General features: G+C 38.2%; 5 protein-coding genes across 10 annotated transcripts in view; 2 read left to right on the top strand and 3 right to left on the bottom strand.

Annotated features, from left to right (window-relative positions):
* Nucleotides 1-40,798, bottom strand: part of usp54b (ubiquitin specific peptidase 54b) — a 154,801-nt gene extending 114,003 nt beyond the window's left edge. The window contains exon 1 of the mRNA XM_079846343.1: nucleotides 40,746-40,798. The gene's annotated coding sequence lies outside the window, so the exon portion shown is untranslated. The remainder of the gene's footprint in view (nucleotides 1-40,745) is intronic.
* A 396-nt stretch (nucleotides 40,799-41,194) lies between these two features.
* On the bottom strand, nucleotides 41,195-47,342 carry myoz1b (myozenin 1b). Its single transcript, XM_079801127.1, has 6 exons — nucleotides 47,111-47,342; nucleotides 45,887-45,983; nucleotides 43,133-43,302; nucleotides 42,738-42,822; nucleotides 42,465-42,639; nucleotides 41,195-42,365 (listed from the first exon to the last, which is right to left on the bottom strand). The coding sequence occupies exons 2-6, from the start codon at nucleotides 45,972-45,974 to the stop codon at nucleotides 42,131-42,133; spliced, it is 753 nt and encodes a 250-aa protein (XP_079657253.1). The 5' UTR covers nucleotides 45,975-45,983; nucleotides 47,111-47,342; the 3' UTR covers nucleotides 41,195-42,130.
* Nucleotides 47,343-49,590: 2,248 nt separating this feature from the next.
* synpo2lb (synaptopodin 2-like b) lies at nucleotides 49,591-65,235 on the bottom strand. Its single transcript, XM_079801126.1, has 4 exons — nucleotides 64,808-65,235; nucleotides 60,508-60,659; nucleotides 59,697-60,421; nucleotides 49,591-53,960 (listed from the first exon to the last, which is right to left on the bottom strand). The coding sequence occupies exons 1-4, from the start codon at nucleotides 64,907-64,909 to the stop codon at nucleotides 51,289-51,291; spliced, it is 3,651 nt and encodes a 1,216-aa protein (XP_079657252.1). The 5' UTR covers nucleotides 64,910-65,235; the 3' UTR covers nucleotides 49,591-51,288.
* Nucleotides 65,236-71,732: 6,497 nt separating this feature from the next.
* On the top strand, nucleotides 71,733-94,329 carry itgb3b (integrin beta 3b). Its single transcript, XM_079801124.1, has 15 exons — nucleotides 71,733-72,038; nucleotides 72,483-72,568; nucleotides 73,578-73,782; nucleotides 73,865-74,117; nucleotides 74,461-74,623; nucleotides 74,742-74,903; nucleotides 75,072-75,167; nucleotides 75,256-75,345; nucleotides 75,890-76,024; nucleotides 79,703-80,129; nucleotides 82,514-82,736; nucleotides 87,344-87,444; nucleotides 87,570-87,689; nucleotides 89,590-89,756; nucleotides 93,395-94,329. The coding sequence occupies exons 1-15, from the start codon at nucleotides 71,939-71,941 to the stop codon at nucleotides 93,461-93,463; spliced, it is 2,397 nt and encodes a 798-aa protein (XP_079657250.1). The 5' UTR covers nucleotides 71,733-71,938; the 3' UTR covers nucleotides 93,464-94,329.
* A 1,088-nt stretch (nucleotides 94,330-95,417) lies between these two features.
* On the top strand, nucleotides 95,418-112,762 carry ndel1a (nudE neurodevelopment protein 1-like 1a). 6 transcript variants are annotated; one of them, XM_079801429.1, is made up of 11 exons: nucleotides 95,579-95,655; nucleotides 96,496-96,547; nucleotides 98,298-98,394; nucleotides 104,856-105,009; nucleotides 105,106-105,254; nucleotides 106,980-107,116; nucleotides 107,321-107,494; nucleotides 107,576-107,667; nucleotides 107,799-107,947; nucleotides 108,258-108,292; nucleotides 111,692-112,762. In XM_079801429.1, the coding sequence occupies exons 3-11, from the start codon at nucleotides 98,309-98,311 to the stop codon at nucleotides 111,700-111,702; spliced, it is 987 nt and encodes a 328-aa protein (XP_079657555.1). In that variant the 5' UTR covers nucleotides 95,579-95,655; nucleotides 96,496-96,547; nucleotides 98,298-98,308; the 3' UTR covers nucleotides 111,703-112,762. The 6 variants fall into 6 exon arrangements, with proteins under 6 accessions (XP_079657554.1, XP_079657552.1, XP_079657550.1 ...); XM_079801427.1 differs by having other exon boundaries at nucleotides 95,590-95,655; nucleotides 108,255-108,292; XM_079801428.1 differs by lacking the exon at nucleotides 96,496-96,547 and having other exon boundaries at nucleotides 95,418-95,655.
* The last annotated feature ends 1,250 nt before the right edge of the window (nucleotides 112,763-114,012 follow it).

Raw genomic sequence — 114,012 nt, 5'->3', positions numbered from 1 at the left:
TTTTTAGAGTTATCAGAAGGGCTGACATCTTGGTCAAAATGTCTATATCTTTGCAAATATATCTTTGTATTATGTTGATAATATAAGTCAAACAAATAATATCGTAGACTGCTCTTACTTTATTTGTTCCTGATTACCGACTGTCAATTTAAATAAATACTTGGGAAGACTTTTTCAGTACCATAATATTGTTCGAATATAATATGATTTTTTCCCTTAGAAATACATCTGAAAAAAATGGGGTGTCATATTTGGGAACTTTTACATGTCAATAATGCACCTGTGTTTTTTGACTAGGGGTGGGACAAAATATTCATAGGGCAATATATCGTTGTCCTTCTCCGTACGATACAAGAATCTATACGTGGCACCAAATATCAATATTTTAATTAATAAAATAAGGCGCTCTAACTAAATTCTCCTGCTCTCAGCGTCGCTACTTCATAGCTCCTCGAGGTGGCGCTCGACACATGAATGAGGGAAATGTGAACATAAGTTACGTAGCCTAAGAAAAATAGATTTTTAGATGCCCTAGCCACGTTTAAGTCCAAAGTCTGGAAAACCAGCACTAAACCCTTTCACAGGCATTTTGTTTTCATAGTTAGACAGATATCTTAATGTATCATTATAGGATAGCAATGTCTAGCAATATATTGTATTGATTATCGTAGAATTGCTGTATCGTAATATTATTGGTATCGTGAACCGTGTAATGTATCGTATCAAGAGGTACCCTATTTTTGACATGCCAGCATCTGTCACTGTCCATAAAAAAGGTGAGAAATCAGTCATAGTGAAATTTACTAAATGAGAACTTCTGATTATTTTTATGGTTGCTGCCGTTAATGTTGCCATGTAGTGTTTACTTCTGAATGTGATTGTTGTTGGAACATTTTACCAGTATTTACCATACTTTAAATACAAAAATGAAACATTTAAATATAAAAAATATGCAATACGAAAAAAGTATTTTCTTTAAAAGACCAGATCTGGTCTTCACAATGCCACAAGGTACATCTTGAAAAGGGGGGGAAACCCTCTACGCACACTTTGGCAACATAATCGCCATTGGCTAGTACATTTTTTAGTGTACTTGCCAGACTGATATACTATATTATTAGTGCTGTCAAATCGATTATTCGCGATTAACCGCACCCAAAATAAAAGTTTGTGTTTACATATTATATGTGTGTGTGTGTACGGTGTATAATTATTATGTGTATATAAATGCGCACACATGCATGTCTATATTTAAGAAAGTGTATGTTTTTGTGAAATATCAGGACACAAATGTGTATAATGACATGCATTATTTTTTATGATAGAACTTATGGGCTGGTAGTGATGCTTGACACATTATTCAGTGTTTCTTTAGAAATGAACAATAAAACGAATAAAACCATTTCAGAGCATTGTACGATTTATATGTAGCACCTGAGTTGTACGTGTAAGGCTCTCTTGCTTTATCTCTCTTCGCATGTGTGTGACAGAAACACAGAGCGCTCTCAGCCTAGCCACGGCGAGTCAGAAATCTACACACTACACTCTAAAAAATGCTGGGTTAAAAGTAACCCAAGTTGGGTTGAAAATGGACTAACCCAGCAATTGGGTTGTTTAAACCCAGGGATTGGGTTGTTTTAACCCAGCAATTGGGTTGTTTTAAGCAAACATTTAACCCAACTGCTGGGTTAAAACAACCCAAATGCTGGGTTAGTCCATTTTCAACCCAACTTGGGTTATTGTTAACCCAGCATTTTTTAGAGTGTAGAGTTCATGGTAGCTCAAATACGCTGTGCATCCATTGACATCAATAGGAATAGTGCAGTCACTGCACTGTAAAGACACAGAGAGTGAAACTCTCAACACAAAGTGTAGGCGAGTGAAAATATAGGCCTATCTGTGCTAAACTTATTCTTAGCCTCTATCTCAATTCCTGGTGAAATCTAACAATTTATTATCCAGTGGTTAACCATAGACATTATTTAGTCACCTAGATCGAAATGTAAGCCAGTGATTTAATCAGGTTGCAATGCAGGAGCTTTTGAGCTCCTTGAGAAATTTACAGATTAAATTTGTGCGTCCTGTTGATGTGCATTAAAATGCAAGGCACCTCAAGCAAAAGGGATCTTCGGAGAGCATTTTCAGCAGATCAAAATCTTAGGGGGCCATCTATCCCTCCAAACGCTCCTTTCATCCATCACCAAGCACTGCACTGCAGAGTGCCCTTCTGGGAGCACTCTCCTGATTTCTATCTCACTGTCTCTGACAAACACCCATCCCTCCCAACCTGCTGCCTCCATTCGGCTGGTTGCTGGCCTCCTTCCAGCAGTCGGGGTCTTAATGTGCGATACGCATGCACAAATAATTTAATGGCTACATTAGCGGAGACAAACTGAGTCCAAAACATTTTGGTTGGTTGATCCATCAATGTCCCTCTTTTGCCGTGCCCCCACGAGAACAATTAGCCGTTAAATATGTACAAGCTTTGAGAGAGAGACAAAAAGAAATGCACTCTGGGAATTCCCAGGGTCATGACAGCAGATAATGTGTGTCAATGCATGATCTGTGATTAAAATGGAATGAGGTGAAAAGACAAAACTGTCTTTTTAAGGAAGACATCTAAATGACAAATGGAAAATGATATGCACATTTATATTCATATTTGATATTTAAAGTACCCCTGTAGTAAATAATTTTATCCCTCAAAACTCATCTTTGATCACCAAAATGATATATTTAAAAACATTTCCAGTGGAAAAATATGTATTCACACCATAAAAAATAGCTTGAATGTAACTCTACACCCTTGCTTCATTTAGTATATACACAGATTCATGAATATGCAAATGGTCCCCACCTCCACTCACTCACACCAGCTCAGAATTGCTGATCCACTCCGTCAACTGTGGTAAAATCTGCACAATGGCAAGTGGAAATACTGGTTTAATTCAGCCGTATATGTTTGGACCAGAAATGTATTCAGAAGAAGTAGAGGAAGAGCGAATTATACAGGCTCATCTACAAGTCGTGTATCAGAAAATTAATGCTTTTAATTTATCGCTCTCTAACGGTAACAGCTTTAATAATTATAAATGCTAATTTTCGCTGTGCACATTTAGATTACCTTTGCTGTCAATTAATCTTTAAAAACCACTGATGATTTATTATTGCTGTTCAAAAATCTTTATTTAAAAAAATAATTTAATAATAAAATTACATTTATAATAAAAATGTTAAACATGTTAAAGCTACACTGTGTGATATTTTCCCCCATCTAGCGGTGAAAAGGTATTTGACCATCCAGAGAATTTTTGTTTCTGTTCCTCTCAATTCCGATTTTGTTTTAACTCCTACGGTGGCCGATTTAGTCCAAGATTAACATGGCTTCCAGTTCGACCTCGTCCACATTCGACACGGTGCCATCGAGTGTTAAAACACGAAAGGCGAAGCGTGAATTTACGGGTATGTCCCTCTTTGGCTAATGTACTTTCAAGATGGAGGGGCAACATGGCGACCCGCATTCGAACCCCTCACCCGTATGTATTTTCAATGGCATATTATAAATTTATGAGAATACTTTATTACTTGAAAGAAGTAAATATACATTAATGAGCACATATATTTTTGAAAGAACTAAGTGTTTTTAGCTAAGAATAAACTAAAAAAGTTACACAGTGTAGCTTTAAAATGTAATTATTTTAAAGCTACACTGTGTAACTTTTTTAGTCTATTCTTAGCTAAAAACACTTAGTTCTTTCAAAAATATATGTGCTCATTAATGTATATTTACTTCTTTCAAGTAATAAAGTATTCTCGTAAGTTTATAATATGCCATTGAAAATACATAAGGTAATGGGATCTAACGGTGGTCACCATGTTGCCCCTCCATCTTGAAAGTACATTAGCCAAAGAGGGACATACCCGTAAATTCAAGCTTCGCCTTTCGCGTTCAAAATTCCCTCCCTCGCGCATGTGCGCGTCAACTTGTTCAGACTTGTCTGGTGCATGTGCAGAGAGTTTTCATCTCAGCAGCGTCCAGTAACAGAGTTATACGGAGTTTTCCTGGCTTGTTTATTCCTCAAAAGTCTGTTTTTCCTTTGTGTGGTATTTCTGTGCGTTAATAACTCCGTGAGTAATAATATTTATTGTCATTGTAGATGTGTTTCAGAGTGTGTCATCGCGTAATTCAGTTGATGTCACCTCAGAAGTATTTTTGTGTCAACATACAATAGTGTAATGCTCACCTATTTGAATAATCATTCAGTTATTTTGTTATCAACAATGTTTATTCGTTTATAGAAAATATTTGCTTGTAATGTATGTTGATGGAAATATGTATCAGGTCTGATCGGCATATTAACAATTGTTATACAGAGCGCACTGCAGTGCTAACGTTAAAGCGGCGCACACACTTTTGTAACCGGCTCCTTTTAATGCAGCTGCATTTAGCGCCTATACGGTTATATTATACAAATGTAACTTATAAGTATAGTTATACAGTTCTTAACTGTGGATCTTCTGTCATGTCATTATCATGTATATTTACCATCCTTATTTGTTATCTCACAGAAACCACATTTATGTACATATCCACGCAAACCTGTTTATGCCTGAATAAACATTACTATCATCAAAGTTCACTCTGGATTAGCTGCAGTTCTTTCTAGCCGAATAATTAGGCCAGTTGAGTTCCAACCATCCCACTGCGCACAGAATATCCCACAGGCACCGTGTCGAATGTGGACGAGGTCGAACTGGAGGAAGCCATGTTAATCTTGGACTAAATCGGCCACCGTAGGAGTTGAAACGAAATCGGAATTGAGAGGAACAGAAACTTAAAGTCACTGGATGGTCATATACCTTTTCACCACTAGATGGGGGAAAATATCACACAGTGTAGCTTTAATTAAATTTAATGTATTAATGATATTAACGAAAATGCATTAATTATTAATTTAATTTGTTAATTTATTACATTAATTTAATACATGTATTACATTAATTTAATACATTTAATTAATTATTTATTTATTTATAATTTAATACATTTATCAGCCTTTTCCAGGCATAAGATAAAAAATAATAATTATTGGCTTATTGTACAGACCAGAATTATTTGCATCCCTATTGAATTAAATTTAGTTTTTAAATCATACATTTTAAAAACATTTTAAAGATCTTTTGTCAGGCCATGGCAACTATGAACGGTTGTTGCATGGAAAAGATCGATGATAATTTTGCATGTACTATCCCATCAAATGTACAGTTGCCATTATGAAATGCTGGCCACACATGATGTTCAACATGGAGAAAACACATTTAGACAATTCAACTATGGCAGCGATTAGGTGAGCAGATCCCAAGAGCTGGCACTGAATGGAACCCATGATGCCAGGGTCAGGAGCCTCAACTTAGTTTATTAAACTGACATTTTAATAAGGTACACAAAACCGCTGTGTTCAGTTCATCAAAGAAATGGAAGCTGAATGAGCATGCAGACACCTGTTTTATCAGCACGACATGCCTGACACAGTCAAACTCAAACAGCTGGCATTTCATGTCCCACTTTTGCCTTTTTTTGCCTCAATTACACACAGCCGTGTGCCCAAAATGTCAGACAGGATTAGAGAGGGAAAGGTCAGAGTAGGGACGGGGGTGTGAGAATGAACACGGGTAATTCTTTGATGGAGAACGTCTCTCTGACTGTGCTCTTCCCCCACAACGTGTCTGTAATAACTCTACCCAGTCCAACCCTCACAGCCCCACAACGCTCCACTCTGTCCCATCATACATGGCCAAGCATGTCATCGCTGACGCATTTGGACGCAGAGGCGACGCCCTTGACGTGATTTTCACAGACAGCAGAGCAGCTCATAGGAGCACACAGTAGCTGTCTGTCACCCGTCAGCCGCCATTCAGCTCTGTGCCTGTGATAGGACAAGAAAAAGAGTACTGAGATATAGAACTGCATGAGCTGTAATGCATAATGGTGAAACAAAGCTCAAATGAATAATGCAAAAATATTAGGTTACAGTGAAATAAACTATGAGGTCAGAAGGTGCATTTCAGTCACGTGTCAAGACATTTTTAGGACTGCCCCCACTCTCTAAATCCAGTCGACTGAAACATCCGTTCCCAGACAGCATCAGCTGTTCAATATATTCACATAATGGAAATGCCATCCACTTATTAAAGGTACAGTATCCGACGTTAACTGTTCCGGAGTAGGGATGGAACGAGTACCGGTTTCACGAAAAACCACGATAAATATACTGACGGTTAGTAATATTGTTTAAAATGTACTTACCATTAAAACTGTGTTTGATTATTACAATTTTGAAAACTTGCGGTAAATCCTGTCCAGCCAGCATCATTCTGGTGCAGGCGCAGTGTGCAACGTGGTTTTTTTAAATGATTTTTTAAGTGGACTTTGACAAACTATGTCGGGGAAATAAGCTTCCACGAAAAAAAAAGTTTGCAGCAGTGGCTTTGAGCAAAAGACGAACAAACAAGCCCGGACAAGACTAGGGTGACATTTAAGGGATAACAATGTATATTCATTGTACACTTATTACACATATTTTCTTTATCACATAAATAATTACGGGGACATCTTGAGTTGAGAAACAATCGTCCAGACAAGATGATCACAAGAAGTTATAGTAATAATTATAATATTATTAATAGTAAAGTCCTCTGATTTCATTTTCAGTACAATCAAAAACAGAGACGCAAGACGCAATTTGCATTTGAATGAAACGAGAGAGCACGTCCGTTGTGATAGGTGGATGTGCGCTGTGTTTTAATGCGTTGCTATTGACGACGGTCATTATAAGGAAGGAAATCCCATAGATTAGAATCTTGCTTTAAAAAAAGTGCATAGAGCTGCTTGTTTTATTTGTTTGTTGATTTTCAAATATAAAACTTGTTGAAATGTTTTCAGGGTGTGCATCTAATCTCATTTGAACAAAACCGTGATATATTGATAATCATGATAATTTGGGTCACTATTCATGGTTTTTTACGTGTCGTTACACGCTTCTAGGAAACCACCTGGAGGGCAAAACAAGGCTCTCCTCCATTGCCCGCTAGTAATTTTTACCAGGTTTTGTAGTCAGTATTAATGCGGTAAGACAGTGATATTAAAATACCAAATTCAATATACACTAGGGATGCCACAATTCTCAATATAATATTGAACCGTTCGGTACGGCATTCACGGTACAATTCGCGCTTGTGAACTTCGAACTTCAAGTGTGAACTTCAAGAACTTGTGAACTTCAACTTCGCGTTTTTTTCGGTTTCGCATTTAATTAATAATTTTTCTACAAATTCTATAATTTGCCTCCATCCCAATATACTGAACAACGCGACATACATTCACATCACACGTTAGTGGTAGAGTTATACTCACGGAACACTATAGTTATTCACAATCACGAAAGTTCATTATTTGCATGCGTTTTAAAGCCTTGCCGTGCGCGGTTTTAACATGCGCTTTACAGAGCGTGCGCACTAAAAGCCTGTCAAACACATGATTACTGGACGAAGTATTCATCTTACTGCGCTAATACTGTCAAATACTCACAAGGTTAACATAAACACAGTCGGTTATGTCTAAAGTGAAAGTAAAATCGCAATCGTGTCTGTATATTAGATGCACGCAGGTCTTAAATTGACAACAGGGCAGTGAACACGCGATCCTTAAAGGGACAGTTCACCTATAAAATGATGTCATTATTTACTCACTCTAATATTGTTCCAAACCTGTATTCATTTCTCGATGACAGAATTTTCATTTTTGAGTGAAATATCCCTTTAATGTTAATACAACAACAAAAGACAAAGAGAAAATCACTCACTGCTCTTGAATGAAAAACTAATACAGTTGCTAAGAATCAATGTATATTTTATAGTGAAGTCTATGTAGTGTTTTATTTTTACATTCATTCATTCAATTTCATACTTTCATGCTGCTGTACAGCTCTGAGCTGCCAGTGTAAATCTTTATATATATTTATTATATATTATCCAATACACTAGGAATGTGTACAAGGGTTTTTTTAAGTAAAGTTTTAAGTTTAAGTAAGGTTTTTCAATTCTTTTAAGTAAAATAAAGAAAGAGTATTGCAATAAAAAAATAGTATTTTTTCTCCTTAACCTCTTGCTGTTCCTGTCGCCTAATAATAGAATAACAAAAAATGTATGTAACAAGCCATAAGAACCGAACCGAACCGAAAACCATGGTTAAAAACTGAGGTATGTATTGAACCGTGGACTAACTCTATTGTTGCATCCCTAATATACACCTTATTGATGTTGCATACTTTGTACAGGAAAGCAGACGAACACAGAATATTAGTGCAACACGAGGTTTCTCGTTATGTGTTTTCCCCATCGAAACCCATTATAAAGAAAACACGTTGCGTTCATTTTCTTGCCTCATCTACTCGCCTGTATATAGTATGCATCTTAAAAAAGGTGTAAACTAAATTTGATCATTTAATATCACTGTTTTAGTACATTACAGCACTTTAAGGGTGGGTTGCACTAAGGACTCTTTAGACTGTCTTCAGTTCACCTCCGTCTGCTGCTTGATCAGCTCTATAACGGTTTTACTGCGTAATTAATCTGTTTAAAATGAAGTAGTGCAACGACTCGATTTAAAATAATAACCCATATCAACAAATCCTTTAAACTTTGCTTAATTTAATCCTTATTGGTGCAACTCACCCTATAGTGTTTTTCACGTTAAGCATTTAAAAAATGTCCCGCTGTTTTCAGTGATTGAAATACTGCAGCAGGTGCTGTATATGGATCATAAGTGCCCAAAACGGGCATCTTGTTCACATATTTTTGTTTTAAGATGAAATTTGACAGGCTTGTGCTGTCGTTCTATGGCGGTTTTGCCCTCCAAGGCTCCGCGACAGTCACGTGACTGAAAACTATGGATAATCGTGATATGAAATTTTCATACCGTTCCATCCCTATTCTGGAGCTTCCACAACACTTAGCTATGCACCTTATTTCCAAACTCCCACCCAACAAAGAGACTGTTATTGATAGCTTTTTGTATGACAAACTAACCACTGAGTGATTGCACAAAATGACGGACCTCAAAAGTCTGCTTGTCTATAAAAATCTGTTTTTATTTTACAATGCCTAAATGGTCACATAATAAAAGTGTATTTTTTTAGGACTCCTAACTCCTAGTGAAACCTGTCATATATTAGGGGTATTTTCGAATTTCTTTTAAGTAAAAAAAATCTTTTCAGTTTTTCAATCTTAAAGTAACCTTATTCCAAAAAAGTTTTTTTTTCACCTCCCCAAAAATTGTCATCTTTTACTTTACCCTCATGTCATTATGGGCAGTCGTGGCCTAATGGTTAGAGAGTCGAACTTGTAAAATGAGATGGGGGGAGTGAATAACCCGCGTGTGGGAGTGAATATCTCCTCCACCCTCAATACCACGACTGAGGTGAGACCCTTGAGCAAGGCACCGAACCCCCAACTGCTCCCCGGGCGCCGCAGCAATATGGCTGCCCACTGCTCTGGGTGTGTATTCACTGTGTGTGTGTGTTCACTACTGTGTGTGTGCACTTGGATGGGTTAAATGCAGAGCACAAATTCCAAGTATGGGTCCCCATTCTTGGCCACACTTCACTTCCAAACTTGTATGACTTTCTTTCTTCTGTGGAACGTATTCAAGAATGTTGGTAACCAAACGGTTTTGGGTTCGCAATGATTTACATTGTATCTTTTTAGCCTTATTAGAAGACAGTGTACCATCAGAATAATGAACTGTATATATAAACTTACATACAGTTGCTTTAAAGGCACAGTATGTGAGTTTCACCACAAGAAGTCGCTTATTCAAAACAATAACAAAGATGTAGCTTGATGACGTCGTGACGGAGCAAGTAATCATGTGAGTTTTTGTGTTCACCTCCACAGCTGTTTTTGCTTTATGGGGTGATATTTGGCAACAGAACCCGCTACCAGAGATTGTCGGCTTTGACTCTACAACTACTATTTCCGCATTTTGTCAAGTGTTACCATGGTTTCTACCAACATTTGAGGGTAGGGGGGATATGATGGCATTGACAGGTGACACAATGACACGGCCTGTGTCACTGGTTAAAATTGTGGCTTTCTCTGGATTTAAACATTGTTGGACATTTGGGATAATGCAAGTAGACAAGTCAACTAAATATATAACATTGTTCTTTGTTCTAGTTGTTTGTAAGTAAAAACACTTAATGTCAAATGTGCATAAAAAGGAAACAATCCTTTGTGCTTTGCTTGTTATTGTCAAATGTACACATTTTCCTTAATACAAAAAAAATTGCCTGACAAGCACATATTCCATAATGGCACTCTACTTTTTAATAAAAACAACAAAGATGCAAGACGACGTGATATACAGCGACGCTGTTAATAAATAAATGCTATATTTTAATGCGGGACCTTGTAATCATGTCACAGGTAATAGAGTCATCAGTGTCCCGATCAAGACCCTTGCTACAGCCCAAAATCGTGTTCATGAATCATGATATACTGACTCACATCATAAGGAAACTAAGGATTGGAACGAGACTGTCAGAGTAAAGCAAAAAAGCAGAGAGGGAAGAATATAGAGACAGAGACAGCATAAATATTACGCTGACAGCACCAAGGATGAGAATATCATGTCCAGTCTAATTTAGCTAGCCATGCTCCAAGGATGTTTTTACTGTAAACACCACAGTGAAAAGTGCATAATCTCAAAAATCTCTAAAGACGACTTTTAAATCCCAGACAGACATGTAAATGTAAATTCAACACACTATTATTACACGCATAATATAAATAAATCACAAACAGTGTTCCTTCACATTGTGTGCTTTTTATTTTCCTGAGGGGACACATAGGTCTTGGTATCGCTCTAGTCCAAGGTTGGGTCAAGATGAAACAACCAGCTTTTAATTCCTTCTCCCTTATGTAACAATAACACTAATTCAGCCATGAGTTCATATCTAGGCCACGCAAGTCTTCCTGGCATTACAGAGTGGGGAGCATCAGAGTGTGGCGGTGGCCTGTGGTACTGCTGAAGCACGTTTAGCAGACGACCTGGATCAGAGAACCATGAGATGAAGACCTGTCTAATGCCTTAACAGCTTCCAGACATTCATTCACACAGCTTCATTCACACAAAGAATATCAATAAATACATTAAAAATAATAAATATTACGTTATATTTTATTACATTATATACTAGACTACCTTTCAAAAAGCGGCCTCGAGTTGACAGTTTAACAGTTGAGCCCAAGTGTCTGTTACTAATTCTAAAATGTCATTTTAGAACTAGCAATGTAGAGTAGAGTATTATGAGAGAGAGATCGACTAAGCGAGTGCATTACCTGCATCTAGCTGATATTCTTCAGGTAAATCTTATATTCATAATCACAAAATCAGTTTGAATATCTGCTGAGGAAAGTGATATCTTTGTCTTTGTCCTTTTAAAGTGCCCCTATTTTGGTTTTTCGAATATTCCCTTTAATGCAATGTGTAATATAGCTGTTTGTGAATGTAAACGTTGTAAAGTCGAAAGTGTATGATAAGTAAAGTTATTGTCTCCCAAAAGAAAGAATCGAACCTCCAATATGAGTCGTTTTTGTTTCGATTCACACTGCGTGACAGTTCTACGTCACTAGAAAAGACATGTGCATAATGCCCGCCACACGCATGGTTGTAGACATTGTTGATGGACATACATTTGTAATGCTGATGGTGAGAAATTACAGTTGCAACATCTCATAATGTATTGAGTAGAGTATCACTGAGAAACATCCTGCTGAAGTCGCCCTTGTGATGGAGGTTCGGGTTGAATAACTAGTTCTTCCAATGTTTCATCATCAGACTCGTGCTTGGATTGATGATAAAATTGACGTCATTGTTACTGCCTTTAGAGTATGCACAATCGCTGAGGAATCAGGAAGCCTCCGGACACAGCTGAAGAACAGTTATGGAAATGGGCGTTAACATCCGACACACTCTGTAACGGTAGACAAATCGTAACAGACTGGCCGATCTAGCCAATCAGAACAGATCAGGCTCACGGAAAGGAGGGATTTAGAGTCCGATTCATCCGTCAAGTTGTTTGAGAATCATTAAACAATGTGGTTATGTGCAATGTATAGTATGAGAAAATGAAAGTGTTTTTTGACCTTTGATGCATGTAAACCTGTTGTAGGAGACCTCTAAAATAAAATTAGGACACTTCAAAATAGCATAATGGGGCACTTTAACAGGGGATTTTCCATGATAGCGCTAGTCAATGCATTTGTAAGTTGCGTCTTATAAGGTGTTGTTTTAAGTAAAAACAACGTTCTTGTTTACAACCTTGTTTCAGTCCCTTTCAATATAAAAATCTATGACTCACTTATAAAGACATTTTTTTCTGCCATCTAATGGTGCAATAATGTAACTTTTACTGAAGTTGAAATCACAATCACTAACGGACCCTTTCTCAATACCAAAATACAGCATGTTATTTATATAAAATATTATTTATTGAAAAATTATATGTAAATAAACAATATTAGCCATTATAAAAGTATAAGACGTTTGTAAAACAGGAAATAAAAACAAGCAAACCGTTCAATCAAATCTACAAAAGCAGCACTAGTTATAGTACAGGATTTCAGCAAAAAATAAAAATATGAAATTATGAAACTTAACTTTGCCCTTAGCCAAACCGATTTGCTCTGGAACAAGTAATAGATTAATAAAGACCAAAGATTGCCCGTTTGATATACCCAAAACAAATTATATCATGTTTAACCACCATCTACGTAAGAGCCTAGCGGCAAATTCCTGAAGGACTGGACGAGATAAAGCTGTTCTCGCTGGGTACATGAGTGCTGAATGGCCGCTGACGGTCTAGAGCTCAATCTCCGAAAACATCTAAACAAATTGTCAAAATAGCCGCTATGTTTATGTAAGTCGCATATCTGAGTTCTAAATAACTAAATTCTTTCCTTAAAACTACATTCCATGACACAACAAGAAGTATTTGTAAAATGATGGTGGGTTTGCTCGTCCGCCATGACACTCGCTGCAAGCGGAGTGAGACAAATGGTGAAACAGTTCCCGTGGTGATACTGGTAGAATATCGCATAGCTGGAAAAGGCACTAAGCCAATCAGATTCGAGAAAGAACAGAAAGAACAGTTGTGTTCCACAATATACATATAAATACAGATCCCAGATCGAGTGTTATATCCATTTTACTTCACATGATCCATCATTTTTCACTGTCCTGCCCAACTAGCAGAACTCATCCCTCTGCACATCTACACTTCCCTCCAGTAACTCCTCTGGCCTGCCAAGTTCATCTCCTCTTCCTGCCCGGCACGCTGCCATCGCCTCATGCACGCCTTCCACAGCTCTGTGCCAGCCAGCACTTTCTGACTTCTTGCCGTCTTTTTCTATTGCTTGCTTTGCAGAAAAACCAGCTCATGCAACACAACAGATCACGGTTATTTATTGTCTGTTCCATGCCTCCATTTCACACTGGTCCCACAGACGGTGGTACACACCTTTTAAATGTGTGATGCATACCACAAGCCAGCGTTTTCTGTACTGATATTCATAAGCGCATTTTTTTTAGGATATTTAATTAAAAAAAAACACTAAAATATATTACAAAAAAGTGTTTAGTATGTTTAGCTCAGTAAAAAAATGCACATAATGCTGTAAGAAATTGTAAAGCAAAAGGTGACATAAGCAAACCAATCACCAGTAAAGGTTTATCAGTCATTTCCCCTTCGACAGCTGTGCTGCAAATCACCAAAAATCTGTGTCTGTCACTTTGATATGCTTTTTAAATTGAAAGGTGCCTAGTGCACATTCAATATTGCTCAGTACAGCCATTCACATGGAAACATTTTGTCTCTCTCCTGGGCATCACATGTGTTGGCAGGGGTGAAGAGAGGTGACGTGTGCATTGAGATTGTTGGTCATCCTGACAGATCCTATCCGAGTATATGTGTTTGTTCAGCTGTTGTCGTGAGCCTCCAGTTGTGCTAATCTCTTCTACCAATATTCATACCATCACAGTTGCTATGATTCTGATTACGAGCGCAATATATTTGTGTCCAAAGGCAACAGCATCCGAGTTCATTAGAATCAGTGACTTGAACAGCAAGATTTTGCTTTTTAGGAAACAATGAAGTTCTCAAGGGCACACCCTTATCACGCCGTTTCAGGACAGAATTCAACTGAACCAAAAATAAAACAACACAAATAGTTGACATTATCCAGGCAATTTTACTATCTTTGAGCTTGCTTTTATCTAAAGTGAACATAAACTGCTGTTTGCAACATTTTGTGTTCCTGCATTGTGACATGGTTTTTGAGAAAAAAGATGTAGGCGGGATCTCTAATTTAGCAAATTAACTTTCATGTACAGTGCAGCCGGAAAGTATCCACAGCGCTTCACTTTTTTATGTTACAGCCTCATTCCAAAATGGATTACATTCATTATTTTCCTCAAAATTCTACAAACAATACCTCAGAATGACAATGTAAAAAGAAGTTTGTTTGAAATCTTTGCAAATTCTTAAAAATAAAAATAAAATCACAAGTACATAAGTATTCACAGCCTTTGCCATGACACTCAAAATTGAGCTCAGGTGCATCCTGTTTCCACTGATCATCTTTGAGATGTTTCTACAACTTAATTGGAGTCCACCTGTGGTAAATTCAGTTGATTGGATATGATTTGTAAAGGCACACGCCTGTCTATATAAGGTCCCATAATTAACAGTGCATGTCAGAGCACAAACCAAGCCATGAAGTCCAAGGAATTGTCTGTAGACCGCCGAGACAGGATTGTATTGAGGCACAGATCTGGGGAAGTGTACAGAAAAATGTATGCAGCATTGAAGGTCACAATGAGCACAGTGGTCTCTCCATCATCCATAAATGGAAGAAGTTTGGAACTACCAAGACTCTTCCTAGAGCTGGCCGCCTGGCCAAACCGAGCAATCGGGGGAGAAGGGCCTTAGTCAGGGAGGTGACCAAGAACCCAATGGTCAGAGCTCCAGCATTTCTCTGAGAAGAGAGGAGAACCTTCAAGAAGAACAATCATCTCTGCAGCACTCCACCAATCAGGCCTGTATGGTAGAGTGGCCAGACGGCACATGATAGCCCGTCTGGAGGTTGCCAAAAGGCACCTGAAGGACTCTCAGACCATGAAAAACAAAATTCTCTGGTCTGATGAAAGAAAAGATTGAACACTTTGGCCTGAATGGCAAGCATCATGTCTCAAGGAAACCAGGCACCGCTCATCACCTGGCCAATAGCATCCCTACAGTGAAGCATGGTGGTGGCAGCATCATGCTGTGGGGATGTTTTTCAGTGGCAGGAACTGGGAGACTAGTCAGGATCGAGGGAAAGATTAATGCAGCAATGTACAGAGACATCTTTGATGAAAACCTGTTTCAGAGCACTCTGGACCTCAGACTGGGGCGAAGGTTCATCTTCCAACAGGACAGCGACCCTAAGCACACAGCCAAGATAACAAAGGAGTGGCTATGGGACAATGCTGTGAATGTCATTGAGTGGCCCAGCCAGAGCCCAGAGTGGAACCCGAATTAACATCTCTGAGAGATCTGAAAATGGCCGTGCACCGACGCTCCCCATCCAACCTGATACTCAAAAATACTTGAGGTAATTGGTGCCAAAGGTGCTTCAACAAAGTATTGAGCAAAGACTGTGAACTCTTATGTACATGTGTTTGTTTTTTTTATAAATTTGCAAAGATTTCAAACAAACTTCTTTCACATTGTCATTATGGGGTATTGTTTGTAGAAATTTGAGGAAAATAATGAATTTAATACATTATGGAATAAGGCTGTAACATAACAAAATGTGGAAAAAGTGAAGCGCTGTGAATACTTTCTGGATGCACTGTATCTCAAGCTATTTAGCATGGTGCTTTCATACAGATAAGATTACTATTTTCAAACTATGGCATTAAAACTCTATCCTATATTGTCTATTAATTAAAAAATATTGACATTAAAAACTAAAATCAATTATTTTATATGCCACAAATTAATTTTGGCATCACAGCAACATCGTAATTTACATTATGTAAAATGGATATTCATTTTTAAATCTGCTAAAGATTAACAGTTATTATTAAATGATTAGTGTTTTTAAAGATTAACTTTAAGTAACTTAACATAGTAAGGGTAATCTACATGTAGAAATAGGGGGGGCGGACATGTGCAATGAAATATCTAATATCAATCAATACTGATAAATCAACAAAAAAATCTTACAGGAAGAGCAAGAAAATACGTTTTTCATAAAAGATTTTAAAAATAACTATTAATATTTTTATCACAATAGACCAGGATTTTTAAAAAAAAATTATGTCAACATGAAATCAAAATTGAGCCTATGTATTTTTTCTAAATGCATGTTGCATGCAAATATATATATATATATATATATATATATATATATATATATATATATATATATATATATAATAAAACCATGTCTAAGCATCCAACTGTGTAGCTGATAACATATAAAATGGGAAATCATATTGGCTTCATTTTGAGTTCATTCCGTGGCCTGTCTGGCACATTGCTCATTTTCTTGTCATATTACACAAATTGATTTTGTCTAAAGTGATCCAGTCAATATGTTTGCTGTTTCTGTGAGTTCATACATCCCACCTGCACTGAATCAATACTCTACCCATGCACAGAATGAGAAGAAATTCATTAAAGTGCAAATGTTTTCTCTGTGTAATTTTTCTCTCTTCCTGCATTTTGCCCATTAGTGAGATGCTGCCGACCGAAGCGGCGCGCACACAGTTACATGACCATTGACCCTCACGGACTTCACAGGGGAGCCCACCATAAGTGGAAGAAAGAAATGCTCTAATAAAACGCTCACTGTAGCAGAAAGGAGACCGGCGAATAGCTGACTGCACTCTGATTCTGCTTAATAACTGCATAAGAAGAGAAATTAAGACAATTAACTTCACACATAATGCCATCAGTGACACGCACAGAAGGGAAAACGTGATCCTTCAGTCTCCAATGACTTCATCATCTTCAGACCTCCCTTTTCTTTAGGAATGCCTAATTAAACTGACAAGTCATGTGCTGAGTTAGCTCATTCTGACAGACCGAGTTGGGTAATAAGGCTTTATCATGAGGGAATAACAGTTTGTCTCAGGCAAAAGGACACATCAGTTCATTCTGTACAATGTAAAAGCTCTTTTCAATATTCTTTAAAGGGATAGTTCACCCAACAGGGAAAAATACCACATGATTTACTCACCCTCAAGCCATCCTAGGTGTATTTGACATTCAAACATACAATCTGAGTTATATTTAAAAAAAGACCTGGCTAATCCAAGCATTATAATGGTAGTGAATGGGAGCCCAAATTTTGAAGCCCAAAAAAGTGCATCCATCCATTACAAAAGTAATTCATTCGGCTCCAGGAGGTTCATAAAGGCCTTCTGAAGCGAAGTGATGCATTTGTGTAAGAAAAATATCCATATTTAACACGTTATAAAGTAAAATATCTAGCTTCCGGCAGACCCCCTTCCGAATTCAACTTAAGGAAAAAGCATAACTGGCGCGACGTATGATGTCGGACGTAGTGTAAACGTTTTGAACTGCGAGAGGCGTTACACTTTCTTCGTAAGTTGAATACAGAAGGCGGTCTGCCAGAAGCTAGATATTTTACTTTATAAAGTTTCAACCCGCTGGTCCTCTTCAGTCAAAAATGACAGAAAAAGTTTACGTTTTGCAATTAAATTCTTTTTTTGCTTCATCGGAATGGGATGACACTTGGTGACTTTTGTCGCATTAGCTATGTGAACATACAAAAAAATCATGGAGATGATTTGGATATCTTAAAGGGTCGGGGGGAAAAAATAAAAAAACACAAATCAGCCATGATGCAAAAAAAAAGTGCACGGCAATGAAGGGGTGACACTAAAATATCAAGAGTGGAAAATAAGACACAAAAATTTCCTTAAGGCAGAAAGTCAAAAGGACTATACTTTCATCCCTACAGCTTCATTTTCATTCACGTCAAATTAAAAACGGTGTCTACTCTAACTAAAGTCTATTCCTGCAATCAGGCCCATCGCAAGGGGGGTGTAAGGCCCTTTTACGTAGTTAATGTGCGAGGCCCTCAGCAAATGTCTTGGGGGGGCTGTGTGCTCTTATTTGTTGTTAATGTTGTGGACATTTTAGCAAAAGGTTTGCTTTGCTTCATATATTCAGTCTAACAGCATTAGGTTGAAGAGAGTAAACTACCATTTGTCCATTGCACATCCATTTTTGGCACTTAATTATGTTCTTTCGCCGTCTGTGAAATAAAAGCAGGTCCTTGAATAAGAACGGATTTGTTGAACTTCTCAGGTAATATCTATAGTTAGACCCATTTCAAAGACAGACAAAATAAGAATTTAAAATGGAACTCTCTACAAACTTGATAATATGCAATGCCGTGCTGCTCACTGACATGCATGCTTATGAATAATGGTCACACGCACAGCAAAAAGTTCTACTGCATAATACATTTTTAACAAGCAGAATAATACAGCATCATGATACACATAGTCTCACTATCAGCTATGACTTTTAGCTATTATAGTCTTTTGAAGGACAAAACTTTAAAACTATTGGCTTTACATCATCAAGTCAGATGTCACATTATTTTACTGCAAGTGGAGGCACGGGTCCCTGTGGTCGCACACTCGGCACAGCCCTTGCGATGGTTCCGCCTGCAATTATCAGACAGGAGACTTGCTCTGAACTTCTGTGCAACATCATATATTGCTGATGACGGCATCCATTTTGGCCATACTTCACCTGCAGTGAACATGACTGTCTTGAAGCCAGCAGCATCTGCTCATGGGAAAAAGAATATGGATTGAATGGGGAGGTCGCACCCCCTGAAGTAACAGGTTACCATGTCAACGCAGTGATAGCGATAGAGTCATTAGAAAGGCAGTCTCAGCGGGTGGCATCTACACCTCCAGCAGAATGACACATTCAACATCACCTCTCATTGAGCTCAATGCATCTCTGCTCAGCTCCACAGAAAATCACACCAGGTACAGTAAGAAGCCACAAATGAAGACTCTCTGCAGTTGATACTAGGGATGGCCATTTTGGTCATTTTGTCTGCAGTGCACTTTTGGGTAATGGGCACTTTTGGCTTATTTCTAAATGTCTAAATGTATGTAAAAACAGGTGAAATAAGCTTGCAGAATTACAAATCCAATACCGGCCGAGACTGATATATATAAAAAAGAAATACATTTGATAACACTTTACATAGTGTCCATGTTGTAATGTAGTTACATATAGTTACTATAGTAATCACTATAAATTATGCATAATTACAAGCAACTAACCCTAAACCAAACCCTAATCCTAATAAAATGGTAAAACCTGTAATGGTACACAAAACTGATGGTTCGGTACTTACCTCAGATTTAAAGTCACAGTTCAGTACGGTTTCAGTACAGCAGGTTTGCTGAACAAATTGTGTCTCTGTCTTTAAATTAATTCAACTTTAATAAAAAGTTTCTTAGGATAAAAACTATTAGCCTAAATTCAGTTGCTATTTATTTTTAGATATAATAATCAACACTCAAATAAAAAATTGTATGCAAACATGTAAACAGTTTTTGCATTAACTTCTAAATCTAATTATAAAATTATGTTTTTACTCCAATTCATTGTTGAAATACAATAATTTACACAGAGGCTGTAATTTTCATGACAGATTTATTTAAAGGGGGGGTGAAATGCTGTTTCATGCATACTGATCTTTTTGCACTGTTAAAGACTTGGATTCCCATGCTAAACATGGACACAGTTTCAAAAGCTAAGGTGGACGTTTGATGGGAGTATTTCTTTGCCAAAATTAGTACTTCCTGTTAGTCATAAGTTTCGGAAAGTTTTTTTCAATCATGGGTCCGCTTGACGTCAACAGGGCGGAATTTCCTTGTATGGGCCGTACGGCGCGCAGCGCGCGCGCTGCGCGCGCGAGAGGAGAGAGAGAGAGAGAGAGAGAGAGAGAGAGAGAGAGAGAGAGAGAGAGAGAGAGAGAGAGAGAGAGAGAGAGAGAGAGAGAGAGAGAGAGAGAGAGAGAGAGAGAGAGAGAGAGAGAGAGAGAGAGAGAGAGAGAGAGAGAGAGAGAGAGAGAGAGAGAGAGAGAGAGAGCGTGAAAGCAATAGGCTACGCCCATCAAAGCGCTGGCTCGTAGCCAAATAACCCCACGTTAAGGCAAAAGTGGATGGAATTTGCTTTTCCGGATTTTCAAATTGCCTAATACTGAAGGATGGAGCGGTCCCAACGATAAAGGTCCCAACGTTGGAACCGCAGGCAGTGAGTAAGACTGCTTCAAATGTCTGTTTTTGCCTATGCTTATCAAGTAGCCCAAACATGACCATGTATTGATCAATGGAGCATGCGATGTATAGTGTGTACATTTGTTTAGCTGGCCACTATATGTGTATGTTTGTGTATTGTAAAAGCACTCCAAACAACAATACACAAAGAATGGGGAAATATGTTGAACTAAATAAGCGCGCTTCTTCATTCAAATGCGCTACTATTCCATGTCTTTCTATGTAAACACTAGCCTGACGCGCAAAACCAGTCCGCTTACTACAAATCATGTCTACACAAACCACGCGTAAACACACACACACATACACACACACACACACACACACACACACGATATAATTAAAGTATAAATGTGTAAATAACACAAGCGGCTAAGCATATTATATAGTTAGTGTAACTTATACCACATAGAGATGTCCTGCTCTAGTCGTTTTTGCTGCTGCTCCTGTTCAACTTCAGCCTCTGGGTCTGATTCCGGATCATAGATGTATGGCTGTATCTGATTAAAAGCTATTTTTTTTATGTTGAATAAAGTTTTTTCCCGCTTTTAGGGATGACGCAGCTTTCAGACGCACTCAACACAGTAACAGCGGCGCGCGCTCGACATTCTTTAGCTCCGCCCACACGATAAGCCCCCAGCCGCACATCTTCCTTTTATAATTATAATAAAAATAAAGACTTTTCGGAGATATGCAGGATGCAATGCTACTCTATAGGTACTCAAGATTGACATGAGACTGACTGAAACTGAGTGCCCCCCCCCCCCCCCCCCTTAAACATAAATTAAATAATCAAGGCATCACTAACAAGATAAGACAAATATAATGAATAAATATAATGAATATATATCAGGGCTCGACATTAAGCCTTTTCATGTGCTTGTCCTTCGGACAAGTAAATCGGTCATTCACTTGTCTGAGTAAAACATTTGCTTGTCCAGAAATTGTTTTATGGTGATTCCCTAGTTACATTTGTTATTGATGTTTTAATCAGGATACTTGTCCAGTCAGGAAAGTAAAATTCTCTTTCACTTGCCCATTCAAAAAATCCACTTGTCCCGGACAAGCGGACAAGTGTTAATGTCGAGCCCTGTATATGCTAATCTTAAGAATTAAGATGATTTATTTCAGTGATAGTATTGTTTGTTGTTGGTTATGTTAAATACGTTATTACCTATTGTTAACAATGAAACTTTATTGTGAAGTGTTAGCACAAAATCTCTAATATCAGCCGATATCCAAAACAGTACTGATATATTGTTCTTCCAAACCAATAATATGTACACAAACTTTCTGAAAAAAAAAAAAAAAAAAGTAACATATACTCCAATTTTTTGAAAAAATAAAATAAAATAAACATATTGTATTGACGAAAGCTGTCTGTAAAATTTGGAACTGACAAAGTGTGGAGATAAATACTGATCGGCTAAGTAGACACTAGATATTCATGTATATCCCCTAACCTAGTAGATACAAATGGGTAAAGCTCCAGGGGCTTACGGTTAGCATCCAAACCACATACAGTCAAGTCACACCATCTCTGGTGTCCTGTAGTGAACCACAAACCAAAGCACAAGCCAGAATGCTGTGGTAAAAACATGATCCACCCCAGGCTCAACAGGAGAGATGATGAGCGCTACGAGGACACATCTTACACAACACAGCCCTCTGTGAGAGTACTCATCTTGTCCCTTTCTCTCCCTCTCTCCTTCTCTGACTTTCTCTCACATTCTCCCTCACTCTCTCCTTCAAAACTTAATACAGCAGGCAGAATGTGGTTTCCCAGTAAGTGGGTTATGTGTAGCTTCAAATAGACATAGCCGACAATGGGGAAGACCCAAGTTCATTCTCCCTGCTGTCTTCAACACTCTCAAACTTCTCTGCAATGCAAGCATGTCAAGACAAACTATGAGAACACCATTATTACTTCATGAATATAACCAAAGTAATTTAGCTCTCGCCGACACTGGTTCAATTACATGTCTTGTGAAGAGGTGTCTCCCATTGTTTCTGAAATGGCCCCTCCTGACAATGCATTAAAACTCTCCCCTGAACTGCTTCATGATCACATTTGGCCATAAATGATTCTAGTCTGTTTGACAAATTTGCACACAGAGCACATGATAGTGATACCACTATGAGGACATACCCTATGTAGTTCTAGTTATATAAAGCCATCACTGGCTGAAAATGTATTTAAATTAATGAATTTTTGAATTTCAGCTTCAACATACTTTTAATGCAATAAGAAAGTAATGATTATACGTAATGGAAAATGTCATGTAATATTCAGAGTGATTGATGGCCCCATTTTTAACATGGTTTTTCCAGCACTGAAAATGTGATGTACAATGAACATCCAAATGAACTTTTCCCCCTAATAATACTGTCTTTATCATGCGTATATGATAAATAGGGGTGAAACTGTAAGACTGAAGAAACTGTAAGAACTGTAAGAGATGACCATGTCTCTCAGAGGAAATTAACATTTGAACTCTCTCTTGCAAAAGCATCCCCATCCGAGTCAAAATCACAGTGAGTTGATCACCCAAGTATTGCCGTAATTTACATTTCTTTCCATTGACTGCCTCTTCCCCATCTCTCCTATATTCACATATTGAGATGACCTGAAATTCACCCTAAATCTACATGGTTTAATGTGAACAATTATAATACTAGTGATGCACCGATCATGATTTTACATGGCCGATTCCGATACCGATTTTTTTCAAGAAAACTGTCCGATTCCGATTTCCGATTTTTTTTTACACAATAAAAGAATGAAAGTATACATGAACAAGATGTTTATGTGGTATTTAACAGGCTAAATTGGCTTTTGGCTAATGAAAACAAGTCCTCAATCTGAAAATAACAGGAAATTGAATTGGAAATTAAAAGGCTGAAAGGTGAAATTAAAGGCAACCACTGCATATTCTGCAATCCAAACAAAGATGTTACTTAAATCAGCATTTGTTTCTAAATTCAGTGTAAAGAAAAAAAGTCTTTACCAGTGAAATTAAATAAAACCAAAGTATATAATTGTTCCAAAATGTTAAATCAAATAATGTTTAGTGCAACGAAAAAAACTAAGATGCTGCAGCAGGTGCTTTTTAAATCAAATTAAGTCAATGTAATTTTAAGGTAAAATAAAAGGTAACACTTTAGAATAATGGTCATTAGTTAACATTAGTTAATGTATTAACTAACATGAACTAACCATGAGCAGTACATTTGTTACTGTATTTGTTCATCTTTGTTAACGTTAGTTAATATAAACATCACAGTGCATTAACTAATGTTAACAAGATTTGAATAATGCATTAGTAAATGTTGAAATTAACATTAACAAAGATTAATAAACGCTTTATAAGTGCAGTTCATTATTAGTTAATGTTAACTAATGTAGTTAACTAATGTGAACTAATGACCATTATTCTAAAGTGTTACCAAATAAAAATGATCATCCTAGGCTACAGAACTGATAGTATTTCATTTCAAAAGTGCATGCATGTTCTTCTTAAGGCTACAAAAAGAAGTATTTCGGCTTTTTCACAAGTTAGTCTGTTTCGTTCTCATTCGATCACGTGAGAAGCTGAGCTGAACAAATGCTCACTATCTACGCTTGTGCAGGCGGAGAGGTAAGCTTGCGCAGGAAAGCGGCTCTTCATTCCCGTCAGCGTATCTCGTCTCTTCCCTCAGTTCTCCAGTTTCCGTTTGTAACACACAAGTGACATGTTCGCGAATGATTGCAATATAGGTGTATGTGCACGCGGGCGCACTTCCGGAAAAATCTTAAAAAAAATACAAAGAAAACCGGCCGGTTCCGGTTTTTGGCCAGTCAACCGGTGCATCCCTATATAATACAGCACTATACATGTTTGGAATCATTTGAAATGTCTCATTGCGAGTGGTACAAAGGTATCATTCCCAAAGAAGTAAACCAAAAGGTAATAAAGGTTAATAGTTTAGAGATTATTTGCTTCCTGTGTAGGGTGGGTCCTCTGCCATTTGGTCTTTCATGCATATTACCTCCTGTCCTCAATAAGGTATAAACTACAGGTCTGGAGATTTGATTAAAGGTCCTGTTCTTCGTGAACCCATTTTTCAAACTTTAGTTAGTGTGTAATGTTGCTGTTAGAGCATAAATAATACCTGTAAAATTATAAAGCTCAAAGTTCAATGCCAAGCAAGATATTTTATTTAACAGAAGTTCCCTTTCAAAGCCTACAGCGAACTGCCGGTTTGGACTACATCTCTGTACATCCTGCTTTAATTACGTCAGTAGAACAGTTTGTTGACTAACCTCCGCCCACAAGAATACGCGAAAAAAGGGGGCGTGGTCTTGTTGCTCCCGCGTGGAGAAGAGGAAGTGTTGCGTTTGTATAGTGTTTGTCGCCATGTCGTCGAGACGCTGTTATTTTCATCCCGGAGTCAAATCATCTTTGTTTGGCTTTCCCAGGGACGCTGTGAGCATGCATCCCCGTTATGGTGAGAGGCGTGACCTTTCCGGTAGCGTGCGCTCTGCGTGCGCTAAGCTGCTGTCGAATCACAACACGGGAACCGCTGGCACAATCAGAACTCGTTACGTGTTTCTGAAGGAGGGACTTCATAGAACGAGGAAATCTATCAAGCCGTTTTGAGGACAGTGAAAACAGTGGTATACAGATAAGTAAATTGTGTGAAAAATACTGTGTTTTTTTACATGTGAAACATGAACACATGTTATATTGCACACTGTAAACACAATCAAAGCTTCAAAAAAACGTGAAAAACGGGACCTTTAAAGGGTTAGTTCACCCAAAAATGAAAATTCTGTCATTAATTACTCACCCTCATGTCGTTCGACACCCGTAAGACCTCCGTTCATCTTCGGAACACAAATGAAGATATTTTTGTTGAAAGCTGATGGCTGAGAAAGGCTTCAGATAGGCCTCCATTGGCATTCAGTACATTTACACTCACAAGACCCATAAAAGGCACTTTAAAACGTCGTTACAAAGTCCATCTCACCACAGTGACTCTACAATAATTTTGCGAAGCGACGACAATAGTTTTTGTGCGCAAAAAAAAATCAAAATAACGCCTTTATCCAACTTGTTCTTGTCTTCCGTGTAGACCTCCACGTGTCTTCCGTGTAGACCTCCATGCAAGAGAAAATTACGCAGATCCGGCGTTCGGACACATGACCCAGAAGCGATTTGTTTACAAGCAGAGGAAGACGCGCGTATCTAAGCTGTTGAATTCTACATTGATCGTGCTTTAGGTCTCGGCGTAGTGCTCAAAATCAGGCTAAAGTGCGCATTTCATGGATTCCAGAACGCCGGCGCTACGTCATATTCTCGCGCATGCGTCGTGGAGGCACACACGGAAGACAAGAAGAGGTTAAATAAAGTCACAAAAACTATTGTCGTCGCTTCGTAAAATTATTGTAGAGCCACTGTGGTGAGATGGACTTTGTAACGCCATTTTAAGTGCCTTTTATGGGTCTTGTGAGTGTAAATGTACTGAATGCCAATGGAGGCCTATCTGAAGCCTTTCTCAGCTTTCAACAAAAATATCTTCATTTGTGTTCCGAAGATGAACGGAGGTCTTACGGGTGTCGAACGACATGAGGGTGAGTAATTGATGACAGAATTTTCATTTTTGGGTGAACTCAGGGTTTTTCCTACATTGAAAATTTTTTGGCGGCCGCCAAAACAAATTTTTGTCCCGCCAAAGCTTTATTTGATGAGTTATTGTGATTCATGAATGATGTAGAATAGATGCTGCGCTTGTAACCGAGTCTCAGAGAGAACGATCAGAGAGCTCCTCCCCCGCTCGCACGATCTCTGTCTTCAAAATAAGCATTCTTAGCTTTCTAATATTTCACATATTACGTTAATCAAAATCAAAAGGTCGGAAGACCGAATCCATGTTGCACGTGGCGCTATCAGACAATATGTTTTCCTTTAATTACCGCTGGGTGTGAAATATGCTCAAAAAACATTGACTGATTCTCTGACCAGCTGACATAAAGCATACTTTCAATAAACGGGAAACAAATCCTATCCGGTTATGAAGTGTTTTCTGTGTGTTTACAAATCTTTCGCGATGTTCTAACAGACGGGATTCGCACACAACACGTCTGCAAATGTCCGATTCGCCACATAATGACTCCTTTGAACCGAATCATTTCAACGACTGGTTAGAACAACTGATCTGTCCAACACTGAACTCACGAATCAGTTTAATCATTTACTCAGAACATCTGAAATGAGAACACAAGTGTGCTTACACAATTTAGCAAGAGTGGGTGTAAGAGTTAGTTTTAATTATCCACAGTCTTTCAGCTTATTTATGTTCACAATGTGTAGTAAAATAAATAGCCTATAAATCACTTAGTTTAGACTGGAGTGAGGTGAACCCAGAACAAAGTTATTAGCTAACTGATAATTTTATAAAATTGTATATGGCAGAAAATAAGGCTATTTGTTCATTTTTTTTATCTTTTTAATATTGATATGATTATACCAAAACAATTATCAGTAAATAGTGTAAAAATGAGGAACAAAAACAAACATCAAGGTATCCCACATGGAAAAGTACTACAGTATATTATAGTATATTATAGTAAAATTACCATAGTGTTTTTGAACCATACAATAGTGAAGATACTACAGTAAATTGTAGTATATTGTAGTATATTATAGTATTTACTACACTTTGTTAATTTACTGTAATATATTTACTATAGTACGGTTCAAAAACACTATAGTATTTACTAGAGTAATTTTACTATAATATACTCTAGTATTTTTTCATGTGGGATCAAAATAAGATAAGCAAAAGTTACAAACTTTCTTTGAATTTATTTAAAATGTATTGTCAGTATTGTGCTTCCAGATCACGTGGGTAGGGTACTTTTTAACTGTGTGTGCGTGCGTGTGTGTGTGTGTGTGTGTGTGTGTATGGATGACCATGTCTGTCAGCCACCACCGAAGACCATTTTTGACCCAGAAAAAACCCTGGAACTAACACTTTAATGCAAATTCCCATTGTGAACTCATGTTTACATTTGAAAGAGGTTTCTGTCCTGGTCTGGTATTTAAGGAGATGTTGCAGGAAGTTCTGGGCGCGATCCTGTACTCAGGTTCAGCCCGTAACGCTCAGTGTTATGTCATTTTCAGATGTCAGGAATGCATCTTTTACTCTTTACTTCAGGCATTTGATGTTATGTATTGATTATCTTTGAATTAATTATGTAATTGGCATGATACATTTACTTGACTAATAATAAATTATATTTGATTTTATTCTGACTTACTCTGAAATTATTAACTCTAGTAGATTACGATGTATCCTTTGCGCTGCTCGACTTTAACTAAGTTGTTATGCAGTCGCATTCACTGTAGGGGGCAGATAAAATACTATTAAGGTAATAGGGAATTCTTTTATAGTACTGACCATAACCTCTGGTTACTGTTTCAGCTTCAACTAAGTTGTTATTTAGGCGACTGTAGGGGGGCTACATGTGTACTTTTTATAAATAGCAATCAACAATAGCAAGCATGGGCAACATTGTTAAATCGCTTTAGCCATAACCTCTGGTTAATGATCGGACTGGTTTGTGATTGTAATGATCAGTTTGTGATCGTGTGCCCGCATAATGAACGGCCGGTGCGATGACCCTGTATGACTCTGAGAGCCGAATGAACAATTTCAATAAGAGTAAAGATTTAAATAGAACAATCAGATGTCTAGATAAATGATAATAATAAATTGAAATTCCAATCTAAACACGAGGTTGAGATAAAACGGAGAGATAAAAGTTTAACTGGAATTCAACTACTTTGCCACACTGAAAAGACAGAACATGCAGAAACCTTCACCCGCTTATCAGAAGCCGTCGTTGGGACGATTGGGCGGGCCTTACATAACAATAGTCAATTGATCGATGTATGGATCAATAGTGATGTAATGATACGTTTTTATGCAATGTGTAAAAAGAAAATCGATACTTATATATTTTTTTAAGAGATACCTTTATTTTGACACTCTCCACATCTTCACGCAATGTCCGTCTATGTATTACCATGTATTCGCGTTTAAACCATAGACTGTTAAAAAATATGAATGTAGTGTCTGTGACGTCACCCATAGGATTCTGAAGAGTAGTTTTGAAGCGGAAAAGAAGGGACGAGCTGGCCATTGCCATCTTGGCAGCGTGTCATCGTGCGTCACTCCCGGATAATAGAAAATGGGCAAAGAGGCGGGACGTGGGTGGAGCTGAGGTGACACAATGATTAACAGACAGCAGATAAATGGCTATCCACCCGTCACTCAAAGTGGCCACGCCCTTAATTATGCTGAATTTGAAGGCTTTATATAATGTAAACGAATGAGTTATGAAAAAATTCACCCCTCTCACAGTTGTCATGAAGGGCAAAATTTGCCATATAGACCAAAACCACAATTTGTACCAGGCTGTAAACATTTTCAGGGCATTTTAACATGGGGCTCAATGAGATTCTGCTCTCTTCTGGAGCCTGTCCTAGCGGCCAGTCGATGAATTGCAGTTTAAGTCACTTCTGTATTGGCTTCAAGAGAAACTGCGGGAGGTTGCCGCTTGGTTTAAACTCACCTGGGCTCGACAATAAGAACTGCCCGATGGCCCACAGAGAGCGTGACAGGTGGAACTGCTGAATCGTCATTTTATGCAAATTTAAGCATTCAAGTGCAAACAGACCTAAAAGAGAAATTATTTTGGTTCTCGAGCATATTCACTCATTCAAAGTGACAGCGGCCTAACATCCCTGCTTCTGTTTGTGTCATTAATCAAACAACAAAAGACAAAGAGAAAATCTCTCACTGCTCTTGACTAAATAACTTTTATAACTTGAATATTTAAATCTATATTTAGTGATGACTATGCAATGTTATTTTACATTTGATTACACGTTTTTGCATTCCACTGTGCTGTTTTTCCATTGACTTTTTATGTATATGCGTACTAGATGGACATGTTTGACGGCGCTGAGGCTAGCCGCAAAAGTCAGTGTTGACGGTGTTACTGGGTTCAGCCGCAACACCGGGCGGTTCATTTCATTTATCACGAGTGTTAGGAGATGACTGACAAGATGATGTCGGAAAATTTCAAAAGCGAAATGAAAAAGTGCCTATTAAGCGAGTTGTTCATTTAGAATAATAGACTAATGAACCCACCATTCAAGTAACCACCCCCTCCCCCGATTTGAAAGCGAAAGTAAAATGCGCACGGCCATACATGACGGTGCGTGTCCACTGGTGCAGAGCAAGCAGAGCAGAGTGAGCATTTTCAGGTCATTCCTATGAAAGCTCAACTACAATTAATTGAACACGCTCACTCTGCTCCGCACCGTTACGAATGCCTGTGTGGCCATGCACATTTTTTTTTCCTTTTCAATTTAGCGATTTAAATGTTTTTATTACCGGTATTGTCACACGTCGATTAACCGGTGAGTTAATCTGTGCCTTTGGTCATATCGGACATCTGAATGCTAAGTAGGGTTTGGTTAAGAAATAGTGTGCACCCTTAATTTATTGAGAAGGAAAAGATCCGAAGATGGAAAATCTCCATATAAGTGCCTTTTGTGCATTTGCAATGGGGTTTTTTTTACTTGTTACTTTGCACTTTTTGCAAAAAAAAAGTTTTTTTTAATTTTATTTAGGATATTTCATTTTTGACACTTCAATTTCAGTATCTAAATATTCGTAAAAATGTTAAGTTTGTTAAATTATTATGCTGTTATATCATGATTATATATTCAGTGGAATAAAATGTCTTAAAATGACAATAATATTGTTAATCACAATTATTTCTGAGACAATCTATTGCCCAATAAAAAGTAGTTATCATGACAGGCCTATGCCCGGCACTACTTTGCAATTAAGTGCATTGACATCCTTTTCAAGCAACAATGTGTCATTAGTAGACAAGGGTAGAGAGAATGCAAGGTGTCAAGGACAAGCGGAAGAAAAATAAAACGTAAAGATAGAGCACTCAAGACGCCGTGTCACCGCCTCACTTTCACTATCTCTCTGGCTCTGTCTAGATTTAGTGCTGTTTTTCTCACTTTGACACTGAGTATATGCCATATGAAAGAAGGGTATGAGAATGGCATGCATATAAATTGTGTTTTGTTACAACTGCCTGGAGAAATGCGCAAGATGACGCATTCAAGTTGAGCATCTCCTGAAATTAATTACATCCACAACAACCTCATTTACCAACTATTATGTCAGGGGTTGACAACATTCTTGTCATGAATTTCCTGTGTCACATCTACAAACAAAAAGAGCAATAAAAAAAGCAGACTACATCATCCAACTGTTTCCTGCATCCGACTGTTTCCGAATTATAAGTATTTATAGGGATGCACCAAAATGAAAATTCTTGGCCGAAACCGAATAATAATAAAACACTTTACAGAGCGCGGGTTTTCAATTTTTTTCGCCAATTTTTTCACTATTGCATAAATTTGTAAAAATGTCCTTTTGACTATTTTGTCTTGCTTTTTTTAAAGAAAAATAAATTACAAAACTACAATTTAAAAATATTTATTTAACACTGAATTTTTTTAGCATTCCAGCAGACTATACAAACAAAGCACAATATAACATAAAATACTTTTTTTAATTTTTTATTATTATTATAAAAATATATATATATTTGGCCATCTTATCTTATATTTGGCCTATTATGCCTACAGGTATCATAATCAAATCTCTGAGGGTGCTCTATTAAAGTGTAGATGAAGGCTATGCAACGTCTCCACCACAGCAGTGATAGTACAGTGAGACATTTAAAGGACAACTCCAGTGAAAAATGAACCTAGGGGTAATTAACATACAGTACATTACGCGTATACAGACAGGAGCCATCTTGGAAAACAGTCTCGACGAATCGAGCCACGAACGCTGTGCTAAGTGAGCTGGTCGATAGGAATTATCGCAGCTGAGCACAGCGTTCGTGGCTCGACTCGTCGAAACTGTTTTCCAAGATGGCTCCTGTCTGTATACGCGTAATGTACTGTCTTTATTATAAAGTATCTTCTTATTAAACTGTTTGTACACTTACAAAGTTCTCAATGCTTCGGTTTGCATGTAGGGACCCTCATTATGCTACCGTGTTAGTGTGAGGCTATTTTGAGCCTTGTTAGTGGTATTAACTAGCGATTTAATTTGACTTATTCTATGCCCCATAGACTAGCATTATAAGCTAATCTGTTTTTAGAGATAAAACTCTTTACATTCGATTTTCATGCAAACGCATCCCAGAGAACGATCTACTCGGTAATTACCCCTAGGTTCATTTTTCACCGGAGTTGTCCTTTAAGATTATTTAGAATTTCAAAAATATTTTTAAATTAATATTTTTCGATTAAGTCTATTAGTCTGCCTTTACATTGCTTCAATGCGTTACTATTTCACTTCCGAAACTTTGCAGCGTGCAATTGGCCATTAATCCTGTTTGCATTGCAACATGAAAAACAATAGTTTTATTCAATTAATTATATAGACGGTAGACTCGACAGCAAGCCAAGACTGCTCCATTTACGATCACTAAACGCTGTCGCTATGTCAGTTCATCACAATCTCACAAAGTACAAAGTTCAATGAAGCTGCTAACAATGCACAATAATTATCTTACTTACGTCGATTCATTTCTACACTTTTTTTTTGTTTGTTCATGAGAGGTTTTGCGAGCCTGTCTCTGCTGCAGAAACACGTAAATGGATACATTTGACGTTCTACAGACACAAATATGCACTGGAGCATTTGCCAATATACAGTATCAACTGAGGGTGCTCTTGCTTGCATTTGAGGGTGCTTAGATGGTGTCTGCAAGCAGCCATTTTTGCATCTATCTCGGACACTTCCACACTTCCAACATGTTTTCTGCATTTAGAAGTGTGCGCGCCTCTCTCTCAAACGCGCTGGTTGCTATATTTGATCAAGCGCCATTGTTCGGTTATATTTATACGGTCTTTTCACTTATTCGCTATTTTCGGCCGAATAATTTCGGTTGCCGAACATTCGGTGCATCCCTATTTATATATTATAGGCTACATTAAAAAAACATTGTTTAAATGTTTCCTCTAAAAAGTTTAGGACATTTAAACAAGACAGCATTTCTATAAAAAATCTATATATTTGGTTTTATCCAGCATTTAAAGGTTTGTTGAAGTAATATAAGATGAGATATAGGGCATCACAGTTTGATAAATGATGTGCTGTACTGTTCGACTGATCTCTTTCGAACAGAAGCAAGCAGCACACATATTACAATCGTGAGCACGATCTCAAAGCATCTCTATGACCAACCTGTACACTTCTCCCATTAACAACCAAGCCAAACACCACCCAGCCTTTCCACTCAGCCTCAGAGAAGAAACATAATCGCACAAGCTGATAAAAATCCAATCTTTTCCAAACCCCCGCCCCCCCAGCTGTAAAAGCTCGGAGTGACGTTCTCAGAGAGGGGGTTTAAAACAGCTTTACAATCACGTTGTGTAAGAACTACAACCTGAGCTGCATGATGAAATCAGAAAGGTTACACCGCCACAGAGAGTCCCTCATTTCATTTTCACAGGCTTTTAACCAACACGCCGCACACGCACTTCTCTCTGTGGAGTGCGGAGCGCCTGTTGACTGATGACCCCCATGAGGGCCACTCATGAAGCGCATAAAAGCACAGGGGCCCCCTAATGGGCCTGAGAAGCTCTTCTCAGGGATGGCCGTCATTGACAAAATTACACACGTTTAAAGTGGGTGCCTTGAAAACAAATAGAAAGGAAAGGTGCTGGAAATGAATTATCATTCTGCATTAATGGAGTTTATTAATCTCAAAATAGTAGCAGTAATTACGGTCCACTCATATTAAAACAGCTTTAAATCTGAAATAAGACATAACTGCTGATCTCACAGCTAATATGACACATGCAACATGTGCCTAACTGAAACATTACAAAACCTACCAATGTGTATCACACCAATATACACAAAAAGACTAGAGATGCACCAATTGCAATTTTCTTGGCCGATTCCGATTTCCAATTTTTTTTTGTAAGTGTGACCTGCCGATACAGGTTTTCTTTCCAAGAACTATAATTGACAGCACATACAAACAAAAATCTACTTTTGTTCAATGCAATTTCTTTTCATAAAAAACACAAGTATAAAGTAATCGAATAAGAACAAATAAACTAATTGTAAATTACAGCATAAATAAATGCAATAGAATAAAGAGAGATATGAAATAAACATGTAACAGTAGGTTATTATTTAGGTAAGAAATTAAACTGCAGAAATTAAAGAAATCAAATGTAAAATAACACTGGATAGTTTTTATTGTAAACAATTACAACCCCAAATCAGAAAAAGGTGGGACAGTATGGAAATTGCAAATAAAAAAAAAAGAAGTGATTTCTAAATTTACTTTGACTTGTATTTCATTGCAGACAATATGAACACAAAATATTTCATGTTTTGTCTGGTCAACTTCATGTAATTTGTAAATATGCATCCTTTCCTGTCATTCAGACCTGCAACACATTTCAAAAAAAGTTGGGACAGTAAAGCATTTACCACTTTGTAATGTTTCCATTCCTTTTCACAACACTTAAAAGACGTTTAGGGACTGAAGACACCAAGTGATGAAGTGTTTCAGGTGTAATTTTGTCCCATTCTTCCTGCAAACAAGTCTTAAGGTGGACAACAGTACAGGGTCTTCATTGTCGCATTTTGCGCTTCAAAATGCGCCACACATTCTCTAATGGAGACAGGTCGGGACTGCAGGCAGGCCAGTCAAGTACCCGTACCCTCTTCCTCCGCAGCCAGGACTTTGTAATGTGTGCAGAATGTGGTTTTGCATTGTCTTGTTGAAATATGCATGGACGTCCCTGGAAAATATGTCTTCTTGAAGGCAGCATATTATGCTCCAAAATCTCTATGTACTTTTCAGCATTAATGGTACCTTCACAGAAGTGCAAGTTACCTTTGCCAAGGGCACTGACACAACCCCATACCATGACAGACCCTGGCTTTTGGACTTGTTGCTGGTAACAGTCTGGATGATCCTTTTCTTCTTTGGTCCGGAGCACACGGCGTCCATTCCTCCCAAAAAATACCTCAAATACTGATTCATCTGACCACAGTACACGTTTCCACTGTGTGATGGTCCATCCCAGATGCCTCCGAGCCCAGAAAAGTCGACGGCGCTTCTGGACACTGTTAACATAGGGCTTCCTTTTGGCACAGTACAGTTTTAACTGGCATTTGTGGATGTAACTACGTATTGTGGTACTTGACAAAGGTTTGCCAAAGTAGTCCTGAGCCCATGTGGTGATATCGCTTATAGATGAATGACGATTCTTGATGCAGTGCCACCTGAGGGATCGGAGATCACGGTTGTTCAGCTTAGGCTTGCGCCCTTGTCCTTTACGCACTGAAATTCCTCCAGATTCCTTGAATCTTTTAATTATGTTATGCACTGTTGCATGTGAAATATCCAAATCTCTTCCTATCTTTCTTTGAGGAACATTGTTTTTAAACATTTCAATAATTTTCTCACGTATTGTTGGCAAACTGGCGATCCTCGGCCCATCTTTGCTCCTAAAGGATTAGACCTTTCTTGGATGCTGCTTTTGTACCAAATCATAATTACAATCACCTGTTGACATCACCTGTTTCAAATCACATCATTATTTAACCATTTTACCTCATTACTAACCCTAAATTGCTCCTGTCCCAACTTTTTTTGAAATGTGTTGCAGGTCTGAATGACAGGAAAGGATGCATATTTACAAATGACATGAAGTTGACCAGATAAAACATGAAATATTTTGTGTTCATATTGTCTGCAATGAAATACAAGTCAAAGTAAATTTAGAAATCACTTCATTTTTTTTTTTTGCGTTTTCCATACTTTCCCAACTTTTTCTGATTTGGGGTTGTAAAAAAAAAAGATTAATGCTTACAATTAAAGGTTATAAAACTTATTCAGTCAAGAGCAGAGTGTGATTTTCTTTCTTTTGTTCTTTGATTAACATGGCAGACAGCAGCAGGAATATTAGACTGCTGTCACTTTAAGAGTTTATGCACGGAATCAATATACTGTTACACAACATGCACCATCTTTCTCAACTGCGTTCCAAAACTGACTGTGTTTAGTGGAATACTCAGCAAGGTAGTTTTTACATAATTGTGTAGTATTTGACCATTTAAGCGCAGTAATCCACTCCTTTTGGTACTTGCGACTCGCAAGCTGTTTGAGTTGCAGCTTGTGTGTTCCACTTATATCAGATCAGAAGTGAGTGCGCTTTCGGTGTGAGTGTGAAACCTGCAGAAATTAATAAAATTATGTGCAATACAAGCACTATTTAACCGGAGCAAATGAGACGAATGAGTTAGAGTGCCTCGGGTGTGTGTCACTTTGCGAGAAGAGAGCGAGAACACAGGGCTCTAGACTGCGACTAAATGGTCGCATTTTGCAATTTTTTTTTCCTGTTGGTGCGACTGAATTTGGTTGGAGGTTGCACTGGTGCGACCACAGCAGTGCCCAACCATTAAGAGCTGCCATTTATTTCTGTTACATATGAGAAACATCGGACGGCAAACGAAACAAAAGCAGAAGGGAACCGTGCTACTAGTTTGAGCTACGCAGCGCGAGCTCATACATGGGATCTAGATCACGCAACACTGTTACTAAACAGCACTGGGAGATCCAGTGAGAAAGCATTTGAATTCACCACAGTATTAATAACATCGCTACTGCGAGACCTAGTGGGAAGCGTTTGGTGCAGAATCCTCTGTTATAAACCACAGATATCAGAGCAAATAGAGTTGACGTAGAGACCAGGAGAAACATTTTGACAGTGTTGTGCCAGTTCACAGCTTTTCTGAACTAGTTCAAGTTCAGTTCATACATGCTCAAAGTGAACAGTTCACGTTCAAAGTTCACAATTTTAATTCTGAACTAGTTCAAAGTTCAGTTCATTTTACTTTTTTCGTGAGATATTCAAATAAATACCTTTTTTTCACACTACGAGCTAGAAATCACTATACGTTCCTTGAAGCTGCTCATTGTAGACATTTGCTCATGACACTGCAATTGTGGGTTTCTTACCAGGTGATGAAACTTGCAGCAGTACAGACAAGGTAGACCAGTTCTATACTTAGTGCAATGAAATCTACCAGCATTTAATTAAAAAAAGAATATATAATATGAAATATGTATATATTATTTGATATATATGATATTATATATACATATGTGTGTGTATGAAATGAGCAAAACTCTTGAATGAAGGTAATGAAGGCAAAACTCAAAGGCACAAAAAACTTGCAGCGCTTTCTCTCACTCTCGTCTTTGGTCTGTCTCTCTCTCTCTCTCTCTCTCTCTCTCGCTCCTCTAGCCCTCCGCGCTCTCGTCGTTGCCTGCTACGCGGCGTTGCTATGCCTACCCCGCTCTGCTGCAATTCATCACGGGTAACGTTGTGCGGAAGCCAGTATGCTATTCAACTATTCTCAGCCGGACACTACGTTGCCCGCAATGCATTGCGCACACAATGTCAAAACCATTTCTGTCTGGTGAGACATGATTTAAGCGGCACCATCTCGTTGCGTTTCAAAAGAGAAAACAGATGTCACTCAGTTTCCAATGGAAAACAAATTCCAACGTTCATTTACAGTGATGTCTGCCGTTCATGACACATAATGTGAACTAATTCACGTTCAAGTTCTTTATTAAAAAATGTGTTGCGTTCAGTTCAACGTTCACGAAAAAATGAGCGTGTTCAATGAACGCGTTCTTTTGAACTCGTTCACGCACAACACTGCATTTTGAAACATTCAGGGGTTTCAGGCCACAAATCATAAACATTCACCATGGATTGAATGTAGTAACACCCCATGGTATTGTGGAAGAAATAGTTGAATGTTTTTTCTTTTCTTTTTTTTTTACATTATTCATCTCAGGGTGCGTAAAACCTTTTGAGAGTGAAATTCAAGCACTTTTCAAGTGTTTCACACTTTTTCCAGCACTTCAAAGCTCTAAATATTATCCAATTTTAATATTATTTTTAATGTGATGATTTGTAAAACTAAAAGTTTAAAGGTGCTGGCCACTTTATGGCAACAAAAAAAAAAAAATCCCATGGGGTGCGGTTGACTATAACCAGTAGGAGGTGGCATAGGAGCTATATGCAACTTTTTCCCCAAAATAAACGTAACAATAGCCTTTTTATTTTACCATTTATGACTCAAACATCTCCTGATGAGCATACTGACACCTTGTCCGCTCACAGTGGGTGCACCTATAAGCCTGTATCCTATTTTTCCTATTTTCTGGCGGGTAGGTTTTTCCCGCGCTGTCTGCGGATGTGACGTCACCACCGCTGCGAGAGCGAGCAAAAAATAAGAGCAGTTCTATTTTTTGGCCACAGGTGTCAGTCGCGAGTTTAAATTTCAGAAAAACGCATATAGCCCGTTTAATATATGGAAAAAAGTCACAAAGTCACAAAAAAAAAACTTTCCTTCAAATTGTGACTGGATTACACGGAAAACAAGTAAAGAGTATTCCTTTTAGTTCAGTATGATACTATATAAGAAGTGAACAATAGTATAACAGTACTACAATAAAATACTAACAATACTAAGAACAATATTTAATAAGAGTGGAATATAAACATTTTCCTTATAAAAATTGTTTTTTTGCACATTACTGTTGTTAATAAAAGTTCATTTTTTCTCCATAACAATTCAAGCTCAGCGCTTCACTGTTAAATTTCCAATAAACAAACATGTATTATTATTAGTAACTGCACTTATTAACAAAACAATGCAAAACAATAGTAATTTTACGATTAAATTAACCATATGATACATTTTTGTGGCGCTGGTGCCACTGCTCTCAAATGTTAGTCTGGAGCTAATTGGTTAGCATGTTGATTTACGGTGTGCGCCCCTAAATTTTCTGGTTGTGCTGCCCCTAAAATTTTCAGTTTGGGGGCCACTGTGCTCCTAGTGAAAAAAAGTTTGTCTGGAGCCCTGGAACGCGCAGATGGCATTATTGAATGGCCGTCAAAAGCAAATAAAAATGTGGATGGGTCCTAGTAAATGCCACTAAATAAATACACAATTTGTAATTTGTAAATACACAAATAGCCCGCCTTGATACTAAACATCTGGTTGGGCCAGACAAAGTTACGGAAGATATCAAAGTATTTACAGTGGCAATAGTATAGGGGTAAAGCGCATGGCAGAAAGTTTTGATGCAAATCGACGCAAGGTTCGTATCTGCCTTTTGCCGAACTTGCTCTACTCCCTTTTCCCATCACATAATAGATCAAAAAGGCATTTATTTTCAATAAAATAAAAAAGTGGAAATAAAGCATCTAACGTGTCGATTAGGGGTAGGTGAACAGACATACGCTGAATTAGAGACGGTAAAAGTGAGTGGGTCAACTATCATTGGTCTTAAAAAGTGGGTGGGTCTTGTCCCACCCACATACAATGGTTCCGAAGCCCATGCATTATGTGCCGCTGCAAAAAAACATACTGGCCCGTAATCGAAAAGACGTGAGACTGACTGACTGGTCACCAGTCCGGGCCATTCATGTGGAAAATCGACAGATTCTGGTCCCTGGCCAGAGATTTTTATTGCATTTCGTCTAAATCACAGGAAATCAACCCTGCACAGAAGCTAAAAGTTCTCAAATAATGGACATGCTGGGGCAGTTGTAGCCTAATGGTAGTCGGACTTGTTACCCGAAGGTCGTGGGTTCGAGTCTCAACTGGCAGGAAATGTAGGTGGGGGGAGTGAATGAACAGCGCACACTAAGGTGCCCTGGTGCAAGGCACCTAACCCCCAATCACTCTCTGGGCACCGCAGCAAAAAATGGCTGCCCGCTGCTCCGTGTGTGTGTGTGTGTGTGTGTGTGTGTGTGTGTGTGTGTGTGTGTGTGTGTGTGTGTGTGTGTGTGTGTGTGTGTGTGTGTGTGTGTGTGTGTGTGTTCAATACTCACTGCTGTGTGTGCACTTGGATGGGTGAAATGCAAAGCACCAATTCCAAGTATGGGACATTGGGACACCCTACTTGGCTACACGACACTTACTCACTTGCTTACTATGATGAGAAGGGATTTACTACATTACACAAAATGATCATTTACAGAATAACATTCTCTGGAATTTCATAATCTCCTCAGATTTATGCAGTTAAACCAGGACCGCATTAAAAGAAAGAAACAAATGTTGCAATGGAAACCCCGGTGCACTTGTTCTTCTGCACCATTTGTAATGGAACATGTGCTGGCCAACACCGGTGTCTCAAAAGTCACAGAAACATGCAGCATTTTTGGACATCATAGGTGTGTTCTGAGCTGAATTTGTGCTCTTGAATACTGCACATGCTTGTTATGATGCCCTTAAAACCTGTCTAATAGGTCCACTGCATTTATACAGGGATGAGATTAATTTAAAGGGTTTGTTCATACAAAAATTTGAATTCTTTCATCATTTACTTATGTTGTTTCAAACCTGTATGACTTTTTTTTCTTCCTTGGAAACAAAAGGAGATGTTAGGCAGAATTACACTCTTGTTGAATCTTTTTCTATACAGGTTGTCATTCTGCCTAACATCTCCTTTTGTCTTCCACAGAAGAAAGTCATAGGAGTTTGAAGCAAAACCAGTGTGAGTAAACGATGACAGAATTTTAATTTTTTTAGATTAACTGTTCGTTTAATCACTTAAACGCAACCACAAAACTAAATCAATATCGACCATGTGCTGTCCACTTCAGTGAGTCAATGAAAACTGCCGGATAGAATAATTTGTAATCTATCAACACATAACTAAGTAAAAGCTTAATGACAATAAAGACCTAAAAATTAACTTAAACATCATGCATAAATTACTGAACAATAAATAAAGTATTGAACTGTCAAATAAAGTATTTACATGTGCACTGCCAGTCTGAACTAATCATTCTGCAGGTTGAATATGCCGAGTATGACCACGCCAAAGGCAACGACAGAGATAAATATGTCTGTAAAAAGGTGACAATGTTTTGGATGGTCCCAGCGAGCATCCTTGACTTCAGACAGGGAGACGCATCCGCACGCGTTTTTCCCCCATCACATTACACATCTGGAATGCAAGCTTGCTGGAATTCAAGTTACACTTACAGGATGGATGTTTACATGTTCGGATTTGCACATACATCCAATTTCGCTCGAGGAGAGCACCGTTAATTAAGTTTAAAGAGTGCTTACTCACCTTACAGCTCGCACACAGATGCAGTCAGTCTCGCGTCCTGTCCGAGCTCAGTCAGCTCAAACCGGGAGAAATCTTGACCGCACATTCCCAAATTTCCACCAGCGCCATCCAGCGCCGCAGCCAATACATGAAGATCTCGCGATAACGACGTTCTCTGTGTATTCAGTTCTCGCGATACATGGCTTCCCTTTAGATTGAGGACCGATCTGCTACCATCTGCTGGAGCTGGTTGGTAGTGTGAATGCCATTACGTAACCGGTTTTGGTTTTGTGTGAATTCTGAATAAAGCATCTTAGCGTGTTCGCAGTCCAACATTGTATAATATAATCACACAAAAAGCAAACAACAGAGTGGCTGATGGTGAATAATTTGCACTTTCTACGAACTTAGTATAAGTAGGGCTTATTAAAAGTGCATTTTTTCAACAAAGTTATCAGTGAAAGTGCTTTAGCCGTCAGAAAATGCTTTTAGTATATATTCTGTTTTAGGACATAAAATACAATACATTTTAATTCAAACAATAATGGATACGGTTATAGGCTACATTTAGTATTAAGCTGTCAAGTTAATAAGAGCCATCATCACTTTTTTAGGGACATATATTGCTATGAGTTATTAAAAACATATAGAAGTTGCATGTAAAATGTGGGACAGGGCTGAAAAGGAACTTAAAATAAGTTTAAATAAACTGAATAAGAGTTCAACCGACTCTTAAAATATGAAGCTGATTTTAAATGCTAAATACAATAGAAACTGAGCAAGAAATACCAAAATGTGGCACAGACACACAAAAAACACCACAGAATATCTCATCCGTTTAAAATAGCCACTATGCATGCTTTGATAGGTTTTATGCATGTCTTTTTTTTTCTTTTATTAAATCTATTGCTTTATTGTTTTTGCTATTTTAGAAGTAATGTGACATCATTTGAACAGGAGATCCAGCTACTAAACAAAGATCAAATACATTATTAATACAGTACATTGACAGATTGCTTATCTATATAAAAAAATAAGACAATATTCTGTTTAGGGACAAAAGTTTATTTTAATGCTAGATCATTTTAGGTACTTTATATGTCTATCATCATTGAGGTCAAGTAGGCATAATGTGTTTGCCAACTATGAACCAGCTAATCACAACATGCAATGATGCGTTTCCATAGTAAACAGCACACAAAACAATGGGAGAACAGGCAAAGATCATTCCTTTCTCACGCAAATACGAATCAATCATAGTTTTTGAGTGTGAGTGCGTAAGGTCCCTGTTTGCTGGTCTGTGTATCTCTCTCTGTACGCATCTGTACTTGGCCTTTACTCTAGAGCATGTACAGTATGTTGTTGTGAATATACATGTCTGTGTTTACATAAGATGGGCAGGTTTCTTAGAGGTCGTCAGTCTCTCCATCAAAGGGGATGTTTTCCAGCTCCATGTGGAGTTGGCTGTGCTCCTCATTGCATATCCAGCCAATCGGAGTGCGGTTGAAAGAAGGCCGACAAGAAAGGTTAGACTGCAACACGGGCACTGGCTGCGGCTCCTCATCGGTCGCCTTGATTTCAGGGGGTTCAAAGGTGACAAGACGAGAGGCCTTGTCAAATCCTCCAAAGGGCAGAGCCATTCTTGTGGGCAAGAACAAGATGGATCAGATGAATTACAACTATCGAAAGGTATAGCTTCTGTGTAGAATTATTTTTATAAACGATAAAATATCATAGTACCTATTGAAACTCTTGTACTTGGGAAGTTCCTTGTGAGCTTGAGGCCCTGGCATTTTCCACCTCATGGTTTCTTTAAGTTCCTCATCATTTTTCATAGCATTTTCCCATGGTGATACGTATGTTTTAACATACTCACATTGTCTCTTTTCCTTCTCTACCTCAGCATTTACTTCCTCTGCCATAGAAAGAACAGAAAAACAAACATCTAAATACTAATTCCATGGACTTACAAGTTTGCTGTTATAAAAAATAATGTTACAAGGTGAGGATTACCTTGAGGTGGCTCTGGTTTGGGAGATGGTTCAGGTGGAGCAGTCAACTCACATTCCAGAGAAGGAACCAGGTTCTGGAGGTTTACCTAAGAAGGCATGAGGAACAAAGAGAAGATCATTCTGTATCATGCTGTGTACTACTGTACATTTAAAGTTTCATTAACTTAAGGAGTGTGTAGGGATATGTGAATACTACAGTGTTCAGAGTAAATGTGAATTTAATCAAATTGTCTCTTTCTTCCCACATCATTTCTTAATATTTGTTTACATGATAAGCATGATAAGCGGTCATGCATAATGCATACGTTTATTTTGTGTTCCCGATCCTATGTAATCACACTATAAACCTCTGTTTCCTATCAAAGCTATTGCTTTTCTCATGCCTCTTTTGCTGACCAGGTTCTCGTCACTGACGATGAATTTCTCCACCCTTTTCTGTCTCATCTTGAACATTTTGGAGCCCTTGTTCTTCATGAGAGACAGCTCCTCCAACATCACATCTTTAGGGGCCTTGATTTTGGTCCCCAAGTCCAGTTCAGTGGTTTCAGCATTCTCATCTTGCTCATCTGGTCAAGGTCAGTGAGGTGGGGAAGGAAAAAGGAAAACTCAGTCAGAATTAACACAGTTCCTTTCAAATCATTAAAATGACTAGAAAATGGAGATGGAAACATTATCCTTGTGTCAAAATGAAGCATGAAAACATGTATTTTTACTTCGATTAAAAAGAGGGTATTAGCCTATACAGGACAGAAGCCCTGCACGCTTTAGGATATATTATATTCTTTCTTAACTTTAATATCAGCCATTAAACTTGGAGTCAAGCCACATCCGACACCAAAGAGAAGGATGCTGTGCTGGGCACTGCTTGCATTACTTTGTAAATCAGATCCTTGGACAAGCTTCAGCAGTAGGTGTGTGCGTGTTTGTGGGTGAGTTTCGGGAATAACGAAAAATAAAGAACAAGGCAGTTGCACATTCATAGATTTTGTACCTTATTTGTAAGATATAAAGAGGAAATTAGGACTATGGTTAAGCTTTATTCAAACCAACAGCAACACTGCTTTTAAACAAATAGGTTAAAGAAGCTCTGTGTAAATTTAAGTGACATCTAGTGGCGAGGTTGCAAATTGCAACCGTCCACCGCTCACCCCAACCTTTCAAAGCACATAGAGAAGTTACGGTGTCCGACACAGGGCAAAGATGTCGTCATCTGAGACAGCAGAGAGTAGCAAGCGCTCTGTAGAGCAGTTTGTCTACTGTAGAAACATGGCGGCACAAAATGGTGACTTCACTGTAAAGGAATCTGAAGTGTATGTAGCTTATTCTAAGGTAATAAAAACATAACAGTTCATTATGTAAGGTCTTTATACACCACTGAAAACATAGTTATGTATATTATATTGCATTTCTGTTAATAGGTCCTCATAACTATTACACACTGCACCTTTAATAAACAAAAAATATATATTTTGAGTAGCTTACATCTTAGACATATTATTCATAGTCACTTTGTGTATTTAAAAACTAAAAAAACGTATATGCATCTTAAATCAACACATAATAGTGGCGTTTCATTGCTGAATGAATCAGTGTTTTTTATAACAAATTGATTGAGTGAACAATGAATCATAAAGATTCGGAAATTGCATACTCACAGAAGAGGTTCTTGTTTCGAAGAAGTAATTACTTTGAATGTGTGAATGTAATCCGGCCGAACTACACTCGCCATGTTGTCATGTGACTTACAGTTGCGTCCCTTCTCTGCCAGAATTTAACTGCAAGTAGAATGTAATCCTGTGTACTTTTTGTTTACTCTTTTTTAGAGAAGTATGCATATTCTAATGCAGCTTATGACTTTGAAGATACTGCTCTTTTCACATACTGTTTTCCATTATATAGTAGGGAACTAGGCATATTTGGATGCAGGGATGCATAATTTGTTCCTGAATAAATCAGTGTTTTGAATTAATCAAACTAATGATTCATTGACTCACTTATAAAACTTGTGTCGCCACCTACTGGCGTATCAAAGTAACTTTCAAAAAGAAGAGCAAATCCACCGACAATAAATACACAGTCTGTCTAGAATGTGCAAACATGGACTGAGCTGAGACAAAAAATAAAAATTTAATTCAAAGTTTGGAACTAAGTGTTTGTATAAACAGTTTTAACAGAACATGAATCACACATATTTGTCCCTATGTGTGTATGCGTGACAATCTGCTGAAACAGATTGAAGTGAAATAATTTGAAGTTAAGCGGCTTGAAATCTCTGCCGAACAGCTCTTCTTATTGGCAGTCATTTTGCTGTTAATTTATTTGGCTCTGAAACGCTCGCCGCAAGAATGTTGTCCTGTAAACAAACTGCCCATTATGAGCACACTGCCAAGCAGATGAAGTGGGAGAATCTAGTACACTAAACAGCCTTCCCACACAAATGCAAAGCACCTAATAACAGAGCTGCTCATTAGAGGAGAGCTGTGAAGTCACACAGTTTGACAATGTCTTTGAGATTTAATGCTCTTTAGAGGAATAATTGGCCAGCTACATAGGCCCACTGCATAGGCTAACCGCTCATTACATTGGTCTTTATAGTATGACGGAGACATTTTTTTATGTCAAAGCTGGGATGAATAATTGCATTGCAACAGCTCTTCAAACTGTGGGAATTGATAGCCCATGACTCCAGCACAAACAAAAACATTATGACATGCTCTTCTAGTTCAAATGTGACATTTCACTGAATCTAATGATGCATTAAAAAAAACTATTCAAACTGTTCTATTCTTAGAAACAGTCACAAGTCCCTCATTACAGTTGGTTGCAATACTATAGCTGTGTGCTTACACCAAGTGTTCTCTCTTTTTGAGGCTCTACAGATACAGTACCATTAAATTAAGTGTTCTCAGTGGGGATTTACACCCCGGGAAATTTATAGAGAGCCTATGGGTTGTTTGGCATTTCTGGCTCTGGCTCTTCATGTTGACACAGGACACCAGTGAGGGCTTTTCGTAATTAAGTGTGACATTTACAACACTCATCCGGTCATCACAGGATATCACAAGTGAGTGTTCAACCAGAATTAAGATTGTGGTGTGTGTGTATTTCTACTACATGTGTGTATTTGTGACACAAAGAAACACCACTGACCATGTTGTGAGATGTTTGAGAAGTCTGTGATGATTTTCGAAGGATTCTTCCTCTTGTTGGTTGGAGCAGGTGTTCCAGAGACAGGCATCACAGCAATCTGAGGAAGGAAATTACATTTGAATGAACCGGGAAGATTGGAAAAGATGCCATGTGCATTTACTGAAAAATTGTAATGTATTTAGGTATTCATTTACCATGATCATGCAATTGATATGGGCATAAACCTAGCCCAGCTATATGGAATTATGAAGACCCATAACTCAGTGAATTATCATTTTTTATTAAACTAAATAATAACAACAGCAACAACATGCCATTAAGGGCCCAAATTCTGAAGGGCTTATATAAGGAGTCTAACTTTACCTCTTCACTTCAAACTAAACTAACATGACCATAAAAATAACAATATTATTTACCCTACAAACAATGCTTTTAAATATATTATGTGGTCAAGAGAAATATTAAAGGTGTAAGAGGTACATCTCACCCCATCTTCCCCATTTTCACACCCCATTTTTTACTGTCTTTAACAATAGTAACAGTTCGTTTTGTAATTGTATATGGCTTTCTTCATAACATTCACAACATTTAACTATAATGTATATTTAAATTACAGTCAATTGGTAAAACTTTAAATTCCATAACCGACAGCAGTCTCTTGTTGCAAAGAGGGGTATTTTTGTTTTAGCACACTAAATAAATCCACCATGGGTAACTGGTCAGCAAATTCCTCAAATGTCCTGCTGAAGGGTTGCAATAGTAAGCCTGAGTGGTCCGAACGCCATATTAAACACATTTCTGAGGAGCTGTGAGAAAACATTAATGCATTTGAACTTATAAATAAATAATAATAATAATATTTCAGTAAGGACTGCACTGTTAAATCATTAACAATGGCATATATACATTTAAATAGAAGAGTGTTGGGGTGTTATTTTTGAGTGTTTGTGTGTTTATGTGTAATTAATTCATTATATTTATATATATTTATGTGAAGAATATCCAGTGCTATTTTATTAGATCTATTTGATTTATGCTATGCAGCATGAGGCAGCTCTATCCAAGAACAACATATATTTTTATCATTTGCAAACAATAATAAATCATCTCGACATACTCTAACCCTCAGTACCAGCCTGCCCAGATTAAGAGCTCATTATAACATTTTATCACCTGCAATTCCCCCTGTTGCAATCAATCAAACATCACAATGACTCCTCTTACCTGAGACCAAAGAATCAATGTTTCAGAAAACAAATCAAATCACAGTTTGAATCAAAGGTTCCCAGGAGGGCTGTTTTAAAGTTAATCCAGTTCCTTGGGGTTGGCTAGAATTCTACCAACTACTGCTCTCTTCTACATCCCAGGAAGAGTGAAATCCTAGCAGAGTGTTTGGGACAGGAGGTCTTTGGGGAGTGGGGAGGGGGTTTAGTTCAGTTTAGTTCAGCACAGGGACAGGGCTGATGGTGGGGAGATACTTTTCTTGCAGATACTTTTAGGTCTAAATATAGAGCAAGATGTTTTCAGGGAGGACCTGTAAAAAGATTATGTCCCACTTCTTTTTCAGTCGCTTACCTTGGTCACTTACCCTCTGTGTTTCTTACAGTGTATGTTTGAAACTTTCTGTGTATTACTATTATTGAGCTGAATATTGAATGTGTGGGATCAGAGCAGCATGCACTGGACAACCACTTAGTGTCTAATATTTTTAAACATATTTGTGTAATTTAATTACATCTAGCTTTGATTTTTTAAATTTAACTAAACTCAAAAGTTCTACATTCAAAGTTTGTGCATTTGCTATTTTTCAAGTTCCGATTACAATATTTCAGTAACGTTGCAGTATTTTTTTTACACTAATCAATAGGGGTGTTATGATACCCTCAAGTCATGATTCGATACATATTACGATACTGAACTCACGATACGATATTATTGCGATACAGACATATGGTAAATGTTAACAAAAAATGTACTCGATTAAAATGCTAAATTTGATATTACATTGGCCGTGGAAATTAATAGGTGGACTTGGTGCTGGTAACCCAATACACAGGACAATGGTGAAACACGAAAATAAAAATATTCTGAAGTATTCAAGAAAATATTCATGATTCTGAAGCTGAAAATACAGAATTATTTAGACGAATAAGCGCACACTATTTTTAAATTATATTTAAAATAATGTAGGCCACTTTTTACTGGTAACATAAGACATTTGGCATTAGGATCCACAAATATTCCCCCCATTGCAATATTATACATTATACTGTACATATTCAACATTATAGTAGTTTAATGTAGTACTGACACTAACACTAAATTTTTTCCTCACAGTAATTTTCATTTTGGGTGAACTATTCACAATAGGCTACATGTGTTACTATCCACCATGATACGTATTGTTGCATTTTTGTATTGTGATTTATTGTGACACGATATATTGTTACACCCCCACTACTTACTTTACCAATTTTGTAGCCTATATTCATTGTAATATTTTATTGTGTATATTGTGTCTCTATCCATTCAAGTATCATCTTAATCAGTGCGTGTAAAACAATTACAGTTTGTTTTATTTTAATGGGAAAATGGTCGAACCCTATTATTCTACATATTAATCAGGTGGTATTGTTGATATTTTTCTGAGAAGTCTTTTTCGTATAGTTCTCACTTTGAGAAGCAGTATTTGACAGACCTCCATAATGAAGACATATTGCTCCTGAAGAGGAGTCAAGATTATTTACGGTTTGCACTTCACCAGTTTAAAGTCTGGACAGTAAACTTTCATAAGGCACGCAGTGAGAGTTCCAGTCAGTCTTTCACACTGAGTCTTCTCAATGTCAAACAGAAAATCAGTCAGTGCACCTCTTTCAAAGAAGAACATGCCAACAGAACTTACTTGCTGTGCTGCTCAACATACGTGCAACACATCACAACTTCAGGATCAAGAAATGCATCTTCATGTGTTTTCCTTATTATAACCACACCATAACAGGATGTATGTAGTTGGCCTCAGGAGAAGCACCTGAAGTAGCTACTGGCCATCACCAGCAGGGGCGTCTGAAGGGTGAAAGAATGTGGCTCATGACAGAAACACAGACATGTGGCTAAAGTTAGCACCTGATATCTTGTGACATATGATCGTGGGGTATAGACCAGAGGGGTCAGAAGGCAGTTCAGCTTATGAGTGGAGGTAAGATTACCGAGCCAAAGCTTAATTAACTGTGTACGGTTGTCCACAACAGTAGAACTAGAGTGCAACTTTAGAGTTCGCTACTTCTCGAATAATGGCATATATGATTAATTTGACATAAAACATGTATAGGTTATATAACCATGTTTTAAATAAATGTCTACATGAAATGGAAATGTGCGTGCACTCCATGGAAAGTGTTTTGAATCTGTATCGCTGCCTTGTATTCAGTAGAGTGAGTGAACGGAGTTTTAATATTGCACAACAGCGCCGCTTAGGGGGTGTTATGATAACTGCATATCCTTTAATGCCTTTCAGCATAACAATCCGGTTGTAAGATTCCATCAAATTAAAAACATTTTATGTGGATTTATGCACTCTAAAACAGTTGGCATGACCATTATATGATGATAGTTATATTTAGATCTGTAGGTTAATCTACTTGAGAGCTATGGAATCAACACAACATCAGAGAAAATAGAAGAAAAAAAACAACAACATACAGCACTTACATTTCTACATTTATTTTCATTACTCTATATTAACTCAGACATTACAAAGTCGTTCTCGTATTCCCAGTCCTAGAATCCAAGAAGCCTGTCAAACTTTCCATTTTCTCACATTTTACATTGTACATAATTCCACCATAAACCTCATAAAATTACCCAAAGCACTAAGTGTAATTGAATGAATATAATTACAATGTTATGTTTTTATAATATTCAACACAAGAATAATACATTAACTAAATTAAAGCTTTACAAATTTTTGTGTAGAAGCATGTATACAGTATGACAGTATACACTTAAGAAAATGTATATTTTAGTGTATAACTTTATCTAATGGCCCAGAAAATAAAAAAAGACAGCTTCCTCTCTATTCTAGCTTTTAAATTTCTTGCTTCATACCTCCTATTTGCATACCTCCATTCTGTCGTGACCTTACTTAAATGACACAAGGGACAATAGCTTTACATCCAATCCACCTTCTTAACCTTAGCAGAGAAATGGTACCCACCATTCCATGTTGTTCCATTTCACCAAGGCCATTGGGTCTTTTCTGATAAAAAGCGAAGCAAGCAAAGTTCAACTTGGCATGTACAATTTCACAAATGCTGTTAAACAGCTCACACAAGTGATTGAAATGGATGTCATACCTGTTTGGCAAAAGCATCATTCACAACAAGAGCAAGCACCAGGGAAAGTGGTCAGATGTCACATTCGCATAATATGTCATAAAGATAAAGCAGCACTTTCAGAATTTATCATCTAGTGTATATTTTTTTCCAGCTGTCATATGAAAAAGCCCCAGCGCAATTCCCCACAGTGGAGTTCACATGCTTTTGTAAATGCTCAGTCAAAGCCGTGGCCAACGCAGCATTATGAGGATAAAATGAGCACATGCATCAAGCATTCATACTGATCCTCATCAAACAAGAAGCAAAGGCTGTGTGCAATGCTCTAGACAAACACAGGCCTGCAGTCCAACCTCAAGAGATGTTTAGACAGATAAAGGATGAGATAACATCAGAAGTAAAGGGCATGGCAGAGGCCAGATGAGATAGCAATTCAAGAGCAAGAGCAATGGGGTGATTTGTACCATCTCTCCACTTGAGGATTTTCTTTTTCATTGCAAGCCCGTCACATTCTTTGTACATTTCTTTCATCTCTGTCACTAAGACTCTGATACAACTCGAGCAAATACATGTCTTAGAACATTCTATAACACTTGTACACCAATCTTCAAGGATTTTGTCGTCCATCATCTTCTGTCACAATAGGATTTTGTCATATATAGTTTACTTACCCTTCTTCATTCCATCATTGTGGCCCCTTGTACATAACGTCAAAGCTGATCATTATTAGACATTAGTGCCATAATTCTATTTTACTCTCACAAATAGTGTCTGTGCAATTCTTTCTGTGGGTTAAACGTTAATTTGGTGTAAAATAAATGAGCAACATTGAAGAAACTGAATAATACAGTACTATGTTGCTGCATACTCTATTATAAAATAATCCTGTACTTGTGTTGAGTGACTGAAATACTACAATTGTGAACATGCAAAAAAATGCATCTCTGACTGATGTTTTTTTTGTTTTGTTTTTTTGTCATATTACTGAAGTTGAACGATTAATTTAGCAGAACAGAGCTCAAGCACTCAAATGCTCTTGCCCAGGGTGATAATTAGTGTCACAGTGAATTCTCAGTAAAGTATGGAGCCAGGCCTCCACACGTTTGGTTGCAGACCCATGCTTGATGTACTGAAGCGGGGTCTGGGTACCCGTAGGTTTTGGCTACTCCCGGACCCTGAGGATCGCACTGCAGAAGACAGGGGACCCAGCTCAGGGGCGCTCTTAAACTGCTTGGCTGCCTGGAATGGGGTGTAGGCTTGCCCAGCAGTGGGTTGTGGGATGGGCACTGAATTGGGCATGGGGGCTGTAGATATTCTGGGGAGAGCAGGCAGGGCTGCTGTCGGGGCAGGAGGAGGGGGCGAGAATGGTGGTCTTGGAGTAATGGGAGGTGGGGAAGTGACATCACTGCGCCACATTGGCTCACCGAGAGTTGTGGCAGAGCGAGGGGCGATTACAGTAGGGGTCAGGGATGTGGGTGCAGACATGGGAGTAGGCGTGGAGAAACGTTTTATTTCATACACACGGTTTGATTTAACAGGGACCTGCTTCGGTGGGTTAAGGAAATTACCTGTCATGCCAATACCATTCTGCTGCTGATAAGCGGCAGTGTTTTGAGGGACTCCACCTCCATAACTGAACAAAGAGGAGTTGAGCTGGTATGGCTGCCTGCTCATAAAGTCTAGAGCCTTTATACCCTGTTTGTGCTGGCCAGGCACTGTTTTAACCCCAACTTTAGTTGCATCATTAGCCTTTGTACCACGCTGGGCTACTGGAGGGCAAGAGGGTGACAGCAGTGGATTATAGTTAATGGGTGGTGGGGCTCGGATGTTTGGAGAGTATTTCCAATGACCTGGGAGGGAGGGTGTGGGTGAAGGATCACGAGGCTGTGCTGGAGATTTGGGATGCTTGTCCACCACATATCGGTCCATGCGACTTTGTCTGCGTGCAAACAGCTCTGCACCTTTACCTTGCATCTGGGGCATCTCAGGAGCTGAATGAGCTGGTTTAGGAGCCACTGGTGGTGGCATCTTGTATCTCTGTGCCTGCATGAAGTTGCAAGCCTCTGCACCTAGGTTGAGGAAATCCTCCTCAGGGCCAGACTCAAATCCAGCCTCTACACCAGGACGGGACCTGTCATCAAAATTCTGCACTAGAGACAGTAGTTCAGGGTTGTAAGTTGGAGCCTTCTTCTCCTCTTGAGGATTGAACATTGGTTTCTTGGTGCCACGACGACGAGCCTCCTGCAGGATGCCAGTGCGTCCGACAGGGACTGAGATCTGATGCTCTTGAGAAGTCATCCCATCAGTGGAGTTGGTGAAGAGAGGATACTGCTGGGCAACTGGTGCATTTGGTGTTTCTGGAGTAGTGGATGACACAGAGATGTATGGGTTGAAGGAGACTTTGTGGGCTGGGGAAGATTGCACATTTGGTGTTACAGGAGCATAGGCATGGGCTGGGGGAGGGGCATTGGGAATACCTGGGGCATTTGTGAACGGGGTAGAGAAAGGCTGTGCTGGCACATGAACAGGCATAGGTGGCTGATATTGAGCAGAAACCTTGTGGTACGGAGGACTGAGTGGCATTGCCTGTGTTTGGGGTGGAGAGTAAGGCGGCATTGCCTGTGTTTGGGGTGGAGAGTAAGGCGGCATTGCCTGTGTTTGGGGTGGAGAGTAAGGCTGAGCTATACCAGAAGGGGAACTCAGAGATGTTACATGAGGAGATGTTGGAGAAAAAGGGGCAGAGGTACTGGAATAAGTTGGGGAGTAGAGTGGAGCGTTTGAAGGGGGAGGAGAAAATGGACCTGACATGATTGAGGATGGAGAGAGCACAGAGGAAGGACCATTGTAGGTAGCTGGTCTGGCAGGGATATACAGTGATGTTGTAGAGATGGCTTTCTTCCCCTCTGAGCCAGCAGGGGAGAAGAGAGCTGGCATATTTGCAACAGACACAGCTTGAGCCTGTGATCCAGCCTTTTTGGCAGAGCTGGGCCTGAAGACTACTGGAGCAGTTGCTGCTCTGTGGCTCACACAGCCAGGGGCAAAGGGCCTGGCAGTTCTGTTGTGCACTGAGTTGGCAGCCGATGAGTCTGCTTGCTCTGGTAATACTCCTGCCATGGATGGCATGGGCGTCTGGACTGGAGATGACAACACAACACTTGTCCTGCTCACCACCAAAGGTTCCCCATTCAACATACTGGTACTATGAGAGGTTAGGGGTGTGACTGGAGTAACTGGGGTATATGTTAGGGTAGTGTCTCCCTGATGCTGTGGCATGCAGAAGGCAGTGGGTGTAACCAGGTTTGACATATGTTCTTCTGATCTTTTCCTCTGTTGTTCAAAAAGCTGGGCTCCTTTTCCTGAAGTGGCGTTTAGACCCGGGCTGATCTCTGCATCTCTGTCAGACACAATAAACGCTGAAGTTCTCTTGTCTAGAATGTCCAGGTAACCACTATCCCAGGTAGGGTCTGGTGCAGCAGAAAAACCATCCTCATCAAGCTCAGATTCGCTCCCAGGAAATAGGCTTTCGTCCTCGGTTTCTCCCTCTGTGTTACTGTAGCTTTCTCCGTCTACACTGCCAAAGCATGTGAGAGTATACTTCTTGGCGCGCTGCCGTCGCTTTTTGAACATAAGCACACCTTTAGAATGAGGGTTAGGAGCATCTGTCAAGAGTGAAGCAATGGTGCGGCACTTGAATCGGGCCTCCTTCACCTGCTTATCTTGTAAACTCTCACCTCTGTGTAGCTCTAAGGAGAGAAAGATAGTGTATATCAATCAGCATGAAATACCAGTCTGCATAAAGGAATGAAACGTCTTGTAACATGGCTTCACAGGTCTGTTAGCATGCCTTGTCTGGTATATATAACAGTACCTTTGGTGATGAATGGCAACATCAAACATAAAGCCACAACTTTAATAAATCAAGCTGCCATTGTAATAAATTGTATTACAGTTTAGTGAGAATAGCTCTGATAATAGACACTATAATGCAGTGGGTTAGATGCTGAAATGTCTGGCACCAAAATTATCATGGTAAATGACTGAGCTCATCCTTCTCTACAAATAGCCCATCACATTCTAACAGCTTGAGCAAGTAACCCCTGGAGATCCGGGATCTATATTAAAAGACAGGGTAAAGTAATCTGATATGTCTATGGGACAGTCTTTTTTGAGTCTTTTAAGATATTCTCTTTCTAATATGGATGGCCTCAAAACATCTTCAATATTGGATCAAATTATGCCATATTAAATTCAAAATATTCAAATTTATAAGGTCCAAATAAAGACATACATGTGCTTTCAATTATACAGTAATTATCTGAACAGACTCCTGAGTATCTAGACATTACAAATTACCATTCAGCAAAAAATCATACATGCTAGTATCAAAAAATTTGACAAAATTATGCTGAATGAGAAATGGCTGACATATCTTGGCTTATTTAAGCAATTCAGATTTCAATAAATCAATCAATACATTAATACAAGTCAAACAAACTTGACAAAAACACAAAATTCAATACTGTTCTCAGTAAATCCAAGACATTGTAAATAATACCTGTGCTTTCTATCATTAGTGATCATTTTATCCCCAATGTTGGATCGTTTAAACAGAAAACAAGCTCCATCTTTCAATAGCTCTACAGAAGCCCTCAGGTCTTTACCTGCATAGATGTGTCCTTCGTGTTCAACCTCTCCAGGCGATGTGAAGCTCCTCATGTTGTTCAATGTAAAAACTATGTTCTTAAGCCAGCCTTGCTGGCAGGACACACACAAACACACCAGTGGAGCACAGCCAGCAATACTTGGGTGCTCTGCCCACATTGGTGCAAAATCAACCAGACCGTAGCCTGAGGTCAGGCCTTTTAAAGACCTTTTGTCTAACCACAAGACCCCCTCACAGGCCCAGAGAAACCCCATTATGTCATTCAAGCTATTTTAGTCGGTGAACAGAGCTAACGGACACTTCCCACCTGTTTGGGCACACCTCTATCTCTTTCTGGATAGGCCAGCTTAAGCTGAGCGTCATGTGGGGTCATGCTGACATCTCCAACCATACCACAATGACTTAACCATACCAAATCAATGACTGTTTGAGACTTTCAAAGGGTTAGTTCACCCAAAAATGAATTAATTACTCACCCTCATGTCGTTCCAAACCTGTAAGACTTTCGTTCATCTTTAGAACACTTTTTTGATGAAATCTGAGAGCTTTCTGTACTCTCCATTGACAGCTACCAACTGAAACTTCATAAGGAATTCATAAAGAGATCATAAAACTAATCCATATGAATCGAGAGGTTTATTCCAATTTTTCTGAAGAGACTCAATCGATTTATATGATGAACAGATTGAATTTAGGCTTTTATTTACATGTAAACATTGACCAGCGAACCTAAACAGAAGCTCAACCGAATCTGCTTGACACACAAGAACAAACATCTTGCGGAAGCTCAAACGCGCTGCGTAACACACACGAGAATTAACCTCATTGGTTCTCGCACATCAAGCGAACATGCTTGAGCTTTCATTAAAAGCGATCGTGTCTCTTCAGAGCATTTTGGACTAAACCTCTCAAATATGGATTAGTTTTAGGGTCTCATTATGAACTTTTTGAAGCATCAAAGTTTCACGTGCATAGCTGCCAATGGAGACAGAAATCTCTTTCATCATTTTCATCATAAAGATCTTCATTTGTGTTCAGAAGATAAATGAAAGTCTCACGGGTTTGAAACGACAGGAGGGTGAGTAATCAATGACAGAATTTTCATTTTTGGGTGAACTAAGTCTTCAAGTGTTGAGGCAACATTTGACCAATTGTAAAATGTAAAGATAAAATGTCAACCTTTTTAATCACCATTGAACAGCATTGAACTATCATTTTCTGTAATATGTCATACTACAGTAACTACAGTGTCACTTTCAGTACACTGAAATAATTCCTCCACAAATGCTATTTAATCTTTGTTCACTATCTATTCTGAGAGATATTTCTTATCCACAATATTTTATACCATGCTCTTTCGACCTCCCACCATGCTGTCACAATAACAGGTGTGCACGCTTCATCTTCTTACCAAGGCTGTCTGAATGCCCTGGCTTATTTTGTAATTTCACCACTAACAGTGACAGAGAAGAGCAGCTGTCATGGACCCTTATCCTCACTGCACTAATGTCTCTAGCCTCCGAGACATACACACAAGAGAATTCACAAACAAGAGTTCTGGATATTCTGAGTTCAGAATTCTCAATGGACATTCAGAATTAAACACCAAAACATGTTTATTTACACAATCCTTAAAATGTCCCATCAGTCTTGGAAAACAAAGTGACCTTCAGACTGTCGGCTGGGTGCCATTAGCTGAGGAGAAATTATTCCCAAAGGCTTTAGAGTGGGGAGTTAGCACCCCATTAGGTACAGACACAAGATATATTGTTTGACTCCAATGAAGTTTCCAATATGTGTTTATCTTACTATAAGAAGAAATGTGAAAAACAGACTCATAATCCTCATCACATCATTAACTACATCACATTGGCACCTGTGTATGTATCTCATATTTTAGGTCAGATTTGTAACCTTTGAGAAAGATGAGCTTCTAAATCACTGAATAGTGACTCAAGTCATATGATACTGATGCAATTGGCTTCAGTATATAGATATGACCAAACCTAAATAAAAAAGGAAAGAAAATACAAGAAACAGCTACTGAACCAGTCCAGTAGTTGTCAACCAGGGTACAGAACCCACAATGGGGCATTGACAAGCTTCCAGAGACTCCCCAAAAGGTCATACAATTATTTAAATGTAGTCATATGAACATGATCAGAATTAAACATAATAGAAAGAATGATCTTTAAATATCGCCTTGGAATCAAAAAGGTTGAGCACCATTGATTTAGCCCTTTAACTTTTATCAATCCGTGCAAATCTATGGCCCGAATGAACCATACTAATTTATATGCTGTAAAATATTGGTTGATACCCATTCATTAACTTAAAGTCCTTAATACTTTAAGAATATTGTTAAAAAGTAAAAATAAACTAAATATGTAGGATATTTTGTTTAAAAAGTCCAGATCATTCTTGGCTCTTAAAATCACATTATTAGCACAGACGGAACCGTTTAAAAGGAGAATGAAATATCACTGACACTGGACAGCAACTGGACATGCCTTCTTGTATTATAGGCCTGAGTCAAGGGACAAATATAGACTCTTGCTTATTTGAGTCCAGCCCCCTTCCCCTGCCCTGTTAAACCCTCAGCAGTGGGACATGAGGAACTCCGACATTTGTATGAGCTCAATTACTAATTCCACATCACAAACACATGATTATTTCCCACTGAGCCATATTCTGTTATTAAAGGGATAGTTCACCCAAAAATGAAAATTCTGCCACCATTTACTCACCCTCATGTTGTTCCAAACCTGTATGAATTTCTTTCTTCTGCTGAACACAAAGGAAGATATTTTGAAGAATAATAATACAAATAAATGGTTGATGAGTTACTGTTTTGGTTACCGACCTTTTTCAAAATATCTTCTTTTGTGTTCAGCAAAAGAAAGAATTTCATACAGGTTTGGAACAACTTGAGGGTGAGTAAATAATGACAGAATGTTAATTTTTGGGTGAACTATCCCTTTAAGTTGATTATAATTTCGCAAACCTCAAGAACACAAAACACACTTAATTTTGAGACAAACATAACTGAAAGTAATGAAAACTCGGATTTGGATTGAAAAAAATGGATTTGTTTTGATAGATTCATTAAAAGAAAGGTCTCATAAGAGTCATTTGTGTCATTGTGAATCAAACTACTCAGGTCGTGCTCAGTTCAACTCAGACTGCAAACTCACATTCTCAACTCAGTCTTACAAAGTATTAGCCTAGAAATCTAGACGCACCCTAGCGGCAGAAAATTTACTTTGCCGCGAGTGTAGTCTAGCAACTCTCGGTAGACCTGAGAGCTGGAAAAACCAAACTCTGGTCAGGCCAATGACGGCAGAGTTGCGGAGGTTCTGCGTGCTACTCGTAAACAAAGAAGCTGACGAACAGCGGTCTTTTGAATCGGCTTTGGCCGCGACACTGGAAGACTTGGAGTTAAGCTTTTCTTTGAGAAAAGAACAAAGAACGGCACTTAAGTCATTCTTAGGAAAAGAAGATATGTTCAAAGTTTTGCCTACCGGATACGGCAAAAGTCTATCAACTAATGTTAGCTCGGCTTCACCTTCTTTGCTCTGGTTGGTTGAGGCACTCATGGCGCTATCCAATTACGTGCAGAGGGAATTTGAAAGACAACCGTTTATCCAGCCCCTCGGATTGAGCCCTGTCAATGGTGAGTTTCCAGACCCAACATCTTGATGTGGGTCTGGCTTGTCAGACTAACAAAGTATTGCAAATCCAGAGATTATTTCATCTTCTTCAAACATGCTCTCTCTATCAATTACTTAAAAACTTGTCCCATTCTCCCGAAAATTAATTGTCCACATTAAGGATAATCTTGCACAAAATATTTTTCAATAAACAGTATGGAACTCACATCAAAATGTAATAAAGTGAATTCTGGCTTAATTTGATCAAATACCATTGCACCAGGTCCAGATTCACACTCCTTCTTGACATGGGAGATTGACTCTCTAGTGAATTTTCCAGAGGTTAAATTTAACACAGTACAGAAATAATGTTTGAGGTAATGAAAAGAAAGAGATACTAGGTTCAGAAATGCTGAGCTCATCCTTATATACAGTGTATTTACTCATAAATAATTTTTTACTGCCTGCTCAATTTACATAATTGAAATTAGACAGAACATGAATCATTCTCTTGTTGTAGGTCAAAGAAAATATTACTTCAAGAATGCTAATGTGTATTATGATGCTGGTTAGCAGTCAACTGCAAGAGTTAGTCTGACATTGAATTATGAATTTTACTGGATTTATTCAATTCCATTATGTTTCCACTACACAAGGTGTTCGTTAAAAGAAAGTCCACAAGTAACTTAAGTTCAGTCAAAGAGTTGTTTTCTTTGAGTAAATGGCATGGTGTACTAAATTAAGATATTCAAACTGTTCAATAGTTTGAAAAAATGGGGTTCCAAAAGAAATGAACACTTTTACTCAGCAAGGATGCATTTAATTGATCAAACGTGACAGTAAAGGCATTTATAATGTTATGAAATATTCTTTTGAACTTTCTACTCATTGATATGTTGAAAAAGTAACACTCTGATAATAAGAAATGTTTCTTAAGCACCAAAATCATAATATTAAACTGATTTCTAAAGAATCATGTGACAATGAAAAATTCAGCTTTGTCATGACAGGAATACATTAAATGAAAATATATTACAAACCATAAAACAGTTATTTTAAAATGTACTGTATTTCTGATTAAATAAATGCAGCCTTGGTGAGCATAATTCAAAAACATCTTTGAACGGTAGTGTATGTGCTATTTAAAAAGGATGATTGGTACTTACTAGCTTGCTTGGCCTTGTCCATGTACGTGACAGTGAGTTCTTCATCCACTGGGTTGTCCACCGGACCGACCATGGGAACCATCTGTCTGTGAGATGCAAGCATGAGAGCCTCTCTTGCCCGCTCTGGAGAAACAAGTGGAGGTGGGACACCGGGGGGCTCCTGGAAGCCGCTGTCCACTTCAGCAGCTCCTGATGGACTTTGGTCTGAATTCTCAGAGGAATTTTCAGCCTGATGGTGCGACCATTCAGACTGCAAGGGCTGGTAGACCACCTCTCTGCGTGCCACCCCAGGCATTACGTGCAGTTGCTGAGTCCCTGATCCGTCTAGATCAGATACAGGCCAGCTCTGTGTTTGAGGGTACATGCAGATGTCCTGAGCGCTCTCATAGCCACTCATTTCCGAAGTCTCCTCCTCTTGGGGTGAGGCTTGGCCAGGGCCCTTGGCAGGAGAGCTACTGGGGCTTCGTCGTTTCTGCCTGCGCTGCCTTTCTTGTGCCGCCACATCTGCGTCGCTGTCTGCCTCGCCGTAGTAAGCCTCACTGTCTGGAGGGGACGTAAGCCACTCGAGGCCGCCGGTGGGGGACATGAGTGATGCTCGGTTGACACTGGGCGGTTTAGAGGTAAGTGGAGGGGACAGGGCTCTCAAGGCTGCCCGGTACTCCTTATCAATACGGGGAGAGGGGGCCCGACCCAGAAGCACCACTGACTGATACCCAGCTGGGGCCCTGAATGGAAAGCAAAGTGATTATTTTGAATATAAATTTAATAGCATGACCCTCAACTCCTCATGATAATGATATCCCAGACTGACCTTTTGATTCGCAGATGGAGGGTTCCTCTGCCACTATCAATCAGATTCATAGCTTCAGCATGAGATAGTGTTCCACAGGACACGTCATTGATTGACACCAGCTCATCAGTCTCTCTGAGCCCAGCCCTGCAGGCCTTACTGCGCTTCCTCACCTTTAACAGCAGGGGGAGACAGAGTCAGCACAAAGTTTCTGTTCATGAGTTTCGGAGAGATAAATAATGTAGGGGGAGAGCAGGCATGGTTGTGACACTTTTTGCTTCAGCGTCTGTAACTCACTGAATTTTTTATCTAGAGTGCTCAAACTTTTATAAAAAGTACCCACATTTGTTTATACAAAACACACAGCCATTCAAACCTCTGCACGAATATCATCGCCCCTATAAGTTAATGTCAAAAAGGCTACATGGTGTGCCTTTGTTACAATCTACGCCACTGCCGAGTAGGATGTAACACATGATGGGGTAAGTTGTTGTAAATTAGACAAAAGAAGCAAAAACAGTGGTCATACCATGCAATATGCTTTATTGAAACAATCCAAAAGTACAGTCTTTCTGTGACTGACCATAGCTCAAATCCACTGTTTGACTCAGGACTGTGTGCATGTGTGTGAGAATTTGTCTACTAGAAAAAACTTTCTTAATGGTATTTTGCTTAATGAACACTCGACTCTATTGTGCCTGTGTAAAGAACATGTAGGTCTAACAAAAACACTCAATGTGTGTGTTAGCTTGTGTGTCAGTGTGTGAATATTCTCAGAGAGAATCAGAGTCACAATGGTGACAAATGAATGTAGTTAACTCTGGAGTGCAGGCTTGGTGGGCCCCAAAACTGCATATAAGGCACGATTCACTCGCACTTCCTTTGACTTTGAGTTGTCAAATTACAGACAACACAAAAGTTTTCTTTGTCTGACGTCTCGGAATCCTCACCACTGGCTATTAACATTTTATTCACAACTGATCTGATTGACCTGCCCTTCTTTGAAACATCATCTTCCTTTTTTTTTTTTTTACAATGGCAGGCACACCTATATCTGTCTTCCGTTTCCACTGTCTAGGCATATTGTAAAATTATTAAACAGAAACTTTTCTTAGTTGTATGTACAGGGATTGTTGTAACACTTTTTAAAGATGTGTTATAACCCACCCCACCCCTGTCAGCCAGTGTTAGCTAGCCATATTAGCATAATGGTTTGAAATTTAGCAGGTTAAAAATGCCTCACATTTTGTCTGAGAAACTACAAATTAAAATATAAGTTATGATAAAATCTGCATGTGCATATTTCCAGCCTTGACCACCATATGATCTCGGAGGACATGAGTAAAAACTGAAATGATCATAGGACTCCTAGCTTATCCCTGATTGGTGGAATTGTTACAACTCGACCTATGTTTTACAATCATATCCGGTCTCCCACTATATAAAGCACATAAACTTCTAGCCATTCTTTATTTATTAAGATATTACTGTAATTGTAAATCCTGCCTATTCAATAGTGCATCGGTTTTCAAATATGACTATTAAATTGTGAATATTTTGTGTGGATAAACAATCGATTTGAAATTAATCGTTTTTATTGACTTTTTTGCTCTTAAGTAGGCTATGTATAAATAAATTATTACTTGTGCGAATTAATGGTGACATCATCCTTCATGTGCCAAGGATCCTTAAAATCGTTCTTAAGATCTTTTGTTCTGACTGAACTCTTTTTCTCGAAAAGCTTTCTGATGATCGCGAACACTAAAGATATTTTGATCATTAATGACTTTTTTAACAAGTCTTTCGAGTCCATGAATGCAAATCGTCGACTTCTTTGTTATTTACATTTACTGAACTTGACAACTTGATAAAGCTTTTGACAAAATGGAGGAAATTGAATAATATAGGCCTATCAGAACGCTATTGTTTTTTAGTTTTTTTTGCTTTTTAAGAATCGGTTGAATGAATCACTTCAAGAATAAAGTCAGACAAAATACTGAACTACTTATGTACGGGACTCACAAAATGTATCACTGAACAAATCTATTTGATAATATGTTTCTGTTCAAGTTACTTTTGGTTTTTCCTCTTTTGCATAAACTACTGCACATAAGTAGCCTATCGCTAAAGAATTCGACAACAAAAAAATACTGTAGGCTTCCAAAATGTTATCAAATTGTGTATTAAATCTTATAGAATCATTCACTTCCGAATTATCATTTTAGAATCAACTGAAAACCAACTATGAATCAAATAATTTCACTGTCAAACCAAAGATTAGTTTCATCCAATGAGTTTTGTATTGGCAGATTAGAGGGATGAAGCTACAGTAGCCTATGTTTAAAGAGAGTGGTTTATGGCTGATAGCCCATCTTCAAATACCATCTCCTTGAGTGTAGGGCCTTCCAGAGGTCATCTGTCAAATATAAGAGCGCTTTTCTAACACTCACCTCATCAACGTGTACCAAGCTAAAGGCCGTCACATTCCTGTCTCTTCTCTTGCTTCCAAAGGCACTTTACAAACCAACTGTATTGTTGAGTCGAGGGGTTATATTTTCACCAACCTAAATCAAATATGTATTTTCCCCTACAAAGGCCTATAGGAATTAACAGCTCAGACCATCTATTAGTCTTAGATAATGTCTAATTTTAAAATAGCTTTTTGTATCCGCAAGTTGTGGACAAAAATAAATGCGCAATGCTGTGAAGACCAACTACAAGCCCAATGTTAATTTTGCTTTTCCGTGAAAACTGGTATACACAAATGTGTAATTGGAAGACAATAGATGAAAGCAGGGCCTGTTCACCTTCTTTTTATTGCCGATCAAATGGTCTGAGAATGCAAGTTGGGGGAACAACATGTGCAGCTGGTGCCAGGGCAGCTGTTGCCTCTTGGCGGCCTGAACCAGGGCATGTCATGAATTCACCATGTGTTCCCCACATAGCCTAAATAAAGTGCTCAACTATTGTAAAGAGTCAGTTGTCACTCAGCCTCAGTAGATTCGGCTTAAAACTCAATGAGTGCATATTTATGAGAAGTGGACTGTCTAATTTAATAGTAAATCAAGTGAATATGTACCATAACGGATAGCAAAGGATTGGAAGAATGAATGCATTTACATTATAAGTTGTTATGAGGACACCCTGTATGTCTTCAGTCATTTTCAAAACATTGCCAGAGCATTTTGCTAGCTGTGCAAATGTCACTGAGGTCGTTCTAGATGCCAGGATTAAAAGGAGCAATCACAGATCCGGGTGGATCAGAATAGCTCAATTAAAAGTAGAGAGGGTCATGGAAAAATGGCCACACCGCAAATGGAAACAAGATGAAGAAGTGACCTTGAAATGAATGACGAGGGGAAACTCGTGGTGCTGGACGGACATTTTTTTCCAAGCAAAAATATGTTTCTCTAAATAAAAAAGTCAGGGCCATCGCTCTGTGACAGATATCTTTTCCCTCGGAACATGGAAAGAGTAGAGTAGACGTCTCTGGCATCGCTCACCAATCCAAAATAGCCCTTAGATCAGGGAAAATGCATTGCACACAGTTGTCACTTAACAAATGGGGCATACTGTGCTTATAAGTAGACACTGTGGCTGTAATTCTACTCAGTCCTGAAATAACATCCTCATTTATAGAGAACTGTGTGAGAATGCTTCTCTGAAAGATCTGGATTCCAGAGGAAGCCAAACAAAAGCTGTCAATTAGATAAGAGTGAAGAGATGCACTGTAAAGCCTAGCAGGTTTATCTATGGACCAGGAATGCTTACAGCACACAGCCAAATAGCTCATGAACAGCATTTATCAACAGATAAAATACGTTTTGAAACATAATTGTGCAATGAGTATTTCATTTGCAGGGCGTCCAAAAGTTAGTTCTTGTCAAATTCATACCAAGATGATATATGATAATCATGGTGTCAAACCCACATGAATATATTCATCAGAAAATGTCCTCAGCTTTACTCTGGTAGGCTTATTACGCGTTATAGACATTCCTCATTGACATGTGGAAAAAAACATCTGCACAGTTAAAAAAATATATGATCAGGCCTAAATGATTGATCAATTGAATTTATGTATGAATCAATTAAAATAAATAAGCATTTTAATATACAAATAAATATATTAATAAAAATAGATCTTTCAATGTGAAAATTAGATTTTACAAATTAGATTTTTGCAGTACTTTTAATTATATGCAGGACTTATTTTATATAAAGGCTCATTTAAATAAAAAAATTAACAGCTTATTAAACCACTCGTTAAAATGAGACACGATTCAACTTAACCAGGTGGCCTATCGAACTGTCCCCTTACCTTTGCCACTTGGAGGGGTTTCTGGTGCTCAGCCCCTCCTTGTAATCGGAAACCCCACGGCGCACCTCCTGAGAGGGTCACCACTACCTCCTCTGCTACCATTTTTCTGACGTTGTTTCTGTGTCTCTTTTAACGTTTCTTGGTTTCTATCAAAAGTCTCGTCCCATCCCTGGATGTTCAGTCCTCCTCCGTGGCCCAGACTGCCTGCTGAGCTTCTGTCAGTCCTGAGAGTTGAGCGCAGATACACACCCCATGGCCATGAGCATGTGAAGTGTGGGGAGAGCAAAAGGGGCGTGAGGAAGCAAGAACAGCTCTATCTCTCTTCATTGGAATGCTGGGTCGGCCGGTGGGGGTGCGTGGTCTAGATCCAGGACCTCCTTCCTTCATCCTGCTGACCACACTTGTCCTGTCAATCCACAGCCACATCCAAAGGATGCTGATAGACCCTCTAAAAATAAATACCCCAGCAGTCCCATTGAGCTTTATCTGCGAATGCTCTCAAAATGTGAAGGGATCTGTTAGAGGAGTTATTTGTGGGAGTCGGATGCCACAAGACTCTATTGCAAATTTAAATTAAGCTTAATGATACTCATTTGCCATTATAAATAAATGTTTGGCAAGCTAGATATTTCAGGGGAATTCATCAGCTAAATAATTATAGGGACTTGTTCATTTGATCTAGATATAAAGTTGCTTGACCAAAGATGTTTATATGAAAATCAGCTATGCTTCATTTATAATTTAAATATTCTCAGTATTATTAGGTCATTTAATTTTTGCCATTTATTGGATAGATTTGTTTTTTTAATATGTTGTTTTTATTTTATCTGTTTTCAATAGCTTAATTAACGGAAAATAAGATGGAATGGAACGTTGTGGAGGAATATGGATAGTAGCAACTGCTGCTTTCCTCTATTTTGGGTTTGTAAAATATGTTCATCGTTACTTTGTATTCATCAATGGAACACATGTTATCCTATGTTGTGGATTCAAGATGTACCAGAGTATTGAGTCTCAGATTGTAAAAGAAAACACAAGGAATATGTTTGATCCAAATGAGATTGATTGTCTTTGAAAATCTAACGTGTTATATTATGCCACTCATGTTTAGGTGCATTAGCCCTGAAAGTTGATTGGCAAGCAGGTTCTCCTTGTAATTCCAGACAAATGTATTAAAATGTGCAAGATCTTGCTCTTTAAAGCTCTCAAATAAAGTCTTTGGCAATAGTTCCTCTCTACTGGTGAACAAAGGGGTATCATATTCCTGATACAATTCCTTAAGATGATTTTCAGCTAAAACATCCACCTTTAAAAAGTTGCAGATGTCTTTAAAGATACGTAAGTTTTGCCTCTTTATAGCCATCTCTGTGTTGAAACCTACAATTGCAGTTATTTGCGGAATAATCGTCTTTACGTGGGTTGTGCATTGGCATGGCTCCTCAGTGCGAAGGAATCTAATGTTTTGAGGAGTATGTACGGCTTGCTGTCAGTCAAAGTGGATACTATACTTTACACACATCACATCAAACCGTGCAAATTATTAGGGGCCAAACATAGAAGGTGTGAAGGCACCTATTGAAATCGTTAGCGTTATTATTATTAGGGGTCAAGCACCGAAACCGTTAGATATTGAAACCGTTAGATTTCGTATTATTCCACCACTGAAGTCTATGGCAGCCGATAGAAACGTTTGCGGGAAAGTTATGAAATTTGGCACACAGCTAGAGGACTTGCCCAACATAAACCACAACAATTTTGGAGTCTCTAAAACAATCCCTCTAGCGCCACCACCTGTCTGAAGTTTGACTCCTGTTTATGCGAATACATTTTGAACCATAAGGGCTAGAAACAAAGTTCTTTTTTCCTTCGATTCCTTGGCTCAAGCCAGTTCGATTGCAACCGAAACCGAAAAACCTACTTTTTTGAACTCCTCCTAGGCCGTTGCTTCAATTTTCACAAAAATTTAACCGGATCATCTTCAGACCATGCTGACAAAAGTTATGGAATTCAAGTTGATTTCTCAAACCGTTTCCGAAAAACGCGCAAACAAATTTTACGAAGCTGTTGCAAAAACACACTTAAGGCTGTATCACCGCAACGCTTTATCGTATTCAGACCAACCTTGGTACATGTCATCACAAGCATGACCTGAGGCAACATGCAGCGTTTTGGCGCAGCGCCACCTACTGGTCCGGAGATACGAAAAATGGCTATTTTTGCTTATAACTTCTGAACCTTTCTTCCCGTTAGATTCAGGACGGCATGGCGAGTCGTCTGATATCCAATTTTACCATATCGGCCATTTTGGCTGTCGGCCATTTTGAATTATGTGCTAAAATGCTGTAATTTATGAACTCATGGACGGATTGTTATGAAACTCGGTATGGGTCATCAGCACGATAACCTGAAGGAGCCTGAGAAGTTTCGAAACAGCGCCACCTAGTGGATCATTTTTTTTCAAATGCTTATAACTTTGGGTGTGATTGACTTATTTTCAAGTAACTTTTTTGGTCTCCTGAATCCTTGCCGAGTCCAACGATACCAGACTTGCCAGGTTTCGGCGTATGGTTTGTGCAGCGTGGTATTTTAGCGCCTATAAAATGTTAGCTGATATCTTCAAAACCGCTAGTCCGATCGAGACGAAACCAGCGTCAGAAGTTCGGAAACAGGTCGATAGCAAAAAATTAATACCCAAATGTCAAAATATTACGGAGCCCCTAAAGGGACGTGGTGGTGGAAAAAAAATAGGATGGGAGGATATTTTTTTTCCAAATCGTTTGCGTTCCCTCGCAAAACTTTTGCGTTCCCCCGAGAAACTTTGCGTTCCCTCGCAAAGATATTTGCGTTCCCTCGCAAAAGTTTTGCGTTCCCTCGCAAAGATATTTGCGTTCCCACGCAAAACTTTGCGTTCCCTCGCAAAGATATTTGCGTTCCCTCGCAAAGATAGATGTCCCACGGGCCGTTTCAAACAGTTCAGTAGGCTACGTTAACAATATTGTATCCATTAAATGAGCGGTTAGAGTTATTTTGAACTTGGACTTAGGCTATAGCCTAGGCGAGTGCTCAATGAGTTCGGTGAGCTAAACGTTGTTAAAACACAATGTCTCTTTAACGTAGACAACAAGCTGCAACCTATTTTTCCTCAAAACGAGCCTTATAATATAAATGAATTGGGTCTATATGAGCAGGCGGCTGAGAGACAAGTCCGAAGGGACTGTCTGCAAAGTGCAAAACCCGAAAAGCGTATAGCCTACTACAAGTCATAACTTCAATGTTACACACTGTGTCTCCAAATTCAGTTTACACATCAATGGTCACTTAGTTTGATAAAAACACTTAGTTTGATAAAATTTGCTTTTGCATAATTGTTAGGATTATTTTATTAGGAAAAATGTTCAGCAAACTTCACTGAAATGCACTGTACTGTAGCCTACTGTCACCAAATTCAGTTCACACATCACGCTCTCCTGCTGGTTATACAACGCTTAGTTTGGCAATAGCACATAAAAATAATAAAAGTAATAGCACATAGCCATAGGCCTATTCTTTACACAAATGATGTTGGTACCCAGCTAAAATACAGTAGTTGCAAGTTCCATAGCTTTTGTATGATAATTGCTTACTAATTTTGATGGCATTACACTGTATAGCCTACTGTATTAGTATATTGTAGTAGGAGAGCATTGATTGTTATTGCCTATTTTTTAGTAACGCCTTTCGGGTTTTGCAATTTGCAGACGGTCCCTTTTTACTTGTCTCTCATATATTAAGGCTCGTTTTGAGGAAAATTATGTTGCAGCTCGTTGTCTACGTTAAAGGTGTCATTTGTGTTTTGAACGTTTTTAGCTCACGAGTTATTGATCCGGGAAGTTAAAATCTGTGAATACATTGCCAACTACTGAACTCCGAAGCACTGACTGTATTATTTATAGCCTACTTAAGCCCAAGTTCAAAATAACTCTAACCGCTCCATTAATGGATACAATATTGTTAACGTAGCCTACTGAGCTGTTTGAAACGGCCCGTGGGACATCTATCTTTGCGAGGGAACGCAAATATCTTTGCGAGGGAACGCAAAGTTTTGCGTGGGAACGCAAATATCTTTGCGAGGGAACGCAAAACTTTTGCGAGGGAACGCAAATATCTTTGCGAGGGAACGCAAAACTTTTGCGTGGGAACGCAAAGTTTCTCGGGGGAACGCAAAAGTTTTGCGAGGGAACGCAAACGATTTGGAAAAAAAATATCCTCCCATCCTAATTTTTTTCCACCACCACGTCCCTTTAGGGGCTCCGTAAAATATTGATAGTAAGGGGTAGTAAAATCCAATCAAAGTCAGGTGTCAGTCATTTTTTAGGTGTTTTTTCATATAAATGTCTATAACTCCAAAACGAAATGAGATATTTTCACCAAAATTGACACACACGTGTATGGGCTCACTCCGAGGACACATACAAAGAATTGTAGGATTGTACCTCTTGGTGGCGCTATAATAGAAAAAATATGACATTGGCTCTATACAACTCAATGTTTTAATGTGGGGTTTTAACATTTTTGCTAAAAATTGTCTTCAAATGTCTTCACTAATTTTTTTCAGTTGGTCTGCTGCAAGCTTCCTTGTTTGCTTCTGTTGCGCTTGGCCCCGGTATTGCTGCTTGCAGCTATATTTATTATTGTTAAACTTTGTTCTCAAATTCTTAATGTTAACAGCATATTAGCGTTACCGTTACCTGTAGATTTCAATTTCCGTACAGTATAATCTTTTGCTTTTGACTACGGGTGAATCTCCAGTTGTCACTGATGATTGTCGTTTTGACCTTTCTGGATTACAATCCGCTATCAAAATACGTTTAATTGTTCCAGCTGCTGTGAGAAAAGGCTATAAATGATCCGCCACCTGCAACATCCTCACATGCTATATTATTACTAGCCGGACTCCTCCTTTATGTATTCAGACGTGATGTAATGACGCAAAGACATGCTCGAATTTCCCGCGGAAATCCACCAGTGCCACTCAAATTATAAAACATTATTACAAGCTTACGTTGAGAATCGGGCTAAGGTAATTAGATCGTTTTGAACACTGGTTGGTTTTGTAGGCTACGTAATTTATTTTGGATCCTTTTTAACCAAAAAAAGTTACAGACTGCAGCTTTAACTAAGAATTTAAGTCAAAATTTGGTTGGTATTTTTACATGGCATTTCTACTTGGACGTGTGGTGTATGCCTTATCCTTTCGAAAAAGAAGAACAAGGAAAGCTCATGCAACTTTATATGTAATAATATTAGAGATGGGGGGGGGGCACATTGTAGCCTATGCTCTAACCAAATTATTACAACTGAGAAGTGTGTGAAATGTGTGTTTGGCAAAAGTATTGTAATATTAGAATGGGTAAGCTGGCTATGAAGTGTTAGAATGTGACTTGATTTTTTATTTTGGAAAAGATGGTGGGCTCATTCTAATGTCTTAAGTGAGGAAAATAACATATTTTGTGAAATGTGTCCTCTTTTGTGTCTCTTTTGTTTCAGCCTGTGACTGAATAGTCTGTTTAGTTTACTATCCACGTAAGTTTTCACGCATTTGTGGTGCGTTCTTTGTTGAATTTGTAGAAAAATTGAAAAGGATATAAAAGAAACTGGGGGGAAAATCCATGTGACAGCACTTGTAAATGAGGGTTTCCCTGATAATGATTATACTATGAAAACTAAATATATTCACAGTTCAGCCGCTAGAGGGAGAACAGTACCCACAACATCATCATCATCTGGGTATCTGTTGATAACCCTTGTATTAATTGCATGAAGCAACAAGAGTTGTCAGATTTAAATAGCACAGATAACGCGTTTTTATTTTCCTGTAATCTGTGGTCACTTTGAGAGAAAAAAAATACATTTGACATCTAACTTTCTCTGAAATTGAATGAAAAGATGTTCCATTTATTTCTTTATTGTATGGCATGTTTCATTGTTTGAAAAGACTTAAATCTGTTGTGTCATGTTCAAGTAGCCTAAACTACGTCAGCCTATTACAACAACAAAATTATATAGTGTTAAAAAAAATGCGATGTGTTGTAGGCTATATACTCTCTATAACCAGCTTGCTCAAGGTCTGCCAAGTTGAGCTGGTAGTTTTTAGCTGATTCATTACCTAGACAGGGGTTTTCAAACTGGGGTCCGGGAAGGTTCTAAGGGTTCCCCAGAAAATTTCAGAGAGTAAAAAGTCAAAGCAAAAAATGGATAAAGTCTACCAAACATTCTAACTGTTTAATTTCTTGATGTTTGTCCTTTCTTACTTTCCATTATATTTGCTTTATATCTTTCTAGTGAGTTTTTTTTATAGTCCCCTTTATCTTGCTCACTGGGAAGGCAGCCTAAGCCTATACGTAAGCTGATTACATACATTTATTGTGAAAGTTGCTTTTACAAATAATTTTTAATCGAAAATGTTCTTCATGTTTATACATCCAACAAGCCAATTCAAGTTAGGAAACAATAGGCTATGTTGTATTTAATGTCACATTAAAAGCTACTATTTATCTAACAGTTTAAATGTTTTTTTTTAGTAGCCTACATAAAAATATATAGATGGATTTTAGGAAGGGGTCCCTCATAAAAGGTTCATCATATTTGGGTCCTTGCCATCATAAAGTTTGAAAACCCCTGACCTACAGGCTATCACCTCCAGCCAATGACCAACATCAAAACCATATAAAAACAGAATACAATGCGTATAGGCTACTTCAAATGTGTGCTATATAGACTTAGCAACCAGTAGCCTATGATTCTGATGTTAGCTTTTAATAATATGATGGTTCGTGATCATAATCCATCAGAACTGTTGAAAACATTAGTTCTGGACTGGTGATGACGTGACACAGAAATCGTCGTATTAAAATACACTGTTTTGATCACCGTGATCTTTTAAAAGGTTTCCATACAAGACTTGGGGCAAATGTTCGTGAAGTCGGCCCCTCCTCTGCTGCCCCCTCTCTCGGAAAAAAAAACCCAGTTTTGCCACAAATTTACTCTATATTTGGTGTTGGTCTGATGTCTATGCTGGAGCGTAAGGAAGAGGAGGAGGGCACAGACCGCACAAACCGCCGGTGTACCAGGAGAGAAGAGCGATAAACGCCTATGTCAACTGATTCGTTACCCGAGATGGAGAAAACTTCATCCAAACTCTTCAGCTTGTGGATTTATTTTGTGATTGTATTCCTAATTGATGCTGGACTAGGTACGTCCTGTCTTTTCAGTTTTCTGTAAACGTAGCCTACAGCTTGTGTCCTATAATCCTATAACGACATCTCTTGTCTGCCTACTGATAAAGCCTACTTTATTTTGTTATGTATTATTATGTCTGAACTTATAATGTGATTCAAGACAGAGGATTAATGTTTAATTGTGAACACTTTCTTGTTTCAGTTATACCAGATCAGGTCTGATAAAAGTCTATAAGTGTATGTGAACTTTATGAACTTTTGTGTTTTTTGAAATCAAATGTTTTGTCTGATAGGCTACATGCTGGTAAGGCTGACCGTTTAATTCCCCTACAAATGGACTGGAGCAAATGAATCTGATCATATGTTAATGATTAGACATGTTTTTGTTTCTATAAACCTGCAGGCTGCAAGTTTAAATGCAGCTTAAATCCAGTTGAGCATTTTTCTTTCTCACCCAGGCTCCAACATCTGTACTTCTCGAGGAGCCAGCACATGTCAGCAGTGCCTGGCAGTACATCCTACCTGTGCCTGGTGCTTTCAAGAGGTGTGGTGCTCTACATGAATTTATGACTGAGCTGAAACATGTTTACTTTAGATTTTGCCAATGCTCAGATCATGACTCAAATAAATAGGCTTACTTTAAAGACTGCTTCATCTCAGGTCAAGGAATTGTTTTGTCTTGATAAAACACATTTTCTCAACTTTGCATCAATTACAACAATGAATTGTTTCTCAAGACTATAGTTTTACTATCATCATTACTATCCTCCACATGGTTTTCAGAGTAGCAAATGACAAATGCAACTGAAGTAACGATAGATCTTTTCTTCCATATTGTGATGTTACATTATCTGAAAAGCTAAAAATCTATGGTGGGGATTTGGTTCTATCAATTGGTTGTTGGTATGGAGTCAGATCTGAATGTGAGCTTATCTATCACCAAAGAGAAGTCTGCTGTTTCAAGGGAATAGTTTTGACATTCGATTAATTCGAACAAAATTTTAAACGTTAAACACGTTTGAATTGTTCACAATAAGATTAATAACAGGCTTTTAGCAAATAGATTTCGCAAAAATCATTACATGCCAACTTAAAGAGGATGTCCTATGGAAACAGTGCAAAATGTTTTCAATGACAAATGTTAATTATCAAGAGGAAAAAGGAAGAGGTAGCAAGTCTCCCTTTGGATTTCTCTGTTGTTATTGTAAGTCATTTTCAAAACGTATTTTCTCATAAAAGTGTGAGTCATGTATTATATCTTTTTGATATACAGGAAATAAAATGACACCTGTTTCCTTGACTGCAAAGGACAATCCACTAACTTGTAAATGTCTTGATACAAAAAAATTGGCCTGACTTAGGGGTTAGTTCAGCTACTCACCCACATGTTGTTCCAAACCTGTATGAGTTTCTTTCTTCTGTTGAACACAAAATAATATATTTTTGGTCCCCCATTTTTTCCCCTACTATGGAAGTCAGTGGGTCTGGTTACCAACATTGAACTATCCCTTTAAGTGCCCTGTACCAGTATAACTGTACCAAATGCTTATCAGGACTTTGGACAAGATGTGCCTGGCTCTTCCCGATGTGACCTGAAGAAGAACCTCATCGAGGCAGGATGCAGGAGAGGAGCTCTGGAGTATCCCGTCAGCAAAATGCATGTGACAGAGAACAAGGATCTCAGTGACAAGGCCTCAGGATCCACCACCGACGTCACCCAGATACAACCTCAGACTATGCATATCTCTTTGAGACCTGGTGAGTTCATCAACCCAAAAACGTGTGACCGCAAATTACATGTTCCTCCATTAGACCAAATTGTTACTCTGGCGTTTCACAGATGATTCCCAGGTCTTCACGTTGAAAGTCCGGCAGGTTGAGGACTACCCTGTGGACTTGTATTATCTGATGGACCTGTCCTACTCCATGAATGACGACTTGTCTCAGTTGCGACGGCTGGGGCGAGGCCTGGCTGAAGAGATGAGTAAAACCACCAGTAATCTGCGCATGGGCTTTGGGGCTTTCGTGGATAAACCTGTGTCCCCGTACATGTACATCTCCCCTGAAGAGGCTGTGTTAAATCCCTGTTACTCGTGAGTGATGACATATACTTACATGCTGAACATAAACATTACAGATGATGGGTGTTTATTATAAACTTGTAAATGGGCGGTGTGCTTGTTAGCTGACCAAATATGATATTACACACTGCTATTATGGTTGAAGTGTCTCCATTTGCCGAGTTACAGTACATGCAAAATGAGTATTACACTGTAAGCTGTTTTCTAAAGCTTGAATGTGCCAGCAAAGGTGGATGACCAACACTTCCCATCGGTTTGACATGGTTACAGTTACCAGTATTAGTTTCTATATTTCAACTTCCTGATGTTCTCATGTTCATTTATGGTCTTTAAATGTCTCTATTATATATGCTAGAATCCCGTACAAATGCCAGCCTCAGTTTGGCTACAGACACGTTCTGTCTCTGACGGAGGAGGTGGGGAGGTTTACAGAGGAAGTGAAGAAACAGAAGGTGTCTAGGAACAGGGACGCCCCAGAGGGAGGCTTTGACGCCATCATACAGGCAGCCGTGTGCCAGGTTGAACTAGCTAAACAAGCAAAAATGAAAATACTTTACAACAAGTGGCACCTTTATAAGTATTTATGGCCGACTGTCATTTTGACCTCTCTTTTGACCATTTTTGTCTTTCTCCCAGGAGAAAATTGGTTGGAGACCAGGTGCATCTCACTTACTGGTTTTCACTACAGATGCCAAGACACACGTGGCACTGGATGGGCGCTTGGCGGGAATTGTGCGACCCAATGATGGCCAGTGCCATGTGGGAACAGATAACATCTACAATATGTCTACAACTATGGTAGTGATATTCTGCTGATCGTTTTAAGTACTTTTCCACACAAACATGACAAAGTTCAGGTGGAACATATAGACAAAACATTCATTTTAATGGAATATTTAGTATTAGACACACTATAAGGTGTGTACAGCATATGTTCTTTATTTATGAATGGTAACATTTTTTCAGGACTATCCATCACTCGCATTAATCACAGAGAAAATGTCAGAGAACAATATAAATCTCATCTTTGCTGTGACTAGCCACGTGGAATCACTTTATAAGGTAAGAAGGTTATTAAATGTTACCGTAAATTAAAATGGTAAATGTCTGATAAGGACACTTTCGAAGATTTCTCCTCTTTCCTTTGTAGAACTACAGTGAGCTGATCCCTGGCACTGCAGTGGGAACGCTGTCTGAGGATTCTCATAACGTCATCCAGCTGATCCAGGATGCATACGCTGTAATGTACTTTTTTACATTTATCAAAATACATTTCTGGGACAGTTCACTGTTGGCAAGATTGGCTTTTAATAAAACTCGACTGTCTATGCAGTAGAAGGTTTTTTGAAATCGGTGCTGCGTGACTAGAGAAAACAGGGCTGTGCCGTTTCCTTTTGCCAAAACTTCAACATCCATAATGCACTTTTGATTTTTGGCTCCAGCCCTCTATCGATCGGACTGTACATGGGCAGGAAAACAAAAATACAAAAGTTGAATCTGTAGTTTTAACAAAAGTCTTGGAGCTGTCAAATACACAGGGATAAAAACTGGATGCAGAACACATTGTTCAGTCAATATTAATGTTGTTTACCACATAAATAATGTGATTTTTGTTTTACAAATGAGTTAAAATTATGTCCTGTGGTGATCCACATTATGCCACACATATGCTATCAATTAAGTTAAACTTGGGTTGAACCTGGAACATTCCTTCAAAAGTCTTTACTCCATTTACATCGTCTGTGGTCACTGATCTATTGTTTGCTGTTGTGTTTGTGTAACAGAAACTGCGCTCTAAGGTTGAGCTGGAGCTCTTGAATGTCCCGGAAGAACTCAGTCTGACATTTAATGCCACATGTCTCAATGGAGAGGTCATCCCTGGGCTAAGATCCTGCTCTGGCCTCAAAAGAGGAGATACCGTTAGTATCCTCTTCTCTTTTTCTCTCTTTCTGTCCATCTCTCTAATTATCTCCATTCATCTCACTCGATTCTTATGTTGTTTCTTTATTCTCCCTATAAAATTCCGGGAAGTTGCTTAAAGGGTTAGTTCACCCAAAAATGAAAATTCTGTCACTCACCCTCATGTCGTTCGACACCCATAAGACCTCCGTTCATATTCGGAACACAAATGAAGATATTTTAGTTGAAAGCTGATGGCTGAGAAAGGCTTCAGACAGGCCTCCATTGGCATTCAGTACATTAATCCTCACAAGACCCATGAAAGGCACTTAAAACGTCGTTACAAAGTCCATCTCACCACAGTGGCTCTACAATAATTTTACGATGCGACGACAATAGTTTTTGTGCGCAAAAAAAAATCAAAATAACACCTTTATCCAGCTTGTTATTGTCTTCCGTGTGTGCCTCCACGACGCATGCGCGAGAATATGACGTGGCGCCAGCGTTCGGGAATCCATGAAATGCACACTTAAGCCCCATTTTGAGAACTACGCCGAGACCTAAAGCACGATTAATGTAGAATTCAACAGCTTAGACACGCGCGTCTTCCTCTGCTTGTAAACAAATCCCTTCTGGCTCATGTGTCCGAGCGCCGGATCTGCGTCATATTCTCGCGCATGCGCCGTGGAGGCACACACGGAAGACAATAACAAGCTGGATAAAGGTGTTATTTTGATTTTTTTTTGCGCACAAAAACTATTGTCGTCGCATTGTAAAATTATTGTAGAGCCACTGTGGTGAGATGGACTTTGTAACAACGTTTTAAGTGCCTTTTATGGGTCTTGGGAGGATTAATGTACTGAATGCCAATGGAGGCCTATCTGAAGCCTTTCTCAGCCATCAGCTTTCAACAAAAATATCTTCATTTGTGTTCCGAATATGAACGGAGGTCTTACGGGTGTCGAACGACATGAGGGTGAGTAATTAATGACAGAATTTTCATTTTTGGGTGAACTAACCCTTTAACTAAACCACTTACTCCAAAACTCCCCTTTGGTCAATTCGGTTACTTCCTTAGATCCACTCTGATGGTTTGACATATTCCACAAGAGGAGGAGCACAGGAAATATCTTTTCTAATGTGCAATCATCTGCCTTCCTTGATAAATGAGTTGAATAAAATTGTGTGGTTTCACTCCCTTCCTTGTAAATTGTTAACTGTAAAAACTCACACACATACATGACAAGTGGGTGTAACTGTGCCATTACTCATTTTGCTGAATGTGTCTAGGCATCAGACTTGCCTTTTTCCAGTTTTCTGACATCGTACTGCTCTGACTCACACCAGCCAGCCTTCATTTCAGACTGTCTGTCATTCCAACACAGTCACTGTCAACAATGGAAGGATAAGACTCATATATGTCATGTACATGATGGCTAAACATCCCCACAAGAATATTAAATGATTATTATATTATATTATATTATTATATTATATTATATTATATTATATTATATTATATTATATTATATTATATTATATTATATTATATTATATTATATTATATTATATTATATTATATTTATTATATTATATTATATTATATTATATTATATTATATTATATTATATTATATTATATTTATTATATTATATTAATTATATTATATTATATTATATTATATTATATTTTCCTACAAAAAATTGTCTTCAAATGGCAGAGAAGTATTGAATTGACATTATTATACAATATATTTTAATTAATTGTAATTATAATATTTAATTAACAAGTATTTTTATACTAAATAAAGTTTGTCTTATTTAAATATCTTTGAATATACACTATCATTTAAAGAGGGGGGGGGGGGTCTAATGCTATTTCATGCATTCTGACTTATTTACACTGTTAAAGAGTTGGATTCTCATTTTAAACATGGCGAAAATTTCAAAACATTTTCGAATATGGCCCTTTATGAAGTCATAAAGGGCGGAATTCCTTGTATGTGCACTTCTCCAGGACATGCGCGTGCACACATCAACCAGAACTAGAACAAGAGCGTCAACAACGAGCTTTGTTTGGGTTACGGGAGCCGTTGGCAGTGCTGTCATTTTGTTTTTAGACCACAAAATCAACAACGGGTCTCATTCACTAAGCATGTGTACGTATAAAATTTGTGCGTGAAATGTGCGTACAACAATTTTAAGAACAAATTACAATTTACCAAAGATTTCGTAATATTTTTCTAAATTTACGAAAAAATATAGGAACAACTGAAACCACAAAAAGACCTTACTCTGTATGGCTTTATAATCGTGTTAAGGAGTTATATTTCATCCTAACATGACAACAATTACTTTGAAGTATATTGTATTATATAATCTATATATTAAATTTCATCTTTAAATACATTCGATCATATAAAGTTAAAGAGTAAGAAAATTGCATTATATCTTCAGTTGCAAGGTTTCTCTGAATAACGCAGATATATGCGAATGTACACTCTAAAAAATGCTGGGTTAAAAATAACCCAAGTTGGGTTGAAAATGGACTAACCCAGCAAATGGGTTGTTTTAACTCAGCATTTGGGTTGTTTTAACCCAGCGGTTGGGTTAAATGTTTGCTTAAAACAAACCCAATTGCTGGGTTAAAACAACCCAATCGCTGGGTTAGTCCATTTTCAACCCAACTTGGGTAATTTTAACCCAGCATTTTTTAGAGTGTACAGCTGGCTAATGAGAGCTCTGTAATCTGGGTCTTTATAAAATGTGTTTATTTTGAGAATCGGTGAGAATGGCACCCTTGGCATTGCTTGAGGATCCGGGCGAGAGCGCGTCTGTGAACAGCGGCAAGTTTGACGAGAGTGGCGAAAGGCTATAAGGAAAGCGTGTGTGGAAAGCCCTTATGGTTTGGGTGTGTTTTATGCAAATTGGATGTGCTTCGTAGTTCGTACATATACAAAAGAATCCACAGAATTATTAGGGAATGAGACCCAGTGTCACTAAAGAAGTGTGTTTCTGGTTGAGGGAAAGGTAACCTTGTTCAGCTTTCCAAATAACCCAACGTTAAGGAAACCGTGGATGCTGGTCGTTTTCCCAGAGCAGCAGCTGAATTTGTTAGTGTGTTTGTTTGTTCCCGGTCATGAGTCGAAAACGCAGGCAGTGAGTGAATCTGCATCAAATGTCTGTTTTGTCGGCAATCAGCACACGGATAATCCAAAGTTATCCAGGGAGTGTGTGTATGCTCGAGATTCTTTAGCTCTGCCCACTGCATGCCTTCACGAGTTCGGCTATTTTCGGAAAGAATTGGTTCAGCGTATCTGTCTTTTATAAATATGATAAAACTAAAGACTCTTCGGAGATATGAAGCATGCAATTCTACTCTATACTCAAGAGTAACATGAGACTGGCTGTGTTATGTGTGTATGTTATGCCCCCTTTAAAGGTTTAGGGTAATTTTTCAAAAACAGTAGTATTCTGAAATATGTCATATTTAATATTTACATTTAAAAAATATTAAATACGTTTTTTTTTTATTTAATTCATTAAATACATTAATGAAAAAATCTTACTTACCCCAAACTTTTGAACGATAGTGTGAGCTTAGCACTCTCCAACAGTCCAAATTTATAATAATATTTTATGTTTTTGAACACTGGTGCTCTGTAACAACTCCGCATTCCCGCAATATCATCTTTCCAGGTGTCCTTTAGCGTAGAAGCTCGGGCCAGGGGCTGTCCCAAGGAGAAGCGCAAGATCTTTACCATCAAACCAGTGGGCTTCAAAGACACCTTGCAGATCACAGTCAACTTTGAGTGTGAGTGTAAATGCCAAGCTAAGGCAGAGCCCGACAGTCCCGTCTGTCATCACGGCAATGGCACCTATGAGTGTGGAATATGCCTGTGTAACCCGGGACGATTGGGTCCCAGGTGTGAGTGTGCAGAAGGGGACTACAGCCCCACCGAGCAGGATGCCTGCACCGGGCCGGACAAAGTGATCTGCAGCGGCCGCGGAGACTGCGTGTGCGGCCAATGCGTGTGTCACAATAATGATTTCGGCAAAGTGTGGGGAAAGAGGTGTGAGTGTGACGATTTCAGCTGCCTGCGGTACAAAGGAGAGCTCTGCTCAGGTAAGACAAGATTTGGGGCTAGGGGAAGCTAGATATACTTTGTTGACTCTAGTAGATTTTTATTATTAGACTGTTGGTTTATAAAATTATGTGACATTATGGAGTACCACAAGGCTCAATACTAGGACCGTTGCTTTTCACCCTGTACACACTTACATGCTGTACATAGTTTTCTCTGTTATGCTGATAATACTCAGCGCTATATTTCTTCAGGCCTGATGAAACATACCCATTCACAAAAATAACGGCATAGTTGATATAAAAAATTGGATAACAGTAAAAAAAACACGGTTTTAATAATTATAAATGCAAATTATAAAAAATGCAATGGCATTTGCAAACAAATTATTCTAGGCCTTTTTTAGGATTAGACACTGAAAACTGTTCTGAATGATGTTGCATCTTTATTCCTCTGCCAACCACTCTGATTACACAATGAGTCAGTTCTTTTTAGTGAATCAAAACCATACAGTGCAACCAATGCAGTTTTATTCCCAGTTGAATAATTCTTATGAGTCAGTTCTTTTTAGTGAATAAAAAGCATACAGTACAACCAATGTGGTCCAATTTCCGAACAAATTACTCTTATGAGTTGGTTTGTTTTAGTGAATCAAAACTGTACAATGCAACAAGTGTAGTCTGATTCCCCAACAAACGATTTTTATGAACTGTTCTTTTTAGTGAATCAAACACAATTTTTTAAAACTGTTACCTGTGTGTTGTTGTTAAGGTTTGCAGTTACAATCTTTTTGTTCATATAACATTTTATTTTTAAAAATATTTTTTTGTTTCAGATGTAGTTAATTATATAGACCAATAGACATGTTTTACTAACGTTTGACATACAGAAAGTGTCTGAATAGTTGTTTTAATTTTAAACCCTTTTTACTAAGTAAAAATATTTATTTGTTAACTTTTTAAAAACTATTTTGTTTTACTATTTAACATCTTACAAAGGTCTTTTTGCGCTATCATTTGCTTGAATATTGTGCTGATGTTATCCTTGTTTTAAATAATGCCACCCGGTTTAATATTTTGTTAATTAATGTAATAATACTATTTAGGGCTACTGCATCACAGCCTTGACTAACTCACAACCAGGATATTAGAAAAAAAGGCTCTGTTTTTCACAGCCTGTTATTTTGTACAATAGTCTTTCTTTACGAGTAAGATTCCCTGTTTTCTGCCTCACATCACCTCAAAGGAATTACCTACAATAACACTAAAACGTCTCCTGCCTTAGTCGAAGAACGAGCTCGTCTTATAAATAAACATGCTCCGTGGGACTTGGCAGGCTAAACCATGTGTTGACCTTTTTGAGACGTGTGTTTTTTCTTCAGACGAGGTGCTGATGTTCCACTGGGGCGCGTTTGAGTTGGAATGGCTAAATAGTTGATGTAAAATTACAAAATGCTGTAGCGCACCTCTTCAAGTTGTGTACCTCTTGGAAGGGGGTTGGTTTCTCACTTAAGCAGAACCAGATCTCAGTATTCGTGATTCCAAAAGATTTCAGAGTGTACCATTGAGGTCTTTAACTGAAAAAAAATTCTGTCTCTCTGAATCTACAAGAAGTTTTTTAAAGCCTCAACAGCATATACCCAGAGGCCCAAAGTTATCCAGAAAAATACCTTTCTGCGTTGTCACACACTGATGATGTCATTGAACCAAGAATAGCCCAGTGAGGGAGTAAAGTAGTGTTTGTGCTGATGTGAAGGGTTTGCATTGTTTTTCTGTGGGAAGAATAATTACATGCATTACATTGTTATTTTTTGCATTTGGTTAGCCATTGTTTTATTTCCATTTTGTTTTTAATTTAGCTGCATCATTGTGTTTTCAACCAAAATCCCAGCTTACTCATAAACACTGTTTTGCTAAGGCATTGTAATCTCCTACACAAACATGTGCTCTGCCGCAGATGTGTTTATAATTATAACTGTAAATCACGCATGTAATGGGGCTCAGCATTTGAATGTCAAGAGAAATATAGTATATAATGCTTATCATATTAATTCTGTCACATTCCTGACATTCGCCAGAACCAGATGTCCATTTTTTAGAAATCTGTGTGATTAAAAAAGAAAGATGGATCTGTTTGATAACAGTTAAGCATGATTTCCAGGGGGGAATTTCATCTGTAAACAAACCATGGAAAGCCTCAGCATAATATTTGGTAATGAGTTTTTTTTTTTCAACGAATGTAAGGAATGTACAACTCCTTACATGAGGCACTTCAATAGTTCAAACTAACCTCATTACGTTATGGGATTGAACATTATTCATCCTGTAAAGCTTTCTTGCTAGGGTATAACATACAATGCAGCCATGTGGAATCTTGTCACTTATTCCCATCTATGTGTTGTTTTTCCTTTCATGGCTCATTCCAGGTCATGGAACTTGTTACTGTGGGTTTTGCCAGTGTGATCCAGACTGGAAGGGGGAGAACTGCAATTGTTCTACTCGTACAGACACCTGTATGTCCAGCTTGGGGCTGCTGTGCAGCGGCCGTGGTCAGTGTGTGTGTGGGAGTTGTGAGTGCACTCAGCCTGGAGCCTACGGTTCTACCTGCGACAAATGCCCCACCTGCCCTGACGCCTGCACCCTAAAGAAGTGAGCATAATACTGATATTAAGTATAAAATAACCTGTTCGAAATAGCATACTACTGCTGTCTCAGATGACGACATTTTTGTCCTGTGTTGGCCACCGTAGCCTCTCTATAGCTGTGTCCCAAAGTGAAGGGTGCGCACTTCGAAGGCCGTGCACTTCGAAGGCCAGACCAGGCCACGCCTTAGAAGTGCATGAAGGGCGAACCGAGTGACAGGGTTGCCAGGTCTGCACAACAAAACCCCTCCAATTGCTAATCAAAAGTAACGGAATCACGGCCAAAATGGGCCAGCATATCCCAAAACGCGGGGGGCGCCCAGTACAAATATTGCTAAAGTAAAGACAACTTACACCTGTGGACTATAGGCTACAAACAAAACAAACCACATCAACAGTAAAAGCCTCCTAATTCCAGACTTGGCAACACTGAACCGATCGTCGTTGAATGGGCTGTAGCAGGTGTGTGACAACTGACAGCGGACGTTCGTGAGGAGATTTTAAAAAGAGAAATGGAGCAGAATTTATTTATTTATTTATTTTTCTGCTTTTTATGAGTTTTTTTTTTATTTTGACATGCTTCAAAGCCTGCGATGATGGGAGACCGGACCATAAGCACGTAAATCTGTATATGGTTAAATATTTAATCGTTAAGTTGCAACTAGTGTTTATGTTAAATGTAACTGTTACAATATATTTTAAACATTTATATATTTACGTCCAAGTCTTTATTTAAGTACTTATTTTATTTTTTTATTTTTATTCAACTCACATCATCTCGGATGCAATTGTAGCTATACTTTTTATGACATGCCAGCCGTCGACCGATTCAGCCCCGCAAACCTGCGGACAGTGGAAATATGCGCTCATCCCAGATGAAGATGATGTCCCGCTGGCACAGGCCTACCAGGGTCTCTATTGTGCATTACCATCCCGGTCCAGCTCCACCAGCGTCTCCCGCTCAGCTCAATGAAAGTGTAGAAATGTGTTCTTCTGTTTCAGCTGTTCATTTAAATTTCTGTTGTTTCTGATGTTTATTGTAGGCCTATGAATAGTAAAAAAAAAACTATTAGATAAAAATAGGTAAAAAGTACTTTAAGTAGGCTAATGTAGGCTATAGACCAATTTATTTTCATTTCCACATTTTAATTTACATGAAAAGAAAATATATGCATGGACATATGAATTTCTACAAATTATAACTTGCATTACAAAAATAAACAGAATGTACAAAACAACCACTTCTCTTTTATTTAGCGAAAATTAACAATAGACAGCAATTACATGGTTTAATTTACAAATAACTTGCATAAAATAAAATAATAATAATAATAGAGAAATTGTTCTGTGCATCCCGGCCACGACTTTACATTCAGCCTTTGGAGGAGACTTTCGGTATAATGGACCGTCGTCAGTGAGCGACATTCATTTATTCATTCATTCATATAAAATACTTTATTTTGCAGTGACGTCAGCAGCATTTTGACTTATAGTTTTGAGTGACAGAGGTCGTATTTGATTTAGCCTATTTTTGTCTGTGATATTATGCCTATAAGAAAAAATAAATAAATGATTGCTTGGCCAACATAGCCTTTTACTTCTGTTATCCCCAGTCTCTCTCTCTTTCTGTAGAGGACATTTAAAAGAGAGATTCTGGAAACGAAATCTAAATTTAGCTGGATCGGTCGGGAATAAAATCATTTATAGCGCGTGAGCACGAGTGAATTTGAAGGGAGGGTGCGGTGCTTATAGATCTTATTGCGGGAGCGGGACGAAAAAACAGCCCCGCGCAGATCTAATTTGTATTTAAAGAAAGTGCAGAAATAAGAAAGATAAAAGAAAAAAAGAGCAAAAAAAGGAGAGAATGGACTGATTTCTCTTCTTGAGAGAATGGTTGAGAAATAAATAACAATTTTGCAAGTTAAAATTGGGAAATTATCTTGCCAGGTTGCTCTACCACGAATGCACTAAACGTTTTGTTTACTTCAACTTAAAGACTAATGTCTTTCACTGGGAAATTTAAACCCGCGCTGCAAGAAATCTGATCGAGTGCCGCGGGAAGGCGGACCAGTCAAATCCTGTAATCACCAGTGTGCTATGAATTCTGGGATAGGGTAGGCTGCGAAGTTGTGGTAAGGCTCCTTCTGCTGTGCACTTCCTTTGCCTGAGAAACGGAGGGCGCATTTTGAGTCGCTTTCGACTTGCGGCAGCCTTCGTCGCGCTGCTGTGACGCAATCATACTTCAAATGTGGCCTTCAGAGGTGCAGCTTTCACATTGGGACACCCTTCGTAGTGCCGCTGTGACCATGGGCGTCGGAACCATTGTATGTGGGTGGGACAAGACCCACCCACTTTTTATGATCAATGATATTGGACCCACTCACTTTTATTGTCTCTAACATTGTCTGTTTACCTACCCCTAATCGATAAACACGTATTATTAAACACATATTAGACGCTTTATTTACACTTTTCTAATATTTTCTTAATTTGTATTGAAAATAAATGCCTTTCCGATTTGATATGTGATGGGAAAACGGAGAAGATTGATATCGGCGAAAGCCGGACTCGAACCGCGGGTTGATTTGTGTCAAAACTAGATGCCGTGCGTCTTACCCCTACACTACTGTCACTCTCAATGATGTGGCGATTTACGTAATTTTGTCTTTCTGACCTATACGTTTACCAAGTAAAGCGGTATATTTGTACTTAATGTAATTGGCATCTACTCCAGTAAAACATTTCTGAGGACCCACCCACATTTTTTTTGCTTCCGACGCCCATGGCTGTGACGCAATCGCACTTCAAATGCGGCCTTCAGAGGGTGCAGCCTTCACATTGGGACAGCCTTCATAGTGCGGCTATGACGCAATCGCACTTCAAATGCGGCCTTCACTTTGGGACACAGCTTATGTGCTTCGAAAGGGAGGGGTGAGCGGTGGGCGGTTGCAATTCGTAACCTCACCGCTAGATATCACTAAAATTCACACAGTGCACCTTTAAAAGTAGTAAAATATTAAAATAACAATTTGGATTTCCAATTGGATGGCAGTGATTGAATTAAACATGCTAATATGATGAGGTCATGTGACCACAATGTAGCATACTACTATTTGAAATGTTTATTTTTACATGAAACATTCTGTTTAATATAAAAAAAATGTATAGTATGGAAGTACACAGTTTATACTACACAGTATTCAGTAAGCCAGTGGTTCTCAACCAGGGGCCCTCAAGAAGACTTATTATGACCTAAACACCTAAAAGTCAAGATAGTTATTATTTTAATTGACCCACTTTTTGAAGAAGAAGAACCAGGGTTTCCATGGTCTTGATATATGAGGTAGCCAAATTCTGATATATTTTAAAGGTGTTTTGTAGAACTAAAATTATTAAAGGGGTGATGAATTGAGAAATCAACTTTCCTTTGAGCCTCTGATATATAAAAGTTCATTGTGATATAAGAATAGGTATTTATTTAAGAATATAAGAATGATATTATTGGAGCTGAAAACTTCCTTGTTAGTCAAAGAAAAGCAGTTATTGACACCAGGCCCAGCAAACGCTCGATCTCAGAATATGTCGACCACTGACGTCATAAAATGCAGAAGTGCCGCTTCAAGCCCACCCACCGACTCGTGGAGCTAAACGGGTCGCGCTACCGACCAATAAACATGCCGGTTCCAGCTCACGTGCGGAAGACATTGTGCGTTTGTTGACTTCATTTCACTGCGGAATCGATTATAAACAAGATACAGGTCGAGACTGGATTTGCAGACATATTGAGATTAAAGGGCTCGCAAAGTCCAACGTCCCGGGGCTATGTGTTTTTCAGACGGGCTACCAAAACGTTAGCCCGGCCCGACGACGGACTATCTTAAATAACCTTCCTTTTTTGTGCGCGTGTGTGTGTACTGTTCGCGGTTATATTCACCGATTGGGCCGGCCAAGTAATAAAAAAATAACATTCCAATCAATCGTGGGTGGATGAAATAATTGTGTTTGTTTGATAAAGATATTTTGCGAGTCCTGTGAGCGTTTCCCCAGACGCTTTCAAAACAATTCCCACATGTACTGAGGGGAGCTGAGGCTCATTAAATATGCAAATTTTATCCAATCCTAGCCGTGGGCGTTTACTTCCAAGTCTTCAGTGCCCATAGAAACCGAGCGTTTCTTCAGAGAGCCTCAAAACCAAGGCAGAAAATAGCCTATTACTTACTCGTTATGATGTTTTTGAATGTTAAAACCACGCAAACGTTATAAGTTGACTTCAGACAACAGTATAAAGAAATAAAACAGCCAGTTCATGACCCCTTTAAATTATTAATTTCTATAAAGAATATACATTTTCCTAGTTATGTCAAGCTCTAAAATATTTTATTAGGTACAAATTGTGAGTAAAAAATATTTTTAAAAATCGTTATCCTTAATCCATATCCAGTAAATCAAGAGACAACTGGAAAAGTCATTGGGGCTTTGAATATTTTTGTGGACAAGGGGGTCCTTGAAGTCAAAAAGGTTGAGAGCCAGTGAAACTACAGAACAAACATAGCCAATGAGTTCATAAATTTGTTGTCTTTATTTAAGTAAAATATCTTTTTTTTTCTTCTCTAGGGACTGTGTAGAGTGTAAGCACTTTAAGAGGGGGAAACTCTTCGATGATGACACCTGCACTCGAATCTGCAGAGATGAAATCAGACTGGTGGATGATCTGGGTACCATTATCACATTCATTTTGTAATAGATAACCAAAACATTGGTAATTTAATGAACAACAATAATAATCATGACAGCCATCCAGCTTTCTTGTGTTTTTTTGTAACCCTCTGTTACTCTACAGTGTTCCATGATAAGAATGCAGTAAATTGCACCTATAAGGATGAGGATGACTGTGTGCAAAGGTTTCAGTACTATGAGGACAACAGTGGCAAATCTATCTTGTCTCTGGTCAAAGAGCCAGGTAACAGCATTTTAGTGCTCTCACTTCTGAAAGAAAATCTGCTCATTAGTGTTTTACTGTGTTTCAAATGCCGGTCTCCATCTTTTTACAAAGATGGTTTGAGAAGATGAAAGGAAAGTATATTATTCACAGTATAGTGTTTATTGTATTTTTGGATATTGTAGATTTGAGAATATAGGAGTCTATAGGTGTTCGTGTAAGCGTATGGATGTGTAGGTGTATGTGCAGTGTGTGACGGTTGTAAATTCAGGAGCCCGCAGTGAGAGTCTGCTGCTCTGCTTTAATGGACACATGGAGTGGAACATGGGCTCTATTAGCTGCACACACATCTCCAAAACCCAGGGAGCACCCCACCTTGTAAAAACACACCGCAATAAACAACATCCAAGCTACTGAAGAACCCGCTGACACAGTGTAATTCCTACTGGGACAGGAATGGTTCAGACAGGAAGCAAAGAGACAGACGCAAGACAATATAGAGAAGAGCGCTTACAGATTTTTTGGAAAATTCTTTTGAAAAAGGGCAGTAAAATTTGAAAAGAGTCATTTTAAATTGTAGTAATATTTCACAATATGAATGTATTATAGCATTACTATATTTTTACTGTTTTTAAATTCAATAAATTCAGCCTTAGTGAGCATAAAGGCCCGTTCGCACCAAAAACGATAACTATAAAGATAACTTTAACAATGAATATATTAGCATCCGCACCGGCACACGATAACATTCTGTTTATTATAATAAATAATTTATTTATTATTCTGTTTATTTTTCTTCTGCCGCTTTAAATGCTTGAGCTATATTAAATCAGGTAGATTCTGACTGTCAATTTTTTAGCGTTTATTAGCTTGATACCAACTTTCATTATGGCAAGCTGTTTTATCATTTAATCCTTAAAACGTACTTGTTAATTATAAGCGAGTGCTGCAGTTTTGTCTTTTGCCGCTTTAAATGCTTGAGCTATTTTAAGTCAGGTAGATTCTGACTGTAATTTTTTAGCAATTAACAGCTTGATACCAACCTTCATTATGGCAAGCTGTTTTAACATTTAATCCTTAAAACGTTCTAGTTAATTATAAGTGTGTGCTGCAGTTTTGTCTTTTGCCGCTTTAAATGCTTGAGCTATATTAAGTCAGGTAGATTCTGACTGTGATTTTTTTAGCGTTTATCAGCTTGATACCAACCTTCATTATGGCAAGCTATTTTAACATTTAATCATTAAAACATACTAGTTTATTATAAGCGTGTGCTGCAGTTTTGTCTTTTGCCGCTTTAAATGCTTGAGCTATTTTACGTCAGGTAGATTCTGACTGTCAATTTTTTAGCGTTTATCAGCTTGATTCCAACGTTCATTATGGCAAGCTGTTTTAACATTTAATCCTTAAAATTTATTAGTATCTATTTTCCTGCAACTAGTATTTATTTTTTTATATACTAGTATCTATTTCAATAGGTACTAGTACTTATTCATTAGCTACTAGTGCTTGTTCTTTAGTTACTAATGCTTAATCTTTTGGTACTAGTACCTTTTTAAAAGATATTAGTACTTATTTGTTAGATACTAGTAGCTATTAAATATACACTAGTACTTATTCATTAGATACTAGTACGTATTAAATAGATACTACATTTTAAGGGTCAAATGTTGTCGTGGTGTGGATTCTGCTATTATTTTGTATTTAGAATGATTTTTAGAACTGTATCTTTATTGTTATCCTTATAGTTATATATGTGAACGAGCATTTAGAGTTTTTTTTTTTTTCATTTTATTTATCTTACCAAATCCAAACTTTTGAACAGTATTGTAATTAAAAGTAAACACACTTAGCTCTGAAATTTTGCCTTTATATACAGGTTTTAAAGCATCTCTCACCCACATTTTCTTTTCCTGTGTACTAGACTGCCCCAAAGGCCCTGATATCTTGGTGGTGCTCCTGTCAGTAGCTGGTGCCATATTGTTCTTGGGTCTGGCAGCCCTGCTTATCTGGAAACTGCTTATCACCATCCATGATCGGCGTGAATTTGCGAAGTTCGAGGAGGAGCGGGCGCGTGCCAAGTGGGAAACGGTTAGTGAAGTGTAAAATACACTATGTGCATACTGCAGAACATTTCAGGCAGAAGTGTTCAAAGATCTTAAGATACATAACAAACACATTTACACACCCCTCTGTTTAATGTATAAGGCTCAAATTACTGTGTCTAAGTAGCTTGGTGAACTATAGATGTTGGCAGGATGATTTTACTGTTTCAGTGGCATGCTGTTTTTTCCCTCACAACAAAGGAAACGCCTCCGTACCCTTGGGCAAGTTTGTTTTAAATGATCCAATGCTAATTAGGCTTTCCCGTGAGGTCTCGAGCCACATGTGAACTCTCAAATCCTTTCACGACAGAGTTCCCTACTTAACCTTTTACCCTAAAATATGTGTAATCCCAGCTAACAAATATATGTTCCAAGAACGTTTCGCTAACATTCCCATTAGGATATTGAACCTTTTTATTAAAGTCCCCCTGCATCAATATTTTTATCCCTTAAAACTCATCTTTGATGATCAAGATTGTGTGTGTGTATATATATATATATATATATATATATATATATATATATATATATATATATATATATATATATATATATATATATATATATATATATATATATATATATATATATATATATATATATATATAAATGTTTTTTTCCTGTAAAAATTATTTTGTCTTGCCTTTAAATAGCTTAAATGTAACACCCTTGCTTAATTTAGTATACGTGGATTTATAAATATGTAAATTCCACTCCGGCTCGGACTACCTGATCCACTCGGTCAACTGTTGTAAATACACAGTTTAATTCAGCCATATATGTTTGAAACTGATTCAGAAGAAGATGAGGAAGACATGGTCATCTATAAGTTGATGTATCAGAATCATAATGCTTTTTATGTATCACTCTCGACAACGTCAGACTCATACTGGTAATTAAAATGATTAGTCTTTGGCTGGAATATCAAACAGCTAATAATGTTTTGCTAATGTTACACAAACCATGTTCCCGTTCGCCATCTCAGAGTCAGACAGCCTTTTAAAAATCAGCATCCTTAGAAACACTTTGAACATCATAGAACGTCATCATATACATATTTTACCCAATATATTGCTATGCATCTGATTTTTCCTGTCCCTTCTTAAAGGTGTTCTTATACTCAATGATAGGAAAAGCCCCATCCTGCACGTTGATGGGATTGGTTACATGTTTGGAAACGGGAAGTTTGATATTCAGCAATGGTGCTGACTGATACATTTTCACATGGATTGTCTTAAAGCATATTAAAAACACCATATAGACTTATAAACAACAATAAAAACTTGATTTGCACCGCACCGCACCGCAGGGGGTCTTTATACAATTTTTTTTTTTTTAAATGTAGTTATGTGAACATTAACCCTCGTGCACTGTTCGATTTCTGGTTACACTCGTAAATTGACCCTAATTGGATTCAATACAAATCCCCAAAAATCACACTATGAAAAAACACATACAATCAAGTACAAACAATTCACTTTTAATATCAATACTTTTCACACATTACAAAGAATAAATATCTGAATTTACGATTTTATTTTAACCACTATTTTTAAGATTGGCCCTTAGGACACTTGCCTTTATACATTTAATACAATAATATCTTAGTCTAAACCTAAAGTAATCTTGACCAACTACATAGCATTTTAAAGCTTTCAGACTCTAATTTTCATATTTGGTGACTGATTTTCTAAAGAGATGACAGAGCAGTAGATAAATAGCGATAGATTCGTCATTTGTTATGCGGTGCCAAACTATAGCGCGGACTATGACTCTTTCCATATGTTTTTTTAATATGCATTTTAGAGATTGAATTTAAATCAAATATTAACATTACTGCCCAAACTACTTCTGAATAGGATGTGCACTTCATAGATATTTTGAAAAGTATGAAAATATAACGTTCAGATCACTCAAACTATTATGGAAATCGAAGAATCTACATGTCATATAGTGGAAAACGTTGGTACTGCGCACAAAAACATCTTTTTTTTAGATATCAACCTAAAATTTGGTATAGAATTTGTTCAGATATTTAGCTTTGATTTTCTTGAGGTTTTAGAATTGAACATGTTTTGTAAAATGTATATTTTATATAAAATATAAAAATATATATGTTATATATTTTACATGTTCATAGACTTCTATAACTTATTTTAAACTTTACTTTTACGACTTATACAGTGATGGCCCATTTCAAAACTCTGCTTCATGAGGTTGTTAATCTCAGCAAGACACTGGCACTTCATGACTAGAGTTGAAGAGCTCTGACATACAACAAAGTGTTTTGTATTTTGTGTCTGTACAGTTGCTTTTGAATAGCTGTCCTATATGGGTCAAATTGACCCACAAACAGCAAGAGTGTATAACATTTAACATTTGTGATATATGCACATTTCACAATGTATCAGCATGTTGAAACTTTGCATGCATGTTAATGACCCTAAATGAGAAAAGGTCACACAATTTCAAGAAAAACAATGTAGGTTAGATAGTATTTCAGATAGATTGAAAAAAGAAATTATAGCTCATTTTACCATTTGTGGCATACAAAAAATATTTCTGTATTGAAAAAAATGGTGAAAAGCTATTTTTTTTTAGCTTAATTGGTTAGTAAAAAAAATAAGATAAAATATAACCAAGAAATGTTATTATTTTTGGTCTCTACAATTGCCTTAGAACATTAAAATATGCGGGTCAAATTGACCCGTGAACATCACGAACGTAATTGTACTTTTGTGTGTATGTGTCAAAACACATCAGCGTGTTGAAACATTGCATGTTCATGACCCTAAATGAGAAAAAGTCACAAAATTTAAAGAAAAACAAAACAGGTTCACTGATATTTCTGACAACTTAAAAATCAAAACGGGTCAAATTGACCCGCAAAAAGGTGCAGTGTGTAAATTTTAGCTGCATCTAGTGGTGAGGTTGTGAATTGCAATCGCCCACCGTTCACCCCTCCTTTTCGAAGCACAGAGAAGTTACGGTGGCTGAGACAGGACAAAGATGTCGGAGAGAGAGAGAGAGCAGGGAGTAGCTAGCGCTCTGTAGAGCAGTTTGTCCATTTAGGGCTACTGTAGAAACATGGCGCCGCAAAATGGCGACTTCACTGTAAGGGGACCCGCGGTGTATGTATTTAGAAATTGCTCATTCTAAGGTAATAAAAACATAACAGTACATTATGTAAGGTCTTTATACACCACTGAAAACATAGTTATGTGTATTATATTGAATTTCTGTCAATAGATCCTCATAAATACTACACACTGCACCTTTAAGGGAACATTTTATCATTTTGCAAACATTTTATGGGAAAATAGGTTTTTATTGTTTTTAAACATTCTGAAACAAGTGTTAACATTATAAAAATGTTAGACGAACGTCCAACTAAAACATCTAAAAAAAAGTCCCAGGAAGGATGTATAAATACCAACATTTTTAAAGACCAGATAATTCTGAATGAATAGCTTTCAGAGAATCTTGCCAGAAAGTTCTTCAAACATTTCCCTGTTAGCTGGGATATGACTCTTGTTTAAGGAGGGTTTAGGCTAGAAAAGCATACTGGTCAAATGTGGACTGGTATAAATGCATTAATCACTGAATTCATTTTTATTCTTGTAGGGCCACAACCCCCTCTACAAAGGTGCCACATCAACATTCACAAACATCACATATCGAGGCAAGGACTAACCGCAGAGAACAGAGGAAGAACTGGACAGCGTTCATAAATTTATACGGTTTAAAAGTGTTTCCTACAAAGTTGCCTTCGAATTTTCTTTTTTTTTCTTTTACACGAACAGGACAGGGTTGTACATATTTAGTTGTTGTACATATGTAAAGTCAAAAATGGCACCTCTGTGGAAGTCTTTCTGTTTGTCACTGGATGAATTATAAATAATCTTTACATTTGCTTCTTACATGAGTCATGACTATATTTGTCTGTATACTTCCCACTAGCGACACTAGGCAAGACATTTCCTTCCTGTCCCTGATACATCATGTGTGTAGTGGCAGATATGAATGATAAAATGCCTGGGCAAACTTTCCAACTACTGATGGCGTGTGGTAACACTGAAACCCTCATTGTGAACATGAAATATTAGAAATATAAGCTGTTCTCTATTATTATTCTGCATCTACAATATCCTAGAGGTAGCTTTATCACACTGGCCTTTAGTAAACCGTTTCTGGTAGGATTCACAAATCCAAGTGCTGTATAAAAATTAGCATTTACGTTTTTTGTCTCCAGCATTTTTACAAAATATACACCAAAAAAGACACAATGTAATTATTTTTCTGGCAGAATGACCTTAAAAGTAAAAAAGTTAATCACAGCTAACATGCATAAAAGTATAACAGTGCTCTCTATTGGGAAATATTTGGAATTTGTGTTTTTGTGCTGTCAGAAATGTCACATGACATAAGTTATGTGTTAATTAAATAGTTAGACAGAAATTAATAAATGTTTGTGTCAAATGTTTTTTTACACTTAAGTGTAATGTCATTACCAATCCTAATATCTAGTGATGCCACACACTTAAATCTTAATATCAATTAAAAAAAACATAAATTAAACATAATATATGTATCAATGTTTTTTGTTTCATGCTGAGTTTAGTCTGGTTAAAACGTATTATTCATATATTTTTTTTAATTAATATGAATTAATATCTCAATAATATTTAATAATGATTCATATATTCTATTTTCTTTGCTGTGAGAAGGCATGTAATCGTTGGATGTGACTGTTATATGTATTGAACTAGCACCACCTACTGGACTGATGTTACAACCACAACTCTAGTGATTTATAGTTGTCTTCTTTATCAAGACACTGTTAGGTAGGCTAATTATTATGTAAGATATTTAGGTTTATAGGTTTTACGTGCAGCAGATAGTTTACTATAGAAAATGTACATTTACTGTATGTCCTCAATATATTTTATAAGGACATTTTCTGAAATTTTACTCTCAAGTGTAACTTTTTTTTTCTTTTTTTTTTACAACTTTTCACAACGTTGTATTTTGGTTGCAATTAGGTAATGTTGTATTACAACGTTTTAAAAACGTTTTTAAAAATAAATAAATAATGTAGCACAAATAAAACGTTTTAAAAACGTTGCGAAAATACCAACCTATTGTGTTTGCTGGGAAAACATCCATGTTATTATATTGCTACATGTTAAATATGCTAAATGGGTCAGCTAGTAAATCCGAAACACTTTGTCACACCAAATATCATAAAGTGGGTCATGCTCATTTTATTCACCTATAATTATGTGCGTTTTGTTCCATTAGGTAATACTAAAATAATTAAGTTGATCATAAGCTTATATAATGTAGCGATTTATATTTAATTGAACGACAAAAAAAGAAAGTGTCACACTTTACCTTTATTCACCCTATTTAAAGTTTCAGATAAAATAAATAAAAAGCCATATATTTTTGTTGTTACATTATTTAACTAACGTTTCCTCTCTAAATAAATAAATAAAAAGTCATATATTCGTTGTTACGTTATTCAACTAACGTTTCAGCCCTGAATAAATAAATGTTACGTTATTTTCGTATTGTAAGAGGCGTCGCCAGGATCACTTTACACGACTTACGTCATTGGGGGGAGAGAGAGAGAGAGAGAGAGAGAGAGAGAGAGAGAGAGAGAGAGAGAGAGAGAGAGAGAGAGAGAGAGAGAGAGAGAGAGAGAGAGAGAGAGAGAGAGAGAGAGAGAGATAGAGAGAGAGAGAGAGAGAGAGAGAGAGAGAGAGAGAGAGAGAGAGAGAGAGAGAGAGAGAGAGAGAGAGAGAGGATGCTGAAATACTGAAGACTGTGTCAGGATCACAGTCAGTCCTACTATCAGCGTTAAAGATCCTGGAAATGTGCAGGTGAGTTCATTAAATCACATTTCAATATTTACACATGATGCAGATCTTTAAATATCGCAGATGATCACACAAGTAGATCATCAAAAATGACAACACCCTCTTCATCAACAGCATCTCATCCGCTAACGCTAGCAGAGAAGATAACGTTTCACGCCGCTCACTATAGCCACATAACTTATATCCGTTTCGACATCATTTTATTGTCAATGTCATATATGATCGTGTAACGTTACATTTAAAGCGCATCATCACTGCTGTTGTTGTTAGCCTAACGTCAGTTAGCTCGTGGCTAGCTAATGTATCGCTAAAATTTGAAGTGTTATCGTGGTGTCAGTGGAATTTAAAGATAAATATTTAAAATGTGATGTTTCTGGTCCACGATACATGTGTTGGCAGTAGATTTGATGAAGTAGAGAAGATATATTTAACGTTAAGTCGTTGGACCGACAGTGTAAATAAGCCTGGCACCTGAACAGAGTATCAGCTCCGTGAGAGTTTATAAGGACTGAAAATCAACATTTAAATTTTTAACAAGGCTATATTTTTTGAAGGTGTATTTTCCAACTTGGCCCTCTCTATGTAGTTATAGTTTAGTGTGCATATTTTTTATATTTGGCTGATGTTTTCTAAAATGAATAGACTTTGTTAAATATAAAATATCTATTTTCTTTAGCTAATAATTAACCATCTTTAAACATCTCTCCACCTTTCTCCATTTTGTGAACACATTTAATTTCACAGAGGATGATTTATTTATTCATGATTCTATTTTTGTCACTATTTGCTCAAATTTATACGCATGTTTTAAATTTGAATTTAATTTATTTTTCTTTTTTTAAGTAGTAAACACATTACAATTAATTTCCTGCGGATCTGCTGTTTTAGGAAAACTGTAAGTACATGGTTTAAGTGGTTCCATCAGGTGTTGACAGTTTTTGTTACAGTCAGACACACAATTTATAACCAGCACTCTTTTTTTGTGAATAAAAAAGGGAAAATGACATAAATATTGTAAGTAAAACAATATTTTAATGCATGGATACCTGCTTAAGTTCAACACACAATGAGAAATCATGATTAAAAAAGAAAAAATGAATAACATAAGGAAACAGAAAGAAAAATAGAAAGGTGGTGAAGTTTGGGTGTGCCGGGAATGCTTGGGAGTTTGTTGTCTTCGTGCTTTAAAACACAGTGAGAGTAGAGCAGAATGCGGCATTGAGTTTAGTACATGACTAAATATTAATTGTCTATGTAAGACTAATTAACCGTTCTTCTGGTTTTCGTTTTGAAATCATAGTTTCTCAGTAAAGAGTCATGCTATGTCAGGCTATGACCTATAACCAGAGGGCAATTGTGTCCTGGCATTTGCATGAACAGGGCACATGAAGTTTCTATGGGTTGGGTCAGACTGCACGCAGTTCTATTGATTTTTTTTGGGACAACAGTAGCCCGTCTAGAGGTGAACTGAGGTACACGCTGCAGCCAGTTTACATGCATGAAAGATGTGTTCAGATTGTGAAATCAGAGACTGATCTAGCTCAGTGGTTCTCGACTGGTGGGTCATGACCCTAAAATGGGTCACAGGTCTGTTCTGATAGGGTCACAGATACAAATCAATGCTAAATGCAAATAGTCATGCAGCTAAATACACTACCGTAGTACCGTTCAAAAGTTTGGGGGTCAATGATATTTTATTCTGCAGGCACACTTTAAATTGATCAAAGGTGAGAGTAAATATTGTATTTGTTAGAAAAGATTTCTGTTTTTAACTAAATGCTGTTCTTTTGAAGTTTGTTTATCAAAGAATCCTGAAAAGCTATGTATCACTGCTTCCACAAAAACATTAAGCTACGCAACTGTTTCCAACATTTACAATAATTTGCCTTGAGCACCGAAATCAGCAAATTAAAATGATTTTTGAAGGATCATGTGATGCTGAAGACTGGAGTAATGGCTGCCAAAAGAAAAAAATATATATTTCACTCTATTACTGTTTTTACTGTGCTTTTCATAAAATAAATGCAGCCTTGGGGAGCATAAGAGACTTCTTTCTACGTTGCCAACCCCAAACTTTTGACAACAGTAGTGTAGACTTTGAACTTTTAAAAGGAAGGATAAAACAATTTTCATATCTTTTGTGATTTAAAGACACCGGTGTGCATCCACAAAACTCATGTTTCCCTACTATGTAGGAGACTACTTCTGGCGAGATTCTGAAATGTGCATAAAATGGACACTTTACGATCCCATAAGGCCACGGGAGAGGACTTGTGAATGGCAGTGAAGTGATGTAACATGTATGTGGTGAAATGTAGTATTGTCGGATTACATTTATACTACACACATTCATAGTATATAGAACATCCTGTTTTAGCACTGGCACAATAAGTACTCAAAATAAGTACCTACTCAAGAGAGCATGCGATTTCGGACGCAGCCTCAGTATTTTGGCACAAATCCATCTGTCGTTTGGTAGGCACAGCGAACATTGGTACGACATGCTAAACCATAACATGTTGCGTTCATATTTTTGCATATTATTGGGCTTATGCAGTTCATGGTAATATCAAAATATTTCAGTATTTGATTTTGATCACATTTGTATGCTAAAGAATGTTGGTGCTTTTTGTGTAATCTCACAGGTTTATCTGTCATGGATGCAAATATGATACCAAAATTCACCTCCAAAGACGAGGAAATTGACTTCTGGAAGGCTCTTTCCCTGAAATACAAGAAAAAGTAAGTGACAGTACAGTACAATGAGCAGCATTGAGCTCAGGTCTCTGTTTTGTCTGACACCTGAGAGCTTTCTTTCATGTTGTCCTCAGTGTTCACTATTCATATTTTCTTTTGAGAAAAAACAATTACATTTGTTTGCCCTGAAGCAATGTGTGTGAATGCTGGGAATAAAACCAATGCAACCTGTTCACTTACATTATGATGGCCATTTCGAGGAATTTGCTGTATGTTTGAAGTCACATTAGTCTGTTTACCTTATGCAATCCTCCACAGTGGGAATTTCCTTCAATGGGTTTGGCTTTCGTGATTTGATATAGACTCCCGCTGCTAGTTTTACCATTGAAAAACTCTTATTGGGATTGTAATCTCTACAAAAGATTACATAACAAGCTTGTTGCTTGGTAAATTACATCCCAAAGCAGCATTTCTCGAATCCATTGTGGAGTGTTTCAGACTCCCTTTGTGTAATGACACTCAGATCATTGGCAAGAAAAGGGGCAGTCGATGGCATTTACACACACAAAAACTTGGTGCACCCTAGTCTGCGATTAACAGGCTACTATATGGGTTACGTCTGATTACGTAAAAAAAAAAAAAACTGGGTTTAAAGCTCAAAGAAATTCCTCTATTTAATCTGAATGAAAGATTCAATCTACATTGTTCCTTTTTTGATTGTGTGACATCTGTCTGTCAAACACTTCCACAATATATGTTTGTGCAGCTTGTCAAAGAGAGGTGTGTTATTGTTTTCATAGATCTACTTGGACCCGAGCGAACCAAGTCAGAGATTTGAGATATGGGCTTTTTTTGATTTGGGCTGGTTAGCAATCACCCAGAACACCTTAGCAACTTCTTATAAATGGGAACCTTTTGGTGGTATGTGCCATCATATCTAATCACATTTAAAGGGGCTATATGTAGAATTCAGAAACCCTTATTAGCGACACCAGTGGCTGTTGAAGGGATAGTTCACCCAAAAGTGAAAATTCTGTTATATTTTACTCACCCTCAAGTTGTTCCAAACCTGTATATATTTCTTTGTTCTGCTGTACACAAAGGAAGATATTTGGAAGAATGTTTGTAACCAAGCAGATCTTGCCCCCCATTGACTACCATAGTAGGGGGGGGGGGGGGGGGGGGGATACTATGGTAGTCAATGGGGGCGAGATCTGCTTGGTTACACACATTTGGAACAACTTGAGGGTGAGTAAATGATGACAGAATTTTCATTTTTGGTTGAACTATCCATATAAAATGACAGTGGTTAGGAAACAGCAGTTAAGAAAGCATCTGATCCTAGCGATGTGGATATGTTTGCACAAGCGCTGCAATTCACTGGCATCATGTCGACAGATGAGGTAATTAAAATTATACTGTTATTTTGATTATATTTGAGACTATAGATTATATCGGACTATGTGAGACTATAGTTTGAATAAATCCCTTTTCTTTGTATGACACATTGATATTACAGTACAGAACATTGTATAAGCATTTGTTTTGTGTGTCATAGAATGGAAGAGAGGCTCTCGGGAGGGAGCATAAACGTCACATCTTTTTGATTTTCCTAGCAAAAACGTCCTTTACATAAAAATCAGCCTACGGCTTCACACATTGGCAATAAAAAAAGAGCTATTAATACATGACAATTCTTACATATAGCCCCTTTAACTGACTATAGCGCTATTCACACCAGTGTTATACTCCACTATTTTTGAAAATAGGCTTATTTTCCAACTCCCCTAGAGTTAAACAGTTGAGTTTTACCGTTTTCGATTCCATTCAGCCGATCTCCGGGTCTGGCGGTAGCACTTTTAGCATAGCTTAGCATAGATTAATGAATCTGATTAGACCGTTAGCATCTCGCTCAAAAAATTACCTAAGAGTTTCGATATTTTTTGTATTTAAAACCTGACTCTTCTGTAGTTACATCGTGTACTAAGACCTACGGAAAATGAAAAGTTGCGATTTTCTAAGCCGATATGGCTTGGAACTATACTCTCATTCCTGCGCAATAATCAAGGAACTTTGTTGCCGTACCATAGGTGCAGCAGGCGCAATGATATTACGCCATATTTCTGTCGGTCTTAGTACACGATGTAACTACAGAAGAGTCAAGTTTTAAATAGGAAAAATATCGAAACTCTTAGGTAATTTTTTGAGCGAGATGCTAACGGTCTAATCAGATTCATTAATCTATGCTAAGCTATGCTAAAAGTGCTACCACCAGACCCGGAGATCGGCTGAATGGATTCGAAAACGGTAAAACTCAACTGCTTAACTCTAGGGGAGTTGGAAAATTAGCTTATTTTCAAAAATAGTGGAGTGTTCCTTTAAAGCTTGAGCATTTGAAGAGACAGATAACATAACTGCAAAGCATGCTTATAATAAACAGAACATTATTATGTATTGGTGTTAACGCAAATATAGTTTTCTTTATAATTATTTTTCAGTTATTGTTCTTGGTGTGAACGGGCCTTAATACAATGTTAACTGTTGACATACAAATACGTATCAACTTTGCTATCAAATAAGGGGTCGTTTGATTTGCCTTGGAGCTGTTTTAGCAAAGTACATCATGGTGTCTGCAGGGTGGCTCTTGTTCGTCATGATTTAAGACACACATTTGAAGCACAGGCTCCTCTGGGTCTCATGACATGCGATTACTCCAACTACCCAGTTGTGACCCGCTAGTAAAACACACTAATCAGCACTTCAGAGACTGTGCAAAAATGAGTCACAGATGTTGTATGTTGCTGATTCTCTCCTGTGCTGCCAGGGCATTGTGTACTTTTCTTGCTGTTCTGGTGGTCTCCTTTACCCTGGATGAACAGTTTGTCCTGCCCTGTCTCCTAGCTCACGTGGCTGGCGCATGACTGGGTATGGAAATATTGCTCCGATGCCATTTTTAGATCCTTCCTCACCGTAATGCTGGCTGGTGATTACATAGAGAGGACCAGGGTAGAGCTCTCCCCTGGTCACTGGTACACTGTAAACAAAACTGGTTATTTACAGCAGATCTGAGTCAGCTTAGATCACATTCATTAAATAATGGAATGATATAAGTGTGTTATCCAAGGATGAAAAAAAAAGTCAAATAGGTTTTTGAAAGAAGTCTCTTATGCTCACCAAGGCTGTATTTATTTGAGTAGAAGTACAGTAAAGATGGTAATATTTATAGTTTAAAAAAACTGTTTTCTATTTAAATATATATTTAAAATATAAGTTATTGCTTTAAAGGGGCTAAATGCAACTTTTTCCCCAAAATAAACGTAACAATAGCCTTTTTATTTTACCATTTATGACTCAAACATCTCCTGATGAGCATACTGACACCTTGTCCGCTCACAGTGGGTGCACCTATAAGCCTGTATCCTATTTTTCCTATTTTCTGGCGGGTCGTCTTTTCCCGCGCTGTCTGCGGATGTGACGTCACCACCGCTGCGAGAGCGAGCAGAAAATGAGAGCAGTTCTGTTTTTTGGCCACAGGTGTCAGTCGCGAGTTTAAATTTCAGAAAAACGCATATAGCCCCTTTAAATGCAAAGCTGTATTTTCAGCAGCCATTACTCTTCAATGTACCATGATCCTTCATAAATCGTTTCTGATCTGGTGCTCAAGAAACATTTCTTCTTATTATTATTTATTATTATTGGTGTTGAAAACTACAGTGCCCATAAAGGGACATGATGATGGAAACATGTAGGCCTATTTAAATTCTTTTGCATTTCCTTGTAAAAGTCTTGCATTCCCCACGAGATACTTTGCGTTTGCTCGCAAAACCTTTGTGTTTCAAAGGTGTTTCAGAGTTCAAAAGAACAGCATTTATGTGAAATTGAAATCTTTTGTAACATTTTTAATGGTTTACTGTCACTTTTGATCAAATTCATGCATCCCTGCTGAATAAAGGCCCGTTCACAATCACACCTATAACTATATTATTGTCCACACAAATGCACAATGTTGTTCCCTTTCAAGGGAACTCGCGCTGCGTCAAGCGCTGCGGGAACGCCCCTGCGTGATGCGTCATGAAGCACTCGTAAATCAGTCCAATGGTGTGGCTGGACGTCGTAGGCGGGTGACGTCATAGACCAGGAAGCTATAAAGCAGCCCTGAACCAGACAATGTCAGCTTCTGTGTCTTCACAAGTGCTCCATGTGAAATCGTTTGTCCTTGTATGAAAGAAAAGTGTGTGTGTGTCTCTCAAAAAATAAGAAAAAAATGGCGAATCTACAATTCAGACAGTGTGTTACTCCCTGCCCTCGTTTCATCACGGGTGGGGATACACACTTGCTCTGTGTAATGTGTTTGGGACCGGAGCATGCACAGTCAGCTCTCGAGGGGGCTGGCTGCGAGCATTGCGAAAAGTTATCCATGAGAACTCTCCGGTCCCGGCGTTTGCTCTTTGAGGAGGGCGCTTCGGCTCGTGTTCCCCAGGGTGCAGGTCCCACTGCTGCTGAGGCACAGCGAAGGCTTTCATCTTGGGGTTCGCAAATGGATCTGACGGCGGGGTTAGAGACGGGTGATCCCCTTTCTCTGCCTTTACCCGTCAGACCCGACGCTTCAGTTGCCGAGTTAGAAGAAACTCTGGTTTCTTCTGCTCGCGCTGAAGCGCAGGTGCAGCAACACTCCAGTTCTGAGGAAGTGGATGTTGTAAGCCTGGATTATTTAGATGAGGTTTCGCCGCCTCATTCACACGCTCAAGAGGAGCTTTTGGAGGTTGTGACTCGCGCTGTTGCCAGGTTGCAAATAGACTGGCCAGCCGAGACGCACAAAGTGCATCAGCCCAGCAAGCTAGATGAACGTTTCCTACCATCTAACTAAGCCCGTTAGAACAACGTCAGCTTTAGTGTGTAGGGCTTACTCGGCAGCAGGTCAGGCAGCCGCATTTCTCCACACGATGGCGGTGTTGCAAGCTTATCAAGCCGACCTGCTGAAAGACATTGATGATGAATGTGAAGAAGTGGGGAGAGAAACGATAGCGGAGATTAGGAGAGCTGTTGATTTGTCTCTTCGGGCCACCAAGGAGACGGCTAGATCCATCGGCCGTTCTATGGCAGCCCTGGTGGCCACGGAGAGACATCTCTGGCTAAATCTTTCAGAAATAAAAGATAGAGATAAAAAGTTCCTTCTCGACTCTCCTATCTCCCCTGCTGGCCTCTTCGGCGACTCAGTCAACACAGTCGTCGAGAGGTTTCAAGAGTCTAAAAAGCAGGCGGCTGCGTTTCAAAAATGTCTCCCCCGCAAATCTCACCGCTGCTGGGCGGGAGCAGCCCCAACCGAGTACGTCCTCCTCTCACAGAGCGCAACAGCGAGAGAGTGTTGCGACCCGCGCTCCCCCACAGAGAGACTGGGGGCGGGGTCAGCACTCTCAGCCGAGGTCTTCCCGAGGTAGAGCAGATCTGAGGACTGTTATTATCTCTAGGAAGGCCTTGGCGAAGAGGTCCTGACGCCAGAGGCGTCAGACTTCGGATGGCAGTCCCCTCCGGGGGGAAGGGGTGTGTCGAGGCACCCGTCTCCTCTCGGTGCCATCAGGGGGCCGTTCTGCCAACCCTGCCACCTCGGGTGCTTCAGGGCGCAGCGGTCCTCAGCGAGCGCAAATCTCCACGTCCGCCCGGAAACGTAGCGGCGCGGGGATGCTTGCTCCCTCCAAGGAGGGTCAAAAGTGGGTCAGTGCGGTTGCTTCCTGCCGGCGCGCCGTTTCAGAAAGGGAACGTCTCAGGTTACGTATGTAACCATGGTTCCCTGAGAGGGAACGAGACGCTGCGTCGCTTAGCCATACTCCCGGCACGCCTGTGACCGACTTGTTCGACTTTTTCAGAAGCTGACATTGTCTGGTTCAGGGCTGCTTTATAGCTTCCTGGTCTATGACGTCACCGGCCTACGACGTCCAGCCACACCATTGGACTGATTTTACGAGTGCTTCATGGCGCATCATGCAGGGGCGTTCCCGCAGCGCTTGACGCAGCGTCTCGTTCCCTCTCAGGGAACCATGGTTACATACGTAACCTGAGACGTTCTGTTTATACGGAGCGTGCGCTGCAGTTATGTCATCTGTCGCTTTAAATACTTGAGCTCTTTGGCAGCCAATCAGAATCTTGCTTTAATGTTTTTATCGTTTATCAACTAGAAAAAATCGTTTTGAAAGTGATGCCAGCACTATCGTTTCTCTATGCCATTATGGTTATAGTTGTAGTGTGGGCTTTGATATATTTAGAGTGATGTTTAGAACTATATATTTATCCTTATCGTTATATTTATCGTCCTTGGTGTGAACAGGCCTTAAAAGTATTAATTTCTTACAAAACAGAAAAAAATCTTACCTTGTTTTAAATCTTGTTTTGGTGTTCAGTAGGCTATAGTTTAAGGCAAGCTCTCTTTAAGAAATGGCTTAATTAGTTTGTGTGTTTTATGCATGTCATTAGTTAAAGGGGCTAAACAGTATCCTGATGTGTGTGTTCAGTTATAAGGAGGCACAGGAGGAGTTGCTGGAGTTCCAAGAGGGGAGCAGAGAGCTGGAGACAGAGCTGGAGACACAACTGGGCCAAGCAGAGCATCGCATCAGAGACCTGCATGCGGACAATGAGAGACTGCAGCATGAGCTCGACTCGCTCAGGGTGAGAGTGTGTGAGTTAAACACAGGCTGGGTGTGTAAAGAAAATCAAAGCGAAGGCAGGACAACAGTGTATGTCTTTGCTTTCTCATTCCTGTAGGAGAAGCTAGAGTATCAGTATTCTCAGAGCTATAAACAGATCTCTGTACTGGAGGACGACCTCAGCCAGACTCGAGGCATCAAGGAGCAGCTGCATAAATACGTCAGAGAGCTAGAGCAGGCCAATGACGACCTGGAGAGAGCTAAGAGGTCAGAGGGCATCATCTTAACCTTCATCACACATTTCACTAGACCCAGAATGTAAACTATATCACGGCCAAAATACTTCCTTAAAGATAACATAAAATGGCATTAATGTTGCATTAAATTCCGTAATGTCAAAGGGAAGTTTAACTATCAATCAAACAATGTCAGTGTCTCTTATGCTCACCAAGGCTACATTTACTTGATCAAAGATACAGTAAAACAGTTCTATTTTAAAATATTACTACTTGAAACAACTGTTTGTATTTAAATATATTAAAAAAGTATCCTTCAGAAATCATTCTAATATGCTGATTTGGTGCTCAATAGGGATGTCACAAGTACCGGTACTTCGGTACCAAGTCGGTACTGAAATTATAAAAATGTGGTGATACCAGCATTTCTGTAGTACCGGTAGTACAGACTCCTGAGTATATTTGTACCCGCAGCTGCGTTCAGTCGCTTCCGTGTTTATCTAAGCGCAGCGCTCCAGACTGTAGCCCAATATATACCAGTGTCTGAGGATATTAAACTGCAAAATACTATTTAAATATTACTCCTCCATGTTCTGCGTCTCTGTGTGAATGATGGGGCGCAGGCGGGCGCATGACACTCGCTCGCTGTCTTTGTAGTCTCTGCCGTGTGTCACTATATGAGGACACGGACGCATAAACCGTCCCTTCATGAGAAAACCGTCATATCATGAACACAGACTCTCAAAGGTCACGGCAACCCGTCAAAATAAAAGTTTGGTTTAAAAAATTGAAATTGACAGAATATATCAGGCTAGCCTACTGTTGTAGCCTACAGTAGATTTAGCTATATGTAATAATAATACGTCTCTACTAATAATAATTATTATTATTATGCCTAGATGGTTGATTATTTTTCACTTGATTTATAAACAATGTTTACTTTTAAACAGCATACAGCCTTTAAATGTTTGTATTATTTACTTATAATGATTATTATCATAAATAATAAACTTAATACATTTAATTTTTTTTTTTTTTAAATAGTTAAATTAAATAAAAAAACATTTAGCTGTGGTTCCGAAATTGGTACAGAGTACCGTACAATTTTTATGGTATTAGTACCGACTACTGGAATTTTGGTACCGTGACATCCCTAGTGCTCAAGATACATTTCTTATTATCATTATAATAGCATTATTATTATATTATTATTTCTTAATATGTTGAAAATAGTTGTGCCACTTAATATTTTTTAGACAATCGTGAATCGTTATTTTTAGGATTCTGTGATGAATAGAAAGTTAAGAACAGCATTTATTTGAAATATAAATATTTTTTAACATTATAAATGTCACTTTTGATCAATTGAATGCATCCTTGCTGAAAAAATAAAAAAATAAAACACATATATATATATATTTTATTATATATTATATATATATATTTTATTATATATTATATATAATATATATATTTAAATTTAATCTTACTGACCCCCAACTTTTGAATGGTAGTGTATGTATTTGAGTGCATGTAGGGTGTACAGTATATATTTGGGAGTTTTTGTCAGATTTTATTGTTGTTTTTGTAGGATTTTATTGGATAATTTGATTGATAGTATTGGCTAGTAACATTTCCCCCACCCACACAGCCATTGTTACATCAGCAGAAATAAAAAGTTTCAGGAAAAGTGACACTTAATCAATTCTGATGAAAGTTTATAAAAACAATTTATAGTTTTATTCTGTTACCACAGAGCCACGATTACATCTCTGGAGGACTTTGAGCAGAGGCTGAACCAGGCCATCGAGAGGAACGCCTTTCTGGAGAGTGAACTGGATGAGAAAGAGTCTCTCCTGGTGTCTGTGCAGAGACTAAAAGATGAAGCCAGAGGTATTTACTGACTCTCCTCTCAGAAATGTTGTCATGCGTAATTATAGCTAGTTCCTCATTCCAGGCTTCTCGAGTGTTTACACATTCTGTTCTGTCAGTAAAAGGCTTTTTTCTGCTTGCTTGTGGAATGATGTCATGTTACATTCTCATCAGTATTATTGTCTGCAAGTGAAAGTTAACCCGCGGTTATGTGTCCATTTTTAGATTTGCGGCAAGAGCTTGCGGTGCGAGAGACTCGTCCGGAGGTGACGAGAATGTCGGCCCCCAGCTCTCCGACTCCAGACAATGACAAAACAGACTCTGCGGTCCAGGCATCCCTCTCTCTGCCGGCTACACCTCTCAGCAAAAACCTGGACAATGCTTTCACCAGCCAGACAGGTAGACGGATAGATTTCTCTCTTGAGATGTATGTAATGCCACATAACTTTGCACGACTCACATGGTTCTTGTCTTTTGCAGCTCTGTCCAACAGCTCCACTAATGCAGCCCTCACTCCATCAGCTAGAATATCAGCGCTCAATATTGTTGGCGATCTACTGCGCAAAGTTGGGGTGAGAACAAGCTGTAGACTGAACTTTTGATTTGAATGAAAGCTATTCAGACAAATAATTGTTCACAGTTTTGGTTTGTGGATCATAACAAATTTGATGTCTAATCCAAGTGTTTGCTCTGTTTCTTATAGGCTTTAGAGTCTAAGCTCACAGCCTGTCGAAATTTCGCCAAGGACCAGGCAGCCAGGAAGAACTATGTCACAAATGTCAACGGCAATCTGATTAACGGCGACATTTCAAATTACTCGCACTCGCTCCACACATCCTACTTCGACAAAGCGTGAGTTGGCCATTTTGTTTTCCCACAATTCATAAAAAAACTATAAATAAACCATTAGATGTCGATGAGCAGTAACCTTATTTGATCTACGTTACACATAATTACATTGTGTCCTTCTGATTTCAATCGAAAGCAATTGTACAATTTGTTTCACATATAAATAAGGATAAAAAAGGTTTCAATGCTCAACTCAGCTGTTCATTTTCTTGAGTGAGGACTAAAATGAAGGGCAGATTTAAGGAAAGTGTAATTCTAAGTGATGCAGGAGATAAAATTCTCTCAGACCTCTGTGTGTTTCTCTCCTCAGCAGAAGAGAGAGGGTCATTTTCCCTGCGTTGCTCATGGGTAAATGATCCGACTAGCAGTTTTATGTGGGGATTCGTGCATGCTAGTTAACAACCCCCTGCATATGACTTAGAGTACTATAATCCACTAGGTTAAGATCATATCATCTCCACTAACATCTTGGTGGTGGCTCTAATTGTCTGCGAAGGTGCACTCCATAGGTTTGCTCAAATGTGGTTTATTTAACTAAATGTAAGAGGACTGGGCCAGTGTTTTGACTCTTAGCTGAAGATTCAAAAACCGAAAAAGCCCATTGAAAAATCCTGAAATTTATGGAGTTCACCCTGAGTGCTAAACTACGAGTTTCTCTCCTCATCTGTCTGTCGGTATGAACTGAATTGCAGGATTAGACTGTTCTAGTCATTAGTTAGATCATGTTCATTCTTCTTGTTAAAGTCAACATGAAACGACATTCGCAGCTCACTTTACTTCCATGGTGTGATGTTTTTCTGAGTGAAACGGGATATTCAATGAGAAAAAATAAAGGACTGTACTTCATTTTATGTATAGGGTAAGAGAAAATGGGCATTATTTTCACTGCCATTCTCAAGTTTGGAGTCAGTAAAATGTTATGTTTTTAAACCAAGGCTGTGTGTATTGATCAGAAATACAGCAAACAGTAATATTGTGAAATATTCAGTTCAAAATGTAGCTTTTTTTCTATTTTAAAATATTGTAAAATGCTATTTATTCCTGTGATGGCAAGCTGAATCTTTTTACTCCAGTTTTCAGTGTCACATGATCTTTTAGAAATAATATTTTTGTGGAAACCGTGATTTCTTTTCGGGATTCTTAGATTTTTTTCATTTATTTGAAATGGAAATCTTTTGTAACATTATAAAGTCTTTACTGTCACTTTTGATCAATTTAACCCATCATTGATGAATAAAAGTATATTTTTCTATTAAAGAAAGGGAGTACTGACCTCAAACTTTTTAAATGGTAGTTTTACAGGAACAGACCAGTAAATCTACAGTAGCTAAAGCTGAGCATGGCTGGATGGGTTGAAAAATGTGACATCAGCCAAAAAGGAAAGTTGTTGTTGAGCAGATTTTAATAAAAGACAAACCTTTTTTAACATGAATCATGCATAATAAGAACAAGAACTCATATTACGAAAATAAAGGGTATCAATTTTAATTTCATGTTGACTTTAAGAATGTTTAAAGGGTTAGTTCACCCAAAAATGAAAATTCTGTCATTAATTACACACCCTCATGTCATTCCAAACCTTGATTCATCTTCAGAACACAAATTAAGATATTTTTTAATGAAATCCGAGAGCCTTATGACCTCCATAGACTAAAATGTAATCACCACTTTCAAGGTCCAGAAGATAGTAAAGACTAGTGTTGTAGCCAAGACCACCTAATCTGTGACCAAGTTAAGACCAAGACCAGTGTGTGTTGAGACCAAGACTTTGAGGGGTTGAGACCAAGACCAAGGCACGACGAGACAGAGCCAAGGCCAAGCACTCCTTAAATTCATAGAGATCCACATTACCACCTGAGAAATTACTTATGACTTATAATAAATATAATTCGAATAAGACACTATAGCTGTTACCAATCAAATGAAATCATTAACAACAAAATTCATCTTTGCGCTACAGAGGTGATGCAGAAGATGCATCTGAATTGGTAAATTACAAATGCATAAATAATGTTGAGGATGATGTTTTAAAAAAACAAATGTAATGTTTGTTAAAGCAATATCATGTTTGCAGTCATGCTCAAATTTGTGAAAACAGCCTCTGTTATAAATCCAGATCTCATACAAGAACTTTTTGCAACAATATCTTGAGATTTTTTTTGTTAGCATTTTTGACACAATCCCTAATTAATTTCCGAATCGGCACAATAAATAAATCAAATTAGAAATAAGTTATTGATTGCATCTGAAGCAGGAAGTTTTACATCCAATCACATTAATGATGTTAATAAATAAATCAGACAATGCACTAGCAATTTCCCTTAGTCTCCTCTTAGTCTGAGACCAAGACAAGACCGAGTACAAATGTGGTCGAGACCGAGACAAGACCAAGACCGTCAAAAAATGAGAACAAGACCCGTCTCGAGTACTACAACACTAGTAAAGACATTGTTAAAATAGTCCATGTGACTACAGTGGTTCAACCTTAATATTATGAAGTGACGAGAATACTTTTTGTGTGCAAAAAACCCCCTAAAATAACGACTTTATTCAACTATTTCTTCTCTGACGCTGTTCACATTGTAAACACAGTGCAGAGCTTCCAGGTTCTACGTCAGAACGCTGGCTCCTGAGTCAGCATCACATGCATGCATCGTGGTGCTCACGTGAATGGCGTCAGAGACTGACACGAAGAGAAGAAATTGTTGAATAAAGTCTTTATTTTTGTTGTTTCGGGGTTTTTTTGCGCACAAAAAGTATTCTCGTCACTTCATAACATTAAGGTTGAACCACTGTAGTCTCATGGACTATTTTAACACTGTCTTTACTACCTTTCTGAGCCTTGAAAGTGGGGATTTTAGTCTATGGGGGTTAGAAAACTCTCGGATTTCATCAAAAATATCTTCATTTGTGTTCCGAAGATGAACGAAGGTCTTACGGGTCTGGAACAACAATTTTTGGATGAACTAACCCTTTAATGAATAAGCTTTGTTGTCATTTAATTCATTTGAGAAGAAATAGTCATCTCAAGAATCTGTGAGGGTCTTTTGGATCAGGAGGTCTAGAGGATCCACACCTCTACCGCAGTGTTACGCAGCTCACTGCAGTGCTGAATCAGTGTGTCCTGGGATAAGGTACAGAGAGGACGTCCAGGGCTTGTGTTTCTGCTGCGTAAGACTTATCAGATCTTTAGATGAGCTCTCTACAGAAATCCAGAGAGTGTTTAGATCAGGATAACAGGACGGCAGAGTGGGCCTTTGCCGTCTCCAGTATACTTTAGTGATTTGATTTTGCAATAGTGCTGCAGTACAAATACTACGTTTGTGTGTTTCAAGGTTACAAGAACAGACACAGCAATGCGTAGCTGATGACGGTCATCAAATTACCTTTGTACTGATGGACAGTAGAGTGTTTGTGTCTGGTGTGTCTCTTGGGGCCGTATTGAGTGGTCTGGGCTGGTTTAGGCCTCTGCCTGAGAAAATCTACAGTTTCAGAGCTTGCTTATCTACACCAATTCACTGGCATGTGAGCTTTGCTGCGCATATTAACAGTCCTTTTGGTTTTGGGAAACCGGACGCTTTTTTATGCCAAATTCTGTCTAGTTTATCCTGGTGTGGTGTGGACTGAAAAGAAATACTAGCAATTCTAACAGTAGTATGAATGGTCTGATGGCTTGCTTGCATTGTAGAGGGCTCAAATGCCTCATTCGAAGCGTCTAACCTCAGTCTCATGTTTCTGTGAGCACAGCAGGACAATGAACGGTTTGGACCCCGGCGCCGTGACGAACATCACAGCTCCGCCAAGCTCCAACTCTCCATCCGGCCTGGTGCTCAGCGTGTGACACTTAAAACACACTCGCTCCAGAGACAAACTCCCATTACATCCACTGAAAGAAGCACTATACAGCAATATAACTATTCCTTTTAAAACACTACTGAATCTGAGGCGAGATTACAGTGGGTTACAACAAGGTTAGTAATAATGCCCAACTGTAGCAGCACCTCATACTAGTCTTTATGTTGCAATATCCTACATTTTCCTGCTGAAATGCTTGTTAATATTTCCTAAAGATGTGTATATACCCTTCTAATATATTTATGGTTACTGTTCATTTAGATCTAAACATATATAGTATGTACATAGTTTTCGGTTTTCTTTGCAAATGTGATGTCTTTTACCACAGTCCAAAAATGTATTTATTGCTGTAGTGTTGGAAGGCAATGTATGTGAAATCTGAAAACAAAAGGGAATTTATACTATTAATACATGTTGTGCAACACATGCAGTGTTTGTGTATAAGAAGGTAGACCTGATATATAAATGATATACTGTATATTGAAGGAAAAAGGAAGGTGAAGTGTGGAGCTCTGACTATCTAGACTTACATGTGCACTTATATCCCCAAATCTTCAATCTTGTTAAGTTTTTTTCGGGTAGGATTTATATTAAGTGCTAATGTGTGCCTCAGATGGGTGAACTTCCCATATTTTTGTCCCCGAAACGTGGCCTGGTGTAAGTGTGAAACATCTTTTGGAGTTTCACATGAAAGATTAGTTTTGGCTCCAGCAGGTTTGCATTTTGAACATTGTTTCGGTCATATTGACAATTGACTGCTTTAGTAATACTGTATGACACATTTGCTCTAGAGTCTCAGGTTGGTTTCCCAGCCTCATAGTATTTGTTGGAATATCCATACTTAATTTTTTCCTTGTTGTGAAGGATAAATCTTATTAATTTTGATTGATTTGAATAGTGCAATGTGTTAAAAAAGCACTTTTTGTTACTTTTGCGTGCTCAAATAAATGGTAGTGTTCTCAAGAGTCTGTGTTATTGTAACAAACATTTAAATAACTGTAGTGTTACCACTGTAAAATATTATAAACAGAAGAACCTCAAAATAAGGCTTTTATGCCAACCAGTGTTATATTTAATATTATTTATATTGTATTAATTAATATTTTGAATTGGCTTGCCATTTTATATTAGCTTGAATTTTTACATTTTCTGTTTAGCTTTATTTTATTTAAATTTTAGTACTTCAATTTCAACTTATTTTATCTCAGTTAGTTGCCAAGACGATGCTTCTAATCTTTGTTTAAATGTTTAAAGCTAGGGTAGGCATTTTTTTTTTTTTTTTTCATAAACTGTATTTCTGGTTTAAACTCTCTTCACATCCTGATAGCAATCAATAATTGAAGTGGTCTAAATATTTAAAAATGTTCATATATCATCTGTGGAAGTCTCAGGACCAAAACCTGTTTGTCTAAACATTGCATTCAGTTGTAATGTTATGTGCTTTAAGACGTGAGGTAATTTAACGCCGTCTCTCGTGACACTTTGCAGACTCTGCTCTGGCTGTGGAGGCGTGGCTTTGAAAAACGCTCTGAAGGGAGGGTGGGAGGTATGACATCACTTTGTAGGCCAAAAAGCGGAACAGTTCATATTTTAGGACTTCCAGTTCCATTATTCCGAAGTCAATGGGTTTTTGAATGGGATTTTGGTCAATGGGCTGAAATAAGGTCTGTGGTGAACACAAGATCAAAGACACTTTCACGTTTTATTCTACAACATCAAATACATCAGTATTACCCCACTCATGATTTTTTGTTTTTAAGTTATGTGTCTTGAAAAAGCGGTTGTAAACAAGTGGCTAAATGGGACTACAGAGGCTGCCGGGGACATTAAGCGTCATCACGCTGAACAGGTAAGCTCAGTCCGCTTTTACAGCCTTATGTTTATAATTGTGCCCTTATAAACTAGTCTAACTCAAACTTTCAGGGAATTTTTTTCTTTTTGGATTAAAAAACTGAAAGAGTTGTCAAAAGCTTGTGGTGTTGACGTTGAAATCGAGCGTCTGTGGTGTAGTTTGTTTATAGCCTACCATTTAGCTTTTCTGCCGACTGCATTTATGCATTAACATTAATAAAAGTTGTTCATCTGTGAAAATTATCTTGATGGACAAAACGTGTAAGTATCATAAACTTTGTTGCTTGTTTTTTGCGCTAATCCAAAAACTTATGGAAAAATCCTATTGGGGTTTTGTCAAGGGAACCAGTGAAATGCTAACT

This window comes from Gobio gobio (genome assembly GCF_949357685.1).
Source record: "Gobio gobio genome assembly, chromosome: 20".
Classification (NCBI taxonomy): Eukaryota; Metazoa; Chordata; class Actinopteri; order Cypriniformes; family Gobionidae; genus Gobio; species Gobio gobio.
This window is presented reverse-complemented; position numbering and strand designations above follow the sequence as displayed.

What these genes read in the sequence shown, in the direction of transcription:
- myoz1b (XM_079801127.1), bottom strand. Translation starts at nt 45,974, where the DNA reads ATGCCTGTCTCTGGAACACCTGCTCCAACCAACAAGAGGAAGAATCCT. An exon ending in CAAACCAGAGCCACCTCAAG is followed by an intron (nt 42,640 to 42,737) that starts GTAATCCTCACC and finishes TTTCTATGGCAG; the next exon opens with AGGAAGTAAATGCTGAGGTA. An exon ending in AAGTACAAGAGTTTCAATAG is followed by an intron (nt 42,366 to 42,464) that starts GTACTATGATAT and finishes CTTGCCCACAAG; the next exon opens with AATGGCTCTGCCCTTTGGAG.
- synpo2lb (XM_079801126.1), bottom strand. Translation starts at nt 64,909, where the DNA reads ATGGTAGCAGAGGAGGTAGTGGTGACCCTCTCAGGAGGTGCGCCGTGG. An exon ending in CTCCATCTGCGAATCAAAAG is followed by an intron (nt 60,422 to 60,507) that starts GTCAGTCTGGGA and finishes CTTTCCATTCAG; the next exon opens with GGCCCCAGCTGGGTATCAGT. An exon ending in GGACAAGGCCAAGCAAGCTA is followed by an intron (nt 53,961 to 59,696) that starts GTAAGTACCAAT and finishes TTCTCTCCTTAG; the next exon opens with AGCTACACAGAGGTGAGAGT.
- itgb3b (XM_079801124.1), top strand. Translation starts at nt 71,939, where the DNA reads ATGTCAACTGATTCGTTACCCGAGATGGAGAAAACTTCATCCAAACTC. An exon ending in CAAAGGAGAGCTCTGCTCAG is followed by an intron (nt 80,130 to 82,513) that starts GTAAGACAAGAT and finishes GGCTCATTCCAG; the next exon opens with GTCATGGAACTTGTTACTGT. An exon ending in CAGACTGGTGGATGATCTGG is followed by an intron (nt 87,445 to 87,569) that starts GTACCATTATCA and finishes GTTACTCTACAG; the next exon opens with TGTTCCATGATAAGAATGCA.
- ndel1a (XM_079801424.1), top strand. Translation starts at nt 98,309, where the DNA reads ATGGATGCAAATATGATACCAAAATTCACCTCCAAAGACGAGGAAATT. An exon ending in TGCTTTCACCAGCCAGACAG is followed by an intron (nt 107,495 to 107,575) that starts GTAGACGGATAG and finishes TGTCTTTTGCAG; the next exon opens with CTCTGTCCAACAGCTCCACT. An exon ending in ACATCCTACTTCGACAAAGC is followed by an intron (nt 107,948 to 111,691) that starts GTGAGTTGGCCA and finishes CTGTGAGCACAG; the next exon opens with CAGGACAATGAACGGTTTGG.